Source organism: Anopheles cruzii, chromosome 2 (assembly GCF_943734635.1).
Source record: "Anopheles cruzii chromosome 2, idAnoCruzAS_RS32_06, whole genome shotgun sequence".
Lineage (NCBI taxonomy): Eukaryota > Metazoa > Arthropoda > Insecta > Diptera > Culicidae > Anopheles > Anopheles cruzii.
In genome coordinates, this window is record NC_069144.1 from 56,299,814 (window position 1) to 56,433,484 (window position 133,671).

Consider the following 133,671-nt stretch of genomic DNA (forward strand, 5'->3'; position numbering starts at 1 on the left):
GTTTACTGCTCGCCGTTTTGTTCTCGGGGTTGCTTGTTTCTTCCACGACCTAGGCACAGCCTGGGACAACGTTTGGCACACGCCTGGCACGCGACTGCATACTAACACGCGCGTATCCTTAGCACGGGCACGGGCTGAAGAAGTTAACGGAAGCGCTCATCAACCTGTCACCGACTTCCTGGCCCTGCACGGCACACTCGACACACGCACAATTCCCTGTGGACACCACCAAACGGCTCACATCAAACGCACTCACGACACTAACGCACTGACGCCTCTTTGTACCGCGCGAAGTGTGGACGTGGAAGCGATTTCTATGCAAAAATCGGCGCATTAAAAATCGCCCTAATCTGCATCGTTCGAACGCCAGGTGTTCTGTCCCGGAACACTGAGAATGGAACCAGGATCAGCCACCCGGAACGGATTCGGAGGGTGAGAATTCGAAGTGTGAAGTGTGCTGGTGTCGCTGTGTGTGTGTGTGGGACAGATGGTAAGGAGTCGTGGTGGCGTCCGCGCGCGCGAACTTCCGTGAACCTCCGAAGCTCCTGGAGCGACCGCGACCAGGACCGTCCGCACGCGACGAGGTTTCACTGCAGTCTGCGTGCGACCGTGTGTTGCCCCAGCTGCGCTAGTCCTTTCCAGTTGGAGACACCAGACGCCAGCGTCCTTCGCCGAAGGACTCGCCGCTCTCGGGGGTGTCGATTAGTGGACGAGCGCGAGAGCATCCTCTCACTGCTCGTTTATCTCTCGTTAGCTCTCTCTTTCTCCCTCCGAGAATATCTTCCGTTTTTATGCAACAGGATCGGTACCAGCTGGACGGTGGCGTTTGGTGTTGGTGCAAGATAAACACGCGGACCGCTGTTCGCGTTTGCGCCACGCCACGACCTCGCGGTGGCCCCGTTGATCTTGACATTCAAAATTTGTGCCCGGTCCGCACACGCACACAACCCTTTCGGAGCGTAAGCTGTGGCGTCGATGTAAACAAACCGACGCACCTGAAAGCTCGCGTCTTGCGATTTGTTCTAATGTGCGGTGTTCTAAAATTTTGCCAATCGAAGGAAGCTTTTGCCGAGCTTTTTAGATTCGTTGCCGTCGCGCTTGGCAATGTTTGGGAAAAGCGTGTGAGTTTTATGCATACGCAATGCAAATTCGATTTGATCGATTGGACCTTCTTTTGGGAATTAATTGTGGTTTTTTGTACAACCTTAGATCGCTAATAATTAATTGACTTCAAATATCCCTCACAAAACTTAACCGAATGTGGTGCAGAAGGCAATCGACGAAAACCGAATTAATACACAACATGAGCGGCATTTGAACGACGCTCATACATCTTCCATTTCAATGTCGCCCAATTAGACTAATTGCAACGAGGACCGCCTCGCGCTGGGAGCGTATCGAAAGCTAAAGACACATCAAGGTGAGGATCGATCGCCCGCCGAACGCTTTTCTACACCACCCAGCCTTCGGGGCGCATCACGTAAAGCCGACGGTAATTACATCGGTGGTGGCGTGCAGCATCCATCGTCGCGTCTGCCTCCAAGATTTATCCTTCAAAGTAGGGGCTACCGATGGTCACGGTCAGCTCAGTTCAGTGGGGTCCGCTTGTTTCGAACGGCCAGGATTACACGCGTGTCGGTGGCGAGCATGCACTTGTCGTGGTACAAAGTTCAGCCGCGTTCTAAGACCCGGCTCCGCGATACTGTTTAACGCATCGCCGCAGGAATTGACACTCGACGAGTCTCGGTCCACCACAAACATCGGCCGAGAACGGCTCGGCTGAAACGACGGTGGGTCGATGTTTGCCCAATCGAGCACCATTCGATGCTCGTCATTAGCGTCCACTCGGCTGCTGGTGTGTTGCTTGTTTGTCGTTGAAGTTGCTTACGCATCACCCGGCCCGGGAGGCCCAGCCTGTCGGTGGGCCAACCACGATGCCACGAGAATTCCCAAAAAACATACGTCACTTTTTTTATACATTTCTATCTTCTCTAATTCCTACCCAAATACCAGCAGCAGTTGCTGAGGGTGTTTCGTCCCGACGCCCGGAACAGCACGAGAACTTTTGCACGAAGAAAAAGGGGCCTTTTTTGTGCCTTTCTGGCTGGGTGGAAATAATTGCACACCGACAATCGGATTGTACATAAACGAACCAATTGGACAAATTGCAAAACAATAATCACACACCGAAGCGCGCGTCATCCTCCGGCGCGAACTACGTAAAACCGGACGTCTCGTTGGTCGGGTATTTCGTTGTGGTTTCTTTTTTTGTTTGTCTGGGTTGCGCACACATAAAAAGCGCAATCACAAACAACCTCGCAAATCACACACGACGTCCGTGCATAATTTTCGGTGTTGCGAACCGGTGGTCGGTAAATAAAAATTAGACATTTACTGCGGACGCGGGATGCGGAGTGTCAAAGGTCTTTGAGCGTCTATCGTGATCCCATCTTTATTGGCCACTGGTTTAGCAGGACAAACCAGTGTAAGGGGTGCGTGTAAAACGACATTATTACATGAAAACTGCTACCCGGCAATTACACGCGTTCGCAGTCCGCCCTGGTCCGGTTCCGGCGTCCTTCTGGCGATCCGTTGTTCTAATGGCGCTGGTGCTGCGACACAGCTTCGAATCGCCTGGGCCATGTTTTGTTTGACACTATCGGGCGGCGTTTTGCATACCGCACTGTAGTAGTCGACAGTGTCCGCTACATCGTCGATAGATTAACGGCGTCTGGTTGTTAATTAGTGATTAATTGCAGCCGCCCCCGGGGATGGTGCATCGCGGAGCGAAACATTGACTGATGGATGGATCAGCGGTCCCTAGCCGAGGGCCGAGAGTTGCGCTGATTGATTGACGGACCCACACGCAACTCGCGTGCCTCGTAGTAGCGCTGAAAGAAGGCTACGCCGAAGGTTACTTCCTGGTGGTCCGAGGAAGTAGTGGCCGGCAGGATCTGTGGGTCGTCTATGCTTGGGTGTGGATTGGCGAGCTAATTGTTCTACCGTTCGGACCGTCTCGTGCGTGCAGCTACGCGATACGATAACCTCAGCTGAAGCTGGGCAGTAACCTCCGACAACTAACTGGTCAGTCGGCCCTTTAGTGCGTGCGGCTAGAAGCCAAGGATTGAAAACAGATCACCAACACCCACCACGCGAGTCACAATGTTTCAACCAGAAAAGTATCTGTGGTCTGTTTATGGACCTCCAAGCTGGTTGCAGTCGTACTAGTACGCCTACCCGGCTTGGTGGGACTGCATGGCTGCACCGCCACCGATCGACATTCCGCGCGGCGAGTTTTACTGGCGTATCGCGTTGATTGAATTATCATTTTCTCGATGCACCACCGGTTGCCTGTTCTGGGAGCTGTTTTATAGACGTAGATATAGTGATTGCGATCTGTTGCCCGTGAGTCATGCCACGTGGAGGAATCCGACTTCTGGAGTCCGCTACGCGAGAACGAAACCGGATTCTGGCGTGGGACGTGATTTGAAGAAGGTATTTTTCCCGACCACGGCTCGCACGCGGGCTCGGTTCATCCATTTCTCACGCCGCCCAGACACGACATGGGGAAATCCGCCAACCGATCGTCAAATGATATATGAGAACCGCTCTTTGGACGAAGATTTATCATGGAGCCACGTTGCGGTTGACGCCGCCGATCCCCGGCGAGACTGTACCGATGAGTTGCCGCGAAAGTATAGGGTGATGTTTGTCGAGTGTTTGGATTTTAAACTAGCGATTACTTGATTTTTAAATCGTCAAACTTCATTCTGGAAATATTAAATTTGGATTTGGAGTCGTATTTGGTGCTCGGAAAACCCACACACGTCGTGCAAGAGAAGCCAATGCACCCACAACGAGGGATTGTTTGGTTCGGATTTCGTACTGGCGGCCCATCATCGGTCCATTTTTCTACGAAGATGAAGAAGGACCCGTCGTAACCGTCCATGGCGTACGCTACCGTGAAATGTTGCAAACACTAGACGGACCACCCTTTAGAAACAATGAAAGCATACTGGCCACGCCTGTGGACATCACACACCAGCTTATCCTTGAAGCCGTGCTGGAAGAATGTCGCGTGTCGACCAATGCGTGCTCTCGTTACTTTCTAACACCACGACCGACCGGGGGCAAAACAGGATCTTGAAGCTCAGCGGGCGGTGTCAGGTGGGTCGCTTCCGCGATCACGCCATTTACGTCATTCAATCTGAAGGCTAGAGGGTCCAATCCCGGGGACACGAGGATCACCGGGCGGTGGGTACTGACGCAGTTATTGGTCAGCAATTTTCCAATACGACGACGACCACGATGACGGCAACGATCGCAAAACGAAGTACCGCCTAATGGACAGGTACTTCAACACTCTAGCTCGCCCTGCCTCCCCTGGGCTGAACACAAATGCAAACACCTTGCGCGGGCTGCTTAGGACTGAGAAGGGCTTTCGGTGGCAAAAGGCCACCGCTGATAGGATCCCCCAGCGGCACTTCCGCTAAACCCGAGTGCCCGAGACGGGGGTTCATGGCCCGAAGGCGAATTGAGCCAACGCTAAGAGACCCCCAACCCGACGACGACGACGGCCAATTCGATGCGTGTGCGATGGTGTGCTGCTCGTACCTATTTGCGCACCAACATGTGTACGCGACCGCGCACTCGCGCACTCGTAAGTACACACTTGGCGTACGGTCGCGCGAAGGAACGTTTCCGACAATGAAAACTGAAATTACCACTCAGCTGGGGCGGGTAGTTTCGTGAATCAGCTCGAACCGTGCGGACGCAAATTACGAATCCCTGCTCCGGAGCTGCTCAATACTGCGGCGAAGACCCGTGAGCTACCGTGTGAATCCCTCCGCCTGCGTGATCGTGATCGTGACTGGCTGTGTCGTGGCTGTGACAACGCGCCCCGAAGCCGAAGGTAGTGTGACGCACGTTTTTCTTTCTGCACGAAAATCGAACGCTTTCTGCATTTGTAAGACGGTGCGATCGTGGGCGATAAAGTTTTGGACGAGACACGGGGACCATCGAAACGAGGCCAGCAAATCGGCCCGCTAGATGAGGGACACTGAACGATGGCTTACAATCAGTCAGCTGTGTGCCAGATCAGCCTGCATTATGTTACGCGCAAAGTGCATAAAAGTGGCCCTACACAAACAATTTGCAGTGAAAGTGCAAACTTAACAAGCAGGTTTTAGTGCGCAGCGCGACTCCCGGAGATCTGAGGTCTGAGGATTGGCTGCTGATGGACGCGGGATGTGTTTGAAGTGCAGCTTTCGCAAAGTGCACGCGCCTGTGTGGCTGTTACAATGAATATCCTGTCCCCCAGGCATTCGACTAGCCAAACAGCCACGATCGTGTTTTTACGTACCTTCGAACAGATTTTTTTTAAAAAAGGCGCTCAGGTCACCGATCCTATCGGCCTGTCGTGTGTCCACGTGTGTTGGCACTCGGGGGAGGCGGTGAGAAAAGCGAAAGTCAGGGGCGTGCACCCTTTAACGGCGTGTCACATTTGCCTTTAATTGCGCGAAGGTGTTGGCATTCGAAGCTCATCGGCCAGAAATCGGCTCGAGTGCCCCTGCGCATCGATTATGAATTCAAAGTGGCCGCAACGGACACCAGCCGTTGCGGCGGTGGAACTGAAATAGGAAGCGAAAGTTGGGACCCGAAACTAGCACCAGCTCGACCAGTCAATAATTGATTCAATTGAACCGAGCAATGAGCGGGGTATGCTTTCCGTTTCAGATACGATCCAGCTCGGTTACTGACAAACACCCCCCAAACCCGGTCCTGGCCTGGCGATGGATCTGCGTGTGAGCGAAGAAACGGCCCACAACAATGAGCTCACGATGACGGATGAGCGCAAAATCACCGACACGCCGGTGATGGAGTTTTACCGCGACAAGTGTGTCCTGATTACCGGCGGCACCGGCTTCATCGGTCGGCTGCTGATCGAGAAGATGCTGCGGTAAGTTAGCCGGGCTGTCCGGAGTGTAACCGCAATGACGCAGCCCCGAGGCTAGGGGTTTGTTGACAGACTCAGGTAGCTGACACTGACTGGTTTCCGATTGATTCCGACATGGCAGAAAAGTTTCCTAGACATCGGGAGGAAAGTGAACGTGATTCAGATGAATGCTGTTTCTGATGAATGATGCGAGAGTGATTCTCGGGGCGTGGAAAAATACTCGCGATCGCGCGTTGGAGTAGTAATTGATATACTCGTTAAACGCAGTCATCTTTTTCTATGGATCATAGAGTAGTCTCGCGGCAACAACACAATCTGTGGGGCCACAATTATGTCCCCGGTGCTAATCGGTATGGCAAACATCCTGAAGAGGAGAAAAGCAGCCAGGTCGTGAGAATTTCCTGTTGGGAACGTATCATCTGATCGTTTGAAGAAGTTGGTAGATCGTTGAACTATTTGGAAGTACAGACAGACCTGAACAGACGCTTCCGGAGTGATAGTGATGCCACATTATCGGAACCTTTTTCGTCGAGAATTACTATATTATCACCTGTGTCATCATCGCCATAAGCAGATTCTGACGTCGATAGCCTTCGGGAGTCGATGTTTTGTGGGTCGATGTACAATCGTAGTAGGTCTCCGAAATGTCACTTATATTTTTGGGGCATTTTCTATGGTTACTTGGATATTGAAATATTTCCATGCAGGTGATGTGGCTTTTGCTCCGTGTAACGTTCTGACCGCGCAATACGTCACTATCAGCCAGCTAACCGGGTGATAAGTGGCCCGGTGCCTGGTGGTCAGTAGCGTCCCGTCCCACCCGTCCCCAGAATGCCAATTAGTTACGACCGAACAGGTTTCGCGAGGGAGCCAAGTAGCGGCCAGAAAATTACCTTATGCAATCTCCCGCCAGGTTACGCTCCGCGCGCCGCTGATCTTTGGATGTCTTAGCGCGCCGCGACGGCGCGAATGTTGACAGTTTTGTGAAAAGGACCGGTGTTTGCCGACACATTACATACGGCAACCGGGTGTTCATTTCTGGCGAGCTGCGATTTCAAGAAAACTTCCCCAAAAAACGTCGACGCTCAGAATGGGACTGGCAAAGAAGCGCAAAAAACCAATCATCATTATCGACGCTATTGTCGATCGGTCGTTCTGGTGGATCCCAAATGGCGAGCCACGCCACAAGAACCGGTTTGGGTTTGGAAGCAGCAGCACTTCACTTGAACGGTGCGCAATTGAAGGTTGCCTGAAGATCGTCGGCAGCATAATGCGAAAGCATTAGACCGCTGCTGCCATAAAGAGACGCACCAATAAGAGGCAACCCGACCCAGCAGATCTTTGGAGGTGTGCGAAGAAAAAGTTTTCGTTCGTTTCCGCATCATTAGATGGTTGATTCACGATAACCGCCACTCCGGTCGGTTGCGGTCAGGTTTAAGGTAACCGTATCGACCAAGTCGCAAAGGGTCAAGCGCGTAAATGTCAAGTAGAGTGAAACGATGGCCACGCCTGGCCACGAGCTGCCCCCCCGCGGGGACCAGAACCGTTGGCAACGCAACGGTTGGTAGCTTTCACGATTTAACTGCTAATTCTTGCCGTAACTACTGAATTAGAATTGATAATTGATCCGCTACGCGTTCGCTGGCGTCGTAACGGATTAGCATAGCATTCGGACGGGGCCAGCCTAGCTTGCCTTCGACCCCCGGTGCTCCACGTGCTTCCTCCGCGGAGGAGCGTAACAAAGGGGCCGGCACTATTGTGGGTCTCGATGATTCGTTCGTAAAATGATTGAGTTTCACAAAATCCGTTTTTGCAGCATTAACGTGCGACAGATCATCCTACTGTCGAGGCCGAAAAAGGGTAAAACGGTGCAGGAACGGTGTGACGATCTGTTCGGCAGCATCGTGTTTATGAACCTGAAGAAGGACTATCCGACGTTTATCGAGCGGGTCAAGTTAATGGATGCTGATTTGCAGCATCCGGGGCTGGGGATGTCGGAAGAGTCGATCGAATACATTGTCAACCATGCGCAAATCGTACTGCACGCCGCTTCGGACGTGCGATTCGATCAGGCGCTCAAGAAGGCGATCGAGGTGAACGTGCGGGGCACCCGAGACCTGCTGCGGATCGCCGAGAAGATCGTCAATCTGGAGCTGTTCGTGTACATCTCGACCGCGTACTCCAACTGTCCGCAGTCGGTGATCAAGGAGCAGTTCTACCCACCACCACACGACCCGGAACGGATGATCCAGCTCGTGGAGGCGATGGACGAACGATTCGAGCAGCATATGAACAAAACGGTGAACGATTTCATCCTGCCGTGGCCGAACACGTACGTGTTTACGAAGGCACTGACCGAGGACGTCGTGCGCCAGTACGGCGAGCTGTTGCCGGTGGCCGTTGTTCGCCCATCGATTGGTGAGCACTGTGCAGGACACTCTGGTGGAAGGCCCTCTTCCGAATCTGATGAAGGAAACTCTGTTCCATCGTTACAGTGATCGCCACCAACGAGGAACCGATCGGAGGCTGGACGGATAACATCTACGGGCTGAATGGTGTGATCGCCGGCGTCGCGCTCGGAATCATCCGCATCATGCGCCTGGACGACAACAATGTGGCCGACATCATCCCGGCCGATATCGTGGTGAATGCGGTGCTGGCGGCCGGATGGCAGACCCATATCGAACGGTAACATTACGCCGAACGTCACGACCTGCCCGCGAAATGCACTGAATCCGTTCCGTTCCGTTTGTTTGACCGAGACAGTTTTATCTATCATCACCTTAGGAAACACGAGCGGCCCGTGGCGGCGGCCCAGTCGAACGGGGACGTCAAGGGAGTGGCGAAGCAGCGCACCAAGATCTACAACTGTGTCACCGGAAACGACAACCCCATCTCGTACCGTAAGTGTTTTCGTCGCGCCGCCAGTTGGACGACGAGTTGGAAGTTAACCGGGAGTGTTTTTTTCCGGGGTTCACAGAGAAAATCTACGAATACTCGATCGAGGTCGGGAAGAGCTGCCCGCCGAAGAAGAGCCTGTGGATCGTGTGCCACAACACGACGCAGAACAAGTACGTCTACGAGTTCTACAAGCTGCTGTACCACCTGTTGCCAGCCTTCCTTATCGACACGTATCTGCGGGCGACCAGGCGTACGCCACGGTGAGTTCGAGCTGACGATGTCGCTCCCAAAATGTGCTAATAGTCTATTGTGCGTGGTTGGCGCCCGTAGAATTATGGATATTTATCGAAAGGTACACAAATTCGCCGAGGTTATCGAGTACTTTGCCAACGGGCGATGGTCGTTCGAGAATGAAAACATGCGATCCCTGAGAGAGAGGTACGGTAGCGGACTGAGTGTGGACACAGGTGGTTGACAGATTGATCAGACAGACAGACACGTCTCGTTGCAGGCTTTCTCCAGACGATCAGATAATGTTCCCGTGTAACGTGCAGAAGCTCGTGTGGGTTGACTACTTCTGGACGTACATCCATGGTTTGCGGAAGTACATCGCAAACGAACCGATCGATAACCTGGACGAGGCGATCAAGCGTCACAAGCAGATGCGGATACTTCACTACTTCATCCTGGCCGCGTACTACTCGGGGATCGCACTGATCGTGTTCTACCTGTGCAAGGCTGTAGGGCTGCTGCTGTTTTAGGGCGTCCTCGGGCACGCACGTGAACGGGCAATCGGGTTTCCATTCTCTTTTTCATGTACATAGAAAAGAAGACTTAGGCAAAATAAAACACAAACTTCTTACGGCATGCGGACAAGACTTGGTCGCGGTTCTCGCTTCGGCCCGACGAAGGAAAGCTAACGCGTTCACGATTGGAATCGTTGTTTAGGAACGCGTTCATTTAGCTGAGCTAATTGCGTCGTGACTTCTTCCGCCAGATCGCATCGCAATTAAATTGTGCAATCAAAGTGTTTATTATGTTACACGATCGTAAATGGCACCCCCTTCTGAAAGCTTCCGACAAATGCGAAATTTAATTTTAAGCTCTCTACCCTTCAACGGCAGCTTTAAAAAATGGGACGCTATGCGGGTTGCGTCGATTTAGGCGCACACTGGCGCACTGGGTCGTTGTGGGTTCCGATCCGAAGGCCGATCCCGTGGATTTAATGAATATAAAATAATTCCCCCACCCCGGCGGCCAGCGATCGGCACCTACAACTCGGCCGAGGTTCGCGCAATTAATTAAAGACAATAACACCTCAAATGACGATGCGTATGGACGATCGATCGCCAGTTGAGGGTTGACATCGACAGCGAGAGGCCAGTTCGACATGAGTTTGCAGGAATTTGAGAACAACGCGTCCCCGGTGCGGGATTTCTACCGCGGCAAGACGGTGCTGCTCACCGGTGGCAGTGGCTTTCTGGGAAAGCTGTTCATCGAAAAATGGGTTAAGTAAGTCGGGCGCGGCTGAGGGAAGGGCGACGCAAATGGTAAGATTCTGACCCATCCAACACTGTCGTTTGTGCAGGTGTGGTGTACGCGAGATTCTGCTACTTCTCCGGTCGAAGAAGGGCATCAATCCGGAGGATCGCTTGAAGGCGCTGCTCAAGAAGGAGGCCGTCTTTGTGAACTACGCCACCCAGCCGGACCTGTACCTCGGGCGGATGAAGGTGATCGAGGGGGACATCAGCAAGCCGGGGCTGGCGATCAGCAACGATGACCTGGAGTACATCCACAGCCACGTGAACATCATCCTGCACTCGGCCGCCGACGTGCGGTTCGACGAGTCGCTCAAGGAGTCGGTCGAAACGAATGTCCGCGGGACGGAACATCTCTTGAGGATCGCCGAACGGTGCACCCGGCTCGAGGTGTTCGTACACGTGTCGAGTGCGTTTTCGCAGTGCGTTCACCAGCATGTGGAAGAGAAGTTTTACCCCGCGAACGTCGATCCGGCCCAACTGATCGCGGTGATCGAACAGGAAGAGCGTCTGGAGGAGTTCGAGGCGGTCTCGAAGAAGATCGTCGAACCGTGGCCCAATACGTACGCGTTCACAAAGGCGCTGGCAGAGGAGGTGGCGCGCCGGTACAAGACCAAACTGCCGGTGGCGATCGTTCGCCCATCGATAGGTAACTACGGTCGTGGCAGGGTGGAAATAGTTTTCTGAATCCGGTCGGTTAAATGTGTCGAAAATTTCTCTCAGTAACCTCCACCTACAGCGACCCCATAGCGGGCTGGTCGGATAACTTTTATGGATTCAACGGTGTGGTGGTCGGTGCCGGGACGGGTGTGCTGCGGATCTTTCACATCCACGACGAGTATAAGGCGAACATCATCCCGGCGGACATCGTCATCAACGCGACGCTCGCCGCGGCCCGGCACACGGCCAACAATCCCGACGACGAGAACGTGTTCAACTGTACGATGGACGAAAACTTCACCACGTGGGGTGACATCCGGAACGACTGCATGTCGCAGAAGGGGGTGGTGGCGGCCAAAAAGTCGCTCTGGATCCCGACCTATAACACGACCCGCTACCAGTACGTGGCCAGCGTGCTGCAGATCTTCTACCACCTGATCCCGGCCGTGCTGTTTGACCTGCTGATGCGCCTCCGGGGCGATCGGCCCCAGATACTGCGCCTGTACCGGAAGGTTCACCGATTCTCGGATGTGTTGCGCTTCTTCACCAACAACCCGTTTCAGTTCGACACCGGGCGCATGCGGCAAGTGGTCGACCGGCTGTCGATCGTCGATCGGCACCTCTTCCCGTGCGACATGCGCTCGGTCGTGTGGAGTAAGTTCGGAGTGGATCACGTGAGAGGCTGCCGGGAGCATCTGCTGGGCGAGCCGATGGAAACGAACGATGAAGCAATGAAGCTCTACAAACGTCGCCTGATCATCCACCGGTGTCTGCTGGGCGTGATCTACTTGACGTTCGCGATGGTGGCGCTGAAACTCCTGGCAGCGATTGGTGTGCCCGATCTGAGAGTCTTTTTGGGCTGCACCGGACTAGCCTAACGAAGTGTCGTTTTGAAACCACCACAATATTGTTGTGAATAAATGTAAGGTTTGCGTGAAAGGCGGTGTCGTAAACTGAGCTGGTTATCCACACCTTAACATCCGGATCGCGGGCGGGGTCATGCTTCGTTTGTTTTATTTTAGCATGATAATTAGGAACTATTGGACGACGACTGACGTGCTGTAAATTAGAGAGACCGAGCGTGTGACGCGTTGGCGGCGATCTTTGCCCTTGAACACGTCAATTGAAGTTCAATGACGGCACCGGGCAGTGCTCCAACCAAAATGTGGTACCGGACATTTTGAAAGTAGTCAGTACACTAAACAGGTACCCGGACACGTTGCCAAGCCATAAAAAGCGTACGGAACGTATCCCAAAAGCTGTTCCGCAACACTACTTAAGTCAATGCAACACATGGGCTGAAAAGTTCCGAGTCTAATAGAGAAAACGTTTCTTTTTTTTTATTTAAAATTGGCTGTATTCATCAACGTCATCACCACCATGAGCCACATAATCATTCCTTAGCACTGATCTAACATTTCCTAACGTGTTTTGTAGAACGATTTATCTTTTGCCTCAAAATATGCTTCAGGCCAATAGTTGCTGGGAGCCAAATCTGGCGAATACCCTTCCTTCTTTACATAGTCAATGAATATTACACCACGCACATCACATTTTGAGATCATAACCAGCAAATTGCAGTGCTTTCGGTAATTTTGGACGAGGTTCAAAAAATGATCTTCACACAGATGAAGATCGTTTTGATTCCGGAGTGAAGTGATGGGTCCTGATCAGAATCGTCAACACATTCTTGGTTTTGGTCAACAGTGAGCAAACGCCGCACCGGAACTTTAAACAGAGCTTTCTCATGGTCAAACGTTCATGCAATGTAAAGCCTACACTTTTTTTCTACTTAGTTACAATGTCATTTAACTGACACCAATTTTGTGGATTTTGTTGATGCTTCCTGGCGTTACCGTTTCATTTGGACGTCCGTTGGGTTTTGCATCATCGTTGTCTCTACGATCACGTTTGAAGTCAGCAAACCAACGTTTTTTGATCCACTGTTTCGATCCAATAAGTCGCAAACTTATGAGTACAAAAAAAGAAGCGATGAATGCAATAATAAATGCGCCATTTATGTGTTTGGCTCGGGACTTTTCAGCCCATGTGTTACGTGATGAAAAAAGCTTTTCTCGTCGGATCCTGGTCAGTCCCAGGACGGGGCTAGGCTCTTTGGATATGCAAATACCTCATACTTGCCCCGGATTTGGTCCATTTCCCAAGTCTCCAGGTCTTTCGGTTTTCAAGTAAAGCATCTCGTTCCTAGGGCAACCCCTAGAGAAGTTTGGACTGAAGAATGCATGCCTACTACATTTTCTTACATTTACGACAGTTTCGCGCCTTGCGCTTTAAAGTGGTACCGTTGACAGCCTGTAGCACTTTGAAATGTCTACACCAGCACCGGGTCGCTGGACTGCCCGCGAAGTGGCGACTCAAAAACGGCATGTTAATGAACCGGAACGAGGAAAGCCTAATGCACTTGGCTTATCATTAACCTTTAAACATCGCCCACGGTGCACTTCGGTGGCAGTTGCAATCGGGTGCATCACTGGCTGGTTGTCCATTTCTGGTGTACAGTTTCAGTACAGCGGCCGTAGCAGGCCACCGAGCGTCAACGAAGACAGCGCCACCGTCACCGCCATGGCCAGTTTGGAGGAGTTTCGTGCCTATCGCTCGCCGTTGAAGGATTTCTACGACGGCAAAACGGTCCTGCTGACCGGCGGCAGCGGTTTCCTGGGCAAGCTGATGATTGAGAAGCTAGTGAAGTGAGTATCATCGGGGTCTCGGCCGAATGTTCCGTGACCTACAGCGCTACGGCCTTCCATCGTAGGTGTAATGTGGCGAAGATCCTGTTAATTTTGCGACCCAAGAAGGGTGTGAAACCGGTCGACCGGCTCGAGGAGCTGCTGGGGAAGGAGGCCGTTTTCGTGAACTACGCCACCGAGCCGCAGCTATACTGGTCACGGATTCGCATCATTTCCGGCGACGTGAGTGAGCTGGGAATCGGAGTTGCGAACGATGATCTGGCGTACTTGTGCGAGCATACGGACCTTATCATCCACGCCGCAGCCGACGTCCGGTTCGATGAGTCGCTCAGGGAGTCGATCCAGACGAACGTCCGTGGCACGCACGAGATGTTGAAGATTGCCGAAAAGTGTACCAAGCTGCAGGTAAGCGGGGGGAGATCCCCTCCTCGATCCATCGCCGTCGGCCGTCTGATCCGTCTTGGGAACGATAATTGCAGATGTTTATGTACATCTCGACGGCCTTTTCGAACTGCGTGTTGGAGGAGATTGGCGAAAAGTTCTACGAGCCCGTGATCGATCCGACGCTGCTGATCAAGGTCGCTGAACGGGTGCAGGATGCGGACGACTTTGAAGTGCTGGCGCGGAAGATCATAGCACCGTGGCCAAATACGTACGCGTTCACCAAATCGCTGTCCGAGGAGATCGTCCGTCGGTACAAGGCAAAACTTCCGGTCGCCATCATTCGGCCATCGATTAGTGAGTGTTCCCCGATGATGGTTAATCCGATGGTGGTATTTTGTAGCACACACACACGTTGCTTCTCCGTAGTTACTACGACCAAGGAGGACCCGGTAGCCGGGTGGACCGATAATCTGTACGGTTTCAATGGGGTCGTCGTCGGGGCTGCCACAGGTGTGCTGCGTATCTTCCACATCCGCATGGACTACAAGGCGAGCATCGTGCCGGCGGACACGGTGATCAACGCCACGCTGGCGGCCAGCTGGTATGCGGTCCAGCACCCGGCGGAGGACAACGTGTTCAACTGTACCACCGACGATAACCCGGTGAGCTGGCGCGACACCCAGCGGCAGCTGGAGAAGTGGAAACACTCCATGACCTTCGAGAAGTCGCTCTGGATCACGACGTACAACACGACCCGCTACCAGCTGGTGGCAGACTTCCTGGCCATCTTCTACCACCTACTGCCGGCGCTCCTGTTCGACACCGTGCTGAGGCTGCGCGGCCAGAAGCCACAGGTGCTGCGGCTCTACCAGAAGGTGCACCGCTTCTCGGCCGTGCTGCGCTTCTTCACCAACAACCAGTGGCGGTTCCGGAACGGGCGCATGCGCACGGTCCTGCAGGCGATGGCGACCGACGATCAGCGGTACTTCCCGTGCGACACCAAGGCGATCGTGTGGAATGACTTCCTGGACGACCAGATCAAGGGCTTGCGGGTGTACCTGATGCGCGACCCTTTGGACACGCTTCCGAGAACGTTTGCACGGCATCGGCGACGTTTGCTGGCCCACCGGCTCATGCTGGCGGGACTCTTCGGAGGATTGGTCTATTTCGCGCTGTACCTAGCGGACTCCTGGGGTCTGGCGACTCTCCTCGGCTTCCAGGTTGCCGCCGCCGGGCTAGACGGTTTGAAAACGGCTTGAGTTGATTCGCCTCAGATAGGATTCTGAACGGCATTCGGGACGGGCACTCACTCTAGCTTTAAGCCGAGCTCAGACGGCTCGCTGTGTACAATTGATTGATTAAACACTGTGTTCCCGCGTAAGGTTCCAAATGGGGCTGCGAAATTGGCAAGATTGATTGCTGGCGGCGGCTTTCCTGCAGACTGCCCCAGTCAGTCGGCGTATGATCGTAAAATGCGACCATCATTGTCGTCCGCCGTCGCTGATGATCCGTCGTCGTGATCGCCGTGAGCGTCTGCGCACCCGGAATCGCACGATTTGTCCGATTTTCGGCTGTCCGTCTCTGGCTGTGTCGGTGTGGAATTGTCTCCGGTTTTGGTCACTTAGATCCGACAAATCCCGGGTCATAAAATGACGGATGGTTTCGGTGAGCATTATCCTTTTAGACGATGACATAAAAGTGCAATCCCCGCACGAACGCTAATGAAGGTCTGTAATTGGCGAATGCAGGGGGCATTGCATTCGACATGCTGCTGGATGTGCTTTTTATGTCCATTCGGTCGCCCGGCTCCGCGCGGCTGTTTCGTGCGAGGTAGAAGCGTTCAGCCGTGAAGGTCAAGATCAGATCACTGACTGTCGATGGATGGGATACGTGAGAGCGAAGCGTATACAGAGACCGCTCGAGGACATTCTGAGCTACTGGACCAAACTGTGCAATTTACAAAATAATATTGAATTTCCAACAACATTCAAATGTCACAGGAGAACTTGGCACAAAAATGGCCCAGTTCCGCCTTTGGTTATTATTTGTTCCAAAATTGGACTAAAAAATGAATTCCATTCCGTTTCTCGTTGGAAATATGTTGCAGCATAGCCGGACAGCCTCAGGTGCTCAGTTTCGAGCGACCGTTTCGGCTTAATTATCTACGCGACGGTGTTCGCGACCATCCAAAACCCTACCCCACTTGCTGGTCACATCTCTTTTGGGGGAACTGCTGCTCCCTGAAAACACAGTTCTCGACATCTCCAATCAACAACATTTAACGAGCCCCCGAAAGGCCACGCAGAACACCGCCCGTGCGGAACTCCTCCATTCCCCGGGGGCACTCGCGGGACGGAAGTTATGTCACAGTCGTGATGAAAACGAAATTAAACGAAAATCACACCTCGCCGGTCGCCAATAATTTGTGGCACAAAGATGGCGCGGGTACCACCCTGCACCTTGGCCAGACAGGGCCCGCTCGCCGTTAGAAAAAAGTGGCCAGACGCTGCCGTATGGCTGTCGGAGCCTCCAACGAGCCCGCCGTCGAAACAACGGAGCGAGAGAGACAGAGTGAGCGTCTGAGACGATTGCTCCCCGCCCGGGGCCAGAAGGGGGCTCAGACCAGACGCTTCTGGTCCGGGGAGTCGATTAATCAACGACAGCAGCAGCCAGCGGAGACCGTCTGGCAGTCTGGCAGACTTATTTGAGTCGCGCTGACGAGTTACGCGCGCGCGCGCGCGCCATCCGTTCGCACGTCCCTGCGGCCCCGGCCAGACGTCCGGAACGCGAGGGTCGAGGGCGGTGAGAACCGTGGTTACGCAAGCGAGACGGTAAGCGAGACACGCAGACGCGACGAGTCCAATCAGACGGCGCAGGGGAAGCCGGAGTACGGCTCCCCGCACGGCGACACGGCGGACACGGATTTTAAGTGACTCTGCCAGCCCGGGGTCTCATCTTCTGGTCTGGGTTCTCCAGTTTGTTTTGCTTGCCGGGTTTCTTCCTTTCTCCACCCGTTCGCTTCTTCCTTTTCGTGCCGGCCGGTTCCGTGGGCCGCGAGCATGAAAAAGCGTAGCATAACAATAAAATATGATTTTTATGCATGCACCGAAGGTGCTTCTGTTCTGCGTTTCCGGGGAGCCGGCTGGACTCGCCACTCACCACCACCAGACGGGGCCGGGAGACGCCCCGGTGGGCGTGCCTCCTCCACGATCGCCAAAATCTTCGACGACGACGACGACGATGACGGGCCCCAAATCGGACGGAACACGGACGCGCAGATCTGCTGCTGGAGCACGCGGAAGGAACCGCACCATCAGAGACGGACCCGAACCGTGTTCTGGGCGTCGAAACTGGTCTTCTGGATTGGCCCGGAGCGGCCGGGGAGCGAAATTAGTTTGTAAAGCCCGAAGTGGGCGTCTTGCGGTTTCCCTGATTTGTTGCCCCTGCAGCTGGCCACAGACAAACTGCATCACCGGGGCGAACTGCATTCGCCCCGGTGCAGTGTGCACTTGCGCACCGCATCCGTGTTCGTGTTCTTCCCGTTCTTCCTGCCCGCTGCGGTGGCCAGAAGCCGGCCAGGGTGGGTTGATAAATTTGTTTTGACTGCGCGCTACGCAAACGACAGCAATTGCAATTGTTAATGTTAATGAGATTTTTTTTTCACCTCGCCGTATTTTGCGTATTCGGTGTGCATCCCTCCCTGTGCCGCCGAGCCCACCAAGGGGGGGACCAGGTGATGGGCAGGGGGGAGTGTGTAAGTGCAGGTTGTCGTGTCTCGTTCGCTGGCTGGCGACATCCGCGGCGAGGTGGAACTGCCGGAGGATGCACATTTAATTGAACTTGGCGAAAAACGGTCGCTAATAAGTTTAGGTAGGTACTTGGCGTTCCTGTCCGGTGTGACCGGTTTCGTGTGTGTGTGTGTGTGTGTTCTTGGCTGCGCTCTTATTGCGTCGTTTGAGAACATTTCGAGTGGGAAATGAACGAAGGTGTCCATCGGTTAGAATGTTGTTAAATTTTTGCTTTAACGGCAACATTTTATTTGTTATTATTTGTTATTTATTAGAATCATCCTACGGGCCAGCAGGCTTAATAGGAGAATATATAAAATAAGGTACAAATTTCGCTTAAAACTAAACATACTTGGACGTCACAGATTATAGAATCACAAATCAGACGCAAACGCAACCGAACGAATATGCTGACGAAACACGCTTACAGATTGGTCAAAGTCGTAACAATGGTACACCTGATTGAACCGGGTTGACATGAAGTTTAAAGGGCTAAACTGCCCGAATCTGGTCGCCTGCGTTGGCACAGTCAGAAACGATCTAATGTAATGATTATCTAATGTTTTTAGCACCAATCGAGAAGGTTTTTCTATTATCGGTCAGTTATTTAGTAAGTCAAAATTAAACCGATAAAATTACGACTTATCGTAATAGTATTTTAATCATCATTCAATTTTTTCATAGCTTTGCGAACATTGAGTTATCCGCCGATGCTTTATACAACCCTTCGGAGGATTCTATAGTCCAACTGCAGGCTATAAGAGACGTCAATTCCGCCTTAAAAAGAGAAGAGAAGCAAGACAATAGAAGCAAAGAAAATAATGTTTGAAAATGTTTTAATAGCTTTTCTTTCTGTTGCATATTCTATTCAGCACCTGACTTCAGTACTTCTTATATTCTTTAGAGTGTCTTTTTGGTATATTTAATTCATGACCGAACGCACCCGCAGATTTGACCTGAGTTTATGTTGAAAATTTTTTTTACCAAAACCGACATCCTAAAATCCTAGATACCGGTGGTAACGTTTAGTAATTGTGGCCGGTTTCGGTTTCGTTCCAGGCCAATAGGGTGCACTAATGTAGGTCAAACTGATAAAAACAATGTCGGCCGACTGCAGCACGGAGCAGCTGAAGGGTTTGCCATCCGCGCGCCAGTTATGTCACACCAATATCGTGTCTGCAGCGGCAGAGGGTGACGGCAGTGGGTCGGACGGGTCGGAATATTGATGGCGAAGAATCTCCCCAGCCAGCGAACGTCGGACGGACGGCCAAAACAAAACCACCATCAAGCGGTGACGGGGCTGGGGGGCGGCAAGCAAACCGGAGAACAAGATCAACTAACCTACCTACTACCTAACTGTGGGCCGTCAGCCGTCAGTGGCTGGCTGCATCGCCCCGACTTGCCGGGAACGACTTGCATTCTCTGCTTCGTTCTCCTGCTATCCTTCCGACGACGCCGATCCTGGCCGTGCCAGAAGTGGCCAGAAGTGGTCAGTTCTCTCGGAACGCCGCTGTCTGGGTTGTTTTTTTGCTGTTGTTGTTGCATCGCTCAGCTATGGCTCTCGTCTCGATGGGAGAACTTTGGAACCTCCCTTTGCCGGGGCGTGTGGTCGGGAGCGCAAATGTAACCTTCTAAACAACGTCGACACCGGGCGCGAAGGACGCGACGGGAGCGGGACGAGCTTTGGCGTGTTGCGGCCGGGCTCGGCGCAGCGCAAACCATTACCGTCTGGTGTCTGGTAGATGCATTAAGGCTACGATCGGGCCGGCAGGTCCTGGCGAGGGCCCTCGCTCCCTCAAACTGCAGCAGCAATAACAATGATGGTGGCGATGGTGGCGATGATAAAAATAAAAGCAAAACTTGTAATCGCAATAAATACGACGGTCCGTCCGGCTACGGGTGGAGGCCCGGGTGTGGATCGAAGGGTGGCCACCAAAACAGGGAGTTTCGTGTGCGTGTGTTCAGTGTGTCTATGCAGTCTAAAATAAATTGACGTTCGGGACAGGGCAAACGGCGACCGCGCAAGAGCGCGTGGGGCTTTCGGTTCACCATTTCCTTATAAGATGCCAAACTGTGTCACGCAGCCACTGGAGCAGCGGATGTTGGGGCCAACGGCAGGGTGCCGGCAGCGCTCTTGAGAAGCGTCTGGCTGGATAAGAATCGCTCGGCGAGTGGGACTTACTTGATTCGGAGGGTTCTCCGGGGGGTACTTTAGGAGCTACCGGAGAGCATTAGACATCGGCTTAGGTCCCGGTTCTTACGCTTGGCCACACTGTTACTGAGACATGTTGCTAAACCTTTTTTAGTTTCAAAAGGTCAGTCCAGACCCCCAGACAGAACGTCGGGCACCCAGCTCTCTCTCTACGTCTCTCTGTCTTCGGTGTGATATTGATCGTCTTCCGTGAACGTGATTGGCTCCCGGAGCCGAATAAGGTCAGCGAAGGATGGGTGCTGATGATGCATCTCGCTTCCCGGGCGCTCGTTACATATGTGCATTTTATGCAACGCCACGCCATCGGCAGACTTGCGGGTTGCGGTTTTTATCATTGTGCAGTTTCTGCGAAATGCAAATGCAGCCCGGAACGTCGCACGATAAAGTGCAGACCCAGACGTGCCATCGGGCCGTCGGCCGCGGCACCGGGCGGTCTGGCAGACTTTCCGGTCGAGACTCCCACGAGCGAGCGAGTGAGCAAGCAAGCGAGCGAGTTCCTGCTGCCCGGGTCTACCAGGCTGTTCACCTCGCCCCTGGCACACCAATCGATCGGCGGACCGGCCGTCTCGCGGCGATGCAGATAAGATGCACTTTCGGTCTATCCTTCGGAAACGGGTGGCATAAAATTGGGGCACGCTGTGTGCGACTTGTCAGCCAAAGTCTGCACTGCTTGCGGCGCTTGTCTGAAGTCGCCACCGTTGACCCACTGAGACCCATAGATTGTATGGCGCGTTTTAGGACGAATCGGTTCCGTCAAGAAGCTGTACGAACGTGGCAGCCCCTTCTGGAGCATTAGCTCTGTGAAGAGCATTAGTAAACGCTGGGGACAGTCCGTGACTTGTAATAGCCTGTTGCAGATCAGAAAATATATAATTCTTGTGTTGTATTAGGTCTTTGAATTAATTCATGCGGTTTCAGAAACGCAAAAAAGGCAGTCTGGGTACAGCCTGGTGAGCCAGGTGCATCGCAACCAAAGCGACTTACTTTAATCAAAGTAGTCATATGTTTTGTTGTCGTAGTTAGGCCATATCTGTCGAATAAAAACGGCATGAATTAATTCAAAGTCCTAATAAATTGTCCCATAACTGGAACTGCTGAACGAGAACTCGGAAAGTTCTATGAAGAAGCCAGTTCTATGGAGTTCTGGGGCCAATATGGTATCGCGTGCGTCGCCAACTGGCAACGAGTCCTGAATGGACATTGTTCGCCAGAGATCTTTGCTACCATAAACGGGAAGCACGTTTCCGGTCTCGTCGTTACAAGGCAATTACTGGCCGATGCTTTTCGGCCAACCAGTGGTGCACTTGGACAACTGTGGCGCAATCAACCAAATGAATGAAAATGCGCAGATGCAAAGTTGGTTTGCCCAAAAACCCGGGGCTCAAACCGGAATAGAGCTTGTCCAAACTGTGGCACTTGTCCTTTTCACTTTTCCGGACGCCCCAAACACTCCAAATGCAAGTTTCCGCGCGGCCCCATTAGGACCATTACTTTGTGTGTTTCTCCGGCCGGGGGAGCCGGTTTCGCCATTCTGGTTTCGTCCCGGCCTCGTCGTTCCGGCCCCCGCGGACAACGACGTCACTATGGGCTGGACCAGAAGATCTGTTCTGCCCATTCATGGGATAGCCATACTGTGGCCGGTTTTTTTGGTGGTGGCTTAATTTTAAGGTCTCGGCCACATCCAGGAGGAAGGAAGCCCAAATACGGTCCACCCGGTCGATCATTTCCATTTCATTTTTGCGGTTCGTTTATGGGCAGCCAGCCCAGGCCGTGTGGGCCAAAGAGACGGCGTTCCTGCCGCTGATTTAGCTGCTTGTTTCATAACGATTGGCAAAAGAGCCCAAAATCCCCCGAAGGCCTGAAGATGTCCAAGACGTAAAAACCCTTGCCGAGAGAGCGAGCGACAGGGAGTGAGCGAGAGAAAGAAAGAGGATCGGGGCAACAAAAAATCGGCAAGTCCAGCACATAATTTATGCGCCAATGCGCATCGCATATACAAGCTGTCAGTCGGATTCGGAGCGACAGCCGGAGCGACGGGACAGTGGACGAGTGAGCAAACAAACAACGCACCGATATTACCACACCGATCAAATGACTTAATCAGCGTCGTCACCGTCGGCTCAGGTGATACGCTGGGCCAGGAGATTCCGGCGCTGCCGGGTGCCGAGAGCGATTAGAATTACGAGGTCAAGACACCTTCGCGTAGACGTACAATTCGCAAGTCAAATTGCCCGGATCTTGCCCGTGCCCGAAACGTCGCCTAGTACTCTCTAGCCACTGATTAGACCGGCCGACCGGCCGAATCTGTTCCCCCGGGCCGGTTGATTAGCAAGTGGGCACCTTCGAGGATTGGCCGCCGCCGCCGCCGGTCGGGTGAATATTCATCATCCTAGACGCCCGTCTAGACGACGACCCGGCCCCGCTAGTGCTAATATCTAAACATGGGCCCATCACTCCAGACACCCGGAACACCAGCTCCAGACACACGAGAGGACACAGCCGGTCCACTTTCACGCTGTGGCGCAACGGTGGGCAAGTTGTTTACTACGCCGCAAAAGACATCGGGGAGACCTTTTTTGTTGCGGAACATGATCGGACCGCGCCCTGGCATAAATCTCGGCGCCCTGGCGCCCTCCTGCCTGCCAGCCCAGCCCGGCAAAGCCGGCCGCCGGCCACCGGCCGTGGAATGTTGTTTACCGATTCCACGCAGCGATCCACGATCGGATGACACTTCGCACTACGCGGACACGCGTCTGCCGCGCATCCGATCGCTATGATAATGCCGCCATCGGGCCGATGGTCAAGTGTTCGAAGCGGGGTTCAGGTTCCAGAAATTGGAACTACTTGCCCGGAAAAGACGAGTGAGACGGCGTCATTGCTTTTACGACTTACTAGAGGCGCCCGGTGCCCTCTCGGGGTGGCTTCAACCTATTCTTCAATCGCTGTTCCGCTCACGACCGGAAACGAAGTTTCGGACGGATATAAGAATTATGATCACCCGGCCCAGGCAATGGTGTTGGCAGCGTGCCATGATGGGCACGTTTTCTTGGAATAAGCAGCAACATTGTAACGCTCGCGCGGCATCGCCGACAGGGGGTCCGGGTCTGAAATCGGACGAATGCTGACCATAAAGGGGTGCCCTGTGCCCGCCGGATCCCAGACGCAATTGCACTAGATACGGAGACATTTAATCCAATCAACGTGACCCGCGCCGACGGACTGACTCCTGATGCCGCGACGTGGCCGATACTCTCTCTCTCTCGCTCCCGCCCGCGGTCCGTGTGTTTACATTGCGTGCGACATGCGTGTCAAAGCTATTAATTGTACGTTCAACCGGGTGTAATGGAGACGCTCGGTCCTCCACGGAATTACACGGACGCGGCTTCGCGCGATTTACTCACCGTTTTGCGTTCCTGTTGCTCAATCCCTCAGCCGGTCGGGGGCAGGACGTCGCGACAGGCTGGCTGGCGGGCAAGGAAAGTACCTCATTTTGTGCCATTCAGGTTCAGACGTCTCTCCGCGGTGCGGCGTCCAATAATAGACCGGTGCCAAATTACGACAAATCACCGCGCTGGAGTTGTTCGACGTCCGACGAACCGGCGTCTCCGGCTAGAGCGGCCCAGCCCAGCCCAGGATCCCCTCGAAGAGTGTCTCGCGTTGATGATGGGGGCCTAGGTCGTTGCAGATGGCCGTCGCCTCCGCAGCGTCCGTCTCTCGTCGCGCGGTGGTGTCTAGGCGGTCCAGTTGATGATAAGTATGCAAATCGGGCGGTGACCAATTTCTATTAGGTTTCGAGGCACTCCCGTTCACCAACCGCCAGTCCCGTCCCCGGGCTAGACTGGCGGTGTCACTGAACTTGTTGACCGTCCTCTCCGGGTTCATTGATATCATCATATATTTGGGCGATGACGCGGTTCTAGGCGTCTCGGTGATCGGGACATGTGTCAGAGTTCGGTACAGTGCGCCCCTCGATTACTGGAAAATTGGTCCAAATAAGCAACAGAAACAGAATGTTTCGTTGCATTCAAAGTATTCACCAATTCGTGGTTCTTCTGTGAAAAATGTAATATTTTCCCAGAATTGTTTCCCAGAAACTACTCGAACTGCTCGAAAACGGTTCAACGTTTTCAGTGAGTGCTAGATAGGTAGCGACGGTTCGGCGTTTTGGCCTGCAACCATATTAATTTCTGTTGCTTACTGTAACGTTGTGTTTTCATCTCTATCAGCACCATAGTTCCATTATTTACTGTTGTTGTTATCTAACTATAAGATACATCCGTAGAAGAAGCTCGAATTTAACCCATCTGGGGGTTCCAACTCAGGGTGTAGCAAATTTTATATGAATTTACCATCACATCACACACTGGAAAGTATGCAACTTAAATTAAGCTGCTTTTGATTTTATAATTTATCTTCAATTTTCATTATTTTAAAACATTATCTCTAACCCAAAAGAAGGTATTATTTAAAAAACCACTCCACACAACCGGAACCTTATTTCGGTTTCCCGTATTCGCTGTAAAAAGTCGAACAGTGTGGAATCCACGGAGCCGGCGGCCCGGCACATTGACACTGTGGGGAGAAAAGATTTAATAGAAAAATATGCGCGGTCACTGCCACGTCGGCGATGCCGCACAATCAATTAGATGCTGTTATGTTGCGCTGTTGCGTCCCCCTAGCACGTTTCTAAGAAAACCAACAAAACAACGCCACCAACCATGTGTGTGCTATGGAACCTAGGAGAGCGAGCCGACAGCATCTTGCTGTTCTGCGAAATTCTAGCTGAAATCTGGGCGAATTCGGAGAACGGTTGGCGTTGGGCGACGGAGTCGCTGGATTCATGAAACCTTTAACTTGATTTCGCTCCAGCGAGCCAGAGGACGCTAGCTGTAACTAGCTAGTTGGTGGCGGAGCGATCGACGACCGCCGCCGCCCGATCGCTAGACCCCAGCGAGACAACTGGCGAGGATCACGGCGGCGAGCAGGTTGGTGGCCACGGTGGCACCCAGCGCCCCGCTTCGCTGCGCAGTAACCTTGAAAGAGCGGTCTGTCTGGGGCCACTGTCGCGGCGTGTCGGTCGGTCGGTCCTACGCAAATGGCGAGACGCGTTGCGTCTAGGATCTAGCCCGTCTAGGCTAGGGGCCCAGACAAATCGCTCCGCGGTTTCTAGTCCGTTGCCCTGTCGGGGGGTCGGGTCAGCCAGACAGATATTTTGACTGGAACGGTCCGCTAGATTTGTGGCACAGTCCACCGTTCGGAGGAGGGAGGGGGGAGCTCTACTTCCCGATGCCTGTCTACGTTTGGCCACATTGACGGAGATTAAACGAATAAACGGAGGTTAAGTGCATGTTTTTCGGATCAGGTCGGGTTCAGCAATTGCTTAGGGCGATTGAAAAATTGTGCGTAGCTTTGGCGGCTGGCCAATTCCTGGCGGCCGTGAAATGGGGTGGCCGTTAAGTGGTCGTCTTCCGGTGGGAACGCACGCATGTTTACACGGTGCGTGGCTTACCAATCCCGGGCCGGTAGCGCAAGACATTCGTCTAGCGCGCCCGAGACGGAAACATTGTAGTTCGACATTGCGAGATGACAATTGTGGGCGACTGATGATAAAAAATTTGCTGCTTCCTGCTTATAGGCTTGCCCGCCGACCGATGCTGGTGATTACCGCTGATGATGATACCGGTTACCTATTTGAACTCTGGCAACTGGCGACAGATGGAGAGAGTCTGGGAATAAATTGGTCGTCAGGCGTTACGGGCAAACCCAAATTGGCCACCGAAAGCACACATTTCACACACAAATTTGTAATGCAAAGTTCCGGCGTACGAGATCGGCATGCGGCTCATGCATATACTGTGCGGCCTTTGCCGGAAAAAACACGGAACACCCGCAGGAAGGAGTGTCGGGCCTACTCGAACCAGTAGGGCACCACGGTGATCGCCACGGCCAGGGTTATTGGCACCGCCGGTGTCTGGACTTCTTGGACCGATTCGTGTCCCGTGTCACACGAATCACTCGTGCCACCATCCCTTTGCCGGCTGGACCAGTTGTTGGTAAAAGCTCCAACTTACAGCCGAGAGCGCCGGCAGACGAGTTGGTTCCACCCTTTCGCGTACGGTTTTTCGTTCGTTACAACATGTACACGCCCATTGCACACTGGAGCTCGGCTGGCTGGCCACAGGTCGCTGTATAACTCTAAGACTCACTCCCAAATACAAACATCCAAATTTCTGTAAGGAGATCCATTGAAAAGTGGCAATGGTTTGATATATTGAGAAGCTCTCAATCTGCATAGCGAAACGATCGATTGTTTGATTGTTTGAAGTTTGTTTCAAAATGGCATAAAAAAGTTTTAAACATAAAAGGCAGGATGGGCACATTTTAGTTAATTACAGACCTAAAAGTTCACCGTAATCTTTTGGCGGACTCTTGAAGTCCGCGATCGTGTAGACCGAATGTTATCTTTGGCACTGTGGCCGGGGAAAAGGCAGAATCTTCAGGCAACCCTTTCGATGGCCGAGGTTTTCCTCGGACGCACGTCAGTTCTTCATTCCATCTCGCTCCAAGACGGAGTTCCCGTCTTTTTCTTCGGCACCGTTCGGACATCTCACTCTCTTTCTGTCTCTCTCGCGGCAGTGTGTGTGACAGAGACTTCCCACCGGCGGCCAGCGGTAGCACTTGCCGGTGGAGCGAATGTCCGATATCCAATTTGGACATCCTTTCGTTCTCGGCTCTCGGGTCGGGCGGTCCCGCTCGCACGCTCTGCGGCCCCTTTCGCGAACGCGGGGTTTGTTTTTCGCGCGTCTGTCTCTCGGGCGGGCGGCCAGAACGGCGAACGAGCACGCTTCTTGCCATCCTTTGCTGTGCAGTAGGCCTCGGTATGTAGATATCGTGCTCGCCCGGCTCGGCTCGAACTTGAGCTCGAACACCGCACACAGTCGCACCGGGGCCGTGTGAACGGGTTGTGTTGGTGTGTCGGTTGGTTTGGCCGCACGCCGGCCGTGCCGTATAAATAAAATACCTCCTTTGGGAGCAATCACTTGATACACACTCCTCTTGGCAGGCGCAAGTGTAGCGCAAGCAGCAAGAGTGTTTCGCAGCTCGCACGGAGAAACCCACGGAGAACAGTCCCTTCCGGAACGGTGGAGAAAGTTTTCACCAAATTTCCCTCTGTCGCGCCCGTTCCAGTATTTTTTTAGTTGAAAGTGATCTACACGCGGAAAAGAAGATAATTCGTTAGCTCAGGGCACAGTTCGAGCAAAGAGTCGGTGAACCGAAGGACACTAGGACGAGGGCTCAGTAGGTGAGGTAGTGTTTGCAACAGTGCGCGGTGTAGTCGCCGTATTAGTAGTGACGATGAAGACACTGATCCCGTTGGCGCTCCTGTGCCTGGCTCAGGCCGGGCCGATCCTGAGCGCGCCCTTTAACCTGCGCGACATGCTCGAGGACGGGCTGGCGATACCGGAGTCGAAGATGATCGACTTCGAGAACCTGACCGAGAGCGAGCGGGAGCAGTTCCTGCGCGAGAACGTCAACATCACCGCCCTGAAGATCCAGCAGCGGGTGCTGCGGGAACAGCAGAATATGAACCGGACCGCCGGCCCGATGGCCATCACGGCGAGCACCACCGACCGGGACCTGTCCGATCGCGTCAAGACGCGCAAAGAGTAAGTACCTTGCCTTGTTTTTTGGGGCGGTTCACACTCAGTTTTCCCGGGAAACTTCCCGAGAGTGTCGCGAGCGTGCACCGTTGCATCGCCGTGTGTGCCAAAAGGCACACCAGAAAACCCGGCGCCCGGTGGAAGGAAGTGTGACTTGAGAAGCTGCGAAAAAAAAAGCATGGCACCCCCACCTATTTATAGGTCGGCACGTTTTTCCACCGACTTTCCGTCCGGCTGCATACACGGACCCGAGTGACGGTGTTTTCCACGCTGAATTTTAATACTGCACCCGATCGCGATGCGAGTCCGCACCAGCGCCTGTCGGACAGTCAGCGTCGGAGTGATGTGCAAATTTGGCACTAATTGTCTCCGATGCGCCGTTAGACGTTTTCGTCGATTCATATCGCCCGAGAACGATAACCATGGTTTGGAGTGTCTAAGCTTCCTATAAAATTAAATTAAATTTTTCACATAAACATAACTAAATGGACCATTATTTTTTTAATAAAAAAGAAACATCCCAAATGTACAAAAAATTATTATTAGATCAACGAATTGTTCGAAATTGAGAAGCGTTCGTTGGACACAGCCTACTACTACTGCTGCTGCTACTGCGATGTTGATTCAAGAGAGCGAATACACCACTCCAGTCCAACTGGTCCCGTCGTAAGGTGGGCAACAAAGTCGCGGTCGATGTTGGATTGACCGAAGATCATTTCCATTATTTACTGAGAGCAGCGCGGATGAAAGCGACCAGGCGACCCCTTCGATCGGCTCGAGGTGGGAAAATTTTCCCCGACCGGATAACAGCTGTGGCGTGAACATATTCTTAGAATCCGCCTGCCACTCTGTTTCCCACGGCAACAGCGCGCCCCGCTCGCGGGTGAAAAACGGTGAATGAAGTAGCGAAGTATCCACAGTCCGCAGATGCCCCAGGCACAACTATTTAACAGTTTGCGGTTGGGACTCTCAAATTTCGCGTGCAGCGCGGCGAGGCGCGAGGGGTCAGCAGACTATAGGCCGGACTTACCTAACATCCTGTCTGTGACAGACCTTGCGTAGGCAATTTCCGAGCGGTGGCGGTGCGTCTGGTGGACACGTGGTTTCGACAAGCGCGACACCTACGCGCCCTGCGTTACGCACAGCTGATGAGTGACCGGATGTTTGCTTCATAATTTACGCGCCCGTCCCGCTTTTCCGTTTTTCCCAGAACGTGAAGTCAGTGACCAGCGTCAGCCGAACGGGAACCGACAACCGTCAACGTGTCAGGCCATCCGCCCTGAGTCCGATTTTAAACCGTGACGTTCTGGCACTGGTTTGCCTGAGCCGGCTTCCGACACGTGTGGCGCTGACCGACGGCTGTCAAGTCTTTAATATTCCTACGGCTCGCTGGTTGGCAACGTTCCACGCTTGCCATCAGCATCCCCAACGGGCTGTGACGTGTTCTGGCGGCTTTTTGGCGTGTGGCTGCACTTTAAGCCGTTGCCGTGTCTCGACGATGCACACGATCCCGACCTTGGCCTCGGAGCTCGCTAATGGCGTCGTTAGCAGCCACACACACACACACACACACATATGCTGCCCTGCACACGAAGTGGAGACCGTTTGTCTGCGAGTGTCAGACACGTCGAAATCAGGGTACGAGAGTGTACTCCAAATTGTTGCTAAAATTCTTCCCACCAAAATGCTCCATTGCACTCTCGAGGGGGGTACACACATTGTTCTCTGCTCCGAGTGGCCCACTCTGCGATCTTGCATAATAAGTGCAAATGGAGTCCAACAAGAGCAGCAAGACCAAGACATGACATATGCACCGCGCCGCCTAATCTGTGGAGACCGGAGTGTCGGAGAAGGTCGTGTGTGCGGTGGCACCGATTTGTGGTACGAGAATTCAGCCACTTCGTTCGGGACGTCGCTTCAATTCCAGACCACTCCGGTGGGGAGACATTCCTTTCACACAGCGGCAGAGAGCGAGCGAGCAGATGTGGTTGGCTCTTTTTTTCCTGCTGGGGGAAAATGGAAAATGCATCTGCTTGTTGGGGACGGAACGGAACGGACCAACGGGACCAGGGAACATATGTTCACACGCATTTTTCGTCGTCTGGGACGCGGTTGGGAAAATGCGTTTTCAAGGTTACGGGTCAGGACGGTCAGAGAAATCTAGGTCTTTGTGAGGCACGGAAGGCCCGCCACCAGAAGCTGACGACTGAAGCGTCGTCGCGGTGGTTCTCGGTCTTGGGGTCTCTCTGACCAATACCTGGGCCGGCGAAAGCGTGAGACAAGTCAACAGTCAACAAAAGCGAGCGGCGCAACAACGCGCCCAACCTCAGCCAACGCGAGACGGCCGCCGCCTTCCGTCGTGACCTGGCTGGCTGGCTGGCTAGTTGGCGAAGGAGCTGAGGAGTGCAGAAAAATACTAATAACAACACGCTCCGTCTAGACAGCCGGCAGACAGTGTCGGCGACGACGACGACGGCTAGGAGCTAGGAGCTGCTGTTGCAGGTTTCTGTGTTTGCATATGCGAACCGAGCGATTTTCTCAGCCACAACACGACGGTGGCCGAGGCCGGCTGCATCGCGCGGTGCATCCCAAGTGGTGGTCGGGCAGTAATTTAATAGGCCCACGGCTGCAGCCAGCCACGGAGCATAAGCCGGCCGGCCGGCCAGGCGATGACGACGACGACATAGTAGCGAAGATGCAACGGCCAACGGCAGTGGAGTCTGCGTCCTGAGTACTGTGGGTGAGAGTGGACCGGGAGGGACGGTGGCCATAGTTTCGTGGAGTGCACACTTCACGTTTGGACCCGGCAATAGTTTCCGCCTGTCAGCGTTTGCCGTGACCACCGTCGCTGCCGCCGCCGCCACCGATCGCTCAGACGCCACCGACTCCGTTGGAATGTTCAACTCCAACGTCCCACCGGCGGCGGCGGCGGACATCGGGGTGCGTTGCGGGCCGCGTGAGGCTGGGGAGACTAGTTGATTTGTCGCGCGCGTGGTTCTCTCGCGTGATTCGTCCGTGCTTAGAGCAGGCGGCCGCAGCGGGCCGGCGCGGTGGTAGACCTTGGCATGAGGTGCTTGAGGAGGTGGCCAGCCGTCTAGCCGCTGTCTAGCGCTCTGTCTGTGTCCGTGTGTGCTCGTGTGTGTGCGCGCTGGCAATAAAATAAACGGCGCAAGAGGTCGCAATGGGCCGTAATCTCCGGTAGCGTGTGCTCCGTTGGAGGACTTCTGGCCGGGTCGGGCCGGGTATGTCGCTTTCGCGTGGAGTGAGCTATTTATGAAAATTATGGCGTCACCGGCAGCGACGACAGACCGTCAATTGCCAGCACATGTGGCGGGACTGCAAGAAGGAGTTTATTATTTCTCTTCTTTTTTGTTGCGCCACTGGATCGTCTGAACTGGCTTCCAGAGAGATATTGCCCAAGAGGGTTTGGGTTGCAATGCGTTTCAAAGAAGAAAGGACATGGTACGAGTTGTGCTGTAAAGGAGCACGAATTGAGCATCCTGTTAGGGGCAATTGGCTTTCAAGATTCAAGTATGATCGCCTATGCAAGGTATGCCACAGAAGTTTGGCTGAGTAAACCCAGAATTGGGTTTTCTTGAATTCATGAAGCCACGAACGAACCTAATGGTTGGCCCAATCCCACAGGTACGCCAATCAAATCATCCACAACATCAAGCAGAACATCGAGAGTAATATCATGCGCAACGACTCCACCGGCCAGCTGGCGGCTACGCACGAGATGGCCTTCTCGGCCGTCTGCGAGGTGCCGAAGAACACCAACACCAGCCAGTGGAACGAGGACTACACCTGGAATCTGTACTTCCGTTTGCCGCACAACAAGCAGTACAGCTCGGTTAATTCGGCGGTGCTGAGGTACTACGGCCGCCCTCAAGGGATTCTGAACGGCGGGAGATTGAATTGATTTTCCCATTTTTTCCCAGACTTTACATGAACGGGATCAACTCCACCGGCACGCGGAACCTGCGCGAATCGGACAACTGCAAGAACCCGGCCGAACAGATGATCCGCATCACGACCTCGGTGTACTACCGGAAGAACCGCAAAGGTACGTTTGAGGGCCACTGACGCAACCACGGGTCACCAACCTAGAACCTTCCCCCAGATAATCCAGCTCCCGAGCGTAAGAAGCGCATCTGTAGCAGCATCACGATCACCCAGTCGTACCGGGGCTGGATCTCGATGGACACGCTGCTGGCGGTGAAACTGTGGGACAAACCGAACCGCAACTTTGGCATCGCGATCGACATCGAGGATCAGGAGGATCGCCCGCTGAAGGCGTCCGACTTCTTCCAGCCACCCGACTGCTCGGAGGCAAGTAAAGTCAACGGTAAGTGTTCTTGGCTTTGCCTGGCTTGTGCTTCCCCCGTCTACCTCTCTAGCGTCGATCAGTGCCGGGATTCCGCCACTCTGGTATGGGTTGTAAACATAGCTCCCCACCGTGTCAAGCGCCGCCTAGCGCCCGAGTCCGTTTCGCGCAATTCTTGGTTCAAGTTCTACGCACGGCGAATGGCGCAATCCACTGTCGTCCGCCGTAGAATATATCCAGACACGCGCGATATGATCGAAAAAAATTGTTACCACCAGACACCAGCGGCCACATTCCAGAACGGCGCGGCTTCTCACTATTCCCACGTTTGTTTACGAGCACGACAGCCGCCGCCGCCGCCGCCGGCCGGCAGCCGGCAGCCGGCGTGTCGAATTACGCCCTGACACCGTGGCCGTGTAAAAGTGTCTAGCACCCAGATCTCGCTTGCCGCCGTTTCATTCATGGTGGCGCGGCGTCGAGCTGCAATTCGAGTGGCCCAATACCTGGCACTGCACCTTGGGCGTTGCGCTTAGGTGGCGCTTTTGGCGAACGGTTCCATTTCGGAGTCGCCCAACTTTTATGCCGACGGTTCGACGTGTCCGGTCCCGGGGATCTTTGGGGCCCATTGTCGCGCGTCTTCCGATGCTGTATGGGCAGTTTTCAGCACCGGGCCCCCACCCAGGCCGGTTAGTGACCAGGGTGCCCTCCGTCCCTCCCTCTTTCTCTCTTTCTCCTGGGGGTGGTATTCTGTTGAGTTTCCAAAATTCCTACATAGCCAGGGACGTAGCCGTGGCACGGCAGGAGCACTGGACAGCGCCGGCTCTAGGTAACATAATCTGTACTGTCGTCCAGCATGGTGCTACGCTTGTGGTCCGAGTGGCTCCGCTCCTGCAGGCGCGTGTTGTGTTACGTTTTTAGTGCTTGCTTTGTTTCGGTTGACCGTTCTAACCGTTCGTTCTTTGAGTACTTGCGTTTGCCGCGCATGATTCAAGCGATCCAGATCCGCGACTTCCGGGTCTTCCGGATCGGTCTTGCTTTAGTGTTGCGCTTGCCCTCGTGTGCGCTTCTTTGTGTTGTTGCTAATTCTTCTGCAGTTTGCCGTATCGTTTGAGTGTGTTTGATTTTTTTTTCTTCAAGTGTGACCGTTTTCGATTGATGTTAGATAAGGTTCCTCCGATCATGTCATGTCTCTAATCGGTGTTGTAAATCTTCCTGCAGCTACAACCGTACTTCCATGGAGCTTTTTCCGAAAATCACTCGCATGGACCGCTAATGAAATGGACAATGTGCCACAGTAAGTCGAGCAATATAAGGGGATAGCCACGATCTAACCACTCTAACCGGATCGTTTTATGTTCCTTAATCTCTCGCCAACAGCCAACCAAGAATAGATGTTGCCATCCACAAAAATATGCATTACAATCATCGTCTGTTCCGCTCGAAGCACCACTACGGGTACAACGTGCGTTACCATCTGTTCAACGGGTCCACCACCGGTAGCTACTCGGGCAACTCGTACGAGCACGAGCAGGACGTGGAATCCCGGGCACCCGGGTCGGCCGCCAGCCACCAGGCCCATCATCAGCAGCAGCAGCACGTGCACCACAAACAGCTGCACCACCATCTTCACCAGCTCCAGCAGCAGCAGCATCCGGTCGCGATCAAGATGTCCCACAAGAGGCGCCGCCATCTGAACCATCGAGCCAACACCAGCACCCAGACGATCGCCTCGGCCGAGAGCGACGAAAACCTGTCATCCTCGTCGTCGGCGGCTTTCGATTCGGCCGCTTCCGCCTCGGCCGAGGACCGGCAACTATGATTCGGTTGCCCGGTAACCCCCAGGCTAGGCCACAGCAGCAACAGCAGCATTAGTAGTAGTAGTAGCAGCCCTAGGCAGTAGTAGCATTAGGCAACGGTAGGTCCTCTGGCAGGTTGTAGTTCGATAAGCATTAGCCGTAGTCGGACCGAGTTAGTCGTTAGGAAACTGGCCGCGGTGTGTGCGCCTGCCGCCCGGCTCGGCGGTGGGCGGCCACCTACCGGCTACCGGCACAATGCGCTTTCTCCTTGAGTTCCTTTTTTGGTTCCTTGTCCGCGCGAGCGTTTGGTTCTCTAGCAAATCCGGTAACTCAATCGACACACTACTCTCGAGTTCCTGTGCTTCGTAGTATTGTACTTAAGTTGCTTCCCTGGAGAGGGCACTGGCTCGGACGCTAGGACACTAGACCGTAGGAGTTAGGTTTAGAGCGCGTGAAGAAACCATCACACACACACACAGGTCACTTTAAGCTTTGAGAATACTTTTTGCTTCAGGACGCCTCAGGAGGGGAAACCCCCCGGATGGAATCCGTTCACTTTGCGATGGTCCGGCCATTCCGGCCCACTGACCGATCCCGATCCCCCCTCAGGTCTAACGAGTGTTAGGGGTAGCATAGGGCGCACGATTTGGATCTGGACGACGGACGACAGCAGAAGCAAGCCGTGTAAATATTCATTTCCCATCCGTCAAGCTTTACTCCCGCTTTCTATATCTCTCAGAGCCACCGGCCTGCGGCTGGCTGGCTAGTATTCGGTGGCAGCCTTCATTTTAACATCTAGATGTAATATTTATTGTACGAATCTGCTTCTTCCACATAAGTTCAACCCTCCTTTTAAGACGCGGCGCACATCGCCATTTGTAGCCGTTCTTTGGGCTCGTTAGTTCTTCGATGCAACACCCGCAGAAGCAGAAGTAGAGCCGAGAAGTGCCGAGCGCCAGATGGGCGATCTCAATCTCATAGATCGGAACGTCCACAAAATTTTTGTACATAGCTAGAACGGAAGGAACCAAATTCGCTTCTATTGTTCCGATGCGCATCTGGCGGGCATTTGTAGCAGTATAATCGTTAGCAGTTAATACCTACCTGTATGGATTACAAATACTATGTTAAACACTAATGGTGCGTACTGATTTATTGTGTCGAGCACGAGCACGAATGGCGGCGGTGCCCGGGAAGTCCCGGAAGTCCCAGAATAATGTGCTTAGCCCGTTTGATGTACACGACAAATAAAGTATTCAGTTATGGCGGATAAGCGTACGGCAACTGTCGATGGAACATTGTGTTCAGGTTTTGGGGCAGGTTTTGTGGGAACTTTCAGTCAGCTTGTTGGACGATAGCACTTCGGTACCTCTACTAGGTCAGTAATCAGAGGGAAGTACTTCAATTCGCAATTCAATAGCTACGTTGGGTTGAGAGATAAAATTAATCAAACCCCAATTCACGTGAGCATTGTTTTTGGTATGTCGTTGTCCCATTGAACTACTGATTCTGTTAATTCCATTGGCAAAAAAACAGAGATTACCGCAACAGATTATCAGAGCGCTTAATATGGGTAACGTCTTATCGAGGTCTCGGAGATAAGCTAAATCTCAAAGCTTCCTTGAGACCGCCAATAACCTATAATGCATTACATTCCAGTATGCGAATGTCCACGAGAAGAAGACCACCGGCACTCGTCCCTCGGCGTGCGTTGGAATATTTATGCTCCCGAAGCAACCCGATCGAATTGTTGGTCCCGGGGAATCTTATCGTTCCGCCGGCTCAAGATTAACACAATAAGCATTCGAAAGCGATAGCGGTCAGCGCCGGGGCGCTCTACCGGATGTTACACCACAAATTAAATGTCGCAGCGCACTGCGTGCGTCCGTTCCAACAGGTCGACCGTTCCAGCGGGGTCTTCGATGTGCTCTGGCCGGGATCTTATCATACACCGACCATCTCGCCCATACCAGGTGTTGGTTTCGTGCCCTCTCAACCATCAGATAACTCTGCGTCCGTACGGCAGCTTATCAACGCTCCAACGGCCCACGGTCTCCCCTATTTCAGTACACCAGACCTCCGTATCGCTACGCATACCGCGAAACGGGAACGAGCTCCCAGTGTTCTCCCTGATGATAGACAAACATATTTGAGACATCGGTGCGCCTCCACCGATGGTCAGTTTGATTGGAACCGGTGAGCGATAGACGCTGCGTTACCCGCGGCCAGCCAACCATTAGAGCGTCAAGTGCTGTGCCACAGTGGTGAGTAATCCATTGATATCCAAAAACGCGATAAAATCACACACACACGCGGAACGTGACCAACAGGTGTTTTTGTGAGGGGCCCGTTGTAGCGTGAATCATTCCACGGTTAGCCACCGTCTTGTGGACGTGCTCGTGCGTGCTGTGAAGCGCCATGTGGCGCCTTGTTGACGCGAGTGATGGGATGAGCTGAACAGATTGTTCCGTGTGGAACCGAAGAACATTCCCTATCCGGTGACTAGTTGAAACGGGCGATCGGATCCCATCGGAACTGTGCGGAATCAATTGGACGAGAAATTATCACGTGAGAAGCAGGTTGGTACGGTGCGCCAAGTGGCTACTTCAGTAGAAGGTCGCCCGAAGCGCTGGCCACTGAACGGGGTTCCGATACATCAATGTCAGCGTCAGTGACGAGCCAATGATAATGAGCTACTTATTGTGTACCGTGGCGTATGCTGATGGTTGAATGATCATTATGGTCGCACTATTGCATACATCGACGAGGCTAATTAATCGGTCTGGAACGTGGCATCAGTAGGAAAATCCTCCGAAATTGAGCCTACAGCAAATCGGTAGTTCGGGCACACGAATAATCTACGCACGGTGCCATGTGTTAGTGAAGTGCTAGAAGCGCACCAAACGAAACAAGTTTCGCGGACCAGATCTAAAGTGAAAGTGGCGAATGCAATGGGCATTTCGGTCGCGACACTAAATATTAACGGGGTGTAGACTGTGGTTGTGGCCGTGCCGTGCTTTAGTTGAAGTTATGGACTGTTTCACTTTGGACATTGTGCTGAACGGCTGGCAGTGAACTTGTGTCTACTTTCAGAACTGAGCGACATGCGACGCTATTCCCGATAAGTCTATTGAGGACGCTTGAAACTAGAGAACGACTTCCATCATGAGTGGTATCCAGAACGAGTCGTTTGTTATGTCAGAACCAGAGGTAAAGTAAAACACTTGCCGTGAAGATATGCCGCTTGTACTGACACCGTTTCGTTCCTCCGCCCTTCTCGTCAGGATGATTCTAGGCTCACCAAACGCCGATCGAACGGTTTTTCGACGGTTGTGGAGGTACGTACGAATGGTAGCGACCCAGGGGATTTGAGTGCCACTGAAACGAACCGGCCATAAAGTCATATCTTAGCGGAATGACGCCGATTCGTTGTTCTGCTATTATTACTGTTATCTCACATTGGGGCACCTTCTGCGCTGGAGGTAATCTGGCTCGGCGGATCATTATCACTTGAAGCACAATCAACTTAGGCGTTATCTAAATTTAATTTACCTTCGGAATCTCTTGTTTTGGCGCGCGCTCCCCCGAAACGTAAATCATATGAAACCGGGACACAATCGTTGGAACTAACGCGCGGGTCCATGCGGGTTTCGGTAATTGTAGAATGTACCATCGCTATCGTACCCGAATGGCGAGGAAGGCTTTGTGGAGCACCGGACGAACGGAGGTAACCGCGAGGACGAAACCGAGCGACAACCCTCTGCGCCTTATGGCAGTGCTTGGCTCTTGGCTATGGCCCAAGCCCTTGAGCGCCATCGGCAGCACATCCAACTGGCCATCTACGTTCTGCTCAACGTGGTGGTCGTAGTTTTCTTCGGATTCGCCACCAATTATTATCTAGAGTTCGGTAAGTTGATCGATGGGACGATCGGGGGTCGCACGGGGCAAAGGGTTTACTAACCTTGCGCACCGTTTATTCCATCCATCCAAGAGCAAGATGATTGTGGCATGCAGTGGTGCGATGGTTATGGATTCCTGGTATTGCTGGTGGGATTCGTCTATCTAGGACTACTGTACTATCATGTGGTGAAACCGTTGCTATCGGAACACTTCGAATCGTGGGTCGTTAAACCGGTGTCCAGAACGGTAACGAACTTCTTCAAGCCATGGTGAGTCCTCAGGGAACTAGCTTCTTGCGAATGGGACTCTAATCTGAAATCACTTGAACCGGTCACAACAAAGAGCTTTTGAAATATTTCTTTCACTAAAAATTTACTAATTTAGTACAACACTTTCCGATTCTTTAATCGTTTTCTTTCCTTCGCAAGGTACACTCGAATGGGAGCGGTATGCCTGGTACTCGTCGGGTTTGCGTTGTTTGTGTATTTCGAAACCCGTGACCAAACCGAACGACTCATGTCACTAACCGGGATGGCGTTTCTGCTGGTTTTGTCCTTCGTGCTGTCGAAGCATCACACCAAAGTGAACTACCGGCCGGTCGTGCTGGGCGTCATCTTCCAGTTCCTGCTAGGTATCTTCTGCATCCGCTGGGAGGTTGGTCGCAGTATATTCGAGTGCTTCGGCAATAAGGTGGCCACTTTCCTCAATTACACCGGCGAGGGGGCATCATTCGTATACGGCCAGGTGCTAGTGGGTAGCGGCGAGAACGAGTATGCCATCTTTGCGTTTTCCGTCCTGTCGGTGATTTACTTCTTCAGCTTCTGCATCTCAATCCTATACTACCTCGGGGCGATGCAGTGGATCGTGCTCAAACTGGGTTGGATTTTGCAGTCGATTCTCGGTACGACCGTTTGCGAAAGTGTGATCGCCGCGGCCAACATTTTCCTCGGCATGAGCGAATCCCCGTTGCTGGTGCGACCGTACCTGAAGGACCTTACCCACTCCGAACTGCACTCGATCATGACATCCGGATTTGCGACCGTCTCGGGCACCGTGCTGGCGGCGTACATTTCGTTCGGTGCCAATCCGGCTCACCTGATCACGGCCAGTGTGATGGCCGCTCCGGGCGCCCTGTGCATCACCAAGCTGATCTACCCCGAGACGGAGGAGAGCAAAACGCGATCGGATAACATTCAGATGGAGGATTCGTAAGTGGCAAAGGGATTACTATTCAACAAAACGAGGAGTAAGTTCACTTTCATATCCGCACCGACAGCACCGATTCGTCCCTGTTGGATGCCGCCAGTAACGGTGCAAGTGCAGCCACGCCACTTGTGCTCGGGATCATCGCCAACTTGGTGGCGTTCGTGGCGTTTATTGCCTTCATCAACGGACTGCTGGGATGGTTCGGATGGCGTGTTGGTTGGGAGGATGTTTCGTTGGAGAACATTTTCGGCGCTGTCTTTCGACCACTGGCATACGTGATGGGTGTCCCGTGGGGGGATAGCTACTACGTGGGCAAAGTGATCGGCATCAAGATGATCGTGAATGAGTTCGTGGCGTTCGAACGTTTAGGAGAGTTTATCAAGGAAGAAGTCATCTCGGTAAGGGCGCGGTAATGATTTGGTTTCGGAATTTGTATTCATTTCGAATCTCTCATTTTAGCCCCGATCGTCAGCCATCGCAACGTACGCCGTGTGTGGTTTTGCCAATCCCAGCTCAATGGGCATTATGATCGGTACATTGAGTGCGATGGCACCCGACAAGCGGAACGTCATCACATCCGTGGCGTTTCGAGCGTTTCTGGCCGGCTCCATCGTGTGCTTCATGACGGCCAGCATCGGTGGACTTCTGATGGATGAGACGGTATTTAATAATTTTGGTAAATCCGCTTCGTTGGTGCCGTTGCCGTCGAACGGTACGATAGGGCCCGTCTGACCGTTAACCGATTAGTGTTCAACAGTATTTGCCGAGTGTGTGCGCGTGTTACGTTGTGAATAAAGTAAAAGATATTTAAGTACACAATGATGCAAAAATCGCTGTGGTTTTTTCGTATGCGAGTCAGACAGCATCTCAAACGTTCACTTTCAACCGTCCCTTTTGAATCGATTGAAATATTTCACTTGCATGAAATGTTTATAGATAGCGTGCGAAAACGTGCGAGGAAAGAGATAACGATAAACAAAAACACGTGTGAATTTAGTAGTTTATAATCATTGGACACTTTATGCAATGCCACGGTAAACAGCCTAGGAAGAAACTGGGAGAAGTAGCTCCGAGAATTGGCACTGTGTAATGCGTTTATACACTTCGAAGAGAAGGTCAAAATCAGAACCAGCCACGATATCTGAGTAGTACTATCCAACCCCAAATGCAGATTAGTAATGAGCAAATTATATTATAAATACCTCAAATAAATTTGCATCGTACATTCGCAGGCAGTAAACGTAAGGTTCCTTATCAGTTTGAAGGTTAGTTATTCCGCGGAAACATCTATCATTTGTTCACCTCTTTGCCTTCTCGGGGCCAGCCGGGGCCGAGGCTTTACCTTCTTTACCTACGTATCGTGTTTTAAAGCATCCCACATTTCTCGATTGAGGTTTGCAGTCGTCTGCCAACCATTGAGCAGCAACCGCTCGAAGCGTGCGCGCGCTGTTGAGTGAGTCCCCGCCATTTTTTTCTTTTTTCATTCCGGCAAGGCTTCGGGGAATTCCGATTCGTGACGCGCTCACGTGCAAAAACGAGCTTGAATCGAAACTTCGGACAGTGAACAAAACTGTGATCGTTGTGTGCTTTGGGATGAATTCACGGAGGGTTGATTTCTTGAGAAAAATTAAATTGCATCTAGCGTGCCATGAAAGCGATGTAATGTTTGCTTACAACATGCTCCGCGTCTCCAATCGTGACATGCTAAGTACTAATCGCTCGTTCCGGTGAAGTCAAACTGAAAACGTAGACGTTTTAGTGCAGTTCTGTGACCAGAGTGAGTTTAGTTCGATCGGTGATGTGAACCAAGTGAGTGAAAGAAAATATTGGGTTTTTTGCTAGAGCTGCAGTGAGTTTCATAGCAATGGCCCATAACGGTACTTATACTCAGCGTTCCGACGACCAGCAGCAGGTCGTAGTAATCACCAGCGTGGAGGTACATACATGAGTTATTGAACGAAAAATGTCCGTATTTCAAAGTGACAATCTTTCACAGGACGAATTGACGCGGGTTTCAGATGAGAAAAGCTACTCGCAGTCATGGTGGAGCCGCAAGCAAACGAGTGTCAAACGAGTCACGGTCACAGTCGCGACTCACGGTGCGGGCGTAACGTTTTTTGGATTTGCTACGAAACACTTCGTTGAGCATGGTAAGAGGAACTCGAATGATTTTCGACAGCAAAGGCCAACAAAGTTTTGTATATTTGAAAAACGTATTTCAGAAAGTTTGTGCTCCGACAACTGCGACATACAGTGGTGCAGCGGATACGGGATGTTGGTGCTTCTGGTCGGATTCATCTACCTTAGTTTGCTGTATTTCCTGGTCTTGAAACCATCGGTTGGTCCCGTGGTGAAACGTGGCCTCGAACCAACCAAAGCCGCTCTGTCAAAGATCTTCCACAAACCACTAGCGATAGTGTTCAGTGTCGTTGCCGTGCTGACCGCATTCGCCATCTTTTTGTACTTCGATTCACACCAAGACATCAATCGACTGATGCCACTCGCAGGGATGGTGGTCCTGCTGGCCCTATCCTTTCTGGTGTCGAAACATCCGACGAAAGTCAACTACCGTCCGGTGGTAGTGGGTCTCTTGGTTCAGATCCTTTTGGGTCTGCTGTGCATCCGATGGGATGTGGGGCGAAGCATTTTTCAGTGCGTAGGTGTCAAGGTGGACACGTTTCTGCGGTACTCGAATGTCGGGGCCTCATTCGTATACGGTGATGCGCTCATCAACCAGTACGCAGTGTTTGCGTTCTCCGTCCTATCGGTGATCTACTTCTTCAGTTTCTTCATTTCAATTCTCTACTATCTCGGGGCGATGCAGTGGTTTGTACTGAAGCTGGGTTGGGTCGTCCAGTGCGTACTGGGGACGACGGTATGCGAGAGCATTATGGCGGCGGCCAACATATTTCTCGGAATCAGTGAGTCACCGTTGATCATTCGACCTTACCTGAAGGATCTCACCCACTCGGAGCTGCACTCCATAATGTCTTCGGGATTTGCGACCGTATCTGGCACAGTGCTGGCCGCTTATATCTCCTTCGGTGCCAGTCCGGGCCATCTGATTACAGCGAGTGTCATTTCTGCTCCGGCGGTATTATGCATTGCGAAGATCGTCTATCCCGAGGTGGAGGAAAGTAAGACGAGTTCGGATAACATTCAGTTCGAGAAATCGTAAGTTCTGTGCTGTGACTTCAAGGCCCGCATTGCTTATCGATTGATTGCAGGACCGATACCTCGTTGGTGGATGCTGCTTGCAATGGGGCAAATGCGGCCACTCCACTCATTCTGGGCATCATCGCCAACCTCATTGCTTTCGCCTCGTTCGTGGCCTTTACTGACGGGATTCTAGGATGGCTTGGCATGCTGGTTGGAGTAGAAATGGTGTCATTGGAAATGCTCTGGGGATATATTTTGCGTCCACTGGCCTACGTCATGGGGGTTTCGTGGGAAGATAGTGGGCGCATTGGAGAGATTATCGGTGTTAAAACGGTCGTCAATGAGTTCGTAGCTTACGAGAGACTGGGAGCGCTTATCCAAAACGGAACCATCACGGTGAGAATGTTTCCGTTATCGTTTATAAGTTGAAAACCTTTAAAAAATTTCTTCTACCGACAGCAACGGTCAGCAACCATCGCCACGTACGCTATTTGTGGCTTTGCCAACCCCGCCTCACTGGGCATTTCGATTGGCGCACTCAGCGCCATGGCTCCTAGTCGACGAAGCGCCATAACCTCCGTGTCGTTCCGAGCGTTTTTCACCGGTTCGGTAACGTGTTTCATGACCGCATGCATCGCTGGTAAGTAGAATCGATTTTTGGCACGGGACTTCTTACCTCTAAATCACATTGCTTCACAGGATTGCTAATAACCGAATAGCCGAACATGGGAATGCAGTTATAACCTACGTTTGTTAACGTAATGCGACTGAACGTGTGCGCTGAAGAATAATACACAATTTTGCGGATTTCAATCAGGTATACACAATAAAAACGTTTTTATTTGTCGTTAAGCATTCACATTTCGCTTTGCCCCTTCCATGCTACAGCTATTTGCAGTATGAGTTACATAGGGGCGATTACTGGAATGTAAAGCGATTTTAATGAGTAATGATTCTATTCAGGGTTCACACGATTTAACTCTCTTTTTCTACTTTTTAGATAAAAGGGATTTCTTTGTTGAGCAAATCGCACCTGTTTAGCGAGGACACCTTCACCTTTATCGAGGACACACTTTCCGTGTCGCACGCCATCGATACGTATATAGTTAAAGCTCATCATCACTCGCTCATTAATTTTATGCTTCCGAATCGGGGAAAATACGCATTTTTGCTGACGAATCCGGGGAAACCCGTTTAATAAAATGAAACCTCGAGGGCCTATGTAAAGCTATCTAATTAGTAGCACACCAGGTCGTTCCTAGCGACACACAACGTGTGCCAATACTTCACGCAACCGAATTGACTATTAAAAAACTTACAACTTAAATTAGTTAAAAGCGCTTCGTTTAAAACAAAACAACAATCAATGTATCTCACAAGCGGGCGGGAAGGGTTATCGCTCTTCTTACGGCAGGCCGTGTAAATCGTACTTGGTGTAGAGATCCTGCGTACGATCGTACACGCCGCGGGTTACGGACAACATTTCGGGAAGCATTTTCATCGCTACCGACACGTCCACACACACTCTATCTAGCAGTTGATCCCGCGTCGGAAGGGCATACATCGCCATGTTTGCCCCTTTCCGGATGAGCCAAGGATGGAATTGAGCAAGGGTATCATTGTACGCCGCCTGACAAACGGCGTTCGTCTTGACGTCGCCCTCCAGTTCGCCGACTCGTTTCAAAAATTCCTGTATGAAATCTGCAATCGGGAAAAACAAAATCAAACATTGATTTGATACGATATCAAACGCCCGAACCGCATGTTCGACTGCAACGTGGCCGCTAATGGCTATTTGAGATCGTGTCATAATGCCACGATAAGATAAAAAGTTACAGTCCAATGCCAGCTGCAGCGAATGCAATGACGTTAAATCAAATGGAACTTGAGGTTCGATGCGAAGCAGAATGCGTACCCAAACCTCGATGAAGCCGTAGCAATGTCCTGCTGCCGGATACGTAGTCCTTTTTGTTGAGCAAATTCGAGTCCCGCTCGTACTCCATCATCGTGCGGATGGTGACAAAACTTTCGGCGTTCTCTTTCGCGCGCAGCTTCTCGAGAATCTCCACCTTTTCCTTCACGTCGCTGCTGACAAATCCGAACACCGTTCCCATGAGCTGGAAAAATCTGTCAAGCCGGACGATTAATGGGTTGACAAGGTAGATAAAAGGGCTTAGATTTACTTATATAACTCCTTAAACGCTTCCAGATACTGGTCCACGTAGACATCGTCGTCAGCGGTGAGGCTTTCGGTGAACTTTTCGTGCACTCTTTGCAAATCAAACTTTTCCACCGACATTCTTGTACGTTTTGAGGTTCACGGAAAGGACGCGAAGAGGTTGAGCAGATATGTTGTTGTTTACGCGCGAAACACTATCTACGTGTCTACGTGTAAAACTACCGACGCACCTTATCGACTCAGACGACCAAGAAATACAAATGTTGGCTTCGAACTAGCTTGCCATTTGTGGATGGCGCGGATCTAGCACAAACACCAATGTTGTTCTTTTGTGCATTACGTTGCTGTCAAATCAGCTGTTGATTGTGTGTTTACGTTCTTTGTCACAAGCAACTGCTGAACTTCTTCGGAGAGCCCCTCCGCTTAGAGTTACTACGATGCGCAACGACTCTCTTTGTTCATTCGATGAAAAGGAATTAATTTTTAATACCACAAACGAATCCCGTTGCTATTTTCTCTCATAACTTGGCCAAAAATTGTACAATTCTGGCTCGGCCATAGACTGTCAAATCGATTTTCTAGCTGTCAAACGCAATGCAGGAAATGGCGAAAAGGTCTTTCAATGGGCTTTTTCGATCAGCTTTCTTGGAAAACGATGATTGAAATGAAAATAGATTTAAATTTGGAAATTAGATAGGATATTTAACAAATTATTTAATTGTTTAGTGAATCGGCATTTATTTTCTTCTTTGTGAACATATTTTTGTGACTAAATAGTTTTTGTTTTGTCAAAAGCCTTTTAAAGATAATTCCTCGCACTCAAGCCGCTCCTGTCTCAAGCGAACGTCATCATTGACAGTGCGAATCATTTTCGTTGGCTGCCATTGCCGCTGTCATCTTTCTTTCCGGTCCAAGATGGTAAGCGATGGTGTTCGATTACTTCTGCGCTCGTCCAAGAATTGTGCTTGAAAATGGTGAAGCTCCGTGCGGTTCTTAAAATATTGTACCAAATTGCGAAGCAAAGTGTCACTGTTTGCAAACGGCACGCGGTTTGTCGGTAATCGGTATGATAATTTCTCTGAACGAACCGAAACTCGCCTGCTGTATGCCACATGTTTATGCTGTCAAAAGGACTGCTTCGCGTTTGCGGCGTTGCATTATGTTGCGGCACGATCGAAACCGTCGCAAAGACCCACGGAGCTATCACCATTTTCCAAGCGGCAACTTACTTGGCCCAGAGGGAGCGTGAAACACTAATCTGCATTCTCACCCCGTAGCCGTACAAAAGATTTGTGGAGACTGGCCGCGTCGCCAAGTGCGCTGTGGGAAAGCTCAAGGGACGTCTAGTATGCATCGTCAACGTGATTGATCAGAATCGGGTAAGTAAGGCCGGCAGTTCCTGCCTCAATGCTAACAGTTCTTTGCAGTTCTGTTTGTGCCACATTTGTCTATCGATGGCGGGAGCGAGACTTTAACATGCCTCGCTTCAGTGATGATGTTTTCTACGGAAAACTTGAAAAATTAGGAAGAGCCGTCTGACTCGCAACTGAAGTAACACTTCCATTATCTGAAGCCTCTCTAATCACGGTTTAATACGACTAACTGATTGACTCATTTGACGCGAATCAGCACTCTAATGCCGTTCTTTCCGTTTCGATCTTTCCGTAGGTGCTGATCGATGGACCGACCAGTGGTGTGCCTCGGCAACAGTATCCCGTCAATCACCTGCATTTGACGAAATTCCGCGTACGCTTCCCGTACACCGCTAAGACACGCACCATTCGTCTTGCTTTGGAGAAATCTAAGGTGAAGGAGAAGTTCGATGAATCCATCTGGAAGGAACGCGCCGTTGCAAAGTACCGGGTAAGTTTGACGCTCCTTTCGAACGAGATTAAAACTGTGTCAGCATTTCGTTCGGTAATCAATTCGCACATCGCGCACTCCAGCCATCTCATTGTGATGAACACGTTTTAGTAAAAATTAATGATAGGAAATGCCGGCTGATACACATCTGAAGCCAACTACTGTTCTGATAGGACTTGAAATGAGTGATTCGGGCGATTTGGGAAATTGTTACCGCGGATGACTAATTAACGTTGTGTTCATTTTTCCAGCGCTTCAACATGACCGACTTTGATCGCTTCAAGCTTCGCCTGGCTCGTACCGAGCGCAACAAGCTTGTGACCTCGCAGTACAAGAAGATGAAGAAGGAGGTCATCAACAACGGTATGCTGTTCGGCAAGCCGGTGAAGGGTACGAAACCGCTGCCAAAGCGGCGCACCAAGAAGCCGAAGAAGGACTTGAAGAAGGACCTGAAGAAGGACCCGAAGAAGAAGCCGGTCGCGGCCAAGAAGTGAGCGATACAGTGTACCGTGTACCGTGTACCGTGCGTGTTGTTCCATCAAACACAGTTGGTGAAATGTAAAATTAATGAAATAACAAAACAACAACTGTTTACACTTTACTTCAGGTTTGGTCAGGGTTGTGGTAAATCTTTATTTTCTCGTCACATGCTTTTGGATCCTTCGCTGTTCTGTGAATGTCCCAGACCAGTCATCCGAAAAGTCCCAGTGCACAAGTAACAATTCAAACTCCAGTTAATTAAACTTAAAATCATATTTATTATGTACAACTTTGACTCGTTTCACATTGGTCTCTGTTTGAAACGTAGCCGTATCGGTTGGTCCGGTTGGTTGATCAGTTTGGTCTTCACGTCCAATGGCACGCTACCGGCCCATTCAATTTCGAAAGAACGTATAATCTGTGCAGGTGAGAAAATGCTGTTTGTTAATAACCAAATTCTTCTTTGCGGTTCCTCGCCACTTACCCGTAATAGCAGCACGAGAATGCTTTGTTCCGCTAACCGGCGAGCGATGCACGATCGCATTCCGTGGCCGAACGGTAGCACCAGATGCGGGCTGACTTGTTCCCGTGTTTCGCGCATCCAGCGCTCCGGTAGGAATTGGTCGGGGGCCCGAAAGTATGCCTCTTGCCGGCAGGAGATCATATTTTGCGTCACAATGACCGTACCACGCGGAACGCGATAACCGCCGAGTACTTGATCCCGGTTCAGTATGCGTCCCACGCCAATGGAGATGGGATTGAGGCGGAAGGTTTCCTTCAGCACCGCCCGGCAGTAGGACGCTTCCGCTGCAAACCAAGCTTTTAGTATTTCGACTACAATTTTCTATAACCATCAACTTACAGCCAAGTGCGGCTGGCCCGATACCATCGTCCTTTACATCCGGCAGAATCGCTCGCGCCTCGCGGTACAATCGATCCTGCACCGCTTGCCCAGCAAGTGCCAGATGGTAGAGAGCAAAGGCCGTGCTGTAGCTGGTGGTGTGTACCCCGGCCAGTAGCAGATCGGCCGCCATTCCGATGATGTCGTTCAGCTCGAGATTGGGATTGCGCAGATACTCCTCCATGAGTGACTTAGACTCGCCGCTGGCCAACCGCTGCTGATCCTCGTTGAAGTACAGCAGCTTTTGCGACACCAGCTCGACGGCGGTTTTCTCCATAAACTGTTGTGCCCGGCGCAGCCGCCGATAGGCCGGTGTCTCGAACAAACGCCACAGCTGAAAGCCCTGATCGGTGGGCAGGATTGCGGAATTGGTCGTTTCGGCGGACTCCATCAGTCGGGATGCAAGCGAATTCGGCTCCATCTGCTCGGCCGAAAAACTTTGCAGTCGCACGTCGAACGCGAGCAAGCAGATCACTGGTGGGCAATAGGAAAACATTTTGAGGATCTTGCTCTCGATACTAATCATCCGGTTACGGCATCGGCTTACATTCGAGATTCAGCCTAGAAATGATTGGCAAAAAGTCTTCCACCACAAACGGGCCATCGGTTTCGGGCGCCGAGGTAGTTTGGATGCGGGCAACGAATTCTTTGGTAATCTGATCGGTGGCGGGCAGAAAGTTGCGCACGCTCTGCGGAGCACTCAGCCCTTTCTGGAGCTCGGATCGTATTTTCCACCATTCGAGACCGTTTCTGTAAGTGGGCAGGAAATTAAGACTTTGTAACTCTGAAATTCGTTCGCAATTCGCATTACGTTGGTAGCAGACCAGCAGTTCGGTAAACGTTCGGTCGATCCTTTCGATACTTTTCGAGTGCCGTGTGACTGCGGCGCGAAGGATAAACGCCCGGCGTGCGATCGTCTAGCACGGTTGCTATATCGTTCGGATCGTACAACCAAACGATATCCTGCCCGGGGACCATTCTTTCGCGTACGATCGGCCCGTACCGCTGGTACTTATCCTCACCGGATCGGTGCAGCGCATCGAAACTGTATCGTCCTGCGACAAAGAGATGCTAAAATAGTGCTCGGTGTGCGATCTTCTGAAAGTTTTTTGTCCTACCTACGCCTCGAACGTACTGGAAAAGATTTCCCAATCCCAGCGGCCCTCTCGGCCCGGGCATTTCGTCAAACGGCTTAACCACCCTACGGTGAAGGAGATCCGATTTCATCACCTAGTATTGAATATTGATAAGATGATCGATTCTTACCCACTGCTCGGGTCGGCGGCAGTTTGGGTCGACGACTGGCGCAGAAGAACACGGTTCAGAGGTCTCCATTTATGGAAATTCATTCTAATTGTATACTGTACCGAAGGCTTTTGATCGAGTAGAACCTTCTACGAAAGTGGCGATAAACTGACTGATTCGGACCACTTCCGCGATCCAGTGATCAACATTGATATGCTGGAGCGCATAGGAGCGACCGATCGCCCAATCCGAGATGTTTCACGCACACCATTTACACCCCCAGGCATTCGGCAACATCAGCTGAGAATGCTGTGATCGTCGATCGTGAAGGTAGTGCTTGCCCTTTAGTAGGTCATTCTTGATATATTTTGTACACAAGTTCACGAAGGGTGCGAATAGCACTTTAAATCGCTTTGTCAACATTGCTGCTAATATCAACAAGTGCACACCGCATTTCTAATGTTGACGATCTGCTTCCGCACGCACACCAGTGCTCGGCTTGGCTAGCGCCAGACACGCGCTCAATTTCCCTGACCTTGAACGACGCGCCGCGAAGAGAGTCAAATCTAGGTTCCAAACCAGCGAAAACAAAGAATGGGAGAGAAAACAGTACAAAGAGAGCGCCAACCCGCGGCTGTGCATAGCGATCGTCTTTCCAGTGGCTCTTAATGATCGAGTAAATGGATGAAGTTATTAACGGGCTTCCTAAACGGTCATTAGCATTCGTTCGGCATTGCATCAAGTGTCGATCAAGCGGATGATCGATATTTATTTACTAACAGATGAATTAACGAGTTTTTATAATAATTTATGGGATCGTTTATTTTTTTTTCCTTGAGGAGAAGTAAACATCGCATCGAAAATAACGCCCCACTCGCTACCACCAACGCTGATCATTCGAAACCTCCATGGGGACACTTTCCTGAGGTTTTTCCTTTTCCTCCAAGGCATAACAATCGACCGTGCAGAGAACGATTTGATTGACGTCACCCAGTTCTTCTGCGCTCGACGGCACGACGACGGAATCATCGTTAAGGGTCCACGTTTGTCCACTCGATGCCACGCGGACACCATTTTCCGTGTGCTCTTTCGAGCTGCGCAGATACTTGTACGATCCTCGACCAAGGACACGACGGTGCGGATGGTTACGGCCCAGCTTGGATTTCAGCACCGGATATGGTTCCGAGCCTCGCACGAGGATCACCTGGGATTTGGTGGCAAGCACGGGGCCATCCTCTTGGGTACGCAGATCGACCAACTGTCCATCGTTCACCTGCGACGCTTCTCGGGCACGATGTTCGGCTGGTAACAATGGCGCACAGTCGGGACGCGCGGAACCCGGGGAGTTTTCGGGTCCTGAACCTACACCTGGTACCGAGGGAACCGAAGGATAGACCAGGTCCGGCAGGGCAGGAAGTTGTGAAAAGTTACAATCAGTGCAGCCACCGGATTGGGGGGCCATGCCGGGGGTTTCGGGTTGGTACACACCGACCACCTGGTCGACGTTGTACAGGGCCACTGCGGGGAGTGCGCTTTGGCCTTGGGAGGCAGTCCAGCGAGTGTCAAAGTCTAGAACCAACGGAGGACGCACCTCCGCTGAGTTCGGTAGAGCCGGTAACGGTGGCAGAAAATGGTCTAGGCAATCGGAATCCGTGTCTAGCGTACGCGTACAGGGCACCACGACGGGTGGGTTGCCAGGAGGCAGTCCGTACTCTAGGTGGGGAACGGATGGCGGTGGCGGTGTGGCCACTTCCTCAGGAGCTGGTGCCCACGTGACCTCGGGTACCACTGGAGGTGGTGCCCAAGTGACCGGAGGTGGTGGTGCCCAAGTGACCACTTCCACCGGAGGGGGTGGTGCCCAAGTGACCGGAGGGGGTGGTGCCAATGTGGTCGTGGTCGTTGTCGGTGGTTCAGTGGCGGGCGTCACCGGAGGTCCATAGTGCGACGGTGGGTAAACGGGCGGCGGATACGGGCCTTCCCGTTTGACCACCGATTTGCCCAGGAAGCGTCGCAGGAGCGGATCTTGCTGGCGGACGTGCTCCAGTTTGGCGTGCGCTTGCCGATTGTGGTCATGCTTTTCCTGGTCGCGCCCAAAGAAATGATCACCGCCGTGGTCCAGCTTGTCTCCGGTCTCGTTTTCGACGTGGCCCCTTGTGGTCGCTTCGTGGGCTACATTTTCAGCCGGTGATCCAAAGTTGACCAGTGCCAGCTGATCGACCGGCACCGTTTGCCCCGGTAGTTTAGCCGCGGCCGAAAGATCGGCGCAGAACGCTCCCACGAGCAGGGCAGCCAGATGTAGTATCCCCTGCAAGAAGCGCAAATTCCCGAGCGTTGATCGGTGTCAAACAATTAGAGAACCAGCGGGACCAGATAGTGCTTACCATTGTGAGGATGATACGTGTTTGGTGGCGCACCAAGAGCAGATTTTTATACTTATAGGTCACGTAGCGACCTTGCCGGAAATTCGGGAGGGAGGGAGCATAGAACAACCGGTGCCCCAACTGGGGCCGTGTTGTGCAAGGTGCATCGACGAAGCGGACCTGCCGGAGGGCTTTCGGATGACAAGTGGAAACACGTTTTCTCGCTTAGTTTGAATCACTCGATGAAAATCGTATCTTTATTAAAATACTGGGCTGGGTAACGCGGAAGCCGAGCCGAGAATGTATGCGGTGGCTTCCGTGCCGTGATCGTACCTCAAAACAAGCCTTACTCGTTATACCGCGATTGCGGACAGCGCGCTTTAGTGCTCTCGTACAGTACCGCCATGAGCTGTCGTCGTAGTGTCTACGACGACCACAGTGCGGCATTCTCCGTAACGGAAGTTCATTTCTTGTACTGGTTTTGTGTTAAAATTTACGACTTACGACATACCGGGCCGCTTGTCAGCGTTAGCGCATGAACGGAAATGAAGATCTATTGCCGGAGAAATGGCATACGAGCTAGCGTGCGTTCCTGATGCTTGAGGTGGATGAACAGAAGTTTTAAAGCAAAGCGGCGGATCACATATTAGTGCACTGGTTTTGTGATCGGATGAACACTGGAATCTTTTTGCTGAACGCCAACTGCTCTCCACACACAGTGGTCTTCTTTCGGGTTATATGGCAAGTAGGTTTCTCGTTAACTTGGGAATACACTATTGGGGACGCAAACTAAGCACTGCATCCCTATAAATACTACCGCTACCAGCAACCGATCCGATGTGGGTAGCACGTGTTTGCTTCTAAAACTTAGGTTATACTCTAAGGCTTAAGATTATGGCAATTTGCAAAAACATTCGGCATATCGTACACATGGCGCCGGCTTAGTGTCGTGGCGGTCGGACGAATGAGCTGTACGAGGACACGCTACGAGCGGAGATTTGCATCGGACAGGGGAAAAGAAACTAAAAATGGTCAAATACCATTTTCAGTCTATTCGTGCGATCTTTCCAAGGCTATGCTGGGTGAGAATGGGCTCCATTTTTGGGGGAATAATTGCCACCACTCGGCGTAATTGGTAGTTCCTGTCCTAGTTAGGGCCCAAAGCGGTCGAAGGTCCATTAATAATGTTGCTTTTTTCCCGCTTCATCACATACAGTAAATTACACGTCTTACATCGCACCTAAGGTTAGATGGTGCCAAAAGATTGTTGCACGAATTACTTTCGGAACAAGATCTGACGCAATTCGGGGACAGCAAAAAACTCAACTAGAAACAGCATAATGCAATCAATCTCTGCCACTTTGCGCCACGAAAAGCACGGTTAAACGCTGCCCACGAACGCAATCGATCAAACGAAATTGCTTGCCGGGGGTCACATTAATGGCCAAATAGTAAACGACTACCAACGCGTAACGAAAATTGAACGGTGACATCGCTTTGGGCCGCAAAATACGAACGGTGGCTGATTTAAATTTGAAATGAAATGGTTGGTGATCAACTCCCATTGTCACGGGGATGGTTTATGATGCACGGCAGGAATCTGCCCAAAAAAGTCAGAAGATCACGATGCGTAGTCACTGCACGTGAGATCGCACCGACCGCCGACAAACTAAACTGAGCGCACCGAGCTATTCGATTCGGGGAGGTTGTTGCTGGTTAACTGAAATCCGTGCTAGGCTGGTCGGTTCGGAGGGAGGCGAAAAAGCGAGGATCACCCTAGGGCCTGCCGTTACCAGGTACCGTTCTTCTGATCAGATGTTTAAGCTACGAAGCAGAGTGTTTAGTGGGAAATAAATAATTAAACCGTTTCGACGATGGGTTCAGTTGCTAGGAAAGAGTTGGAGAGAGAGAGAGAGACAGATGAGCAGACTGTGTGGACAGGAGCTTGATGTTCTTCCTGTCCTACGCTTCGCCCGGTCTCGGATCGTAGGGCGTCGCATTGAAGCCCACGAATCGGTTGTTCTTCCGGTGTACGAATCCCTTCTCGGGACCGGTGTTGTAGTAAACGACGCGCCGTATGCCGAACGGATCGATGTATCCGAACGAACCGTCGCGAGTATCCGAGCCCGAGTGGCGCTCCTCGTGGTACTGCCGCGGCAGATAGTATCGGAAGCCATCGTTCGTCACGGCCACCCCATCGTACGGATGGGACTCGGCGGTGTCCGCCCGACGGATCGGGTCCACGGTGTACCGACTGTTGTATCGATCGTACCGGTTCACCGGTGGTTCGATCAGATCACGATTGAAGTCTCCGTAGCCGTCGAGCAGGTTGTTATCCGAGGGTCCGAGCTGGTGCTGCTGGAGGCTGATGGCGACCGGAGTCGAACTTTCGACGTAGGGCCGCGACGAGCCGATGACGATCTGTTCGTCCGGTCGTCGTTGCGGTTGATTGGGTCTTCGGCGACGGTGCGGTGGTGAGTACGTTGTGGCCGCAATGTGACCGCTGCGGAACAGCACCAGCGGAGGTAGATGAGCTTCGGAACCGTCACGCAGCGGGGACGGTGTGGACGACGGTGCGTACACCGCGATCGGTGCCGATGACAGGTCGTTCCCGGGAAGTGGGGCGTAGGTGGTCGACGGAACGTAGATGTCGAGTGGTCTTGGCGTTGCGGTAGGATAATACTGGCCGGCTGAAGGCGATGGAGGCAGATGGTTTGAAGCGATCGGCTCGGAGTGAGGACGTACGTAGACGGCGTGCAAGGAGGGTGTGACGTGGTGCAGAGAGATCGGCCCGGGTGTGGAGGGACCAATGGCGACCGGTTGAATGGGTTGTCGATGCTGGGGAGGAGCTGGTGGAGGTGGCGCTGGTGGCTCGTAGGATGGATCCGATGGCACCAGGATACCTGAGTCCGCCGGCTTAGTTTTGGCAACTTTTATCGCATCCTAACCGGAATAAGGAGTGAAGTGAGTGATCGTTTTGGGGCAAGTAAACATTCCCGCAGACCAACCTGTATCGGGCGGTCTCGTCCGACGTAGACCGTTTTCGATTTCAGAATCCGATAGCCCTTGTGGTCGGCGATGTAATCATTCTGCCGGAGGTAGCCCGATGCGTCAATCCAGGCATCCGTTCCTGGTGTCGAATGGAGTCAAGACGATAGACGTTAGGAGCGGCGATGGCGAGCCGAATCGACCCACATACTGACCTATCACCGTGCCATCCTGCAACCGTTTCTCCTTGCGGAACTGGCCATTGTCCGTTTGGTAGCGGAAGTAGCGCTCGGGACCCTCATCCGTCTGAATGTGGTACTGGTTGCTGTCGGGCGAGCCCCAAGAAGCGCTGACACAGCGAAGGCAGACCTGCAACGAGTGGGAACCGAAAACGGCCACCGAACCGTTAGAATGATTTATTGAACTTTCTGCCCCGAGAAACAGTTTTGGAATTGCTGTGGGCGGAATGGAAAAGGAGCAGCGGTCCAAAAATGCGAACCAGTTCCGGAGCTCATTGACCGAATCGGGCTTCGGAGTTCTTGAGTTGGAGTGCTTCACTGACTGGATGTTTAGGTTGATTTGAAGTGGCGAATGCAAATCGGATGACCTCGCGGTGCTTTGATGGTCAGACATGGGTCACACCAAGAGGACAGTCATTTTTACGTTCTTCCAAACCTCGAAACGCACGATAGGAATCTAGGGAAAGGAGTGCGGATTTTGCCGCCTTTTAGAGTCAGCTGTCTGGGCGCCCGGCTTGCGCATTGCGTGGGCCCTCTTGAGTAACTTTGTAAGTGCTGCCGCCCCGGTTGGAAGGTACCGGCAAACGACCACCGCTTCAAGATCCAGTGCTACGGTAGCTCATTAATGGATGCTGATCGGTCACTTCTGGTCTGTAACACCGACGACCTCGTCTGTGGCCGACCATCTGGACTGGACGTCGTAAATTCTCAGCCCAGCAAGGTTGGGGTCTAACGAACGGACGCGTATTTTAACGGGAAAGATTTGCCGTGGGAGCAAAAACAGATCGTAACACGTCGGACAATTCCAGGCCTGGGCGCGTATGACCGTGTTTGGAAGCTTGGTCTATTGGTTGGCGTTAAGTAGAGTCGGGTTTAAGATGTAATTCGTAGCACCACGTACAGACTGCAGACCGTAGGAGACCAGAACTCGCTTCGTGTTCGATTCGTCACATTCGTAAAATGAATATTTAAGAATTCTGTCGGCGATGAAGTAATCGTTTCGCGTGCAGCCTGAGGGTATTGATTTGATTCATTTTTTATTCCAAAGAGCATTTATTTATATCTGCAACCACAAACAACATTAAAAGAATGTTGGGTTTCAGACGTGATACATTATTGTTTAACTGCTAGCGCTATGAAGAAGCTGTAAAAATAGTGCGAATTGTAGCTATTAGCGGCCGATTTGCGCGGCACCGATGATTCAATCGCTTATCGTCCAACAAATTGTGCTCCTCGCTAACCAGCCGGCAGACTTGGGGTGATAATCGGGATGACGGTCCGTTACTGACAGATAATGAAGCACGGCCACTTTCCTCCGCGAGGCACCTCAAATAAACCGGTCATCTACTTTGCCTTCTCGCCACTGCGCGTTACGTGGCTCGTGGCTGGGGTGTAATGAAAGGGAACCGCGACAGAAAGAGAGCGGATAGATCAATGGACGAATTAGTCTCACAATCTGTCACGTGCTATCGAGCCTAGGCCTGAGGTGTTCAACATTGCGCCGCTACATAATCGTCCGCAGCCTGCCAACTATCGCCCACCGGTCTACTTGGTTCCGAACGTCAGGTTGACATCATATTTGCTCGTTTCGAACACATCGTACGGCGTGAGATCCTTTGGAATGGGCCAAATGCGGTCACGGAAGCTGGCTACGTTCGGTAGCTCGCCGTAGAACGCAGCGTACTCCGGCACGGTAAACAGGCAGCTTAGCCCGAGCAAATACTCCAGCACGCTTATGTCCGGTGTGTGTTCTTCGTAGTTTTCGTCCAAATATAGCGACTTGAAGGCGGATCCTAAAACGGGAGGACAGCGGTTTGATGATGGGTTCCAGAAACCAGGCGAGGTGTGGACTTGCTTTCATCGAGCTCTTCTTCGCGCACCATCTTGGAAAGTGCGTACACCTTCACCATGAACGCGTTGATGGTGTTCTGGACCAGCGCGGGATCCTTGTGATCGAGCTCGGTCCGTGGTAGTTCGTTCAGGTAGTCCGACACGCGCCACACGAGCTTGCGGAAGAACCGCTGGTTAATGTTGTTGTAGACCAGAACGACGCGGCTGTCGTCGAACAGATCGCTTGTCACCAGCTGCTTCATGTACTCGCCAATCGTCTCCTCGGCACTCTCGATCATGTGCACCGTGTACCCGTCGAAGTTGATCATCAGCCCGAACAGTTTGATTTCGTTCGCGGTAGTCTCCTGTATATCTTTGATCAGCTTCAGGAACCGATCGCGCAGTGTCATTCCGGTCACCTTCGGGTGCCGACCGACGTACACGATCCGCTGGAAGTAGCTCTTCCGGCCCGCGCACAGCATATTGTCCTTCACGTGGTCCGCCAGCGTCCGGCGGTTCTGGAACGAGGGCAGGGCTTGGTCTTCCGATTTTTGCATAAAGTATGGCAACGGTTTCTTCTTCTTGTCCGGCGTGCGGCCCGTCGATGGAGTGGACATGACGGTGGCTGACTGGCACTACAGAACACTAATATATTTGGGCACGAATTCTAACCCGGAAGACTTCCAATATGAACTCGAATTGGTGCGAAACAATCCTGGTTTGACAGCGACGCTTTTTTTAGTGCGCTAAACATCGCGGCTCGTTGCCATGGCGGCTGGCGGCGAATGTACCTCTCTGGCTTCGAATCGTAGCATACTGAAGGGTTGCTATGGCAGCCCTCGCTGGTATGCGCGCAACTGCTACTGCCCATTTCCTGTGGTGCCAAAAGAAGGAACCATGTGGGCCTATTGACGTAATGCTTGCGGCGGCACTTCAGCGTTATGGAAGGTCTCAATTAAAAGGCAAAATTATACAAGCCACATTAGCGGGTGCGCTGCACACAGCTAGAGGAAGTTCCTCCATCGAGGCACCATAGGAATGGGCGACGAACTCCAACGAACTTAAACCCACCGACGATGGTACATCTTGTGACTCATAGAGGAGCTGCATCTGCGGCATTTGTGTTGTTTTTTTGGCACGTGCGAATGCGAACAAATTACACACCGGCGGCCACCGGCGGCCCGCCCATTGTTTGCCGTTAGCAAACACATGTGAAACACAATTTGTTGCTGTTCCACGCACAGTTGGGTCCGATGTCAATTGTCTCGCGGTGCGGCGCGTCAACCTTGACGGCGGCGAAAGCCGGCAAATGCAATTGTGGTCGTCGAGCTAATTCGATTAAACCCATCTGCGGTTCAAGGTGGCCATCGGCGAGTGAGTTTGTTTGCTACTTAAGCATGGTACTCTCCGCCTTAAATCGAAGATGGCTTGACCGGCGCCTGGAGCGCATAATTAAAGTAGCCTGTGATTTGCAGACTGCCCCGAATGAAAGTGCGCGCGCACGCCTTCAATTATTGATGAGTGCTCGTTGCCCAATGCATTTGGTACCGTTCTAATGCTTCTCTAATTATTCTTGCAGGCCGACGCCACATGCTAAGCTGTTAGATTCAGAAAGAAAGGCTGGCGCACCATAAACCGCGTCGATAAATGCACGATCCTTAATAGTCGATCAATCATCGCAACAGCAACCCCCTAATACGATGGTGTGGCGCGTTGATTGCATATCTGTCGGCTGACATGCCAGCGTACCCTGTGGTGGAAGGTGCCACGCTTATGATGGAACGCGTTTGAATGCAGTCTCGTTGCAGCGCGTTGCAAAGTTGGCGCATGCAGCGGTAAGAAATATGAAACGGCACCATCGCTTGATGAATATTCAAGAACCGATTAATGTTTGCCTTTTTTTACTTGCTCACTTCGTTTTCGGTTCCGGAACTACGAACGGCAACAGTACCGTTCCTCCTACACACGATGGCGCCTACCGGTAACAATTAACAGACCCACGCACGGTCTCTTCCTACGCCCCCGGGGCAAATAGTGAGTGTGGTTGCTACGCCGAGCAGGACTGCTCCAAGAAGGAAGCAATCGCAAACCACGGTCTAGGATGGATCGGCCGTGGTTGACTTTGGCCTTTCGGTTGCACCGAACTGTAGTGCGCCGGTTAACAGGTTTTCTTTTCCTCCTCCCGAAGCGCAGTTCAACGCATCCCAGAAGAAAGTGGGGCCATGTTTTCACTTTCCACCGTGCCGGCCGTTCCATAAACTATGCACCGTTGGCTTTTCGCCATCGTCACGACAATCGGAACCGAGCGCGTGCGAGGACGGATGATCAGATAAGATGCAGAGAGCCGTTCAGTCGTTGCCATTTGAATATTCCCATCGCTTGCGCGTGCCTACCTCACCGGGAGGTACTTCACCAAGATTAGTGGCCCCCCCTCGAAGCCAGGTTTGGTGGTAGCTTTTGACCAAAAACTCACCTGCCCCCCCTCGCCGTAGGGAAACTCCGGGAAAACGGAACGGAAATGAACAGACGACACTCGATGACGCTTGCACCACTGTGTGCAGTCAAGTGCAAGAGCATCTCCTCGACTTGGCATTGCCAGCGCACTCCGGTTCCCAGGTTCGTCAGGCGGAGGTCCTGGCGAGGCGAGTGGTGTTGACAGTGAAAGTTTTGCGCACGATTAAGGCACCCGCCGGGTTGAGCAAAAAACCCGAAACCCAACAAAAAACAAGTTTAAGGCAAACTGCCACGACTCGATCATGGGGATCCGTCTCCGTGGCTGTAGGACCGGATCCCGGTGCCCGGTGCCGGATCCCGGTCGCCCGGTGCAGAAAATGGCTATGCAACATAACTCCCCCGGGCCAGCGGGGCGGGAAGGATAAGACAACTCGTTTGGATGTCACTCACCGAAAAGGCCAAAAGGTTCCACCGAATGGGGTGCGAAAACAGGAACTTAACTGCGTTGCCAGTAAGCGCGGCCCGCTCGCGCACACATTACGGTGGCGTGGTCACCGAGTTTCGTCGATAAATATATTACAACATCACCATCGAGCGCCATCATCATCATTCCGATTGCATCAAACGCGGCGCGATCCGATGATCCGGTTTTCTGACGCAGTCTCTGCCGTGGTCACTTCCGAACACACACACACACACACAGGTGGAACGATTTTTGCTTCCTGCTGTCCGGACTGCTCGGAGGTGCGTAGTGTGTAATCAATTTTACTGCTGCGTTGCGGTTTTTTCCGGTCATGGAAATGCGCGTGCGTCTTTTTCCGGGCCGAATCGAGGTATAGGTATTATTTTTTCACCTCCAATGTAGCGTGGTGTAAAGCGTGGCGCCTTGTAATAATACGCCTCAGTCTCCAGCATTTAACTCCAATTAGCGTGCACCGAATTAGCATGACCAAGATCGATAATTCACTACGAATGTCTCAAACTTTTTCTGTTCTGCCGTGGGCCTTCTTGGAAGGTCCGACTCTCGGCTGGGTGTGCTCAGCATGAGGGAGCAAAAAACAAAGCTGTCCAAATTGCCCTGGAATGCGCCCCAAAAACCTTCGTCTGGGTCCTTTCTCTTTTTTTTGCGTTCGAAATGAATCAGAACACGGCTGCTGCGTGAAGGCGCGAAAATTGCAGCATGATTGATCGGACGCCGGGTTCGCGTTAATGGAGTGCGATAGTGTTGTTGTTGGGTTTTTTTTTCTGGGTGCGATCACTGGCCAGCTAACAGCGGGTCAGCGCGACGATTGACTGACCATTAAAGTCCGCTCGATTATGGGTTCGCCTAGGCCGCCTGGCGTGAGTTATCCGATCGCGATGCGATCGCGTGTATCGGTCGAGTTTTGGGGTGCTCCGGAATGAATTGGAATGTGTGTCGGATCCGAACGGATCCGCTCCGATGTGTGGGAACCGATCGATGCACAATCACGCGCGCGCCCCGAGTTAATCGGTTCAAGGTTCAGTCGAGGCGTATTTTTTGCTTCAATTTTCTAAATAAACATTTAATCAGCTAGACAAACAGAAAAAGGCGCCCATTGGGTTGGGCCCATTGCACAATTCTCCGTTCCGTGCGCACTAAGGTCAGCGGCGATCGAATGGTCTGTTGTCGTGGGCTTACCGGATGACTTTGACTTTGGCATCACGGGCGGATGGAGAGCTGTAGATCCGAATTCCGATTGCTTCATTATATCCGTTTTCGTGAAGGTTTTATTAATTTTTAACGACGAGAGATTGAATTGGAGCACAGTAAGTGGGTTCGCGCGGTGCTGCCGAAGGTCGCGGATTAGTTCTCAAGTACACCCGCTAATCCTTAATTTATTTTTGATTTCTTTTTTGCAGATCGTGTCTCTCTATTTGGAGGACTGACGTGTATGGCGGATTAGAATGTGCGACAAAACTTCGAGAGCCGTACTCAATGTGACCCACGCAACACGATGTAAAACATCTACCGGGGAATGTTTTCCCACTTTTTAATGACTCTGCTGCAGGCTGACTGTTTACAGAATCGTTGTAACAACCGGTCCCGCCGAGCCCGGACATAAATCACACGCGAAGCGTCGTCGTTGGCCGCTTCCGTCTCACAACAAGACGGAGGCAGCATCACCAGGCAGGATGCCTTCCCTTTCGGGGCGGAAAGTTGAAGAAGAACTGGTTATGCTGCACCGAATGGTTGCGCGAACGGAAACGGAGCGATCATCGGGGGCAACACGACCCGGTCGCGTCGTCGCGTGCTACTGCAGCCTAGGGCTGAGGTCGGTCGCCCTGGGCTCAAACCGGGCGAGTCGAAGAAATGGATCGCGAAAAATTGAAAGCGAACGCGCGCTCCATGCAAGAATGCGGTAAATGGGAGAGGACACGAAAAACAGAAGGCCCAGCACAATCATCGGCCGGGACATCGACATCGTCATGCCTTTTTGGGCCATTACGTCACAGCGTCGCCGAGCTGTGTTACGGTCCGGGGGTTGTTTGGGTGAGAAAGCATAACTGGACCACGCCGCCGGCGCCGGCGAAGGTTGTGGTGTGCGAAAAGTTGAGCCGAGCCGACTCACCGGGCCACCCTTAATGCTTGTGTTTGTGTGTGTGTGTGGGAAAGCATAACGACGATCAAATGAGTCTCGGAAACATAAACAAGAAACGACAGTCATCTCGGGAATCATAAACAGAGACCCCTGCAGTACCGACCACCGAGGTTCGTGAACGCGATCGATCGTGCCAGCCCTTGCTGATCTTTGCTGATTCAATGTTTCGCCTTGCAGCCGTCCGCAAAATACCCCGCGCGTGCTTGTTGTGCAGTTGCAGCGCCTCGGGTTCGTCGCTTCGAGCGTGATGGGGAATCGAAGTTATTCGTCGGTGGCGCGTCGCAGCAGGGAGCATTCCGGGACGTGAGGAGCGAATCAACCAGATACCCGAAAGCGAAAGCGAAAGTATGAGGGTAAGCTCATTAATGAATTGTCGGTTTCTGTGTCCCATTTCTTTCTCCCGCAAGCGTGCGTGCCAGCAAATTTTTGTGAAACAAAATCGATTTGAATCCCGCTGCGCGGAACACGGGCAGCGAGCCCGCTTAAGCTGCAAATCAACAAACTCTCGGTTGGGCTCGGAAGAGCTGTTTGTGCGGAAATTTGGCAAAATAACCAATTTCGCGTATCTCGAAGGGGCGCGCATTTTTCGTAAAAATCATTTCTTGGCCTCCGTTATTACGCGCCTGGTGGCTGTTGTGTAAACGGCCGGCATCGGTTTGTTTAATCTTTCGGCCTCGCAACATAATGCGAATGTCCGTCCCGAGCACAATCAGCAGCAGCGCACGCTGACAATGGGGCAAGTGTCACGGACACTTTTGTCCACCGGTGGGCGGTGCAAAACAATACTTTTGGGGCGTGCATTGCAAGTGACCCACCAGAAGGTTCGCAGATCGCCCGCCTCGAAGGGCGATCCGGGAAGCGTTCGGGTGGGAATGTGCCTCCGCATTATTCTAATGGTTTTGTGTATTGTCCTAGGCACAGAGTTTTCGATTGTTTCATTCGAAAGCCCTTGAATGAGGGTGCTGCTAATGTTCAAACTTTTAGTCACATGCTGAGCTCTTAAGGGCAATTAAACTTGACCTGGTTTGCTGTTGCTTAAGTTTAGGCTTTCATTGTAATCTTGGTCAGGAAGTGATCATATTTCTCAACCTTATCTAACACTCAGCGTAAGGGCGATTTCACCTAACGATTGATTTGAACGTAACTCCGAAACACTTTACCAGTTATCAACATAATTTTTCGGAAAAACGGCAGCTTCATATTGCACAATTTTCGGGTCATTACGTCGGCTACCAGAACGGCCAGCCGGTTTCTGGTTCAAACATTTCGTTTGGTTTGAGGGGTTTCCATTACGCGGAACTCGTGTGTCTCGCGCGAGTCCTAATGGCGGCGGGGTTCAAATTGAACATCCGAAGTAGTAGTGCAAGTGTGTGGCGTGCACTCATTACGCGGCCTATCCGGCGCGCGTTGCATGACGGATTGGTGGTGTGGATGACATAAAAGGGGTTCAGTTTGGTGCTGCATGCGGCAGGCCAAACGTTTGGCGGCCGAGTGCATTACACAACCCACCAAGGGTTTCCTAGTGGTTGTCCAGGAGTGCATGGCGATTCCCGGGGTTATCCCGGGGTTGGCGAGGCACACCTCAGAATCGGATGGCCCGGATCGAAAGTGACGGATGGTTCACGAAGTGTTTGTCACGATTTCCGAACGGGGAGCCAAAGAAAGCTTGACCTTCTCGCGGTCCGATGTGGATTAAAAGCTGGATGCTTGGGGCAGCCGACGAGTGCAATATTGGAGTTCTTTTCGCATATAACATGCACGACAGCGCCCGTGTAAAGCTTTCGTAGCGAGGAGCTAGTTTTTTCACCAGTGGACGCTCCAGTTCTGACGCGGGGCGCGTCATGTAAGAAAACGTGACCAACGTGCGCCATTTTGTGCCCTTTCACCGTTTCACGCGGCCTGCTTGGTCACTCAAAAAAAAGCTATAAAACATCTCGAACACGGCACGTATCGGCCACGAGAATATTTGCGAATCCGGCGTACGGTGGTCCGGGGTGGATTCGGGGCGTCCGTATCGATAGTGAAAGTACTGTGGCATTGGGCACCCCAGGGTGATCCAGCCACGATCTGCCACGGGTTGGTTGCAACAAAGAAGAAAAAATCCCCATTGTTTGGCGAAGAAGTATGCTGCACCGTCCGATATCAATGATGTTAATTATCTGCACGATCCACTTTTCTAGGGCATCGGGAGGACCTGAAAGGGCCGCTCCGTTTTCCCAGCACCCGGACTGGTGGAAAATTATCATCGATACTCATTAATTTCATGTAAACTTAACGATCGCTTCCCGGCCTGGCTGCTGCTTCGACGACGACGACGAGCAGTGGTCTGATTATTACTACTATCGCCATTCTAATGGCCGCCTTTTACGATGCCTTTGTCATGCGCCGAATTATGGTCATTTCGTGCAAATGGTCGTGGCTTTGTTCGATTTTCTTTCACTTTTTCCGATACCACTTATCCTAGGCTTAGGTGATCGAAATCGCTTTTCTTTGCTTCGGTCAGGACCACCCGTTTCTTGAGTAGAGGGAATTCAGGTTGATAGTTTGTAGCCAATTTTGTAAAGAAAAATTCTGGGCACAAACTTGGGAACGCTGTGCTGTGCTTATTTAGCTGCGCGCCTTATAAAGGTTTTGAACTGCCTCCAAGGAATCGACCGTTCACCCTGAAGGCAGCGACATTAGCGCTCTGGGTGCCTTTACCACAGCGAGTGTCATTATGTTCGATGCGTGGGTGAAACTAATTTACTTTTGCAGCTAATTTGTCCGCACCGCTTCGTGATCGACCCGAACCACAGACTTGTGTAGCGGTTGTGTGTGTCGGACGATCGAATCGGACAGATTGTGCATATCGAAACGATCGCTCGCGGTAGAAGTTGTTTTCGATCATTTTTTTCCCTCTTCTCTTCGGTTCTCAGAGTGTAACAGCGCCCTCCCCGGGAGGAGTTGTCGGTGACGAAATGCATATTTGATCGAATGGGACCGGCCGTCAGATGTCGGGGCACTGTGACACCATTCCTCGAGCGAGCAGCAGCAGAATCGAATCGAGATTGATTTGAATTGATCTAAATTCAGTTGCTCGTTGCGCTCGGGGAGTCGGTGATTGGGGAGGTTGAAATTGTTTTTATGTAGCATCGGGTCCTTGCCTCAGTGTGATCAAAAATCGGTTCACTAGTTGGTGTCTGCGCAACTAAAAATCATCATCAGCTGGGAGGTTGATGAAAACCCAAACAAACAGCGTTTCTCCCGATACACTCGAGCAGATTTGGGCACCGGAGTGGAAAAGCATCTGCAGGGCGACATCGACCGGTGATCGTTAGCAAATTATTCGGATGCCCTTGAAAGTATGAATTTCGACTGTCCGACTAGCGACCCAGACACGGCCTAGCTGCTCACTCGAGTCCATCATGATAGTGGCCCGTGCATGCAATCCAACCCGGATCGCAGACGATTCACGTTTCAAGATCGCAGCATAAACGAACACTCTTCCTTTTGGTGGCAAAGCGAGTGGAACACGCGCTTGGTGGACCGCGTCATGTCTTGCGTCATCCGGAGCTCGCACGGGGAATGGGATTTTCATTTCAAATGGCTTAAGCCTAAGCGTCTAAATTGATTCACGGCTGGAATGATACGCATTGCCTTTCGCTCGGTGATTGCTCGCGCGCGCGCACGAACATAAGGTCGCATGAGATCCGATTTGAATGCATTTAAAAATGGAATCGATCATAAATTGATCGCACTTTGGAGAGTACCGGCGACCGTTGAGCAATGGATGAGCATTAGTCATTCTGGTGCCAAATTGTTCAAAAGGTTTTAATTCAAGCGAGATGCGATCGAGTGACGGATCTTTATCGTCATTTTAGGGCGCTTCATCGCGCTTTTAATAAAGATCTTAAAATCAATTTGCCGCATCCGGCAGTTGATAGCGTCTACGTGAAACGAACACTTAATGACCGTGTCTTAGTCGCAAGTCGCACACATCAGTCGCGAGTCACGAGATACTAAGTGTGATGGGAACAAATTCCTCGTGACGATGATTACTCACTAATTGTGCTGCCGTTCATGACACTAATTACGCGGTGTGGCGCGGCCTTTGGGGTGGAAAATGGGCTTGGCTCATGAGATCAGGGATGTGATTTTTTTATGTTGTCATAAGCAGTAAATTATCGTTTTAGTAGTTTAGTAGTTTTGTCTAAAGCACCGCCAGTCATTGATCGCTCAACTTTGTAGTTCCATAAACGCGCCCTCCCAGCCGTATGGTACATTTTGCAACACGTACTTAAAATGTAGACATTTTCCAAGCACACCCACGAATCACTGGTCTGTTTAACACGAATGTTTCGCCCCCCGAACTCACCAGCTGCAGGCCGAACATGAGCAGGAACATGTTGCCCATATTTTCGGTTGATTTCATGCGCCTCGTTGTTCCTCAATGTGTAGCACACCCGCACCGGATCAATAACGGTTCCGGTGCACCGCAATCCGTTTGCGGGGTGTTTGGCTGCCGCACCGGGTGCACTCCTACGTCCTACGGCACGGCCCCGATCGCTGTGTTGATTAATGGTTAATCAAAAGTACTAATCAATCGACAACCACCAAACGACGGCTGGGCTGCTGCTGTTAGCCAGTGTTGTGGGTTGCGACTCGGAACTTCGTTTCGTTTTCGTTCGGTTTATTGGCCTCCTCGCTTGTTTGGGCCCATCGAACAGTGCCGCCGGTATGTCGGTGTTCGAAGCGTGTTCCTGTTTTGCGCGGAAATCACTCGGTCACTCGCGGGGAGCCTGTGTACCTTATCACCGGCTGGCGGTTGGGCAGCACCGTAACATCGTTGCACTCTGCCGAGCCCCGGAAGGACGGCACTCGAAGCTGGGCACTAAATACACCTGCAAAAAATAAGCTTTAAATTCACCATAACTCCATACGGACAGATTTTCGCACGATCGCACACCGGCACTTCGGTTTTTCGACTTTCGGCTCACTTTCTTCGTGTGGTGGTCCGTTTCGCTGGCTTCTTTTCCCATCACCCGGTGGCATCATCCCCGGGGGGTGCTTTTATGATATATTTTCATAACAACCTGTCGCCGCAAAGTGTCCGGCGTTTGGTCCGGCAGCTGGTCTGGTTCTCGTTCACTTTTGTTGTCGGAATAATTAAATCATATAACACGGCTGGAGTGGCCAATAGAGGAGAGTAACAACCGCCCGGCCGTGCACCGCCGCCGCCGGACGTCACCGTTGTTGGGGCTGATTAGTTGATTAGCCGAAGGCTTGAGTGCCGCCCGCGGACAATATTCTTACGTCACCGATCTTACGATCTTACAGCGACCAAAGGGTGGTGCTTCCTGCCGCCGTGAAACACATTTTCCATAGACCCACTCCGCGGCCGGTGATGTCGTTACACGCGCGATCGGATGCTCTGGCGTTGCATCGGGGCAATGTTTGCCACCAGAAAGATCACGCTTCCGTCGATTCCGGCCACTGGTCGGTTGTTATCTTTATTAGCGCATTACCGGTGCGGTGATTGAGACTTTTCCTCTTTCGACGAGGCACAGCGAGAGAGACACAGTGGCGCTACAAAACCTCTCCTTCAGCTCGGTTCGGCGTGGTGGAAAACTATGTTTCCACCATTCCGAGTGTTGATATTAATTAATTAATTAATTTATTGAATAATAACTACAAATTTTCCCAACAAGTAACACTTCTTACACGGCACTTTGAGTCAGAGGGAGCGCTTCCTTGTAGAGGCGCGAAACACGATCGCGAACCGCGGCGATCGAGGAGCTCGCGCGTCGAGTGAAAAGCGTACCGTACCGAGTGCTAGCCAAAGCACCACTGACCCCAACGGGCGCGCGGCTTTTCCAACTGATTTGACTCGCTAACAGCGGCCACGCCGTCGCCGCCGAGCGATCGACAGAGAGAGAGAGAGGGAACGGCACCTCGGAAATTCGCGGAGGTTCGTCGCCTGCTGTAGCGTCGCCTTCGCCGTTGCTGTCTCGCGCACCCTTTCGTCGTCCGTGGCAACGGCGCCCGAGGTTGACTCAGAGAGCCTGTGAGGTTCGTTGAGAGTGAGTTACGGGATTTGTAGTGTGCGCCTACTAGACCACTCAACCGATTACTAGCCCGCGTGGAACAATAACAACAGAGTCCGAGCCAGCAAAGGGAGGATCATTGTGCGGTGCGATCGAATTCTTCGCACCCGTGGGTGGGAAGGAACAACTTTTCAAACGCAATGCCATGACAAAAGCTGGCTTCGAAAGTGGCAGAAAAATTGTTTTAGCCGAAATGATTGATCGGCTCGACTCCGGGCGGTTCTGTTCTGATCGGCGGCGGCGGCGGCGTATGTTCTGCATACGCAAGTGAGCCGGACATTGCGTTGGGTGGGTGTTGAGCGTTGGCTTATATTTTGTACCACTTCGACTGTAACTCTAGGCACCGGAATGCATGGGTTTCAGTGCGGGGCTCAAGATGCGGGCTTCGCCCGTGGGAGGGAGCCCCCCTGCTCGTGGCGTAAGATTTATAGCTCGAGCTTTCGTTGCTCGGCAGAAATTTGCTCTTGACGAAACCGATCATTGATCATCAGAGTGTTACACTTTCCAAGGAGAGTTTGACAATTCAGAATAAGTTTCCTCGTTTGGATCGTTATTTGACTAGTTGTTTATTGAGAAGCAATTTATGTTGTTTAAGCCATTTTGTTTAAGAACAATCAATCGAAAATGGCGCGACAAACGAACAGAGGCCGTGGAATACGTCGATCGGAGCATGGTTCGCGCCTTTGATCTTCCTTCTGACACGAATTGCAAATGGTGACAAACACACAGCCCAGACGCGGCCATTCGCTCCTTTGAACGTGCGGTGCAGTTAAAAAGAACACTTTTCAGAGGAAATCCTACCGCCGTCCGGTCGATAAACCACGGCGTACCCAGGACGTTCGCGACCGAAGGATTCCATTAGGCGATAAGCGACGAACCCCGCTCGACCGCAGTCTTCGTGGTTGGCCGAGTCGGTGCGTTGGTGCTACAAATAGTGCAATTTTTGAAAACATGTTCATCCAACGCCCCCAGGAAGGTGCTACATCGCGTCCGTTTCTGCCATTGTAAACACTAATGGGTGATTTGTTAAGCTGAAGGTACTCTCTCTCTCTCGTTGCGCTGCGTGCTATCGTGATCGTGTCGGACGCCGGATACAGCTGGGATACACGGGACACGCTTCCGTTCGGTTCGGTTTTGAGAAAACGGCTGATGATGAGTCACACTGCTAAGCGTGGTGCGTGGTTGGTGTGTACTAAATTTAATGATTCTCGTTCGCGCCCTGCGAAATCAGCAGCACGATTTGTTTTTGCATTCCGTGGCCATTGTTTACGTGGCGTGGTTCTTTCGGTGCGCCCCAAACAAACGCACGCCGTCACCGAACGTGACCCGATTGGCGATCGATTGCCAAGGTTTTGCGTGTCGTCTTCCGCAACATTCCTCGTTGGCGCGCGCTGCTACCGAGTTGAGACCACGGGTCGGGCGCAATTATAAATTATAACGACCGACCACCATCCCGGGAGCGTCGTAAGTTATCCGACGAGCAACCCCTTCTGTAGCGGAGTAGGTGGACCATCGTGGGGATGACCTTCGGCGTGCCACACGACACTGCGGTGGCGTGTGGGGGACCCTCTTATCCACCAAGAACCCGAAGGGCGGATGAATTATTCCAATTTACATACCATGTTCCGATGGTTCTGCCGGGTCCGGGTCCGGAGCACTTCTAAGCGATGAAGCAATCGGGTGATGGATCGCATTTAGAACGACGGAGGTTAGTTTCTAATTTTGCATCCCCTGCACGTCAGTAGTGCCCGTAGAAGGGTTTAGGCGACCGACGAGGCGTCGGGTCAAAGCGTGGTTAGGGTGCAGTCTTTGTGGCGCACCTTCTAGGAAGCTTCTTTATCCTTGATGGATCAATGTTGCGCTTAACACAATGTCACAAAACACAATCTCAACCTCATTCGATTTTCTTGTAACGGTACAGTTTGTAGCATTCGAAAGTGTCCCGACGATCGTATTTCATTTTCCGAATTCATTCGGGTTTCGGCGGTCGCTACGGCGCTACTTTCCTGCGCCGTCTTCGCCGTTACCTCATTGATAGTCCGATCAGGTTCGGGGATTTCTGTGTGTGTGACTGGGCAACTTTCGCTACTTTTCGCACAACGCCCCGATCGGAAGGTTCCGTTCGCAGCAAAACACGTTCCATCGATAAACGACGCGGGCTGCCAGAATGGCAAATTTCGAGATGCGCCACCGTGTGGCCAGAAACCCCTTGCCTTGGTGAGTGACAAGACATTCGAATCATACCGAGTGTGACCCGTTCCGTTCCGATGAATTAGTAGTCAGATTTAGTGAATCAATCGAAAGGCGGCGTTTTCGGAACAACACCCGGAACAGCGGAGTTGCGCTTTTGGCGGGAAGTCCATCAACCGACCACTCTCACGTTGATGCGCCAATCTTACTTACGTTGGGCCAATTTTTCGGTAATCATCAACCCTTTAATTGACCTCCCGGCACGTGTGAGGGTGTTATGCGATGTGTGTGCTGTCGAGTGGTGCGTTACATAACCGGAAGCCCATTCTCTCCGTCGTCGACCGGTCGCCGGAGGTCGTCCCAGTCGGCGCTTAGCCTTGGCCATGATATTAAACGATCGATGCATATTGCATGGAACGGTGCAACAACCCAACACCTATCCAGGCGCAGCGTGTTAACTCTACGACTGGCTGGCTGGCTACTGATCAATTAGTGACGGATCGATAGTTTGTTGTATCGATTACAACGTCAGCGGGGCAGGCCGGCAACGATCCTATGAGTAATCGGTGGCGGTGAGCGGTCAACTTGGAGCGTGACCTCACTGGCCGCTTGGTGACCGGTGTTAAACTTAATATTTTAATCTGTTTTGCCCAACCATGTCAGAAGTTGCTTGTTCCCATTACGATAGTCTCACGCTCAATTAACCTTCTCGCGGTGACCAGGAGCGCAGAAAACGGAAGTTGTTCCTCCGAAGCTCCGAAGCTGTGGTTTCATGTCACGCATGTTAAAATATGTAGATCGCCACACATCGCGACGGCCAGAAGCGCCAGAAAGCAAAACCAACAAGGGAGTTAGCAGCGGACCTCGAAATGGCCTGACAGCCCGCTGATGGATGGGCTTTACCGTTTCTAAGTGCTCCTTCAGAATGCGTTTAGTAGGTGAATGAGGTGCACCCTGGCCAGGAGGTGAGTGTAAGTAAACAGAGGGCCAGTCGTGCGTTAGCCGGCAGCCTTGGTGGTGTGACTGTTTAAAGTAATTTGCCCGCTACCTATTCCATAGAATAATGACTCAACTGCAGTCGGCCCGTTTTGCCATTATAGTCACGTTTGTTATCTTGAAGGATGCCTATGTGTGAATGGTTTTTCTGATTTGACAATGGTGTCAAAGTGTTGCTATTTTTCAATAAATTTCTTTCCATTTTTCGTACTTGATTGCGTTCGTTCGTTAATTTACTGTGCAAACACTATCAGCTACACAAAGTATGACCCGTATCTCTTCACGCAATAACAATCCTCACAGATCGAGTGCTGGTGCCAATGAATGCTAAGGAACGCCCTTCAGCGTGGGCCGTTCGACCGATTCCGGACAAAATTGCCCTTCAGCGGGCTGCTAGACCGACGGCGAAGTGGTATCTTGTGGCCCAAGTCAGTCGCCAATCGAGAATGAATTCATTCTGCCGTAGCACCAGAGCCGTCGGCTGGCCAGGCGCGTGGATTCTAGCGCCGACCGGCTCGCCGTCGAGATGGAATGTCCGGTAAGTCAGTTTCTGCGCCGTTTCTGCTGGGAGTATAAATTGATTTGCCATCAGCTCCTACGCGCGTACTCACTCAGCCCACCTGGAGCTGGTGGCGCTGCACACCATAAGTATCAGTAGTCGGGTCGGTCCAACGAAGCCCGCAACACTTCTCGCTGAGATCACCGGTACAACCACGCGGAACCGAGATTTGAGTTTCTGCACTCTGATGTCCCCGTGCCACAAACGGACGCGAGTGCCAGACCCATTTCCAGCGCGATTGACACCGGAGCCAACCACTGTCAACCGTTCAGCACATTCACCCCATTTGGACCGATTTGGGTGTTCCTGTTTTTAAGTTCCCCGGGAAGTCTCGCAGAATCGGAGTAAGACCCTGGTTGGCGTGGGATTGGCGGACTCCATTTAGGGAACCTCGCCTCGGGTAGTTTCACTGCCATGGTCGATGAACGCAGCGTCCTGTTCGGGCATTCGGTTTTGAATCTGTGGCCGCCACTGCGGACATCAATGTTGCTAATTATCTGATCTCCCGCCCGGGAGGGCGATTGTGTTCCGCTTTAGGAGCTTTTGGCTTTCGGGAATGGTTATGATTCTTTGCCAGATGAAGGTGATGACTAAGAACACTCATTTGTCTCTCTCTCTATCTCTCGGAAATGTGATCGTTGAAATGAGGTGGACGTGAGAAGGAGATTGCAACGCCATAGCTCTTGGCCAGTGGTCGTTGTAGTAAGGTCACTGAAACGTTTCAACTGCATTTTAAGCGAGCGCTCAATTATCGACTTTAAGATGCCAGAGTTTGTTAATTGAAATGCTGTATAAGGGATGGATCCTGTTGCTCAATTAAATGTTCACTACGCTTGGTTGTCTTTCTATCTCTTTTATTCCACTTTTAAAACTTAAAATCTATACTTTAAGTGTTTCGTTCTGCATTAGGACTTGCTTTATGTTATTCAAATAAGCTTTTCGACTCCCTTAGACAAGGGAGTCCCTATCGTAGGCAGTAGTCGTCGATCGTATAACGTTCTCCTCGCACCAGCTCAAGTATTCACATGCTTCATGAGTATTTTGTCGTAAGCTATCGGTGTTGCACCTGCAGGACATGCTGGAATACTCTCGGATGGGGGACCCGTTAGGAGCCGTAGAACCATTTGAAGTCGAATCCCTTCAGCCCGGCCTGCTTCTCCGTCTCTTCCCGGGGCGTTTCTTCGGGGGTCACCTTTTCGAACTTGATGTGAGGCTGGAACCCGAATTCGTTCGCTTTGTAGCTCACGCCTCGCCGGATCCCGTCCCGGCCGATCGCGTAGTAGCCTCCCTCCTTGTTGCCCTGCCGGTCGCCCTCCTCGTGGTGGCCATGGTAACCGGCGGTGTAGTTGAACCGATACAGCAACCCGTTCAGGATGTGCTGGATCATGTTGGCAGTGTGAATTTCGACTAACTTCATTGGATCATCGGACTCGCGCGTCGGTGGGCCGGTTGAACTACCGGAGGACGGTTTGGTTCCTGCGTTCGATCGCTCGCCACTGCTCGGTGTGTCTCGGCTAAACTCGGTCACCGATTTGCTATTCGGTTGCATACCTTTAGGCGGTTGACGTTCCGAACTCGTTCTATCGCTGGGCGTTCGCTCTTTCGACGCTCTTTCATCGGATCGTTCGACGGCACCACCGGAACCGGAAGCAGGACGCTGGCCGGCCGGGGTGGGTTTGGATGCTGCTTTGTCGATCAGCTTTTGAGGAGTGTCTTGCGCTCCGCCGACGGTGGGCGCTACCGTAGTCGTGGTCGTGGTCATCCCCGAGGAAGACTCGAGGTCGTTTTTGTTCACGATCTTGAACGGTGGCACATACTGGGTGCTCGTTTCGGGCTGCGTGGTGGTGGTGGTAGTGGTCGTGATGCTGCTAGGTGGCTCCGGTATTTTGCATCCCGAGCAGGCCGCAATATTCGACGGTTTGGGCGTGGTAAGCGGAACGATCGTCTTGGCGGTGGTTATGATACGGAACGGTTGCGGAGTGGTCGAAGGAGTGGTCCGGGTGGCGGTCGTCGCCCGTGGAGTCAACGGGAGGGCCTGTGCGGGTGGGGGCGCCGTCGGTCCGAGCTTGTAGTTTTTCATGCTGACAATCTTAAAGTTACCGTCCTCGTCGGTGGCATACACCGTCACGTGGTAAACGTTGTCGGCGGTGATGAACCCAAACTCGCCCATAATGATTCCGTTTTTATCTGTTGGCCGCGAAGCCCCCGGGGGGAAGAGGTGCAGTTTGGAAGAGATTTAGTAACTGGCGGCGACAGTCCTGTGGGCGGCGCGCCATACAAACCTTTCGATTCCTTCCGATGCTGGTGGCCCTCGATGTTGAACCCGAACTCGTACGGCCGGATAGGGCCGTCGTAGTACTTCGAGGCGGCCCGGACCATCGTGAGGAGGAGCAGGAGGATTATCTAGGGAAGGGAATGAAGATAATGGTTGATTTGTGACAATCGTTTTGCCCCGAACGATACGCGTAGCTTCAAACTCGTAACGCCTCTCAGCGCCCCGGTGCGGGATGATTTGTTGGCAAATTTTAAGTAGTTTTTTTGGGTTTCGTTTCGGCAAAACAACCAAAAAGTGCGTCATTCGTGTCGCCTGACTCACGTGGCGGTCGGTCGAGCGGGCAGGCGGGCGGGAGGCCGAGCAAGGTCGCGCGGGTCGGCCTGATAGCGAATCCTAGTCTCAAAAAATGCACAAATGTTAATTTGATCATGGGGACCTGGGGCCGTTGCTGAGTTTGGAGCGGAAAAAAGATATCAAATCAGTTTCGTACAAATGGCTCCTCAACGCGCACCTTTTTGGCGGGCATCTTCATTCCTCCGGAGCCATATCCGAAGATGTATTGTTGTTTTTTGGTTTTGTTTCCTTAATACGCTTTTAAAATCAACATCGTCAACGCCGGCGATGGTGGGCTGATGTCAGAGGTGCCAGTGCCGGTGGCGACGGCCGCAAGGATCTCGCCGGTCCATCTCGTCCTAACCCGCGGGGCATTCGGTTCTCAAGAATCTGGCACTTCCGACTGGCCGTCTACCGTGGACGTGGGCCGCAAAGTTCATAAAAAAGCGCCTCTCGCCGTGAACCCCACGAACCGCACGAGCACCGAACGCGATACGATCGATAAGCTCGGCGCGCTTGGTGACATAAGCCGCGCTCGTCTTCCTCCCCGAGCCCCCCCTTGAAGCCAGGTGGTTGCGACCACGGTGTGAGTCACGGCGATGCGAACGAGGTGCAAAGCGTGGCCGGCCGTGTTTTGTTGAATATTGATTAAGCATAAAATGTTGAGCACATTGCGGCCCGCAAAGGTTGGACGCTTCGTTTTGCTGTTTTTTTTTCTAGCTGAATTCTGGACAGCTGAATTCGGCTTAATGCCACAGATTTGTGCTCTTCACCGAGATGGCCACGATCGATTAACTAAGGATTATGGGGCCAGCGATCGGTTTGATGTGCGTTTTTCTAGTCGGTGCTACCGTTACCGAGTAGGTTCATTTGATTTTTATAAGCTCATTATGGCTGTCCGATCTTCATCACTCACCCGGTGCGACCTACTTGGAGAGCGTCATAATATTTTGACGCTCGGGATAGTTTACGATGGCCAGTTTACAACTCAATCTAGGGTTGGCCGTTCAGAAGTATGCACATCGAACCGTGGCGTTTTTAACGAAGCTATTTTACACTCACTCTGTCGGTGTCTGTCTAATTGGTTGTTGATTTATGGTGTTGATTAAAATAATCTTCAATTGAATACCCCGTACGGTAGCACCGGGCCAAGCATTCTGTGTCCATATTGGACTATTGCACCACGCGATCCGCCGACCTCAACACGGATGCTGTTCTGAGTCCTTTAGCGCAGGAATTTATGGCCGCTCACCGTGCGCATCACGACTTCAATCTCAGCAACTTCGAACGGGCCGGATCGGTGAGTCCTGTAGCCCTATGCTGCGCCCCATCGCCACGAAGATGCTACAACCTCACCCTTGAGCGGGGCATCGGCAGTGTTTGAATAATTAGCTGCATCGACCACAAGCGCACAACCCGGACCCTGACGTGATGGACGCGATCGTCACATTGGATCACCGCAATTGAGGGACGACGAAAACGAAAAACCTTTTTCGTCGCATAACGCCAGCATTCATCCGTGGCCAAACGCTCGCCAGCTTATCATTTCTATGCTTCTATCACGCGATCGGCGATCGGCGGATTGCGATCTTCAAGCCCCCCATCGGACATCGAACGGCGAAGGAAAAAGGTGTTCGTTCGGCGATATTTATGTGCATATGCTAAACACGATCTTGGGCTAGGGAAAATCGTCGCGATCGATTGATGAATGAATGCCACGCGAGGTGGGGTTACGCGAGGGCCGCGCCAAGGGCTCGGGGGGGTTCGATGTCACTCTCGGAGTCGCCGCCGTCGGAGGAGGTCGGAGATGACATTTCGCATCGCGAAGGGTGGGTCTCTGGGAATACTGGAAGGGAGGTTTTGCGTTGCAATATTGTCATAATCGGTCGATCGTCGATAAAAGTCGGGTAAGGCCAGGCCATTTGGCGAGTGCTGAATCTACGACCTGCAAACTGCATTGTGCTGGCCGGGGTGTTAACCGACCGGGGCGGTTTTAGCACGCGACAGCCGATATATCGGGCAACGAGCGTGGCGCAAAGGGTTGCGGATAGAGATGCTACGATAACTGGCAACTCAAACAGCCAAGAGTTGACACCGGAGCGCATCAGATTGGAGTCATCTCTGAGTGGGTGGCAAATATTGCTCCATGCTGCTGATTTGAAAATAGTTTTCAGTCTCGAAGCGACCGCCATGAAGATGTACAGTTAGTGATCGGCGTGTCAGCTGTCCATCGGCGGGTCCATGGGAGTTTGTTTCTCTCGCCACAAAAACCGGTGGTCGTCGCAGAAAAAAATATAATTGAAATGCAAAATTAGTACCGAAAAGTACCGAATCGATGCCATCATCGTCTGCCTGGCCCGACCAGGAACGGCCATGGATGGCTGGTGCTTTGGTAAATATTTGTAGAAACCACGAGGCGCGAACTTCCTGCTGCTGTTGCGGCATCGGCTGGCGTCTTAGACATGCCGCGTGGAGCTACCGGCAAATTACGCTCAGAATGCCGCACGATTGAGGGGCCTTTAATTTCCCAGGCAATTAAAACACACACAACACACACACTGGACTGAATATTGCGATGTTTGCCGATCGATCGGTGGCTTCCCCAATCGGTTCTTTTATGGAAATTCGGAACCCGGATTTCACAGCCACTCCAAGACTCGTTTCGTTCCTATGGCATTCCGACCCGGGCAGGCGCAGTAGTAACGTCCACTCGGATCACGGACCGAGCTGAATCGAACCAGAATGGACGAAAAAATCGTCAAACGTCAGGTGCAAATTGTAGTTTATGTAAATTTGTTTACAACCGCCACCCGGAGTGCCAAAAGGAGTACCCGTTATTGGTTTGGGTTTGCTGCATGCATTCGACGAAAAATCCACGCTCGTGGGCGCGTTTTTGATGACCGAAAATCGGTGGCCACGCAAACCACGCAATCAACGAGTGTCGTTGAAGTAGTTTCAAAACAAACCCACCATATATTCGTGGCACGCATTGTTGGGATGAAGTTATGAATTTTATAACACATCTTGACGTCCATCATCATCTTCGCAGGCGCTTGAAAGCGTCCTTCGCACCCCGATCGCTTATGAATTCCAATGAGACAAGAAGGGGTTAAAAGGTAGATAATTAACCCTTGATCATTTCTTTCCCCCAACAGAGACACTGATAGTTCGGATTCCACCTTTTGATAGATCCTTTTTTCTACTCTGGTTGTCACTTACCAGTACTTTCGATTTCATTTTCCACTGTTCGGTTGCGTTCTTTACTCGAGGAGCTTACTTCTTTGAAATAGACACTTTTGTGTCTATTGTTTCTTTTTACGGTTATGTAACTATTAGCTTTGCCTAGCGTTTCAAAGCCATTCGTTGGATCATGACTTTATCACAGCACTGGTCGGAGATTGGCTTTCCTTTTCCTCGTATTGGTTCCAATTTTCTTCCTTGCACACCCGGATTTCTTCCCGGAAACTCACGAGCCGGATTGCGCAACTAGAAACTGGGGCCGGGCCACTTGACGACACTCATCATAATCCGATGGCCGATGTTTGGCGAAAGATCGACGATCGATCGAACGGTTCCGCGAGCCAAAAGCTGATGTTACCCGCGCGACGGTACAGAACGTATTGGGCGTTCTGTCGTTGGCTGCAGCATCGAGCGGCACTAGGAAAAGCCACTACGACCCCATCGGCACGGCTAGCACGGCTGATATCGCTCGCCGAGAACGGGTGGACCGGGCTTGTGGTGGGCTCAGCTCCACCGCAGATCGCAGACCCGAGATCGAAACCGGCTGACTAGCCCCGGGCTGCGCTGGTGACGTCGCCGTGTGGTCGTGCTTACGATCGCGGCTTCGAACCGCGTGTGGTGGGAATCTTCGCGGGATGATCTTTCACTTAGAAATGCAGAAATGCCAAACTTGATACGAGGCTCGGTTGATGAAAGATTAATCAAATTGGTAAGTTATGTGATAGAAAAAGGCCCAATAGAAATGCTCCAAGAAATGCCATATTTTGTCTGCTAAACAAATGTTGCCCCGTAGTGGCCAGAATGATGATGACACTGATTAAGATTTTCACAGCAATAAGTTTGCGCCGAAGCCGCGCGGGATCGTGTTACCGAGCGCCGCGCACCGAGCACCGGGAGGTGTTAAAATGCCCCTTTTACACCGATTGTTCCGAGGTGCAATCGTGACAAATGGTTCCTGCCCGATCGTAAAATGGCCCTTGTGCTTTCGGAAGAGAAGCGTTTCGCAGCGACTCTTGATTAATTGTCGTAGGAAGAGCCGGTAACGGTCGATCCTTAACGATGATATGCTTCGATTGTTGTACGCCACCCAACCCGCAACATGCCCGTTCGGGCGCCCGTTGTAATCCGTTCGGCTCCAGCGGCCGGCTGGCCTTCCGCGCGACCCGGAGGTCCCAGCCCGAACCCCTGCGCTTTCGTCACTGCGCATTCTTTTCGCACTTTTCGCACCCCAGCACCCCGGCCGATCGATCGATACCTCTCGAGCACACGGTGGCCCCAAACATTGCCAAACCTGGCGCAGGTCGTGCGCATTGCGTAGCCAGCGCCTTTGTGGAGCCGTCGGAGCTGAGACGACAAACGTGTGGTGGAAGACAGCTTGGCGCATGTTGAACTTCGCACTGCGCAAGGTGCCAGAAAGGTGAAAGATCGTGTTCCGGGCCCGAATCTAAGGATGTAGCCCGTTCGTTTGTGCGATGTTTGTCGAATGTCGTCAGCCCATAAGGAAGCTCGTTATAATGCAGCGTGAAGATGCGTTCGGCGGGAAAAATGATATGGGCAGCTCGGATGGCCTTCAGCCGTTAGACGGCATTGACGCGTGACCCACGTCCACCGCACAATAAAACGGTACGGGGCCCGGGCCCCAATTTGGAGAACAAGTTTGGGAGTTCGTGCAGTTTTATGGCCCCGTCCCGGACACTTGCTCCTTTCGTGGAACATAATCCGGTGGGTTGCTTTTTGTTTGCTCTCTAACTTTCGATAGAATCAGTTTCCATACAATGTAATATCTCAACAGGTGTCCTGTCCAACTAATAAAGAGCTCCGTTTTACTCAGTTGAATCAATGTTATGGCCATTGTCGATAAAAGCTCACCCGAACGATCAATCATAGGCGCAGAACAGGACGGCGAAAGCAGCATGAAAAATCGCCTATAATCGTGTTCATTAATTTAAATGTCACTGCAAAACGGAGGGATCAAACTGCGGGCTCAAACGTATCTATCATTTGCATTGCGATGGAGCTCCATAAACTAACGAACTGGCGACAGACGAGTGATCGTAACGCAATTCGTGAACTTTTCTATTCAAGGGATTCTGAGGACTGGGTAAAAGTTTTCGTTTGTATCAAAAATCCCCAAATTTACATTTACACGAGTTTTTGATTGATTTTGAATTGATTGAAAGTAAATTTTGATGATGATTTATCGTTGTTCAAAATCATTATTCAATTATTAAAAATCATGCAAACTTTTGTCACATACTGTTACGGCCCACCGTTACGTGTTCGAAAAAGTTCACTCGATCCGCGCTGAGCTTTCACGGGAGCTTTCACGAAAAGCTGCACACACATTTCAAGCCCAACACGATCGTGTTCCAAGAATGTGGCCGGAAATCGTTTGTAGTAGTAGTAGTAGTAGTAGTATATTTTGCACGTTTGATTTGGTGGTTTACATAGTAGTTTGCCAATTGACTCTTAATGCGTACAGTTTCCTCCTCCTCATTATCGTATGAATTTGATACCTAATCTGGTGGTAACGCATTTTTCGTTATTTAACCTTTGTTCGGGGCTGGAGACGAAGATGCAGGAAAACTTTTTACAAGAAAAAACCTGCGGTGGTTGGTTTTAGAAGTAACTTAAACATATTTTAATTGTTTCTAACATAAGATTATTGGGCTTATTTCCTAACTAATTTACATTTGGTTGAGCAGGTTGGGTAGTTGTGTGTCCTATTTCCTGTACTTTTCTGTTGTTTTGAAGGAAATTCTGTGTCAACTTTGCAATGTGTTGGTGGAAAGTGGGGATTTGCAGCATTTTTGAACAACGGCTTGGGATCCGGAAATCGTTTCTTTTGGTTTGATCTTTTGAGTGATCGTTAACAGTTGTCCTCTTGGACTCTTGAAATGGTTCTCTCGGTGGTCAAAATTATTTTTAATTTCAAAATCGAATCTAGGCCCCCGGTTTTGGGGCTCAATAGTTTTGATAACATTTAAAATGCAGAAAAGAGAAGAACGTTTGATTGCAGGTCTATCTTTCTGGGACTGCATTCAGTCGCCGGTGGCCACCTGCTTTATGAAGCTGTTATGCAAATGGATTATGGAAATCCGAGAGCATCGGCTCCGTTTTTTTTGTTCCATTTGCCGAGGGCATCTTCATTTTTCATTGTGTTCAATGTGAGTTTGATCAATAAGACTCTCTGACCGAGGACAGCCAACGGAGCGCGCCGGGTTTCGCAACCGATGCGACACTCGATTTGGGCTGCGATCATAAAATTCTAGAGCCAAGCCTTTTTATGCGCCAACTATACGCCGATGGCTCGCCGAGTGTGTGCATCGCAAGGTCAGTCCTTCGTAGCGCCCTCTACCGATCGCTATTTATGACACCTTAAATCTTTTCTTTTTCGGATGATCGATGCAAGGTTAACGAGGAAAGTGAGTTGAGCGCCTTAACGATTCAACTTTGAGGATGCGTGAAGAATTTAATGTTCGGATGCTGCGTGTCGCCGTTGATGGCATGCAATAACAAAGGTCCAGGTTTTCGTTTCTCCCCAATGAGTTTATTATTCCAGTGTGGTTGATGTTACATTTAATGGCAGTTGGTGTCACCATAGGAAAGGGCAAAGGAAAAACATAATCTCTTCTAAGGCCACAGGAAGAGGATCAGAACACTGCATCCTCTTCCACGGCAAAGGGCAGGTAACTTTAGGTCAACAGAACGCCACAGGCACAAGGGTCCTCACGGCGTCCCGTTTCTTTCGCGCCGGGTTCCGCGCGCAGAGACTTAGCGATAGTGAAGTAAAAGTAGGAAAGTATGAACAAAAACTGTACACATTACGGTCGTTGAAGTTGCTTTGTGCTTTGTGGGCGCGTACATGCGCGCGTGTGTGTGTGCATTCGGTTGCCGTGCCTTGGCTCTGGTGTGCTGGTGCCGGGGTGAACCGTATTTCTACAACGCGGGTGGTTCCATTTCCCGGCGGTTCACCTGCACGGGGCAGTGGGTGGGTGCTCGTTCGTACTGATCCACCTTAGACGGCCGGCAGATGGGCGCCTTCCGGGTGGAATCCGTTCTCGTCGGCCAAGTAGGTCACGGTGTAGACCACGCCGTCGGGGCCGGTGTACGAGTAGGAGCCGCGGACAACCAGAGCTTCGACGTCATCGCCCAGCTTCTTCAGCTCAGCCTGCTCCTCGCGCTGGTGACCGTCGCTGGTTTCGAAACTGTGGAATACAAACACACACACACACACGCGTGATCGATCGTGATTAGGAAAGATCGCCCCCTCAGAGTGGTGCATCGTTGCGCAGGAGTGATGAAGGGTCACCAAGGTATCCTTGAGCGTGTTTTAGCCGGTGGAACTGTGGGTTTCCCAACGATCGTGCGCCAGACTGGACGCCCGAATGACGCCAAAATGACTAAACAAACAGCGCGACGCGATTTGGTTAGCGCTCATCGCTCGTTTAACGCCTCAGCAACGTTCGTGTGCTGGCACTGGCCGCACCTGGTTGCTCAATCCACAAGCTACCCCATATCAACGGCGCATTTAGCGCGTTCACACATTGCATTATCACATTTCCCGGTTTCGGGTCGGGTTCGTCGCTTAAAAGTCACCACCCGGCGCAAGTCTTTCGTTTGGGCACTGTTCAACCGGCAATCACCAACAGGGGACACTGCGACACTTACGCAAACTTGTAGCCATCGACGCCGATGTTGTCGTTCTCGTACTTCAGGACCTGCGCGTTCTTGGAGTCATCGAGCGGCGCGGCCAGGGCCAGGGCGAGCACGAAAGCGAAAGCGAAGATGGTTTTCATGTTGGGCGGCTAGGACACACACACGACAGTAAGGCTGATAAGCTGATTAGAGGGGCCAACGGGTAGAAGCGACTGATGCCGATAGCTGGCCCGTGGAGCTCTTTTATACATGTTCGCGAGCAGCAGCAGGATACGCGAGCCCCTTGGGGAGGGATGACCACCACCGCTGTGCGTGTGTGTGACCGCTGGCTCACATCGCGACGAAGCCACGTACGTGCCGTTTTGGGGCGGGCTGAGATGAGATGAGCGGGAAATTTAAATACAATCATCCGATCTTCGTCGTGCGTTGCTGTTCTGGCATATTTCTTCTTTTGCACACACCCGGGCTCCGGATTCGGGCGGGCGGTTTTGTGTCCCGCTCCGGCGCTTTCGCACGATCGGGCATGCGTCACCTGCCAAGAAAGGTGGACGACGGCGCGAGGACGCTGGCGAAGATGGGCGCAAGATTATCGCCGTGCCGTGCAAGGTGTCAATGAGATCCAGAGGGTGCCCTAGACCAATCGATAGCCGCAAGACTTCAGCGGACACCGGAGAGGTGGGTAGCGCGATTTTTATTGCATTCGAAGGAGCAGCCCGTTGCCCAAAATGTCACCCGCGGTGGTGGCCCGCGTTGCGACACTATTTGGTGGACAAACAAACGCCGGACGCTCGCTCGCCGGAGAAAAGTCTATAAAGTGGTTACCTTCGGCAAGGTTAGCTTCGGCGGCAGCCGGTGGCAGTGGAATGTCGCTATCGATACTTGAAGCGAGCCGCGCCCGAACGGTTTTTAACCAAACAATGATTGAGATTGTGCCGCCACCGCCGAGCAATTGGTTCGATGCGGAAACGGCAAGCTCGTGGCGGGTCGAAAAGTGGTCGATAATATCTTTAAACGATTATTTAAAAAATCCCGTCTTGAGAGTGCTTAGGAACTGACTTTACAACATCTCCGAAATGGCGAGAATCTCTTGAAAGAGGTGCCGCAGACAGGATCCGGCTCCGAAATTAAGATAGTCACTTTCAAGACCCCGCCTTCGGGACGACCACTTGGCGGTTCGGCAACTCAAAGTACCGACCGCAAACTCGCCATAATTCTTCCGATAGTACGCAAATCGCACCTCGGACCGCTGATCGCGAAGCGTGCTAAGCTGACACGCGTAAGCGGCTTTGGGCGATAGTTGTGCCGGGTCGGACCTCAAGAATGGGCTGCAGCTGCAGCCGCCGGGTTCATCAGCTGAACTCGATCGGTCTGCGATGGCCGACGGCACCGCGAGCGACCATCGCTTAATCCGATTAGCATAAACATAAATGTATGCCTGCCGCCACACACGCACGCCTGACATCAACGCCTGGGCGCTTATCACGCGTCTGTCACCTTGAAACTGACGCCTAGCCACCGAATCCGTCATCGGGGTGTCCCTCAAAACTGCAGCCCACCAGGGCAGCTTGATGAGTATGCTTATACTGCACGCTATCGTCACATGATCGCTTAGACCGATCGGTTGCCCTTCGTTGACACCGAAGTCAAGGGCGTCCCGTCAGAAACAGGACGCGAACGAAAGGGAAAACTGGGCCCCCAACCGGTCGAGGTGTGTCCGATCGGGGCAGATCGACCGGCATTTCCTTCGTGGGTCGCCGCACGAGATCGTCTCCGTGCGCGGTTAATTTTGGCTCACATTCAAATGTTAAAATTAACATCACGTCTAACTTTGGCTCGTTTCGGTCACCGCGGGGCCCCCGCAGGACCTCCCGGCAGATGAGCACCGGCTGCTATTTGGAAATAACCTGTTTTTCCGCGATCGAACCGCGCGGTGGACAATCAAACGAATCTCTTCGGCTTGGGGACTGCTGCTGCTGGGAAGAACACAACACACCGACCGCGCGCATCGTTTGCTTCCCAGCGAAACCTAGACCCCGTTCAAGGTCCGCTTAATTTGGTATGCAAATTGCCCGGTTGGATTGATCAGCTTGATCCTCCGTCGAAACCGAAGGTGGTGGCGGCTGCCAGTGCTTTTCATGCCCACAGATTGGGACGCCAATTTCCCCGCGAGTCGCCTATGTTGAAGCATTTTGCATTTTACGGACACCGATGGTGCTAACCGGCTGCGAATGGCCAGAACGGAAGAATAAGACCAGCACGCGATGGAGAAATCTGAGACCCCGCTAAACGGACGTTCTGGACGTTGAAGGGCCTTTTGGGGAAATTGGTCTTCACACACACGCACAATATCTGACCTTTACCCGTTGAAGCGTCGGTGATGGTAATCGTGGACAAGGATTAACTAATGCCTTCAGAAAAATGGGATGTGTTTTGAGAGCATAAATCTTCCAGAGGCGGTGCGCGCGGCCGGATACATTCTTTATGGTTGTGCTTAGAAAAGTCGTGCTCAGCTTAAAAAAAGGATGCTTCTTGCGGTGATCGTGCAAGCGACAAATTTGTCAACCATCGGCAGGTTCGCAGTCAACTCCAGGATGTCATTTCTGCTAAATGTGTACATTCGTGTGTTCCGGCTTGCGGTTTGTCGAGTAAACAATTTTAGATCGAACGCCAATCGCGAATCACTCGACGTAATTCCGTCAGACGCCGCCGAGAAGACAGAGTTTGCGGAGTGACGTTCGCCAAATGACAGAACTCCAGGGGCGGGAGTCCGGAGAAGCAAACCGGAACCGGTTTTTTTGGCTACAGGGAAGATTCTTCACCGAGCCCCTACGACTCGATACGGCCATTTACGGTACATCAAAACATGACTGGTGTTATGTTGTATGAAATGTATTTTCGCGCTCTCCTTCGAACAGTACCTAATCAGATCCGGAAGTCCGGGCTATCACTAGTGTGGTGTTTGTGTTTGGGTGGAGTTGTAAACTCCTACAGCCGGCTCAGGGTCTGGACGTACTCGTTCGGGATGTGAGCGCCCTCCGGGTGGAAACCATCCTTGTCGGCCACGTACTGCACCTCGTACTCCTGGCCATCGGTGGCCACGAACTTGAAGTTACCCTGCACGTTGACGGCGGCCTCTTCACCGGCCGTTTCGCCCTGTTCCTGGCGCGCGATGCCATCATCGGACTCGAACCTAAAGGAAGACGATGAGTGTCGGAGTGGAAGTGGAAGAATTGGGCCCCCGCCGGGGCGGGGGGAACTTACGCAAACTTGTAGCTTCCGTCGCCTTCCTGCACGTTCTCGTACCGCAGTATCTTGGCGTTCTGGTTGGCAACAGCCACGGCAACCAGGGCGGCGAGCAGGGCGAATGCGATCAGAGTCTTCATGGCGGAGTGTTGGTTGGTTGGCTGCTCGGCTGGGAATGCTACTGCTGCGGCGGCGGCGAGGACGTGTGAATCCGTCGAAGGCTGGCGAAGCACAATTCGTTAGCACGCCCGGCCCATGCTTTTCTTTTATATACGCTCCGGTTGGCCGCGGCCACGCTAATATCTTATGCAAATTTCCGGTTAGAACGGTGTCGGCGTCCACTTCGCCGATCGGGCACCCGCCCCGGGATAGTGGAAGTGCCGATCGATCTGGGTGGTGCCCCCTGTCAAGCACGACGACGACGACTTGGCAAAACTCGAATCGAGTTTCACGGCTTTCGCGACTCCTCCTGCAGCGCGACTGGAGGGTGTTTTATGGGACAGGACTTGGGCGAAACCTGGATCGGGCGAAAAAATCGGAGCAGACGCAGCTGCAGCAAGGTGTCCCGGTGGGGCCACAATGTCTACACGGTGCGAGGGCCTGCGCGAACGCCATCGTGTGGTCCGTTTCGTTCCCTTTCCGGCGGTGCCCGCTGCGTTTGCTTTCATTGATAAAATCGCCACTCATTAGCATAAGCATTAGCCGGCAAGTTAAAGTTATAACCAGCGTGCCGGGTTCGCCACAGGTGGACAGACTCAGGTCTTCTTCGGGTCTTCCGTTCAGGACACTAGGCTGGGGATCCGTGGGGAGTTTCCGCTCCGTTGCATTAATACATCACACCCCAGGAAAAGGTCACCGTTTTAATGATTGCCGTAGAGTGGAGCGTTCAATGGACACGATAATGGATACCGGGCCACGGTAATTCTGGGAACGGTCCTGAATCGACGATCTTTTAACGATCGAGCATTAAAAGATTTTGATGATCTTTTAATGCTCGGTACGATGCGTACAGACGATTCACTTTATCGCCGACTCTTTCTTTCTTAATCTTATCACGGACGCTACGCGGCTACGTATCAGGATCGTGAGCGATCGCGCAGAGCTTCTCGTAGTACAGTGATCGTAGTGGTACAATTTTCACCCGAAACCGGTCCCCTGTTTCTAAGTGATGCTGTTGCTTGCTTGAAGCGAGCCTTGAAGCGAATGGCGACCATCAGCTAATCAGTAAAACTAGTTCTGCTGATGCTGATGCTGCCCGCCCGTCAAGCCATGCCGGAAGCGTGCAGATATCGAATGATTTTCACGAATAATTTATACTCCTTTTTTTTAGCACCGACGAAAACCGCGCGCTGGAATCACTTTGGCAGTGATGCAATGGGCCCCAAAACGACGATCCACGGATCCACGGTGTCGCCTTCACAGGCTGATTATGCTTGCTGCTTTCCTCGCCGCGGCCACACGCCGTTTATGCAAAATCAGAACGAAAGAAATATCGGCTACGATTATAGATCCAAACCAGTTCGGGGCAAGCGGTCGGTCGAACGGCGGAACACGAAACGTGTTCTAATCGCGTCGCTTTCCGTGCGGTCGCTTTCCATGCGGTCGCTTCCCCGAGAGGCGCCCCTTGGCCCCGTCCTTCGATGCTCTTCGGCGCGTACTGATGTAAGCGAGGCGTATGCAGCGCGCATCAAGTGCGCCCATCTTCACCTTCACTTTCATCGAACGGTGCCAAAAAAAACGGAGATCGGAACCCGAAACCGGTTATCCGGTTCGGGGGACGTGTGTGCTCAAATTAGACTCGCGAAGCAACCTGTCACGCGTGTGTCACACCGGCACGAGCATCTGGGGCCGTCTTCGGACACACACTTGAACACCGGTGGTGGTCCCGCCCAATCGCGCCCGGCGTGACCTTCGCAGGCGTGAAAGTTCAAGATCTCATCGTAATCAAACACCAATTCTAATTGCCTTCCTTGCAAACATCACCAAGATTGGCGATGTTTCGTTTGCTTTGGATTTGCCCAATGTTGTGAAATGGCCCCAGGATTTGGCGGTGCACCAAGAAGGCCGAGTGGCATGCGCCCAGCTTCCGGTGCCAGGGGCGAGTGGAAGACCGTGACATCAAGAGCTGCGAGAATAATGCTCGTGTCGTGTAGGAGATCGTCAATGCCATTTCTCCAACCGACGTGATCCCCACGGACTGCTGAATCATGGATTGGGCAATTGGCCGGTGAAGTGTATTTCCCCAGGACGACACGCAACGTTATTGATGATTTTACTGACTTCTCTCTATTTGCAGTGCGCGCGATCATCTAACTTGAACGCAATTTCGTTGGATCGATCGCGGAAGGCGTGTTTTAAGATTGCATACTGTTAGGCGATTAGAAACGCCATTAGACAGTCTGTCGCCAACGCAGCGAAGCAACGATCATCGCGGGGCGAGAGATCGTGTTTTTGCGGTACAAAGACCCCATGGCCTTTGCATAGTAATGCAGAGCAGAAAGACCCCTTGTTCGGCCCCATAAAACGCCTGCCTCACAGCCTGCTTCCTGCCTTCCTTATAGTCGTCCCGGCGCCTTACGACGATCGTTTACGATGATGATGATACAGAAAACGAAAACGAAAACAAAAACTTTAAACGATCATGGCACAATCGGCCCCCTAATGAGTGGAGTGTGGATGAGCCAACCCGGTGGGACCCGGGTCAGGTCAGCGCCGAGCGTATGGGTGGGCCGGAGCATAATTCATGCCGCATGCCGTCCGTCTGCCACGAAGGACCCCCCGTGTGATCGTCCCAGTCCGGCGCGAGGGGTAACTCAATGCCCGCGGCGTCACCGATAACGATTTAATGACCCACACCCGGTTTTGGACATTTTAACCGCCGCGCAGATGAGCATCGCCACCAGCAGCAGCAGCAGCAGAATGGAGGTCGGACCACCTGATGCCGCCCGGGGACAGGGTAAACCTTCGGCCGAAGCACCCGCCGAAGGCACGCTCGATAGACGCACGCGTCCTTCGCTGTTGCAATGGCCGTCTCTGGCCGTTGAGAGTCCCCATTTTCAAAAATAACCCACATACTGTGACCCACCGAGTGTGCTGGCGGGCGCGACCTTTGGCGTCCTTGCCGGCTGTGGGTACCGTGCGGTACCGATCGCTGGATTTAGACTCCACTTTACGACTCCTGGGGCCGAATTTAGCCACGGGTCCCCATTCGGCGTGGTCGTAACGATCGTAGCGGGTGTCATCTGCCGAGTGCGACCGTTCCCTTTTTCATGAGGGGGGTTCGTTCCGAAGGCAATCCAGTTTTGCTTACGTCGGTGACTGCGCCTAGACCGCGGTCTCTCTCTTGTCGAGCGTCGCGGGGCGCTAATTACGGTTTGTTAACAGCTCCGTTGTTGTGTGTGGTACAATCTGAGACCCTGTCGTTCCCGGACGGTGGGACATCTTTATTGGCCACGCGAGCTGGCCGCTCCGGTCGATGTTCCGGGATGCTGTTTAATTGCGGAACGCTTGCGGATCGGAATAACCGCAGCGTCTCCCCTTAATGGGGTAGCATTAAGGATGCGTTATCGGCTGCCGCCGGCGTCGGTGCATTAAATTGATTAAGGAGCGCACCCACTTTATGGCGCCCACTTAATCGATCAAGCTAATAATCGGACAGTGTGAAGATGGCCTTCCAGAGTCAAGGACCCTCCGGAATCACACTCTCTGGGGAACTGGGACTCGGTGTACGAAGAGACGGTGGTTTGGGGGGATAAAAAATAATCAGGTCACAGCTTTTATTGTGGTTGAAGTGATAAAAGGGATCGTAGAGGGGTTAGGTCCTAACAGGGGACAGGCGAACACAGGCAAGGGCAGACAGAACAGGACAGTCAGCTGGTGCTACTACCGCTGCTAGGGGCGGGTGTCTTAGGCATGCGGTAAGTGCGCGGCTTCCGGCTGGAATCCGTTCTCGTCCGCCACGTAGTTCACGGTGTAGACCTGGCCGTCGGGGCCGGTGTACGAGTAGGAACCCCGCACGACGAGGGCCTGGACGTCTTCGCCAAACTGCTTCAGTTGGGCCGACTCGACGCGGTTGATGTTGTTGCTCGTTTCGTACCTAACGCGGAACACCGGAACCGAAAGGACACCGAAAAGGACACCAGTTTAGAATCCACTCAGCGGCACGCGATCGGGGGGGCGGGGGGGCCCGGGCACACTACACTGCGGGCCAATACTCACTGGAAGTTGTACCCATCGAGACCGAGGTTATCGTTTTCGTACTTCAACACCTGGGCGTCCCGCTCGTCGGCGGGTGCCGCCAGGGTGACGGCCAGGATGGCGGCAAACACAACGGCGAACTTCATGTTTGTGTGTGTGTGGGTTAAACGATCGCACAATGACCTAGTGTGACTAACTGGTGCGCTTCGGTGAAGACTCGTTAGACAACTGACTGGCTCCTTGGCGGATCGCATTGCTATTTATACGTTAGCACTCCCAGTCCTCGGGTCTCGGGTCGGATCGGACCGGGCCCGGGTCGGGCTGGAGGCCAGCTGACTGCCCCCCCGCCACCGAGGGGAGCAGCACACGTGGCGCCAACCTGCAACCCGATAACCGCACGCGACTCTCATCTCACCCGGAGCAAGCCGAAGTGGCGGTGCCCTGGGGTTTTGCAACCCCCCGTGGGGCGGGTAGTGGGGTGCTTCGATGCGCAGGCGCGGGAACTCACCTTCGCCGTCGGCTGGTCCTGCCCTGGTAACCGCACGGCATGCGCCACCGGTTCATCTTGAAGGAGTTGGCATCTTTCTTCTTCCGATTCGCTGCGTCGGAGCCGCGTGGGATCGCGGTGTGGCCAGTGATGACGGTGGCCCCGTCGCCGTCGCGCAGACCGCTTAGAAGGGAGAGGGAAGCCACTCGGGTCGCCCTCTCTAACGGCGCGACCCGTCACGGACTAGCGCCCCTTAGCGAATTCAAATTTTTTCATCTGACCCACACCCGAAATTACAATTTTGAACCGGTTTCCGAAGCGACACCCCCAGGCGGCAGATGTCCCCACGCACGCACACACAAATCGGTACGCAACCATCGCAACCCCTCTCTCTCTCTCTATCGGCCCGTCGGCGTCACCGTCGAGTGATCTTCGAATATTATGATGGGCCCAACGGTTTGCCCAACATTGGTCGCGTGAGCCGCGGATCGAGATTAGCCAGAGAGCGCCAGTCCATCTAAACGGGAGCAACGGCGCCACGTAAGGCGCCGCGTCACTCGCCGATGCCAAAACAAATTGGCGAACACTTTCAATGCCACTGCCGAAACCGGATGGAAACGGGGTCGGATGTGCGGGCCGGGGCCAGAAAATGTCAATCGCTTCGGATGCTTCCGTTAGGAACCGGTCCGGAGGAAGACATAAGTCAGCCCGAACCGCCGGACCGGACTGCACTTGGGTGGCGTGCCAAAATGTCGAGGTCCACGGTACGGTCGGCGATCATTTATCGACGTCGGTCGATAAGGATCCGGCCCGGGGGGTCCGACCCTCTGTTTTGGGGTACGGACCGGAACGGTACCAATATTGTGACCCGCGTCGTTATGATTGTTTTCGGGGGGGGACCGTTCTGTTCCGTTTTAGATTCTCTCACGCGTCATTGCGTCAGAAACGCGAACGATGGAAAAGTCACGTTGATGGAGATTTCATTCGGTTGCTGATGTCCGCTACAACCGCTACGTGCTCTCAGGCGACAGATTGGCGATCAAATTCATCCTGTTGGTATTCTATGTTGGCATCCACATTTCGCACGCAGGACGCGTACCGGTCAAAAGTGTTCACAGTTCATTCAACTCTCAACAACGAATTTGTGTTTGTTTGAAGATCGTTAATTGCTGGACTTGAACTGTGCTTTCTCTCCAATATTTGTAACTCACGCTATTCGTTGTTTTCAAGGAGAGTTTTTAACTTCATTCACTGGGTTATCTATTCAAATTAACAATCGTGGCCTTGTGTGCCGCTCATTGATGATTGACTAGTTCTGACCAAAAACCATATTTCTGCATGTGAATTGGATGGTTATGGACTAAAGTCGGACGAAAGTTCTGGATTATCATCATTCTCTATCGGATGTCCTTTATTTGCTTTGTAGACGTCTCCATTTATTCAACTGCTGTGTGTTTCAACACTAAAATTAGACATACCCATTACCTCTACAAGATTGAGCTTCGGCTTTGGCTTCCAGTGCCACGAAGGCCCACACGACACGGTGTTAGACCCGCTCTAAACGATATTATTATATTATATTATTATATTATTATAACAGTGTCAAGAAATGGCGGTTGTTCCCAAAATTTACTGTCCAATTTCAACTCAACAAATCTCAACACTCAACGATTAGGCGGGAAAACACTAACTTTTATTCAACGTAAAACGGTTCATGCCACTGGTTACTTCGGAAGATGCGGAGCTTCCGGCTGGAATCCGTTCTCGTCCGCTACGTAGTTCACGGTGTAGACCTGGCCGTCGTCGGCCGTGAACGAGTACGAGCCTCGCACGACGAGGGCCGAGTTCTCGGCGTCGAACTGCTTCAGCTGGGCCTGCTCCTGCCGCTGGATGCCGTTGCTGGTGTCAAACTGGAAGTTGTACCCATCGATGCCGTTGTGGTCGTTGTCGTACTTCAGCACCTGCGCATCCTTCTCCTCGGCGGGAGCCGCCAGGACGCTGACTACGACGGCGGCGAGCACCAGAACCACGAGTCCCGCTGGAGTCTGCATGATCCGATAGGCGATAGGAGGGCTGCTCGATCGATCGGAAGCTCACAGTAAAGTCACGGTAAAGAAATTGGCAACTGATGGTGCAGCCCACAGCGGGGTCTGCTTTTTATACTACCAGCAGCAGAGCGCCGACACGAGAACCTTCTCTTGGAAGGGGCCCTCCCAGACGGATTCGCACCTTCGCAGACGACGGAGAAGCGCCGCGTGGACCACAAGGGGGTACTAAGAAGGAAAGAGTTTTGCGTAAAGTGAATGTCAAGTTTAAACCCATTCGGCACATCCGATATCCAACGGGTTTTTTGCGGATTGAAAAGACTTTCGACCGGAGGCAACAGAGACGGCGGCGAGTACCAGCGACACAGCTCGGCTCGCCCGGGGGGTCAACGCGGATCGGTTGTAAATTTTGGCAATAAATTAGTGTCGCCAAATTTGTCGCCACCGTCCGGCGGTGTTTATGGATCGCGATCCTCGCGGCTCTCGCTGCTGACAAATGGTCAGCGTTTGACAATGATTTGATTGAAGCTCAGAAGTTGACAGCAGCTCCGCGAAGGTCTTGGCGGTGCGCGGATGGAGGTCATCGATAAGGGGGTTGCCCCCCGGGGCAACAGTGCCAGAATGGTTAGAGGTTTAAGTGTTTATTTTGTGTTTATTCCAATAGTACCCGGCGGCGGCATCTGTTTACTTCTTCGGGAGATGTGCCCCTTCCGGTTGGAACCCGTTCTCGTCGGCGATGTAGTTCACGGTGTACACATGGCCGTCGTCGGCCGTGAAGCTGAAGGTGCCGCGCACTGCCAGCGCCGATGCCTCGCTTCCAAAGTTCTTCAGCTCGCCGGTCTCCTGGGCCGAGATGCCGTTGCTCGTCTCGTACTGATAGTTGTAGCTGTCCAAGTTCATGGCACTGCTGAACTTGAGCGTTTTGGCGTTCTTGTCCGGTACCGGGACGGCCACGGTGACGGCAGCAACCAGGACGACGAGTGCCAACGTGAGCTGCATCTTTTTTGGGTTGTGGAGTTTCCTCGAGAAGGCTTTGCTGAATCCGTTTGGACGAAATTCGCGATCGAAACTGGTGGCCGGTGGATCGGTGATGAGCGCTTTTATACGCTCGGCATCGGGACCAATCAATTCGGATGGCCCATTCTCGATCGATGCGGAACTCCGTCCGATAATGGGGTCAAAGCTTTGATAACTCGTTCGCCAAGCACCTGCTGCCCGAGCATCTACGTTCTGCGTTCTGTCGGGGGGTCCGTTTCACCTTTCCTTTCGTTCGGAGCTGATCAGCTGCGTGCCGTATCGTTTGACATCCGTTCGGTTTTTTTCTGTGCCGACAGAAACCGGTCAGTCGAGATTGAGAGTGCAAGGTTCTAGAGGTCCCCGGTTTTTTTTTGTGGCAGTCCCCGTACGATAAGGAAGTCGAACAAGAAAACGTGTCCGTTTACTCTATCGTGATCTTCGGTTAGATCACTCAGCATCAGCTAGTGAAAGCGTGCAGTGATCTCACACAAATGCTCCTTCTAGGATACTGCCTTAAGTGCTCCATTTTGATCGAATGTTTGAAGTCGAACTTTGAACTTTCTTCGCTCGTAGTGAATATGCTGACCTTTAGCAGTCGGCAGTGGAACATGGACCCTACGAAAAGCGAGTGGCATTAACAAAACACAGGTTTTTCAGGGGAGTCTTTTATTTTGTCGCTCCGAACTCGGGGCAAATAGCAAAGGTGATCCCTAATCCAGGCTTCGGTTTGGTTTTTGCGGTAGCTACACGGGACCCTCTGTTGCAGACCTGAATCGCACCGGAATCACTTCGGAATGTGGGCTCCTTCCGGCTGGAAACCGTTCTCGTCCGCCACGTAGTTGATCACGTACACGGTGCCATCGGGGCCGGTGTACGAGTAGGAACCGCGGACCACTATCGCCTCACTGTCCGTGCCGGCGTTGCGCAGTTCGGCCTCCTCTTTCCGGCTCGTGCCGTCGCTCGTTTCGAACCTGTCGGTAGGAAGAGGGCCAATTAGTGGTCCTAGTGGTCCGAGTCAACGCCGGGGTTTTCCTCACTCGAAGCGATATCCGTCGATGCCAATGTTTTCGCTGCTGTACCGCAAGATCTCAGCGTTTCGGGAGTCATCCAGCGGAGCGGCCAGCACCACGGCCGACAGCACACTCAGCGCCACCAGTGCCAGAAACTGCAGTTACACGAAAAACAACAAACCAGAGAGTTAACCAGACACACGCACGCGCTGGTCCGCGGGGACAACGTACCATCTTCATCCTGGAAGCAAACGGGAAACGGTTTCAGAACGGATCGAGCAAAAGGCCTCCTCGAGCGATGAAGTAACCCAACTAACACGGGACAATGCCGGCGGCATGCTCTTTTATACGCCCCCTGGCTGGAATGAGGGGCGGGTACTTAGCGATCGGTACTTTATGGACCAGCCGTATCGATAACTTGAACCCCTTTCTCGGTGGAGCGTTCCCGGTTCGGAGCGGTTCTGTGGTTTGGATACGCCCAAGGAAGCTGCAGGGGTCCGCGGACACGCGGGCATCGATCACTCCACACATCTGATAGGGCTGGCCTAACCTGTTTCGCGTTGACTTCAAGTTCGCTGTGGGGCTGAGGACGTCGCTAATCGGCCGCGACAGAATGTCGAGGACGGGTGCTGAAATTCGAGCCACGGTTCGGGGGGCAAATCGTTCCATTATCGCACGCAATGAAGGTTCCGTTAGAACCGCAGAATGGTTCGAGTCTCGTCCACGGTCGCCCAGGAAGGAGATCACTTTCGCTTTCGCTCCCAGCCGGTGATACATCCGACGGCTTGGGTGTATTTTAGGAGCACTTTAATTGTGGCCATAAAAGACTCGGCCAAACACGCGGTCGGGCTGCGTCGGGGGGTGATGGATCACGGTGATCGTGTACCCAAACCGGTAGCGAAGCGCAGCCGCCACCCGAGCATATGCACTTCATGATTTATGGCTTGCTTTGATGTACCGTTAAGTGATGAGAGCGTGCGTGAGCCCCGTCGTTGGGCTGCTGCGTTCCGTCTCCTTTTCGGCGAATGTTTTGCTTATTTATTTGTTTCGCCGATCCAGCGTTTAACAAGCACGTGCACGTCGAAATGTCGCGTGCTAAAAGCCACCGTTCTCCAATTGAACACGACCCGTGGACAAACAAAGCGATTTATGGCCAATAATGATGTACGGATAACGAGACTGAATTATGCCAGCTCCGTTTCGTTTTGGGTGGCCTGTTTTTGTCCAGTGCGAAAGATTAATGAAGGGGCACGGAATTGGTACACATTTTTCTTGACATTCTGCCCCAAATGGCGATCCGATGTGGTGGAGGATATGGACTAAGTTCCTTTTGGCGACATTTACGCTACAAAACAAAAACCCGGTCCCATCCCGTCTAATGGGGATCGCACTCTGTGGCGATGTTCGGTCTTTGGCTAGATGGTAGAACAGTGAAGCTCGAGAATAGCGTCAACCCGAGGCCAGGGTTCGAGTAGAAGCATGGCTTTGAAAAGTGATCGAGCTAACCACTGGTTGCCATTCACAAACGGCTTTCTGGTTAACCTTGAACGTATCTTCTTCATCTTTCTCCACCGGCGCTGTCAGCGGTGGATGCAACGGCGCTTGGTCCGCGCACCGCTGTCCGCTCTTTCCCCGACGCTTACACATAAGTCACATTTAAGTATTAATTTATGCGTAAGGATGCTGCTTACGAAAAAATGGTTCTCCGCTCCGCAGTAGAGTGACGGCGAGCCAGCGAACGACACCGACCGGATCGGTGTGTGTTTAAGAGTTTGTGTTCAAAACTAATCCAACGCTCGGCCCGAAGTCGTCGTCGAAGCGTTTGGTCTGGCAAAGAACCGTCGGGCCTGGGAGTATAGTATTCCATCGTAGCGACCGCGTTGGGAATCCCAGAGAGGGTTCTTCTTAAAGTTCTTAGAGCTTCAGAAAGAGTTTCGACCATTTGTTTGACAGTGACCAATCCCTCCACAAACTCGCGTTCGTTCGCTCGGTTCCACCGGAGCCTGAATTGTGAGGCACCGCCAAATGTTTACGTCCAAAAGAATGGCTCAAATCGGGCGCAGATGTTTGGTCCGACCGTCGACGGTGACGGTGGCGTTGACATTGGCTTAGTCGCGCGACGCAGCTCTCGGAAGGCCTCCCAGGGCCCGCCCGATGATCATCACAAGGCCCGGCTGCGTGGCAGTAATCCCCGAATCAGCCTTTGGCTTCGGCGTGAGGGACCACTCGACGATGGTGATGATGATGATGCATCGATTATGTCAGCGTGCATCGGCCGCGCGCGTGGTGCCGTGGATTGACCTCCTGGCCGGGCCATCCTTCGCGGGGCCGGTTTTTCCTGCGCCCGCGCGCTCGACCTACATCCCGCACCGTTTAATGTCCGCACCGACACCGGGTGGTGGTGGTGGCTTTCTGTTTGTTTCGATTTTCGACTGGTCGCGAGACGCGTCGCCCCAAAATGGTGACAAAAACACACACCGCGGTGAACTTGGGCCAAGTGGGAGGCCCCGACCCGTTGGGTCGGGTCGTCGAGCGCGTGCTCCTCGGTCGGACATTAACCGGCTCATCCCACCGAGCGCCACGAGGCCGGAGTGCTTAAATCGGTCAGCTGTAATCTAAATATTCATTTCTCGCCCATCAGCCCATCCTCACCAGACGGGGCGGTGGACGATTCCCGTCCCGTCGGGGTGCACAGCAGCGCGATGTCCTCATCGGCGCGGGATGGAGCGTGTTGCATCGTTGCACGCGGAGCACCAATTGGTCTTCGGTTACGTCAACCGGGTTCGAGATGGTCGAAATTACGTCTTCGGTCATCTTTAGTGTCGCGTGTTCGACGCGAGATCTGAGTCGGTGGCGGATTGCGTAGAGTTCTTGCGGGGCAGCACCGGATACGGGAGGAGTCGATCGATACGCGCTAATCGATCGATCCTCGATCGGCGCCGGCGCCAGTGCCAGCGATCTAGGCGGGTGCGGATTTCAACGCTCGATCTTATGCAATAAAACCCCGGGCTGGACGAATAGCCAGTCCCGTCGCGCTTATCACATGGTCCACCCCGGACCAAATTAACAACAAAGCCCAGCTACTTAGCATACCGCCGTCAGCGTACGTTGAGTAATACGTTGGCGCTCAACGGCAACGCCTGAGCCCCTTGCATTTGAATCGACTTCCAAGCCTAGCTTGCCTAAAACTGTGCGTTTCTGAAAAGACTGGATTAAAAATTCAGCAGACTCTTCGATCGATGATATGCTCATGCATATTCAAAGGATCTAATTTTGTGCATTTGAACACGTAAACAAAATTAACTTCCTCCTAAAAATATCCCCCTTTTTCTACGCCCCCTTCTTTCGTTAATGGCCACCAATTACGGGGCTGATGGGGCTTCCATCGTTCTGCGCGATCATAAGCGAAGAAGCATTCATCATTCTGGTCGCCGACATCTTAGCCGGGCTCTAACGGGTCCAACGATGGGGCACGACAAGTTTGACGTCCTTGCCATGGCACCCTGGCCCGTGGGTCGAATCCGTCCGAAGAGTCAAGGACCGAGGACCGTCATCTTCGTCAGTGCACTGAGTGTTTCAGTGTCACGATGAACCTGCTGGGTGTTTAACGAAAATGGCCATCTGGTCAACGGAATGCTGGTTAACATCGGGAATTTAAAAAAATTCTCGATGAAATATTTCACCGAATGCCGCATGCTGAAATGCTGGATTTCAGAGATCGGCTGTGGAACAATGTCGGTATTATTCGATCTGATTGAGCTATCGTTATGGAATATTAAACAATACGGCAAAAAATTGAGAATCGATATCTTCTTTTATCTCCAAACCAAAATATTTGTGTTACCGCCAGACAAAACGCACCATGCTTGGCGTTTGTCGTTTTGACATTCAATTGTTTATTACAAACAAAATATTAAAATTATATTTGATCGTTCTTGTTGAGGAGGATTGTCATATTTATATATTTCATATTACCCTCAGTTTTGTACTTTTAACGCTAGCCCACCAACGATAGCAACACCGTGCGCGAGATGCCCACGGCCAACGGTGTCAGAACGTTGAACGCACTCGGATCCGATAGATCAGCTCCCGGAAGATGCATTCCCAGTGGTCTGTAGCCGTTCTCATCCGCCACGTACCTAACCTGATAGGCGACTCCGTCTGGCCCAATGTACCGGTACCAGCCGCTGATGACCAGCTTTCCGTCACTCCACCGAACCGTTTCGTCACGCGTCTGGCCGTCTTTGGTACGATAACTGTAAGATACATTCGTTGAACTGCCGTCGCCGTATCTTGCTCCCGATTGCACAGGACTTACTAAAACGATCGTCCATCCTGTTCCTCTGCTATCTCGAGTAGGTCCAAATTATCATCACGCTCCATTGTTGGCCGTCCGACAACCGATAAAATTCGCAACAGTATCAAGAGACCACAGAAGGGTGCCTAAAAAGGAATACGATGAAAGTATAGCCGGTCGGTAGATGGTTGCTACTTACGAGGTCCATGGTGACAAGTTTGTATCTTTCGAAGGCGCGGCCAATCACAACAACGGCGTGGTTGCGACTAACCAGTCTCGTGAGATTCGGATGTCTGCGAGCTAACGTTTGGATCACGAAGATGGGCAAACACGTGCAAGAATCGCACCGCCCATCGCAAAAAAGGACAGAGGGGGGTCAGCTTTGGGTTGCAAAAGTTACGAGGTTATTTACATGTTACCGCTCGTACTGTTCGAATCCCCACTTTGAAGATGTCGCGTTTGGTCCCTGCTCTTCAGTGACTTTGACGATACTTTGGCAGCCATTCCAACTCCAATTCGTAGAGTCTAATCGTACTTTTTGGTCTCCGCAATCCGTCTATTAATGGTGCAGGTAACTTCCATAGCCCCGTATTTTGCAAACCCGAAAAAAACCCGGATACCCTGGAATCAAGCGACTATCACACACGACCTTGGTGGTCGGTCGTTATCCGCAGCCTCTTCTACTGCGAATTAAAAGATTGAGTACCATTGCTACGAACATCACAACCGAAAGCATCGCTGTCCACCGGTGGCATGCGTCACTTCGAAGCTATCGTTCTCACGATCTGGAGGGATTGGCTAGTTTGCAGCCCAACTTAGCCTTTTGTCATGGTAAGGAGCATTTACGTGAGAGTGGTTCAACCAGTGAGGGGTGAAGTGTTAATTCCTCATCATTGGTTTTCGGTAGCTTTGGGCAACTTTCGGCCTTCTGGCCGTGGCGATGAGGTAGCTGACGATCACTCGAAACATGAAAAATTTGAATAATCTAACTAATTAGAGGTCTAAAGCAGATGCAAACCTGTTCGAATTCATAGATAGGTGGCCAACGGTCAATATTTTTAATCTGACGATCAACATGTTTTCGTATTTTTCTTTTGGCCAATGCGGTACGGTTTCGAATAGTTTCCGTCGAAGGAAGGCAGCGCCATCTGGCTGGTGGCTCACAACTAGATGGCGCTGCGTTCGTTCGAAAGAAGCCATTCCCCAGCATAACAAAAGACTGTCGCAGAGATCTTCAAGAGACGAACCTTTTTATTTTGCATACATTCCACTGACCAGAGTAAGGAGTCGGGTCGCGCTATAATATTCCATAAAATTCGGAAACGAAGAACAAGCTATGAAATCCTTATTGGCTATTTGCCAAGATTGTCGTTGTTTTTTGTGATTCATTTAACAGACAGAAAACGTAACAGATACGTAACAGAAGTAACAGAAAACTCGAAACAGTCGGTTGGGACTCTTAGCGTTTTAGTCTTTATTGTTCCTCCATTTGTTGTACAAAATCTCACTCTGTTCCCTGCCGCGATGGTCCGCTTTGCTCACTCGTTGGAGCTCCTTTACAGCTTCGTAACTGTCGGTCGGTAACCCTTCTCGTCGGCCACGTAATCCACGCGGTACCGCTGCCCGTTCGGGTCGGTGTACTCGTACGAACCGGACACGGATAGCACCGGCTCTTCGGCTCCTTCGACCTGCTTCAGCTCTCCCTTCTCTTCGCGCTTCTGGCCATCGCTTTGTTCGTAGCTACAAATTTTGGGATCAGGTTGGATGTTGTAAATATGCAGATAGGCACCAAATGAGACCATCAATCAATAGCGTTGGACACGCAGAACTTACGCAAACTGGTAGCTTCCGTCGACGTTGTTGTCGTTGGTAAACTGCAGTAGCTGCACATCGTCCACGGCCCGAACGGCAACACAGAACACGACGGCCACGATGGCGAAGAGGGCGATCTGAATTCGGGAACGGGTAGAAGAAAGCATTAAGATTTGTGTGGCACACGCCTCCGGATGGGATAGGCTTATGGCTAATTCTCAAAGTGCCAAAACTCGTCCCGATAACGCCAAGTAATGTTCTGGATCGTCGGGCGTGGGAAGTAACGCTAAGTAGGAAATATGGCGCAACGTTGCTAACGAGTCACTGCCTCTAAGGAACACCATTTCGTTAAGCTAAGCTGCTCTACACTCCTTCGTTCGTTTGATAATCCTTTCCACGAGACTGGTTTGCATAGTTTGAGATTTGGCTGAAAAGTGATCGCTCTTTGAATTCTTGCCAGGTTTGAACTCTGCGCAACTTGAATATCAACTGTTTAGTTTAGTTTTATTATTTTAAATGAATTATTTTCTTCTTTTTTTTAAGCATATTTTTGGTATTTTTGGGAACATTATCTGTAATATTTCTGTTCCGCCTATCGCAATACTTGTTTGTTGCCCAAGAGTAATTGTTCTCTGATATTTCTTAGGTAATCACTTTCAAGAAGCCTAGGAATAATCCACTAGGAATTTATCCAGCGCCACAGTAAAACCTGAATTCTTTCGAAACCTTTCTTCACCACAAACACACATTTAAGTCTCTTCCTGGTCGCACGTTAATATTGTTTGTGAATTCTTTGAAATAATACACAATTTTCTGCAATCGCCGCACACCATCACTTTGCGCGAGCTTTTTCTGGTTCCGGACCACAACTCACCACGTGCTTCATTTTGGGATGCTGCGCACAGAAACTACGGCCGGCCGATCCTGGAAGGCGATAAACAGATCCTTCTTCTCGCCTGAACTGAGGAGCTGGGAACTACCCGGAGGTGCACTTGCGTACGTGTTGCGGACAGAATAATAAACACCGAAGATGCTCGTCGGTGCCTTTTATACCGCTCGACGCCTGCCGGCGGTTGGCTGACTAATCCGATGGGTGCCGCTGGGTGCGAGAGTTGAAAGGTAGCATCGGGCACGCATCAGGGACGGACTGCAAGGGCCACGGACCGAAGGGGGAGGGAGCTTTCGGGTGACACGGACGCAATCGGCACCATTTATCATGATGCGAGAGCGCTCCGTGCTCTTTTGCATATCTCTTTACCTCGTATGTGTGTGTCTTGTCGTTGTGTGCACCTCCATGTGATGACCCCATGTCCCCGCTTATGATGGGGGTGGCCCAAATCCGCCGAGAGATGGGCACGTCGTCGTCGTTGATTTTCGCCTTCGAATTGGCGGCACGGAACACGGGAACGCAGCACGTCGAATGGTGCTTAGTTCTCGCCGCCGCCGGGAAGCTCATGGCCCCCGCCGTACGTGGGTCAAACTCGTCGAGGACGACACTTTACAGTAGCTGTCCGTGCTCCGCGCCGACACGTCGATTGAGATGCGAGCAAGCGAATTGCGGGATGTTGCCTTTGCTCTTCCAAACTCTTCGTCCGCCACTTTCCAGTGGCGCTACACACAAACAAACAGACGAAACAATTCAACAAACGACGGCCGTTTATTGTCCATTTTTATCCCGAATGGAAGCGCAACTTTTGTGTATTCTGCACATAAAGCACCCACAGCACCCCTGTGTGTCAACAGGACAGTGATGCGATTTATTGGCAAAATACTGTCAATGCCAAACGCCGCCATCACTTTCAGTTTTCGATTCGGCTATGTTCAATAAAGTTTATGGCCGATGCGCCGATAATGGGCCGTTCTTCACGGGAACTTTGGCCGAGTGGTGAATTGTTCGAAAGGGGAAAATAGAATGGTTTGCTGTTAGGGATTCGAGCAGTTTGCGTAATTTTTCGGTATGTCCGACGGAAGAAAGCTACTATCGTGAAATTACCTCTCAAAATTTGACCAAACACAAAATGTGGTTAAAAAAATGCAAGACGAACGATCGATTTAGTTTGGCTTTTGGCTAAAGTCTTCAAATCCGAGAAGGTCATTCTGATACAGGGCTGGAGGTCTACAGGTCCATGCTGACGTAATCATACCACAGCATTCATTCAATCAGGACGGACAGAACTTCTGATTGAGCCAACTGAGATCTATTGCTTTCGAGCAATTTCACTGGAATTCTTCGCAGGCCAGTAACGAATGCAAAAGGATATCACAACAAAGCAATGCTGTCTTTTCCTTCATTTTGTATAGGATTTGCCCATTTTCATCATTTTGAACACTGATAAACGATTTTATAATAATAGATAATAGAAGGATTGATTCGGGTGACGGGACCGAACCGATAGGTTCCACATTCGAAGGCTTCGAAATCCCGCCACGTGATGTCTCATTGTAAATTCACTTTTCCCCTTCGAGAAGCAATGTTTCAAGGGTTTTATTCTTCCTCATCCATCATCAGATTATTTCTCGGTTCGTTCGATTCAAGTTCGATTCCTTCAGTTATGCAACGAACACGGCGGCAGAACTCGAGGACTTATGAAATCAAAAATGCGCATAGTTACACTCAATTATGCTGCCACCAATTAGCACCTCCTCTGTGGTCGTCGGATTACGGCTCGTAAATTAGCGGAATGGTGTGATTTCTGCATTGCCAAATGGTGCAGTTTCAGCTTATCACAGAAAGGCCAAGGCGTCGAACAGCTTGTTACTGCATGGAAAGGATGGACGCACACAAGCCCCGAAACGGCTTCCTCGTTAGTAGTTCCACCCAGCGCATGACGCATCGCACGAAAAATGTGTGACAATCAGATAAAATGCCAAACAATATCCCCAAGATAGTGGGCACACAAAAAAAAGCCCCAGCCCAAGAACAAACCAGATCTTCAACGGACAAGAAGCGCGCTGATGGTGTGTGTGTTGCTTAAAAAAGATGTCCGATCGTCCCGAATGAAGTAACATCTCCTTCGTACGAAACCCGTCGAACGAACCACCCCGGGCCGGTTTCGGCGCAGGCGCCCGGTTATAATGTAATAATCGCTTGTTTAAAAATTAACGCCTCCTAACGATCGACTCGAGGAGCGGCACGGCCAAGACCCAGAGCACAGGACGAGACTTCGGAAGACTCGGAAATAATTGAGGAACTTCAATCATCATTACGGCGCGCGTCCAGTCGATCGGGCAGCACGGCACCCTACTGATCTTCCAAATACCACGCGATAAGTGTCCGGTCGATTCTTATTCCTGAGCGTTTTCGCGAGACAATCATCTTCACATTCGACACGATTCAGTTGTCAGATCGATCGATTGCGATCGATTTTATTGCACTTACTTACCGTGCTTTGCGCGATTTTATTCGGAATCAAACAAAATCTTCGGAGCATCTAGTCAGAAGCGGTCGAAGTGTGTGTCTTCGAGCGATGGTGGAACCAAGAGGTTGTTGATTTATTGCGACACAACAACAACACCACATCGGTCACCGGTCGAGCCGCACACGCGGATGACACTATCACCGTGCGAGGATGGCGTAAGACGCGTCTTCTAAGATGCTCCCGGTGCGCGATGCAAACACCTCACCACGGCGGCCTCACGCAACGCCCGCAGGCGGGACCCACGGTGCGCGTTCTTCGTGGCCAGGCCGGCGATGTTGATGATGATGATTAGGCGCGCTCCTCCATGGTCGCCGCTCGGTGGTCAAATCAAACACTCGACCCATTCAGTGGCGGCGGCTCACTCACCGAGGGACATCGAGTGGTCGATCGATCTTGGCGCCCATCGCCATGAGAGGCCTGTTGCCCCTGCGCCGTTGATTCGGAGAAGGACACCTCAGACTGCTTCCCGTTTTGCCGCGAATGGCGGGTTTTGGGTTAAAATTTATGGAAAACTCCGATTGCCGAACCTGCCGGAAGGTCGTCTACCGCTCACGGCAGCCCCTTCGGCGGTTGAGCTCATCACAAAGCTTTGGGGCCGGGCCACCCGGAATGTTGACCTCTGCCGATGTCAATGGAAGCGGAAGCCGGTTTTGTAGAGCTTTTATATTTTTTATGATTATTTTACATCAAATTTACAAAACTCGCACACGTTCCGCCTCGATCCCGGTCGAATTGCTACCATTTCGTGAACGGTGCGTCCCTTCGCCCTGGCAGTGCTTGTGTTTGTGTAGTAGGCTGTGCGAAGTAAGAATCGCTAGGACTCGCTCCTGCTCCCGCCCTTAGGCCTCGGTGATGGTGGGATTAAATCCCTTTTCGTCGGCGACGTACTTGACGACGTATCGCTTGCCGTCCGGATCGACGAACTCGTACATGCCGCTGACGGTAAGGGCCGGGACGTCCTCGTTTTCGAAGTTCTTCACCGTCTTCACGACGCCCGTCTCGTCGCGCTTGTGGTCATCGGTCTGGTCGTAGCTGAAGCTGTACGACCCATCCACCAGGCCTGCGTGGTCGATGTCCAGCTTGCGGACCGCAATATCGCCGGACGGCGCCGAGGCCGCCAGCGCACACAAAGCCACGAGGACAATCTGCAACAAGGAGCGTTAAGAAATCGTTAGCACCGGGACCGTGGCTGCGAATCTCCGCGATGTATGCGATCACGGAAGTCGATCGTCCAGCAATTTGCCCAATTCCCTTGTGGCCCCAGGTGTCAATAGAGTGCCGGAAGACGGAAGAAGGCCCTGCTTCACCGATCACACAAAGAGAGAGACGGATCATCTCCGATTTTATGTGTCAATTAATTACGCTAATGAGTCGAAACTCGCTTCCCTAGCCGCTGGGCAGACGCAGATGACCAACGCCAATACTTGATCGTGCGTGTGCCATAATTATCTGCGTCCTCGGACTGAGCGGTACTACACTCCGAGCGGTGATATCTCTACGGTTCCAGTGGACTGTCTCACTTCCTGGAGTCTTGATAGCGACAGTTTGTCTCGGTCCTGTATCCTTTTATGATCTCGGTTAAGGGACTAGGGTGCCAACATCTAATCACTGTTCCTTGCACCGCGCTAGTCACTAGTCACTTGGCCCTTGGGACCCTTTGCTACCATTGCACTCACCAGGCACTTCATTGCAGAGCTTTTGGGAGTTGAGTTTTGCCGGACGGCTTCACAGTTCTTGTCACGGTGCTTTTCAAAGTCACAATGCATGCCAGTATCGCACCACAACTGGATTATATATCCGTCGGTCCAGCTACTCCCAAGAGCCCATCTTCTTTCTGGACTAGTCAGACCGTCGAGAAACTCACCTACCCACCAGATGACCTCCATTAATTCAAATTCCGCACCAACTGATACAGATTCCGGTGGTTTCGGACAGCGTTCGCGTCTAGACTTTTGTTTTGCATGGCGCGCTGCTGCTGCCGCTGGAATCTGCTGTCCACGTCAACGACGAGAAAGAGCAAAGCACGAAAACACCCATATGTTAGGCCGCCCCACAGTAACTAATGAGCCGGCGTATTCGGATGATGGTCACCGTAACCTTGCAAGGTGAGGACGAGTTTCTGGCCGTTGCGCGGTGCAGTAGCCAGCCCGCAGCGGATCAGATCCGCGGCTTGCCAGTTTGGGGAAATTTGCTCCTATTTGAGAACACGACTTTCAAGGCTCAACTTGTACCGCAACCGGTTTGGTCGTTCTAGATAATTGGCGATCTAGATTATGGCTTGGCGCCGCTACGCAGACTTCCGCCAGCATTCAGAAAGCTGTGCCAGCTATGTGAGGGAAAAAGAATACGCTTCTCGAAAGTTGGTCCACATTCTAATAGCGAAATAAAGCAAAGTTTTGATGATTTATCGACGCACTGAATAACGATTAGTAACGGCAAAGTCACACAGATTTCAAATATTCGTCCTAAAAAATATTATTGTATCGAAATAGTAAAATTTGTGTTTATTCGAGACTTAATTCGAATTTAACGGGCGAGCATCACCGGAAGCGTCGCCGTGTTCTAAAAATGTTTCATTAAAGAACTTCTAAGGGGCAGTCCTTTAAGAAAATTGGAATAAATCCACGAAATGCAGTAAAAATGTTAAGAAAAGTGCTTTTAGAGTTCCGAACTCAACGACGGGCTTTATTTGCCGTTTGTTATCTTCGTGAACCCCATTTATCGTGTAAAGGTGATCCTTCCTTAACAAATTTCACGCCTGTCACTATATACACTATTCCACATAAATTACCTCTGTTCTTAGTATGTTCTACTTTCCAGCTTGTTTGTTTGGCAAAAGTTTCTGGTCATCCCTTGTTCCTTTATCCGACACATATACTCGTCCCTATCTGACGCTTTATCATTTCGTTCGTTTCGCTCTCGTTCCAATAGAATTCCAAGAATTGGGTGGATTGGAATGAAAACAGTCAAGTTTTATGGTTCCGCGCGAGAGCAGGTTCTTTTCGGTTCCACGACGACCTACGTAGGCGCCAGAACATGATCGCAAGCAGCGCTCCAACTGGCCCCACCGCTGAGCCATTAGAAATTCTAATTCGACGCACTTTGAACTTTTGGCGTTCGGCGCCAGACGCGGCTATAAATTAGCGAGCCAACCTCACATCCTTGACCGAACGCGCAGCACGAGCGCTCGGGTTTTGTGGGTCGCTCAACAGATTGGCCGGCCGGTCGTCGGTTGGTCGTCCTGCCATTAACGGAGCTCATCTTCATGTTGGGCTGTGGTGCTGATGATCATGGTGATAGTTTTCCTTCTTCTCTTTTTGTTTTTTGGCCGGCAGGACGCGGTCGTGGTCAGTGAAAAAAAAACTGTCCCCAAGCGATCGACCTGTTGGCGGGGTCGCGATTGGGCCGAGCCAAGGCGATGTGTATATGATTTGACCGAAGATTGGAGGAATTTCGACAGTGTCAGGCGACAGTCTCGTGGACTCCCATTTTTCGGCTTTTTTCTTCTTCTGCTGGACGAACTTTGCATATAAAAAGACGTGACTTTTGGCACACTGAACTCAGTTGTCCTTTGACTTGTGCTTTGAGTGGAAAGTGAGATTTCTTGTGACCCCAGCCGTAATCTTCATCGAACATCTTCACAATGAAGCTTGTAAGTGATTAAGGTGCCGTTTGGGGAGCGCGTCAAGAACTGGAGCTCACCGGTGTCCAGGATGGTGGTTCGTGCGGTAACTAATTGGATCCCTTTTGGTCGCCGGTTGCAGGTTGCAGTGTTTGCGCTCGTGTGTCTGTTCGGTGTGTGCCTCGCCCGGCCAGCGGACGAACCGTCGATCGTGGCCGACGACAAGGAGATGAACGTCGACGGCAGCTACCAGTTCCGGTAAGCCTCGGTGAGCGTGGTTCCGTTGTGTTCCGTCAGTCTTACGGTTCCCCTCTATCGCCAACCCTAGCTACGAGCAGTCGGATGGTCAGAAGCGCGAAGAAAAGGCCGAACTGAAGGCATCGGAAACGAATCCGGAAGTGCAGGCCATCTCGGTGAGCGGCTCGTATGAGTACACCGATGCCGATGGCAAGCACTACCTCGTGACGTACACCGCGGACGAGAACGGTTACCGCCCGACGGTGAAGCAGCTGTAGACGCCTCGCGAGATGTCTCCTGGTTTAGCTTTAGCTCTGTTGGAATGCGGGTGGAATAAGAAAAAACTGCGCGAAATAGTTTCCTAAATGTCAAACTTCTCGCTTCAATCTCGGCCGGAGAATTTTGTGGAACAAGTTTGTCCGCCAGCCAACGATGGCTTTCGGTGTAGAAGAATGCACCAGGACCGGAGGCCTGTTACCGGGCACCGTGGCTTGGCCCGCGCTTCTGGTGTGGAATTATCTGCCTGATTTGATTTGCAAATGCAGTCTAGGAGCGTCTTCTTTCCAAGCCTCAAGAGCAGCAGCAGAGAGTGTAGAATTATGGCTGTATTAAATCTCAAACGGGAAACCCGTCCACTTCGACGGGGTAATAAAATGTTCTATAAAACAATGGTCCTTGGTGTGAAATTTCTTCTTTAAGAGTGACATTTGTAGAATTTTTTTAACCAAAGAAATGATTGATTCAACAGCCTCGAATGATAGAGACCCATTTGATAAGACTTAAACAAATTAACTTCACACGAACAACACACACGTCAATTTCTCTGCCGAACGGTTGAGTATTAAACGTGAATCGAAACCATATTAATTGTACACGTGTCATTAAAACACAAAACAATTAAAATTCCCGACGGATCATGCAAATAAATGCTTGCTTTGAGTCAAAGCGATGTGGACACGCCATTTGACAAGATGCCTGGCGATTATCGTGTCAGCGTCGTACGTTCGATTGCCACTGAACGGTTTGCCTGAGCTTCAGACGATGCACGACGCGGAGAGCAATTAAATAATCGCCACTTTTAATCCGTAAAGCTTACCGGATTCTCTCGACCGAGAACAAAGGACTTCAACGGCAGTGGAAGCGACGAAAGCAGTTTCCAGTCGAGTTGGTCAAAAACACAGTGGAGCTGCCTAACGGAAATAAAAATGGCCCACTGACGAAGGAAACAGAAACAGACACAACAAACCTCGGTGTGCAGATGGCAGCAGATGGATGATTTAAATGCCATACGAACGTCACTGGGAGTCATTCCGGTCCGGTCAAAATACACGGCTAGGCCTCAAAACATGTAAGCATCACCACACGCGCCACTCGCGGCTGTGGCTGCCTAGAAAATTACGCGAAACCATCCCGAACCGGTTGCCCTCGAGCTCTCGGCACTCCCGCCCGCCCCGTCGGTGGTGCTACACTCTATCAGCATTTGTTTCGGTCACCCAAAACGCGCACCGCGCATCGGTTAGGTTAGCATAATTTGACTGTTAAACCCCGTTCACGGTTGATCGGCGACGGCAAGGCTTCGGCGGCCGGGAGGTGGCGCGCTGTTTAAGACGTACAGGTTTCGCCGCTGTTTGATAAGATGAGAGGCTAGGCCCCTGTGGGGCCGCAATCAACGGCTCGACCTCTGAAACACCGACACCATGTGAGTGCCAGTGACAGTGCCTCGCCAGCAAAGATGCGCATGTGCTTAATTTTGTGACCGCCGGTGCTGGGGGTGGTGGTGGTTGATGAAAATATAAACATCGCGCTAAAGATCCCTAAACGATATGCCATATTCTTCATCAACTGCGTTTCGACACGCTCGGGCCCGTACGTGGTGGTTCGTGATTGGTAGTAGCCGGCCACCGAAAACGAGCTCCACTTGAATGCTAAAAACACATACCCTCGAAGAGTGCCGTTAGACCGAAACGCGTGGCGTGAAATGTTTGCACTTCGGTCCGGCGGCTGACTGCGCAAACATGCGCAAACCCGGTAGGCTCGTGCGACGGAGTAACGCCCGGTTGAAGCACGGTCTGATGATCGCTAGGCTGTCTAAATATAGGAAACTAGAAGCATGTTCAAAATGGTTTTTATTGTGAATTTTCTATTTTTTTTCTCCTGTTACTCTATCGTTTTGTGCTCGCAAATCCGGAGTGTTTCGATTCAGCTCACTCGTTTTCTTACCGTTCTCACTCATCGTTCTCACCGCGAGCGCGGTCTCACTGATCGCTCACTAGCCGGCGGTGGAAGCTTTCACTTTCGCTTTCATTCGAGCGGTCGGTCGTTCGGGTCGAACATCGGGTCAGCCGGTTTCCGGTGGTCGTTCGATGTAGGCCATGGCCAACTTTCGTTGGGTCAGCTAGCTAGCAGGTTAAAGCGACTCGCTACCGATGCCGCGGAGAAAGCGGTCCTTCGCTAGACCGACGCACCGAAAGTGAGAGTGATCGTCGGTGAGCCTACCTTTAGGCACAACACCTCCTCCGATCAACGGTTGTGGACTTGTTTGAAAATTTCAGCCGTTTGAAAATTGAAGCCGTGAATGCATTGCATATACCACACCCGTGAGGAATACCACAAAGCCATTTGTCTATAAAATATATGAATAATCGGAGTCGATTTTCGCGAATTTCTAGTCTTTATCGAACGTCGACGGTCATCGTACGTATGTAGGTGCTAATGCAATTACTTTGTTCCCAAAATAATTGGCAGAATGATGTTTACCGGGTTGGCTAGTTGCAAAAAAAAGGTTCGTCTCTTGAGGATCTGTGTGAAAGTCTTTTGTTACACAGACGAAAGGCTTCTTTCGAACGAACCGAGCGCCATCTATTTGTGAGCCACTAGCTGGTGCTTCCTTCGCCCGGAGAAAATTATTCAAACCCGAAACGGAAGCATTGGTAAAAAGAGAAATACAAAAACATATTGAACACCATACTAAAAAAATATTGATCGGTGGCCACCAGTCTATGAATTCGAACAGGTTTTCAACTGCGTCTAGGTCTAGAATTAGTTCCACTATTTTTTACCCTCCATGTTTATGTTCCCTCCTCACCGCATTGGCGTGTTGGCGAGAGAACAACGGTCCAAAACAGCTCGTTTTGCACAACAAAAAATAAACAAATCTCGGCTGGCAAAATAAGCTCGCAAAAAGAACAACACACTTTTGTTTGATTTTCTAATATAATAAACACATTGCTGCGCATACACACAATCGTAGTTTTGCAGGAAATCTGATGCCACAAAACACTTGTTCAGCCCACCAGCGAGAGCAGCAAAGTATTGGAGAGTGGAGCACCCACTGGCGGAGGTTTATCCACAATGCGGTACCCATTCTCGTCTGCCTCATACAGGGTTTCGTACTGCTCGCCACCGGGAGCCACGAATTGGTAGCGTCCAGACACTGCAAGCACACCCGTTTCCGGGTTGATTTCTCCTTGTTCCTCCCGATACTGGCCGTCTTTTGTTCGGTACGCGAAGCTGTAGCCATGCTCATCGCGAGTGTTTTGGTAAGAGATCAAATCTTCATCCAGGTTGCTGACGGGAGCTGCTCTGGTTGCAGATAACAGGACCGCCACGGTCAGAAGACTGACCAGTGCCCAATGCTACCGAAAACCAATGATAAAGAATTAACACTTCACCCCTCACTGGTCGAAACACACTCACGTCACTGCTTCTTACCATTGTTGGTGACAAAAAATTGCGATGACCAAAGGAACCAATGCCTCCTGATCGTGCGAACGATGGCTTCGAATTAACGCTGGCCACCGTTGACTAGCGACTAGTCCAGTGGCTCGTGGTGTTTGGCAGTTTTGATGTTCTTGGCTCGAGGCTATTCGAGCTTTTAATCCGCAGCAGAAGATGCTGCGGACAACGACCGACCGTCAAGGTCGTGTCTGATCGTCGTGGAGTCGTAAGGTTCCTGGTACCCGGTTTTGTGCGGATTTGCAAACCACACGGCCATGAATGGGCTTGGAGTTAATTACTCCATCAATACATGGATTGGATAGATTTACTCGAAAGTATGATAAGACTTTACGAAGTGTGAAATAAATAGAAAAGAAAAGAAATAGTGAAATAGAAACACTTTCTTATTTGCAATAATTCAGTTTTATGGCCTATGAATTTAAACTTAACACTATAAAAAGCGAAGCAACGCACGTCGCAACGGGTACAGCTAGTATTCTATAGAAAACGTTTGTTCTGACTGTGGCCCGTTTATGGTTAAAAGTATACAGAAAAGGATTGAGCCAGTGCAGAAAAGGTAAAGTAAATGTAACGAACCGTCAAGCCAAACGGAGGCAAATTTTTTAATTAATTTCAAAACCGCTCCTCTGGGCCGAAAGTGTATGAAAATCTTATTAAAACATTAAGCAATCAATGCATTCAAATGTTGCGCCGCGACAGCTTGCCACAAGGCCGGACCAGGCGCCAGAGTCTTCCGACCCGGTCCGGTCTTCCGGGAGGGGTGCCGTGTCGTTCGGGTGTGGTCACGGAGAATTAACTCTACCCTCGGTTATGTTGCGCACCACCACCCAACCACCGACCGGTGCACGGACCGGTCCGGGCGCCCCGATTACGCTGCGATGCTGCGCGCGGCGGATGTGCCCGGCGAGGGACGCGCCCCTGTGAAGGTCCTAAGCAAACACTGCCCGGGGTCGGCGGACACCGGCTACTTCCCGAGCGCACTCCACTCAGGGAGTGCAGGAACGGCGAGTGGTAGAATGGTGGTTTTAGCATGTTAAGGATTTAGCCACGGTAACACCTGCATGTTCGGCCGTGCGCGCGGGGTGCAGAATAAACACCCGACCAGGGAGAAGGGAGCGCTTCCGAGCGGTCGAAGCGATTTGTTAGAAGCGCACCGAAAAACATATGATCGGTTCTCACCACCATTCCGTTTAAGTGCTGCGTGCGTTGTTTGCCAAAAATCACAACCCGCGCGAAGGGTCGTGGGCCGCTCACCACCCAGTGGGAACCGGTCCATGTGCGCGCTCGGGTGGTGTTGCCCGGTCCCGTCCCCGACCCGCGGATGCTGCACATGAATCACCAGCGAGGAAAACGCGAGGAAAATGTCGAAAAAACTATCAAAATTCGCCCATCGTTCGAGGCGCGCATCAGCAGGCGTTTGGCTTTCACTAATAAAGCACTTGAGGCGCACTCCACGGATCCGGTGCCTGTGCACTGAAGTGGCGCGCACTTGCTGCCAGTGATGGTCGCGTTCCCAGCGTCGAGGGTCCTTACCACGGGGAAAGAATGCAAATGTTGCCCGATGGAATTATCTTCAATCTCGGGGCCTCGGGGCTCAGTTTCGATCAACCCGATACATCCGACGGCCAGGAGATTTCAATCGGAGCGGCATAATGATTTGGCGAACCCCATCGAAGCCCGTCGTGGACTTATCCTGTAATCTTGATAGAGATATTAAACCGTTGCTTCCGATATTAATGATCCCCCATTGTTTTGCGCAGCAGCACGTGGAGATCGCTTTCATCTCGCGATCCGATTCATACGGTCCACCGTAACCTTGCCGAAAGAAATCGAACGAACCAATTACGCCGCCATAGTCCCGGCTGGGGACCCGGAAGCGGGATGACCCTTTTCGATGGCGATGCCATAACACGGGCGATACGATGCGGTAATCCGTCATCCATCGGGCTCGGCCGGTCGTGAAAACACAAATCCGCCGGGCGAAAGTATCAACAAACTCTAACGCGCCGGTTGATGGGACGAACCAATCAATCAACCGCGGCCGGGCGGAAGAAAACCCAACTCTCCTCGGCCCAAAATCAACACTCTTGTAGGCTCCGTGGCTCACCGCTCGTTACGATGTTGACTTTTCAATCAACTTTTTATGCCGTCCATCGTCACCTTAATCAAATGGTATTGAAACAAAAAGGAAGAGAGAGAGAGAGCGAAATTATGAAATGCAGTGCATTGATCGGCGGAGAGGAGTTCTCCGTGATGCCCCCGGGGCGTGTCTCAATAGCCACGATGATCAGTTGCATCTCAGAGCCGATCGTCGAGCGTCGACAGAGTCCAATTTTCGGATGCAACCCAACCGCCGAACGTCAACATATCCATTAGCCGGGCTGGCGACGTCAATGGTTATGAAAATGTGAGCTGCAACGAGGGAGTGCATCAATTTGCTCGCCCAACATACGCCGCGCGTAACTCGATCGCTGGCTAATGCACCCCCCCTGGCCAGTGTGTGTTCGGGTGCCTCTATTTTTGGTAAATGTGTTGTGTGCTACTTTGTGCCTTCCAACCTACCGGCCAATTTTCCAACCAAATCACCAGCACCAAGCTTACGTGCGGCTGCTTTTCCGTCAATCAATTTTCCGATCTCACCCGCAATCCGCGCACCATGACACCGAGCCGCACCACGGTGGCCAAACACGTAGGTGGTCATTTTGTTTCAAGAAACGCAAGAAAAGTTTTCTTTTGCTCAAGAAAATAAGATAATACGACAACGTAACACCGGTTCGGGCACGTCTGCAGTGTTTGGCACTTAAATAAAATGAAAAGATTAGGAAACCAATGTGAAAAGAAAGCAAAGGAAAACAGAAAACCAACAGGGAATGCAATAAGAAATGAAACATGAAATGGATTAAATTTGGAAAATTCGTAAAGCTTGTTTGAAAGAAAGAATATGCAAAAGAAAGTCTAATCAAATCAGGACAAAGATTAGAGGAAAAGGATTAAGGATTCGAATAAAAGGTTGTTAAACTCAAGGATCGGACCAACTCCACCGAATTAAAGATCGTCTCTGCTACACTGTTTTATATCACATATATTTCTTTGCATACATCAGATAGCAATCAAGATCAACGGCCCAACGCCCCGAAGGCCTCTCTACTCAGTCGGTGGCCTCCCTACGGGCGGCCTCGTCGTGCCCAACGCCTCCCCCTCAGTACGAGCTGTAACCGTGCGGGGCCGGCTGGGCGTACTCGGGCTCATCGTGCACCTGCGGCTGGCTGGCGGCCTTGGCGTAGGCATCGATCAGCTCCTTCGGCACCGGCGGCGGCGTCGGCAGGTGGGATCCCTGCGCCTGGAAGCCGTTCTCGTCGGCGACGTAGCTCACGGACACCGGCACTCCGTGCGGATCGGTGTACGAGTACGAGCCGTGGGCGACCTGCACTTCGTGGTCTTTGGTGCCGGCGTTCTTGACGAATCCTTCCTCCTGGGCCACGATGCCGTTGCCGGATTCGTACGCAAACTTGTAGCTTCCGTCGTGGCTGCTGTACGACTCGCTGTGCACGATCGGGATCGGCGGTCCGGCTGGGTGTTCGTAGGACGGGGCGTGATGATGCTCGGCCGATACCAGGGCGGCGGCCACCAGCAGCAGTCCCAGGGTGGCGTTGATGAACTGCAACAAGAGCACGGGAAATGAGCACCGGGAAAGGAGGCGCAGCGGACGTCACCAAACTTACCATCTTCATGTTGAGGACGGTCGGTTGGTTGTTTCTCGAGCCTGGATTGCGGGAGTAGCTGCACTGCACTGGATTGCTGAGGCTGCACTGATGGCCTTCCGAAATTCCGAATTTCTTTTTATACCGATCGCCAGCCCGCCGTCCGGTGTGCCGTGTGTCGGGCGGATGCCAACGGAGCAGCCCCGAAAAAGTGGCCGGTAAAACAGCTAAAAAGCAAACATATTCGAGGGAAGCTCGTCGGTTCGTCAATTCCGCCTTCCCGCCGAGGGACCGGGGAGGGATAATGAGAGAGGTGCCATAAGCAGCGTCGAGCTGATAAATCGATGTTATGCGAGCGGGACGAGATGCGTATGCGCCAGCGATGATGATGTTGAGGCCCGCCCGCCCGCCTCCCCCCGGGTGCTTAGCACGGTAGTGCGGATATTTTTCTTTCCATTTTGGACCTCCGCCGGCAAGGGGCAATTGGTTTCGAATTGTGTAAACATTGTGGGATGGCCACGGCCCGGCCACGGTTGAAATGCAAATCGATCGATCGAACCGACCCCCCCGCGGGGGTCGTAACAACGTGGAAGCGAAAGAAAGTGCAAGTTGCACTTTCGGCCATCGGGCGTGCAGTTCAATGGTCAGGCTCGGTGGCTGCATTAAGTGCGCTGCAGTTTGGGGCCACTTAATTGCCGGGTGTCGTTTAGTGTGCTATTTACACTATTTTAGTGACTTTTTCGCACGCTTTGGGTCGACGACACAAATCAAAGGCTAATAGGGATCTTAAGGCTGCAAATTGGTCCTTAGTTTCTAACATTTAAGCGAGGAGAAAATTTGTTTTGGCACCAAAAAGGTTTAACGGTTCTATGGAAATCTACAAATGTGGTAAAATAGCTACCAATAATAACTAAGTAACATAGTTTTGTAAAATCAGCCCAATTTGCTGGCCAACAGGACATATTTCTAACGGTAGAGTATTTAATATCAATGTTAGTATTTTGATCATTCTTATTCACCTGGTTTAGCTCTTATTTCAAAATTTTAATAAGCAAACCCGAAAAACGTGTGCCAAGTTCGATTATTACGCAGCACAGAGCAACAGACGACCATCACGGAAAATTTACTCAACAGGCAACACGGTCTTAACGGTTGGCCAAATCTGTTGGCCTCCGAAAACCTTGCCTTAAACCAGGCTTCAATTATTATCATTCATTTTACTCGCTTCGTGTGCCGTTCCCTGCAGAGCGTTTTCCAGCCGCTTGGTTCGAGCATTCAAGTCGCGCCTGCCAAATGAGACAGCAATTTACTACATGCGAACTTTTCGGTGTAGAGTGGCCAAAGTAGACCATGGAAACACACTGTCAAGCAACCTTTGTCAATCAGTTGACGATTACGATCCACAGCCATCGACGGAAGCCTCCTCCAGCAGTTGTTGTCACCATAGTAACCGGTAGATGATTAGATAGGTAATCCTACTGGGACTTTTTGAAACGCACCATGATTCTACACGAATACATTAAAAGGCCTATGCTTCCTGTATAAACAGATGTTAAATTCTTAAAATTGATTATAAGTTAATTTTATCGTTTAGGAATAGGATGCTCGATGCCTATTAAATCGCAGCTTCCTTTATGGCACCAACCTCTGTCCCAAGTAGCCGACCCCGGCTTGCAGAACCCAAAAACGACTGTCTGCTCTAGATTCTACACGTGGACCAATTGCCCAAAGGAGCTTTGCAATGCACCGCCCATCATCGTCATCATCGTCATCATCATCGCCTCGCGCAATTTATTACACTTCGGAATGATGTTGCGGCCCGAGAAAGGGGGCCACCAGCTAGCCAGCCTGCCGGGCCACTAACCACTGGCCAACAACAGTAAGAAGGAGAAGAAGAGCGACAGATCGTGCAAAGGCAAAAATTGATTCCAAAATTCGCACACCGCCATTCGCGGGTCGCGACGGTGTGGAGACGATGAAAGTCTTTTAAAATAATAACTTTCAATTTCATGTTGGGTGCTCGCGGACTCCCCACCCGACCAGACCGTCAGGGCCCCCCCTAGAGTTGGCTGGAGTATTGTTTGGGACCATTTGCTCCAGCCTTGTTACTTTTGGGCCTATCGCGGACTCCGGGTGGCACTCTCTCCTTCTCTCTGTCTGTCTGCCTGTCTGTCTCTGACGCCATCAGCATGTTTCTGTATCACTTTGTGGCTGTGTGTGTGTACGATACTCACATGTGGGGAACACGATCTTGGTCCACCGACCGACGGTCGGTGAAGATGTCGAGCGCCCGCTGATGGGTTTCGGTATAAATATCTATTGATCGGCTCGTTGGTAGATCAGTGCACAGCGAGCATCCACGCCCAGCCCAGCTCCATCCAGGACCTCGAGACACCCTAAGCGTCGGACACAAGATGAAATCGGTAAGACAAGGCGCAGCACGGCACCCGCCTAATAGTGGTCCCGACTGAAGGTTTCTCCCGTTGTGCAGTTCGTAGCCCTGTTTGCCGTCATTGCCGTGGCGAGCGCCATCGGAGAGTACCATCATCACGAGCCAACCGGTGCGCCGATCAAGATCATCCACAGCGAATCGTATCACGGACACGACGGAGCGTACAAGTTCGGGTATGAATCGGCCAACGGTATCTCGGCCCAGGAACAGGGTTACGTCAAGAACGCCGGCAGCAAGGATCACGAAGTGCAGGTCGCTCACGGTTCGTTCTCGTACACCGACCCGCACGGACACCCGGTCTCGCTGAGCTACGTCGCCGATGAGCACGGATTCCAGGCGAAGGGCTCCCACATCCCGACGCCGCCGCCGGTGCCGAAGGAGCTGGTCGATGCGTACGCCAAGGCCGCCAGCCAGCCGCAGGCTCCGCACCACGAGGAACCGCAGCACTACGTGCCGCAGCCCAGTTACAAGCACAGCTACTAGAAGGTCCCTGCCGCAGTAACTCAAAGGTGATAGGCTCCGCGGTCGGCTGCGCAGTGACGCGCTCGCTCGGCGCGGGCTACGAACTCTCTTGTGATCTACCCCCTCGGTGTGTCGTCATGCCTTTTTGCGGAAGCTAAGCAGAAAGTGACGGAGATACGCAAAATATAACCAAATTTAAGCCCCAAAACGAACTAGAAGTGTTGTGAGCGTTTCGAGGACGAAGAAGTCAATCGGTGCCACGTGACACAACGTATGCCGCAGCCTGTGCCCCGGCCCGGCCTCGGGTGCAGCAGGTTGCAGCAGGCGAACAGGATCATGACGGGAGTGGTGTCACTTGCACGTGCGCACGTTCCCTCTCACCCTCACCGGGGGCGGACACAACCTGACGACACCAAGCGCCGCCACCGGTGGCCACCACCACCGACATCACCCGGAACGAATGGGCGAGGAGGGCATGACAAATTGTCTGTTCTCATCTTGTGTCCCCTTCCCTGTCGGTCCATCGCTAATCTCGTTCTAATAGAGGAACGAAGGGACCACCACGCTCCATTATTGCTCGATGAGGGCCGGGCCGAGGGCTAAATTAAACCCGGTCCGGGCGGGGACCCGGCCTTCTCCCGGTTCCAGGAGGTCACCGCGCTTTAATCGTCGTCGGCGGACGGCTCTCCCGGGTTCACCCGGGGGAAGGTTTTCGAATTAATATTGCTTGTTTATGCATCGCTCGGTTTATGACAGGACGAGACGGATCTTTTGTGGCAGGCAGTTGCGGTTCCAGCGCCTGCCCGGAACCGTTTCGTTCCAGGGTTCCGTTCCAGGGCGTTCGGCAGATTCGTCAGAGAATAGTGGTTTTTTGCTCGCTCGCCTCGGCGACCACCAAAACGGTAGCCTCGGGACAATGATGTTTGCTTTCCTTGGGGAATTACCATTAAAAGACCATAAATCACATCTTACCGAACTATTATTTAACTGAGGATTTGTACTTTTTTCAACGATTCAATTACAAGGCAAACTTCGATTGGTTATGGCATTCGGCAAGATCTCAATTGCGTTTCGGCGGGGCGTTAATATTCCCTCCAAACTGTAATTCATTTCAAATTATTACTTTTACTCCCGCATTTCTAATGCAGTAACAATTAAAATTACAATTACATCTAACCTACCAATTCCAAGAATCCTTTTCGGAACTTTAGGCAGCTCACCGATAACTCGTTCGTCTTTTACCGACGCATCGAAGTCACCGTTTGCAGTCCGAGGCTTCTACGAGCCACGGTTTTCGCCGGCTTGCTCAGTTTGTGTCCGGTGGCACGTGTATTTACTGGCCAACCAGAAGATTAGCGCCTTGGTGACGCTACGGTGGCGTTCGCTTCGGTCACCGCCCTGCCAATTTCCTCAACACCTCCGGCACTAGCCCGGTGAGGGGTGCCAAAAAAAGAAGGTCAAACAAGAAAACGTCATCACCGACGGCAATGGCTGGCCTGCTGTTTGCTGCAGGCAAACCCGGCGCCTACTCGCCGCATGCCCCATGCGGCGCGCTTATGCTGCACGTCCCGTTAGCGGAAAACTCGTCGAAAAGAAAGAGAAAGCGAAAAGGATAAAAAAAGAGAGAAGGGAAGATCAGTACAAAAACACACGAGACCAACGCAAATGTAGTGATAACGTTTGGGTTTTTCACGGGTGTTCCTTATGAATCATTCTTTCTCTCTCTCTCTCTCTCTCTTTATTGGCATGACTTTTCCCCCTTCGGCATGCGGTGCGCTCCATTAGGGTCAGTTGATTTCCTATTATATTAAGCCAATACATCAATCCGGCCACAAGGCCCGGGGGACGCGTGTAGTGCGGGACACGATGTGACGAAACAATTATGATCCGCGCCGTCGCTTCGTCCCCGCGAACACTCACACACGTAATATGTGATGCGTGTGGTTTTTGGTGTGCAGATCGCACGTGGAGAACTGCACGCCACGATATGTTCGGGGGTCCGGCCTTTTTCTGGGCCGGTAATGCGTTTTGGTAATGTTTCGTTTTTTCTCTGCTGGCTTGCTCTCGGATTTCGATCTCGATTCTCTGCCGATTAACGGTGAAACCGAATTTTGCGTTCGACACGCTCGTGACGGTCGCGAACACGGATCCCCGCACGGCCGCAACGTGGTTTGCAGCATAAAACACGCGATTTCAGGTGGTGATGGCCATTCATGTTTTTAAGCCCATGCGGACGTCATAGCATCGGCCATAAATTGACCTAATTTAATACATATTTTTCTAATATTACAATCAACTGATCGAAAGATTCTTTTAACATTGTTTGAATCAATAGATGCTAATTGAATAGGTTTCATCAATTTTCCTTAAATTCCAAACAAAATCTCTTTCAGCTCATGCTCAGTCATAAATTAATTAAAAGGATAAAAAAGGTCAATTATGAAGCGCTTTAATAAAAAAGAACATTAAAACCTTCCAATCCAAATACTCAAACGGATACATGTTTCTAATTTAAAACTCAAACACAGGTACGAGTTCACTGTTTTCGGTCGCCTCCATTCGTCATTTCCTAATAAAAACAATAACCAAACAAAAGCCGGCGTTACTCTCTCGCTCTCTATTGCTCTCCTCGGGTTATTCTAATTGAAACGTAATGCAATGTAAACAGGAACAAATCAACCCCTTACTCGTTAAAGGGGTGCTGCAACCACTACGCTCCTGCAGACTGCTACCCGGTTCTGGTTGGTCTCTTCTAGTCCTGGCCACCATCATCATGCTAAACCCTTCCTGGTTTTGGTTTGAACATTTCCTGTCCTCCGAAGCAACAACCATTTCAAAAGGCAAACAATCAATCCGGGGATTGGCTTTCCGGGGGCTCGGGCACCCCGAGCCACGGTCGGGTTGGGAGATTGGGATGCTAGTGGGCCACAGGTTGCAGCCCGTCCACGGACCAGACACGGCTCGGCCAGAGGGCGGCAGAGAACGAACAACTTGAAAAACATATGATTGTGACGTGCTCCGTGGCAAGAACCATCGCACCCCTCGGCGTGTGCGGCCCTGCTACCGATTAACCGCAGCAGGGTTCGAACCCTCAGCATCCCTCCGTGTCCGTGATTGGTTCTCGGCACCCAAAACGGGAGGGTGCCGGCGGACTCGCACGGCACGTCAGGGGGCTGGCCTGATCTTTATCAATTCATTTAAAAACTATTATGCGGTGTTGTTGTCCGGAATGTCGTGAGATTTTTAGCACTTGTCGTCCGACGGTCTCGATTCGCAACCCTCCGGGACCCTTCGTTGCGGCCTGCAGACTCCGCTTAGGCCGCTTCGGCTTCGGCCGGAGGGTGCCACCACCCGTGGTTGGGTGCGCCCGGGCGTCACACTTGCTGCTAATGCGTTGTGCCAAAAAGCTACACACCAGGAACCGGGCCAGGCCAAATAGGACGACCTGTGCGCGTGCGACCGAGCACCACCTGATCCGGCCGGATGTCCTGTCGGGCGGCGGATATAAAAACATCCTGCCGAACCGCTGGCGGGCTTCAGAGTGAGTTAGCGCGCGCAACCGGAAGGACCTAACAGTTTCGCGGGAATTACAGTTCGCGGTCGGCGTTTACGATCGCGGCCGGATGCAGCTACCTTCTGCTAGTGAGTGTTGCCGTTTGACAGTATGTTTCCTACGACGGCATTTGCACCGAGCACCAGTGGAGCCTCTTCGTCACCGTTCGCGCGGAAGTGTCACTCGGAGATTGATCTTAACCTGAACCTGAGTCCCGTTCCGTCTCCCAACCGGTACGAAGGATACGCCGAACTGTCCACGCAATCTGCGTCCACTTCGATGCCACCGCACCAGCCATCGCCACCGGCCGCCGGAGGTTCTAGTGCCGTTTGTGCCGTCGGGTTCCTTCCCGCCGATTCCGTCTCGAAGGCGTACGTTCCGGAAGAGGTGTGCCTGAGGGGATCGCTACAGGCGACGGGCAGCTCACGGATGACGATGATCCGTAAGTCGTCCTCCACCGGATTGCTGACCGCGAATGAGGCCGCCGGTGGTGCGAAGGGTTCACACTGGATTCGGTCCATTCGGCTGGCGAGCGATGTCCGGAGTTTCAATGCGTTGCTCGAACTCACCGCGAGTCAACTGCTGCGCGTCCGGCTTACGGTCGATGTGGCCAGCGGCGAGGAGCTTAAGCTGTGGTTCGCGGAGGATGTGATCGCCCACATGCAGATCCCGTTCTTGACTCCGGGAAACATTCAACGTAAGTCGCCCCTCTTCACTGCACCGCTTTGTACCGATCGATCGAATAATGATTCCCTGGGTTGCTCTTACCGCAGGACAAAACAGTTACGTGTGCCACCTTTGCCAGCAGTCGTACGAGTATCCGAACCCACTGAAGATACACCTGGCCACGGTCTGTAACCGTGAACCGGTCGCCGTGCTGTGGCATCGGCTCCATCAGGCGCTCGCAACCCGCTACGGTCCGTTCGGGCCACTGTACGAGTTCCAGCCGTGGCGCAGTTCCGCTTTCCGGCCAGTTCTGAACCCACACGTGGTCAAGATGGACCTCGCACTGTCACCACCGGCACACCATCACCACCACCACCATCAGCGACGGGTGCCGTCGGCGAGTGAACCGGTGGCGGCAGATGAGCCGACCGGAGCGCAGCTCGTAACGGCCGCACACCTGGAGACGATCGTCAGCAATATGGGCTCGTCGAAGCAGGGTCACGTGTGCATCTACTGCGGCAAGCTGTACTCACGAAAGTACGGCCTCAAGATACACATCCGGACGCACACGGGTTTTAAACCGCTCAAGTGTCAGTACTGCTTGCGCCCCTTCGGTGATCCGAGCAATCTGAACAAACACATCCGGCTCCACCGACAGCACGATGGATCGCTGTACGAGTGCAATCTGTGCGGCAAGAAGCTGGCACGGCGTCGGGATCTCCAGCGACACCTGCAGGCACGCCACAACAGCGGTCAGTTGATGGATCAATCGACCACCTCGGAAGACGACGAAGATGACGATGACGGGGATGATGACGAAAACGACGGACGGGGAAGTGGACTCGGCCGACACCCGGCTGCCAAACGTCCTCGTAACGATGGCCACCCCAGTTAGGAGTGCGGATCGAATAACACACACCAAATACGACCCAGATACCAGGTTGGGTTTTTGTTAAGTTTTGTTCATTTCTTCTATACAGTAACAGACTTTACATAGATGCGTTATGTATACGATAACAGAGCTGTAAATATGTGTCCAAAACGTGGGCGAAATACATGACACGACATTGAAACCATTTCGGGGGAAAAGAATAACCATAAAGACAAAAACAGTCACCACTAGCGATTAATGCGATGCCCTCCAAAAGTACTGGAGTTGTCCATGCATCTAAAATGGGGGGGAAGGGAAAATGGGACAAACAGAACACAGGTTTAACGAGCCCGTATCGAAGGCTTCCTTCGCGACCGGTGCTAATAGTTCGCAGCGGGCTGTCTTTTACGTGCGATCGTGTGCGTGCATGGTACTAACAGTTGCAAGTGGTCTAACAATATTTTCTAAACATTTTCTACCTAATGCCCTACAATATACAAACAATGTCCGGTGCGTCGCCGCGAGCACGGTCCTCACGATCCCTCAGCTCACTAGCTCACGGTGAGCGGTACGCCTCACCTACGGCGGCTCACTACGTGTTGGCACGTCGCCTTCTTCGATGCTACCCCTAACAAGCTTCCCTCTTTCACACACTCTGGACGGAATGGTACGTTTTTCTCTTTTCGTTGCTACGATACGGTGACGTGACGCTCTGGTTCCGCTCGTTGATCGATTCTTTTCCGGGGCACTTGTCTTGTGCCAAGATTGAAAAGAACTCAGAGCGCTGATTTGTTCGTGGGTCGGCCCAACCCAGGGTCCCAAAACAGGGTTCGCTAGATGTCCTGCATAGCGATGATGATGTTCTGAAGGGCCGTTCGCGCATCCGACGAAGGCAAGTCGTTGAGGACGACCATGGCGGCCTGACTGTGCTTTTGCTGCAGCGCACGGGTTCGCTCCAGTCCGGGACCTTTCACAATGGCCGCATGGATCGCCTGGTAGTCGACGTTGTCAATCGATTCGAGTCCCTTTTCGATCTCCACATACAGCCCGGGATCGTGCGCCAGCTGGAAGAGGACCGGTGCCGACACCAAACTGAAACGTCCGCCTAAAACGACCAAAGAAATTAAAGCGGCTTTTCCGGTTGTGGGCTCTCGAACCGCAGGAAACCTACCTGCCGGCAAATGATCGCCAATGAACGGTTCCAGATCTAAGCAGGCCTGCCAGGCCAGGGAAAGATGCTTGCCAAACATGTACCCCCTCCGTTGCATCGCCTCCGGCTGTCCGGCCAACATCATCGCACCCTGACAGCTCTTGCCCAGCAGTGTGCCGGCTCCGAGAATGTGTCTCAGGGACCACTCCTTCTCCGGATCGCCCATCACACCCGCCAGACTGAGTGGTTGAATATTGTCCACCAGATCGCCGAAACTGAGGTCCACTTCAACGCCTGACGCGCCGGCCGCCCGTTCCGCCTCTGGCAAGGGTTTCGAAGGCAGCGGGTTGTTCTGTTGGTCGCGCACACCCAAGAAACTCGATTCGGCCAAATCTCGCACGGCCGACGAAATGAGCTCGATCAGTGCCTGATTCCGGAGCCCTGCCAACTGCAGACACGCGTTACCGAGCAGATAGTCGCCGCTCAGCAGGGCAATTTTGTTGCCAAAGATCGTGTCACTGTCGCTGGCGAGTTCGTTGCCGGCGCCCGCGAACGATTGGAGGTTCACCAGGCCCTGGTGGACGAGGTGCGCCGTCCGGATCATCTCCGTGATCTCGGCCAGCCCGCGCTGAGACTGCAACACGCCCGCACTTTTGTCCTGCTCCAGATCGGGCACGGTCGGTGCGTGGCCGACGGCTTTCGACACGAGCAGCACGATCAGTCCCCAGGTCTGCATGTTGTTCTTGCCATTGTAGATCAGCATCCTGTGCGGAAGGAAGAAAACCTTTTAAATGTGGGGAAAAGCACAATTTTAATGGGAGGAATGTTTTCCGATCGGTTCCATTACAAAATTCAAGACCTAAAATCAGGAAATTTCGGATTATTCATTCAAGTGACGTGATCGTCCTCAAAGTCAACGTGTTTCAATCGACTTTTGAAACGGTTAATTTTTCAAAAAAAATCTAAAAACCCCAAATTCAAATCGAAGATCATTCCAAACCGATCGGGTTTCGCTGACGTCAATCGGGCGGAGGGGGCATAAAACAGCATTAGCACGACCCACTAACTTGGCAGTGGCAAGTGGCATGGCATAGTGTCCGGAATTTCTAGTTCGATTTTCGTCACTAGCGGTTCCTAAACCGGTTTTGCCAATGTTTACCCCGCCGGGAGGGACCTGGCGGATTACGTCGGCAAACATTTTCACTCAAAACAGGGCTGGGCCATGTCCGGGGCTGTACTTACTTGGCAGTTCGAAGAAGCGGATGGTTGCTGCCGACCAGCTTCCGAAGATGAAGGGCCACGTTCGCGATCTCATCACTCAGCAGCCACCGCAAGCTGAGGAACGACGTCGGATAACCGACGATCTTCTCGGCCTCACTCACGGCACGGTTCCAGTCGTGCTTCGGCAACGGTTTCGGTGCCAACTTTTCGTGACACGATGCCGTAGTCGCGACCGTTCTTCGCCCCGGCGACGGGCAACTTCGGACCACTTTCACTGCACTTTTCTGAAGCTGAACCCACAGCCGTGACTGCATTCCGTAGATACGACGGAGCGACATTTTTGCACAGATTGCTTAGATTACTTCACGGAAAGCTGCTCCGATCGTTAGGCTTTATCACAAAATTCCAACAGATGAGGGGGAAAATAAAACTTTCAAAACTTTCCCAACAACGGCGAGAAAGTGGCACAATTCTGTGGCTCCTAGCTACCGCGACCGCTACCGACGACGACACAACACGAATGCGCGAGATCAGAGCCGCGCGCTCGCACTCTCCGTACTCATCCTCCACGGATCGCTGGTCACTGATCGTGCTCACGATCGGCACCGCATAACACAGGGCAGGGCCGAGGGACACGGCAAGGTGCCGGCTTTCACTGCTCCACTATCCACTATCTCGACCGATCCGCTCTCAGCTCAGCCAAGCGAACCAAGCCCGCCTGCGTTTTTGTCACTGTCCGCAATCACGACGATAAGTTTCCGCCAGAGAGAGAGAGAGGCAGAGAGGAGAAACTTTATCAATCGCAGCACCAGCAAAGCACACACGCAGCATCACCGCACACAACCCACGTGGGAAAGGTAGCGGTCAAGGACCGCACACTAAATATATGCATCGCTTTTGCATGTTCACCACGTAACGCGCCTGCAGCCCTCCGCCTCGGTTCATTTCGGAGCAAAAAACCACATTCAACACTTGGGGCCCCTTATAATCGAACGCGAATGGCCAATGATTCCGCTGCAATCTGATTTGTTGTTCGACAAACGCGACCGTATTTATACCATCACCGCACCGTTAGAAATCACTTCCGTCCAGCACGAGAACAGGTTTCTTTGCGCGCGCGAAACACGATCCAACAATCGCTCAAAATATTGAGCATAGAACACACAACTGCGAAGAACCGAGGATGATGTAAGTGTACGGCGGGCGCACTTCTCTTCTTATCTCTGTTGATGGACCGCTTTTGACAGCTCGCGCGACGGCGTGTGTTTGTTTATATGGAGCCCGGTGAAAACGCTAACGACGATCCGCGCAGCGCCATCTGGCGAGTAGCGAAGACACACTCAGTGAAATATTTCACCGGACAGTTTCTGGCGGGAAGAAAGAAACGAGATTTGAATTGTGGTACGAAATGCGTGATGGCGGCGGCGTGTACTTACCGGAATCGGGGTTTAGAGAGACAGCACTGTCTGCAACCTGTCAGCTCACTTACGACAACTTTGGGTTCAATCAGCTTAACTTCCTAAAGACTTATGGTGTACTGTACAAGGCGGGGCGTGGCGCGGCGCGGCGTTACAGCTCCTGCATCGCCACAATGATGTTCTGCAGGGCCGTTCGGGCATCCGAAGCGGGCAGCTCGTTCAGCACCTTCATCGCCGCTATGCTGTGCTTGCGCTGCAGGATCTTCGTCTTCTCGAGCCCCGGACCTTGCACCACTTCCTGGTACACCACGCTGTAGTCAATGCTGTCCACCGAGCGGCGCCCCTTCTCGATCTCCTCGTACAGGGCGCTGTCATGCTCCAGGTGGAACAGAACCGGTGCCGACACCAGACTGAACTGTGCGCCTGTAATTGAACGGCCATTGAAAACCCAGCCCAGCCTACGACGAACACGTCGGTGCCACTTACCGAGCGGCAGCTTCGGGAGCAGAAACGGCTGCAGATCGATGCACGCCTGCCAGGCCAGCGACAAATGCTTGCCAAACAGGTAGCCCTGCTTCTGGAGCGCTTCCGGATGGCCACCGAGCATTAGGGCGCCCTGGCAGCTTTTGCCAAGCAGACTGCCACCGCCGAGCACGTTCCGCAGTGACCATTCCTTCTCCGGGTTACCGACTGCCCCGTCCACCTTCATCGGTTGCGTGTTGTCCTCCAGATCGCCAAAGCCCATATCGTCCAGGCTGGTCACGTCCGTCGCCAGCTCCTTCGCGCCCGTCCCCGGCTGCGTCGGCAGTGGATTGTTCTGCTCGTCTCGCTCGCCGATAAAGTTCGATTCGGCCAGATCGCGGAACGCGGACGAAATCAGCATGTTCAGATCTTGATTGCTGTCGAAAGATGGGAAGCGCATGAGGATCGAATGTCCATCCGAAACGGTGTCCACCTCGCGTCACTTACCGCAGGGTGGCGATCTGCTGGCAGGCGTTGGCCAGCAGATAGTCACCGCCGAGCAGGGCGATCTTGTTGCCGAAGATCATGTCGCTGTCGCCGCTCAGGTCGTTGCCGGCGTTGTTGAACGACTGCAAGTTCAGCATTCCCTGGTGCACCAGGTGCGAGGTGCGCATCATTTCCGTCACCTCGGCGAGGGCCCGCTGCGAGTGCAGCACCCCGGCACTCTTGTCCTGCTCCATGTTCGGGATGTTGCCGGTGTGGCCGGCCGCTTTCGACACCAGCAGCACTATCAGTCCCCAGGCCTGCTGATTCTTATCGTTGTTGATCAGCGACCTACGGAGCGGCGCAGAAGAAACCGGATGTGAACATGTGAGCGGAGCCACCCTCAAGGTCCGGCATGAGATTCAGCGGCCGTGAAGATGAGGTTACTTTCGGCGGGGGGGGGGGGACTCCGCACAGAAAACTGTCGAGCATAACGGCCGCAGATTGAATTTCAAATTAAAGTCGAAAGCTGAGTCTGGCGTAAGAATTGCCTTTTTCACGAAAAGGAAAACGGATGCCCTGCAGCTGAAGATAGTCATGGTCGCGCGGCCCAGTCATCGGTCGGGGAAGTGGCCATCAAGCGGTAGGTACGTGAGCGTGCCTTCACGCGCGCGTGTCACAAGACGTCGTGATCGCGATGCTGATGATCGTGGCATTTGGAACACGGCGAATCGATGGTCAGCAGCCGCGTCCTTGGCCGCACACAATGGACCCTCCTCACGGGCAACGTGGTGATGCGTTTTTTCCTCCTCCTCTCAGCTACTTCCCAGTAGCAACGTGCCAGTGCAAGACGGAAGTGAAACACGATCGCCATCCGTAATTATCCAGTCGCCGCGGTGTATGTGTGTTGCAAAAAAGGCAAATCGGGGTCCGAAAATGAGCTGATCTTCACGAGCAGCGACCGTAAACCGAAAGTTGAAGGGCAAACCCCATAATTAATTTACCCTTCCGTTTGCCGTGTGGATTGTTTTGATCGTTGCGCGTTCATTAAGCGAGCCCATTAGCACCGCATTAAGCCGGGAGAGAAAGAGGTTACGACACCTTTACACTGATGTGACCATCCATCGCTGGCCCATCGGATGCTAATTAAAGTCGATCGGAGAGTATCGCCCTGACCAAATTCAAAAATCAGTCAAAAAAGCCGTTGATGAGCTAATCAGCGCGGGAACGCGGGACGCACCGGAGTCGCGGAGACGACCCAAGCTACCAGTATGCAAATAGATCCGGCCCCGAACGGATTGGTCCGCGTGGCCCATACACGATAGCCCGCGGCCTTACTGACCGACGACGCCGCGGTTGAAGCCTTATTTCGTCTTCAGTTCCAACGAAACGGGGGCCCCGGTGAGACGGAAACAGGTTTCGGACACATGGAGATATGATTTCTCTTCCGCGGAGGTGGACCCTCCCAATGCCAGCACCCGGCCCCACCACCGCCCCCCCGCCCGGATTCCACCCGGAAAACCGTAGCTTTCGGCGTGCGTTTCTGGCGCGGTTTGAATGAAAGCGAATGAATTGTGGAGCGCGTGTGCACGGCAGCGAATTTTACTACGCGGACCGGTTTCGTTTTCTGGTCGCTTCGAAAGTCCCCCCGAAAAAGGTGACCGCGGCCTCCCGTGGTGAGAGTCGCGGCCCACAGGGCCCTGGGCCGGTGGTCGTGTCGTAATGACCCGACTCTGGTTCCCAGGCATCTCACACTAAAACACGCGGGCTGCATTCCTACTATTCGGTTCCGAGGGCCTCGCGGGTGGCTCGCGAGATTCGCCTTTCGCCCCGCGAAGAAACACTCACGATCACGCCCGCCCACCCCCGGCAGATTGGCCACAGGCAGCGGTTGCTTACTTGGCAGTTTTCAGCAGCGGATGGTTGCTGCCGACCAGCTTCCGTAGATGAAGGGCCACGTTCGCGATCTCGTCGCTCAGCAGCCACCGCAGGCTGAGGAACGACGTCGGATAGCCGACGATCTTCTCGGCCTCACTCACGGCCCGGTTCCAGTCGTTCCGCTGGACACTCCGGGTGGCCAGTTTCTCCTGCCAGTCGGGCTGGCTCGTGTTGAACCGCCGCGGATCCTGGGCCGGCAGCGTCGACGCTAGCAGCGGAGCCGCCCGTGGCCGCGTCGCCGACTGCAATGGCCGCAACTGGCGCAACCCGCACATCCGGATCACTTTGCTCAAGGCCATGCTTTCGTTCGTTGCCTTAACGGGTGGCCCGTTGACACCAATGCGCGAGTGAAGGCAAGGGGAAGATTCACGCGGTCCGCCACACGGTTGGCCGGCTTTCTACACCCCAACTTCACACGCACGGCAGGAAGGAAACGAAAAAAAAAGTATCCGCGAAACACGCACCGATACGCGACCGCTCGACTCGAACACCTGCGCAGCACTGGACTGGTCGGCGCGCACGGTACCGCGAGCGTCTCTGGCCGACGTCGTCGCCTGAGGAACCAGCTTTCTGGCTCACGCAGGTCAGTCAGGCCAGCGACAGCGAGAGTTGCACCCGCCCGCTCGCCCCCCCAGCCAGCCAACGACCGGCTCCGACGTGCACCGAATTCCTGAGCGCACGAGGGAGGGAAATTTTGGGCTCCCCTCGCTAACGGTGTCTCGGTGGAGCCTCTCTCTCTCGCGCTCTTTCTCTGGCCCGGCAAAACTAACCTTCCCTCAAGACTGACCGGAATTGATCGATCGACGGTTGGAGGAGCTTCCGGACGGTTCGGTTCGGTTCACTCCGTGGCCCGGCTTTCACGCGGCGGCAAACCTGTCCGGGCGTGGAGAAGCGTTCCGCGCAAATATTGATCGATTTAAAGCCGGTTTCATCGGCTAAAAGCTCATCCGTGACGGCGAATGATTCGGGGGGGAAAACAGTCCATTCGAAGCGCGATTGCGATAAAGTGATAACTTCGTATCGCGGGCGCGGTCACGCTTATCACGCCTCTAACGCCCAACGCCACACATTCCATTAGCGGTTCTTCGCCTACCACCGTCCGGGGGGCCATTAGAGTTTGAAGTCCAGAGACTCCAACGTACCGCCGATGTTGCCGACCGGCTGGCTGGCTGGCTGGCGGGACAATGTACTCATTATTCAAAAGCAGTGTGAATCGTTGTTTTCTCTCCGTCCCAAGACGGTAAACCAAACAAAGCGGCGCGAAGAGTCATGAGCCATCCGTGCAGCATGATCTCACCTTCACTGCCCGTCCGTGAGGGCAGAGGCCAACAAAGTAAACAAAAAAAAGAAGGAAAAAATCACCGAGCCCGTGTCCTCCTTCCTTCAATCGATGGCTGAAAAATGACAGTAATTTTAAAAGACATCTTAAAACACCGCACGGCCGCGTGAGGTCTCGGCCTCGCTTGCCTTGAACAGCTCCGGAGCTCCGTCTGGTGGGTTGACCGACCCGCTCCGAGCGAACATGCGTCTTCCTGCAGAGAGTGTGGTCTCTGCGGCCCGGACGAGACAAACCGGTTCCAATCGAACCGGACCAGGAGCGGCCCCACACGGCAGATCTGTAAGTACCGCCCAGTACCGGTTCATGCTGAGTGGTGATGGTGTGTTGTGCCGAGGATCGTGTCCGCCGCTCCGCCGCGAAGAGAACCGCGGTCGTGGTACATTAAGTATGATTGGTTTGCATAGCGGGCCGATTGCACGCTGGCTTTACTTTCAATCACCGAGCGGGCGCGATTCGGCGCCCTGTGTTTTGAATGCCCTCATCCGGACCGGAGCCGCCTTAAGGCGATTGGGAAATTGGTTCCGTTGGCCCACCACATCCCGGGCACCATTGCCAAAACTATTGGGCGTACACTCAAGTTGTAAGCTTTTCCAGGGGGCCTCTCTAGTTCGTAGTGGACAAGACCCAGCTGATCCCGCCAAGAAATCCCCGTCATGGAAACGTAAAGTTCAGTTAGAGGCTTCGGACTTAGGGGTACACCTAATACTTCTCTCTACACCTCTGCAATTTGGCCATATGCTGCCCCGTACGATACATTATGAACTAATTGGGGGGTCCCATTTGGCGCTGCCGATGGCGATGATTGCTCGAAGAGCCAATCAATAAGCGAGCCTGCTGAACACGTGGCCAACGTGCTATGCTTGCCACGCGGTTCGGATGTTTTGATTGAAACACACACACATACGCACGCATAAACCACCCGGTTCTATAGTCGCACCATTCACTGTTTACTTTCGTTTTGGTTTTTGACAAACATTCAAAAAGTAAGAAGTTCCCTGCTTTGCGACGCCCAAGGCGTGCGTCGCCCCTAATCTGTCCCCGAATCGCGCACGATTGCATAAGAGGAAACCAGTGTGTGGAAGTCAAAACAGAAACACTCCCAACATCGAGCCCTAGGCAACAAATATAAAAGCATTACCAACCGTGTGTCACTCCACTCTAATTTTGGGCGCGCGCGCGTGCATTGAAATCCTTCGACGGAACACAACCGATATTCTTTCTAGGTAGCTCATAATCTGGCGTCCACTCTGGGACCGCCTTGCTCAAGCTCACTGCAAGGGCGGGCGCGGCGCGCACACCTCGTTCCGGGTTTCCACCTTTTGCTGTTTATTTGCATATACAAAAGAAAATGTGCAATAAAAACCTTTTCCGTCCGATTCAAACTCAAACAACAACAACAAGAGGCATGCGTTTCCATAGTCACAGTCCTTATAGCACAAACACACACACACAGACACGCAGGAGTCTCTACGAGCTTTTCTTCGGTTCGAATCATTCGCACGTAGTAGCAGGCACCGAAATCGAGTCGAATCGCTGTGTGTCGATTTGAAATATTTCAACCCAAAGCGATGCCAAATCAAAAGGCTCGCACTACTGAGTGTGCGCGCGTGTGTGCGTGTGTAGTGCCTTAGTAGCCGTTACCGTTTCCGGTTCCAGGGTTTCCGTTCTATCGTTTATCTACGTTACATTAACCGGAGCAGAGCGCCGTCGGCTTCCTACGGGGGTTGGTCACAGTTGCCTGTTGAGTGTAGATCGGTGTGTGTTGTTGTGTGTGTAATGGGGATTCAGTATGATTTCGCAGCCTTCTTTGCCTCTTCTATCGGATGCACGGGGGGAGTTCACTTCTTTATGCTTTGACTTACTTTTTACATTTTACACTCTGCTTGAGTCGCTTTTTTTTGTTGCTCCATAGGATTAATGTTTACTATGTATGGGTTGGTTGGTTTTCTTGTTCCTTCCACACTTCGTCGGCGTTTGCGTCGCCCCTCCGTCCGTAAGCTATGTTTTTCTAACATTATTATGTGTACGTGTTTTCATTGTTTCAGATTGCAAATATTGCTTCTCTTCGGTTGCTATTACTTTACGGTTGCTATCATTTCAGCACAGCGAGTTTATGGGCTGCGTTCGCCTGCGCGAAGAATACGTAAGAGACTGAGCGAGTTGTGCGATCCTGATTGCTGATGATGCTCTCTCTTGGCACCGCATCTGGGCCACTGGGGCCACTGTTTAACATAAAGTTTTGCCAAGTTTTTCATTTTCAATTTTTCATTCACACACACTCACGCACAGGACAATCTCAGCTGTCCACCACTCCACCACACGGTGCCGTGTTGTGTACAACAAAACGATCGATCGATAAGTTTCTAGTTTGGTTTAAGGCTTATGTGTTATATGCACGATTTTGATCGCGTTTCGTCGTCGTCGTCGTCGTCCTCGTCCTGTAAAAAGAGTCACATTCTTTCACTCCACATACCCTCTAGCGATCAGCCCTATATGTTTCGTTTGAGCAATATAAAGTAACCAAAAACGATCGCGTTAAATGTGTTCTTCAACGGTAAGCAACAAAAACAATTGTACGTCACGGTCAACGGTCGATCCGGCACTACTGTCTCTCTCTCTCACTCTACTCTTGTCCTACGGCCCTACGAGCCCCTATCCTTGAAAACACGGTTACGATTGTTTTAATGCTTGGTCCAGCAGAGCAGTCTGTGTGTTTGTGTGTTACTGTACACGGAGCGAAACTATCTAACCAAAAAAAAGGGCGTAGTGTTTGTGCTCAACAATGGTAAGTGTCCTCACGGATTCCAGTTTAAAGCAGTGTTCCGGGGCCTAACTAAAATGTGTGTTTGTGTGCGAGAGGGAGTGTATGTATATTTCGCTATCCTAAATCAATGCTCAATCATTCACCCAGCGGGCCGAGCGTCCCCCGGGGGATCCGGGATCGGTCACGATACTTCTTGCTGGCACGTAGAGTAGAATAAAAAAAACGTAGAATGTTGGTAAAATGTGAGTGTGTGTCAATGTATAAAAAGTTACGCCATATCGGATTGCTGCAGTAGCTTGTGTGTACACAAAAAGGATTTGTACGTTTCTTCCAGAATGTTTCTTCAGTGTTTGTCTTACTCACACACACCCCGTGT

At 52.2% G+C, this 133,671-nt stretch overlaps 25 protein-coding genes across 26 annotated transcripts; 9 read left to right on the top strand and 16 right to left on the bottom strand.

The window, feature by feature from the left end:
* The first annotated feature begins 4,762 nt into the window (after window positions 1-4,762).
* On the top strand, window positions 4,763-11,980 carry LOC128267038 (uncharacterized). Its single transcript, XM_053003830.1, has 11 exons — window positions 4,763-4,912; window positions 5,737-5,959; window positions 7,773-8,374; window positions 8,452-8,644; window positions 8,723-8,859; window positions 8,937-9,117; window positions 9,188-9,295; window positions 9,369-9,616; window positions 10,216-10,369; window positions 10,446-11,044; window positions 11,119-11,980. The coding sequence occupies exons 2-11, from the start codon at window positions 5,793-5,795 to the stop codon at window positions 11,931-11,933; spliced, it is 3,204 nt and encodes a 1,067-aa protein (XP_052859790.1). The 5' UTR covers window positions 4,763-4,912; window positions 5,737-5,792; the 3' UTR covers window positions 11,934-11,980.
* A 1,658-nt stretch (window positions 11,981-13,638) lies between these two features.
* On the top strand, window positions 13,639-15,406 carry LOC128267039 (fatty acyl-CoA reductase wat-like). The gene is made up of 4 exons (XM_053003831.1): window positions 13,639-13,763; window positions 13,829-14,168; window positions 14,243-14,501; window positions 14,574-15,406. The coding sequence occupies exons 1-4, from the start codon at window positions 13,639-13,641 to the stop codon at window positions 15,404-15,406; spliced, it is 1,557 nt and encodes a 518-aa protein (XP_052859791.1).
* An 11,994-nt stretch (window positions 15,407-27,400) lies between these two features.
* On the top strand, window positions 27,401-34,450 carry LOC128267794 (protein anachronism). Its single transcript, XM_053004717.1, has 6 exons — window positions 27,401-27,814; window positions 31,454-31,681; window positions 31,750-31,874; window positions 31,932-32,156; window positions 33,354-33,429; window positions 33,513-34,450. Exons 1-6 carry the CDS (start codon window positions 27,504-27,506, stop codon window positions 33,952-33,954), a joined length of 1,407 nt encoding a protein of 468 aa, XP_052860677.1. The 5' UTR covers window positions 27,401-27,503; the 3' UTR covers window positions 33,955-34,450.
* Window positions 34,451-37,007: 2,557 nt separating this feature from the next.
* Window positions 37,008-39,769, top strand: LOC128278037 (solute carrier family 28 member 3-like). Its single transcript, XM_053016673.1, has 7 exons — window positions 37,008-37,141; window positions 37,216-37,269; window positions 37,595-37,838; window positions 37,923-38,100; window positions 38,260-39,039; window positions 39,108-39,435; window positions 39,497-39,769. Exons 1-7 carry the CDS (start codon window positions 37,097-37,099, stop codon window positions 39,767-39,769), a joined length of 1,902 nt encoding a protein of 633 aa, XP_052872633.1. The 5' UTR covers window positions 37,008-37,096.
* Window positions 39,770-41,000: 1,231 nt separating this feature from the next.
* On the top strand, window positions 41,001-43,014 carry LOC128267040 (solute carrier family 28 member 3-like). Its single transcript, XM_053003832.1, has 5 exons — window positions 41,001-41,187; window positions 41,260-42,211; window positions 42,265-42,592; window positions 42,656-42,836; window positions 42,896-43,014. Exons 1-5 carry the CDS (start codon window positions 41,001-41,003, stop codon window positions 42,913-42,915), a joined length of 1,668 nt encoding a protein of 555 aa, XP_052859792.1. The 3' UTR covers window positions 42,916-43,014.
* On the bottom strand, window positions 43,004-44,850 carry LOC128268445 (ceramide-1-phosphate transfer protein). Its single transcript, XM_053005538.1, has 3 exons — window positions 44,380-44,850; window positions 44,112-44,323; window positions 43,004-43,897 (listed from the first exon to the last, which is right to left on the bottom strand). Exons 1-3 carry the CDS (start codon window positions 44,493-44,495, stop codon window positions 43,602-43,604), a joined length of 624 nt encoding a protein of 207 aa, XP_052861498.1. The 5' UTR covers window positions 44,496-44,850; the 3' UTR covers window positions 43,004-43,601.
* A 440-nt stretch (window positions 44,851-45,290) lies between these two features.
* On the top strand, window positions 45,291-46,832 carry LOC128267041 (60S ribosomal protein L14). The gene is made up of 4 exons (XM_053003833.1): window positions 45,291-45,305; window positions 45,653-45,754; window positions 46,044-46,238; window positions 46,490-46,832. Exons 1-4 carry the CDS (start codon window positions 45,291-45,293, stop codon window positions 46,730-46,732), a joined length of 555 nt encoding a protein of 184 aa, XP_052859793.1. The 3' UTR covers window positions 46,733-46,832.
* Window positions 46,833-47,019: 187 nt separating this feature from the next.
* On the bottom strand, window positions 47,020-49,026 carry LOC128267043 (cytochrome P450 302a1, mitochondrial). Its single transcript, XM_053003834.1, has 7 exons — window positions 48,886-49,026; window positions 48,738-48,820; window positions 48,431-48,674; window positions 48,167-48,369; window positions 47,581-48,093; window positions 47,203-47,525; window positions 47,020-47,136 (listed from the first exon to the last, which is right to left on the bottom strand). The coding sequence occupies exons 1-7, from the start codon at window positions 48,966-48,968 to the stop codon at window positions 47,020-47,022; spliced, it is 1,566 nt and encodes a 521-aa protein (XP_052859794.1). The 5' UTR covers window positions 48,969-49,026.
* Window positions 49,027-51,454: 2,428 nt separating this feature from the next.
* Window positions 51,455-67,169, bottom strand: LOC128269246 (uncharacterized). Of its 2 annotated transcripts, none has more exons than XM_053006652.1 (5): window positions 67,057-67,169; window positions 65,711-66,236; window positions 54,428-54,581; window positions 54,233-54,354; window positions 51,455-54,167 (listed from the first exon to the last, which is right to left on the bottom strand). In XM_053006652.1, the coding sequence occupies exons 2-5, from the start codon at window positions 65,765-65,767 to the stop codon at window positions 53,187-53,189; spliced, it is 1,314 nt and encodes a 437-aa protein (XP_052862612.1). In that variant the 5' UTR covers window positions 65,768-66,236; window positions 67,057-67,169; the 3' UTR covers window positions 51,455-53,186. The 2 variants fall into 2 exon arrangements, with proteins under 2 accessions (XP_052862612.1, XP_052862613.1); XM_053006653.1 differs by having other exon boundaries at window positions 65,711-66,226; window positions 67,057-67,156.
* Window positions 55,997-56,898, bottom strand: LOC128269247 (uncharacterized). Its single transcript, XM_053006654.1, has 2 exons — window positions 56,307-56,898; window positions 55,997-56,244 (listed from the first exon to the last, which is right to left on the bottom strand). The coding sequence occupies exons 1-2, from the start codon at window positions 56,896-56,898 to the stop codon at window positions 55,997-55,999; spliced, it is 840 nt and encodes a 279-aa protein (XP_052862614.1).
* A 5,120-nt stretch (window positions 67,170-72,289) lies between the features above and the next one.
* Window positions 72,290-75,450, bottom strand: LOC128268177 (protein lethal(3)malignant blood neoplasm 1). The gene is made up of 3 exons (XM_053005203.1): window positions 75,436-75,450; window positions 73,467-73,587; window positions 72,290-73,371 (listed from the first exon to the last, which is right to left on the bottom strand). The coding sequence occupies exons 1-3, from the start codon at window positions 75,448-75,450 to the stop codon at window positions 72,290-72,292; spliced, it is 1,218 nt and encodes a 405-aa protein (XP_052861163.1).
* A 5,600-nt stretch (window positions 75,451-81,050) lies between these two features.
* On the bottom strand, window positions 81,051-81,831 carry LOC128267044 (flexible cuticle protein 12-like). Its single transcript, XM_053003835.1, has 2 exons — window positions 81,704-81,831; window positions 81,051-81,240 (listed from the first exon to the last, which is right to left on the bottom strand). Exons 1-2 carry the CDS (start codon window positions 81,829-81,831, stop codon window positions 81,051-81,053), a joined length of 318 nt encoding a protein of 105 aa, XP_052859795.1.
* A 2,845-nt stretch (window positions 81,832-84,676) lies between these two features.
* On the bottom strand, window positions 84,677-85,074 carry LOC128268576 (larval cuticle protein 65Ag1-like). Its single transcript, XM_053005702.1, has 2 exons — window positions 84,953-85,074; window positions 84,677-84,881 (listed from the first exon to the last, which is right to left on the bottom strand). The coding sequence occupies exons 1-2, from the start codon at window positions 85,072-85,074 to the stop codon at window positions 84,677-84,679; spliced, it is 327 nt and encodes a 108-aa protein (XP_052861662.1).
* A 3,682-nt stretch (window positions 85,075-88,756) lies between these two features.
* LOC128277626 (flexible cuticle protein 12-like) lies at window positions 88,757-89,277 on the bottom strand. The gene is made up of 2 exons (XM_053016108.1): window positions 89,153-89,277; window positions 88,757-89,030 (listed from the first exon to the last, which is right to left on the bottom strand). The coding sequence occupies exons 1-2, from the start codon at window positions 89,275-89,277 to the stop codon at window positions 88,841-88,843; spliced, it is 315 nt and encodes a 104-aa protein (XP_052872068.1). The 3' UTR covers window positions 88,757-88,840.
* Window positions 89,278-91,342: 2,065 nt separating this feature from the next.
* On the bottom strand, window positions 91,343-91,669 carry LOC128277993 (endocuticle structural glycoprotein ABD-5-like). The gene has a single exon (XM_053016614.1). The coding sequence runs from the start codon at window positions 91,667-91,669 to the stop codon at window positions 91,343-91,345; it is 327 nt and encodes a 108-aa protein (XP_052872574.1).
* Window positions 91,670-92,347: 678 nt separating this feature from the next.
* On the bottom strand, window positions 92,348-92,662 carry LOC128267555 (larval cuticle protein 65Ag1-like). The gene has a single exon (XM_053004420.1). It carries the CDS (start codon window positions 92,660-92,662, stop codon window positions 92,348-92,350), a length of 315 nt encoding a protein of 104 aa, XP_052860380.1.
* Window positions 92,663-93,327: 665 nt separating this feature from the next.
* On the bottom strand, window positions 93,328-94,051 carry LOC128267554 (flexible cuticle protein 12-like). The gene is made up of 3 exons (XM_053004419.1): window positions 93,922-94,051; window positions 93,718-93,845; window positions 93,328-93,651 (listed from the first exon to the last, which is right to left on the bottom strand). The coding sequence occupies exons 1-3, from the start codon at window positions 93,928-93,930 to the stop codon at window positions 93,465-93,467; spliced, it is 324 nt and encodes a 107-aa protein (XP_052860379.1). The 5' UTR covers window positions 93,931-94,051; the 3' UTR covers window positions 93,328-93,464.
* Window positions 94,052-99,443: 5,392 nt separating this feature from the next.
* LOC128267556 (endocuticle structural glycoprotein ABD-5-like) lies at window positions 99,444-100,806 on the bottom strand. Its single transcript, XM_053004421.1, has 3 exons — window positions 100,674-100,806; window positions 99,821-99,936; window positions 99,444-99,727 (listed from the first exon to the last, which is right to left on the bottom strand). Exons 1-3 carry the CDS (start codon window positions 100,683-100,685, stop codon window positions 99,544-99,546), a joined length of 312 nt encoding a protein of 103 aa, XP_052860381.1. The 5' UTR covers window positions 100,686-100,806; the 3' UTR covers window positions 99,444-99,543.
* A 3,172-nt stretch (window positions 100,807-103,978) lies between these two features.
* Window positions 103,979-104,960, bottom strand: LOC128268209 (larval cuticle protein 16/17-like). Its single transcript, XM_053005245.1, has 2 exons — window positions 104,895-104,960; window positions 103,979-104,363 (listed from the first exon to the last, which is right to left on the bottom strand). The coding sequence occupies exons 1-2, from the start codon at window positions 104,904-104,906 to the stop codon at window positions 104,058-104,060; spliced, it is 318 nt and encodes a 105-aa protein (XP_052861205.1). The 5' UTR covers window positions 104,907-104,960; the 3' UTR covers window positions 103,979-104,057.
* A 1,901-nt stretch (window positions 104,961-106,861) lies between these two features.
* Window positions 106,862-107,355, top strand: LOC128267045 (endocuticle structural glycoprotein SgAbd-5-like). Its single transcript, XM_053003836.1, has 3 exons — window positions 106,862-106,870; window positions 106,983-107,098; window positions 107,169-107,355. The coding sequence occupies exons 1-3, from the start codon at window positions 106,862-106,864 to the stop codon at window positions 107,353-107,355; spliced, it is 312 nt and encodes a 103-aa protein (XP_052859796.1).
* Window positions 107,356-114,014: 6,659 nt separating this feature from the next.
* LOC128267046 (endocuticle structural glycoprotein SgAbd-2) lies at window positions 114,015-114,546 on the bottom strand. Its single transcript, XM_053003838.1, has 2 exons — window positions 114,538-114,546; window positions 114,015-114,479 (listed from the first exon to the last, which is right to left on the bottom strand). The coding sequence occupies exons 1-2, from the start codon at window positions 114,544-114,546 to the stop codon at window positions 114,015-114,017; spliced, it is 474 nt and encodes a 157-aa protein (XP_052859798.1).
* Window positions 114,547-116,930: 2,384 nt separating this feature from the next.
* Window positions 116,931-117,451, top strand: LOC128267047 (endocuticle structural glycoprotein SgAbd-2-like). Its single transcript, XM_053003839.1, has 2 exons — window positions 116,931-116,939; window positions 116,990-117,451. Exons 1-2 carry the CDS (start codon window positions 116,931-116,933, stop codon window positions 117,449-117,451), a joined length of 471 nt encoding a protein of 156 aa, XP_052859799.1.
* Window positions 117,452-121,094: 3,643 nt separating this feature from the next.
* On the top strand, window positions 121,095-122,544 carry LOC128267048 (zinc finger protein 37A). The gene is made up of 2 exons (XM_053003840.1): window positions 121,095-121,680; window positions 121,757-122,544. The coding sequence occupies exons 1-2, from the start codon at window positions 121,095-121,097 to the stop codon at window positions 122,542-122,544; spliced, it is 1,374 nt and encodes a 457-aa protein (XP_052859800.1).
* A 155-nt stretch (window positions 122,545-122,699) lies between these two features.
* Window positions 122,700-125,752, bottom strand: LOC128277301 (all trans-polyprenyl-diphosphate synthase PDSS2-like). Its single transcript, XM_053015745.1, has 3 exons — window positions 124,913-125,752; window positions 123,692-124,434; window positions 122,700-123,625 (listed from the first exon to the last, which is right to left on the bottom strand). The coding sequence occupies exons 1-3, from the start codon at window positions 125,227-125,229 to the stop codon at window positions 123,354-123,356; spliced, it is 1,332 nt and encodes a 443-aa protein (XP_052871705.1). The 5' UTR covers window positions 125,230-125,752; the 3' UTR covers window positions 122,700-123,353.
* Window positions 125,753-126,460: 708 nt separating this feature from the next.
* Window positions 126,461-129,491, bottom strand: LOC128278294 (all trans-polyprenyl-diphosphate synthase PDSS2-like). The gene is made up of 4 exons (XM_053016995.1): window positions 129,154-129,491; window positions 127,279-127,605; window positions 126,796-127,208; window positions 126,461-126,732 (listed from the first exon to the last, which is right to left on the bottom strand). Exons 1-4 carry the CDS (start codon window positions 129,489-129,491, stop codon window positions 126,461-126,463), a joined length of 1,350 nt encoding a protein of 449 aa, XP_052872955.1.
* Window positions 129,492-133,671: the final 4,180 nt, after the last annotated feature.

Bases quoted from the DNA above. Each gene is read 5' to 3' on its own strand.
- LOC128267048 (XM_053003840.1), top strand. From the start codon at position 121,095: ATGTTTCCTACGACGGCATTTGCACCGAGCACCAGTGGAGCCTCTTCG. The intron at 121,681-121,756 runs GTAAGTCGCCCC...CTCTTACCGCAG, and splicing joins GACTCCGGGAAACATTCAAC to GACAAAACAGTTACGTGTGC.
- LOC128268576 (XM_053005702.1), bottom strand. From the start codon at position 85,074: ATGAAGACTCTGATCGCATTCGCCCTGCTCGCCGCCCTGGTTGCCGTG. The intron at 84,882-84,952 runs GTAAGTTCCCCC...GTCTTCCTTTAG, and splicing joins GACGGAAGCTACAAGTTTGC to GTTCGAGTCCGATGATGGCA.
- LOC128267554 (XM_053004419.1), bottom strand. The intron at 93,652-93,717 runs GTGAGGAAAACC...TCCTACCGACAG, and splicing joins ATCGACGGATATCGCTTCGA to GTTCGAAACGAGCGACGGCA.
- LOC128267043 (XM_053003834.1), bottom strand. From the start codon at position 48,968: ATGAATTTCCATAAATGGAGACCTCTGAACCGTGTTCTTCTGCGCCAG. The intron at 48,821-48,885 runs GTAAGAATCGAT...CCTTCACCGTAG, and splicing joins GCCGCCGACCCGAGCAGTGG to GGTGGTTAAGCCGTTTGACG. The intron at 48,094-48,166 runs GTAAGCCGATGC...ATTGCCCACCAG, and splicing joins TTCTAGGCTGAATCTCGAAT to TGATCTGCTTGCTCGCGTTC.
- LOC128278294 (XM_053016995.1), bottom strand. From the start codon at position 129,491: ATGGCCTTGAGCAAAGTGATCCGGATGTGCGGGTTGCGCCAGTTGCGG. The intron at 127,209-127,278 runs GTAAGTGACGCG...ATCTTTCGACAG, and splicing joins CAGCAGATCGCCACCCTGCG to CAATCAAGATCTGAACATGC. The intron at 126,733-126,795 runs GTAAGTGGCACC...GTTCAATTACAG, and splicing joins GCTCCCGAAGCTGCCGCTCG to GCGCACAGTTCAGTCTGGTG.
- LOC128267040 (XM_053003832.1), top strand. From the start codon at position 41,001: ATGTCCGTATTTCAAAGTGACAATCTTTCACAGGACGAATTGACGCGG. The intron at 41,188-41,259 runs GTAAGAGGAACT...AACGTATTTCAG, and splicing joins GAAACACTTCGTTGAGCATG to AAAGTTTGTGCTCCGACAAC. The intron at 42,212-42,264 runs GTAAGTTCTGTG...GATTGATTGCAG, and splicing joins AACATTCAGTTCGAGAAATC to GACCGATACCTCGTTGGTGG.
- LOC128267794 (XM_053004717.1), top strand. From the start codon at position 27,504: ATGAAGACACTGATCCCGTTGGCGCTCCTGTGCCTGGCTCAGGCCGGG. The intron at 31,682-31,749 runs GTACTACGGCCG...ATTTTTTCCCAG, and splicing joins GTTAATTCGGCGGTGCTGAG to ACTTTACATGAACGGGATCA. The intron at 33,430-33,512 runs GTAAGTCGAGCA...TCTCGCCAACAG, and splicing joins GAAATGGACAATGTGCCACA to CCAACCAAGAATAGATGTTG.
- LOC128267045 (XM_053003836.1), top strand. The intron at 107,099-107,168 runs GTAAGCCTCGGT...CGCCAACCCTAG, and splicing joins GACGGCAGCTACCAGTTCCG to CTACGAGCAGTCGGATGGTC.
- LOC128267555 (XM_053004420.1), bottom strand. From the start codon at position 92,662: ATGCAGCTCACGTTGGCACTCGTCGTCCTGGTTGCTGCCGTCACCGTG.
- LOC128269246 (XM_053006652.1), bottom strand. From the start codon at position 65,767: ATGAAATCAACCGAAAATATGGGCAACATGTTCCTGCTCATGTTCGGC. The intron at 54,355-54,427 runs GTCAGTATGTGG...ATTCGACACCAG, and splicing joins GCAGGATGGCACGGTGATAG to GAACGGATGCCTGGATTGAC. The intron at 54,168-54,232 runs GTTGGTCTGCGG...TATTCCGGTTAG, and splicing joins GACGAGACCGCCCGATACAG to GATGCGATAAAAGTTGCCAA.
- LOC128277301 (XM_053015745.1), bottom strand. From the start codon at position 125,229: ATGTCGCTCCGTCGTATCTACGGAATGCAGTCACGGCTGTGGGTTCAG. The intron at 124,435-124,912 runs GTAAGTACAGCC...CCTTCCGCACAG, and splicing joins CCGCTTCTTCGAACTGCCAA to GATGCTGATCTACAATGGCA. The intron at 123,626-123,691 runs GTAGGTTTCCTG...TGGTCGTTTTAG, and splicing joins TGGCGATCATTTGCCGGCAG to GCGGACGTTTCAGTTTGGTG.
- LOC128267039 (XM_053003831.1), top strand. From the start codon at position 13,639: ATGGCCAGTTTGGAGGAGTTTCGTGCCTATCGCTCGCCGTTGAAGGAT. The intron at 14,169-14,242 runs GTAAGCGGGGGG...CGATAATTGCAG, and splicing joins AAAAGTGTACCAAGCTGCAG to ATGTTTATGTACATCTCGAC. The intron at 14,502-14,573 runs GTGAGTGTTCCC...GCTTCTCCGTAG, and splicing joins CATCATTCGGCCATCGATTA to TTACTACGACCAAGGAGGAC.
- LOC128278037 (XM_053016673.1), top strand. From the start codon at position 37,097: ATGAGTGGTATCCAGAACGAGTCGTTTGTTATGTCAGAACCAGAG. The intron at 37,142-37,215 runs GTAAAGTAAAAC...CCTTCTCGTCAG, and splicing joins TTGTTATGTCAGAACCAGAG to GATGATTCTAGGCTCACCAA. The intron at 37,839-37,922 runs GTAAGTTGATCG...CATCCATCCAAG, and splicing joins CAATTATTATCTAGAGTTCG to AGCAAGATGATTGTGGCATG.
- LOC128277993 (XM_053016614.1), bottom strand. From the start codon at position 91,669: ATGCAGACTCCAGCGGGACTCGTGGTTCTGGTGCTCGCCGCCGTCGTA.
- LOC128267038 (XM_053003830.1), top strand. From the start codon at position 5,793: ATGGATCTGCGTGTGAGCGAAGAAACGGCCCACAACAATGAGCTCACG. The intron at 8,860-8,936 runs GTAAGTGTTTTC...CGGGGTTCACAG, and splicing joins CGACAACCCCATCTCGTACC to AGAAAATCTACGAATACTCG. The intron at 10,370-10,445 runs GTAAGTCGGGCG...TCGTTTGTGCAG, and splicing joins TTCATCGAAAAATGGGTTAA to GTGTGGTGTACGCGAGATTC.
- LOC128267041 (XM_053003833.1), top strand. The intron at 45,755-46,043 runs GTAAGTAAGGCC...ATCTTTCCGTAG, and splicing joins ACGTGATTGATCAGAATCGG to GTGCTGATCGATGGACCGAC. The intron at 46,239-46,489 runs GTAAGTTTGACG...TCATTTTTCCAG, and splicing joins GCGCCGTTGCAAAGTACCGG to CGCTTCAACATGACCGACTT.
- LOC128268177 (XM_053005203.1), bottom strand. The intron at 73,372-73,466 runs GTTTGTATGGCG...CGCGGCCAACAG, and splicing joins GCATCGGAAGGAATCGAAAG to ATAAAAACGGAATCATTATG.
- LOC128267556 (XM_053004421.1), bottom strand. The intron at 99,728-99,820 runs GTAAGTTCTGCG...CAAAATTTGTAG, and splicing joins GACGGAAGCTACCAGTTTGC to CTACGAACAAAGCGATGGCC.
- LOC128269247 (XM_053006654.1), bottom strand. From the start codon at position 56,898: ATGTCCACTCCATCGACGGGCCGCACGCCGGACAAGAAGAAGAAACCG. The intron at 56,245-56,306 runs GCAAGTCCACAC...CTCCCGTTTTAG, and splicing joins CGAAGAAGAGCTCGATGAAA to GATCCGCCTTCAAGTCGCTA.
- LOC128268445 (XM_053005538.1), bottom strand. From the start codon at position 44,495: ATGTCGGTGGAAAAGTTTGATTTGCAAAGAGTGCACGAAAAGTTCACC. The intron at 44,324-44,379 runs GTAAATCTAAGC...CCGGCTTGACAG, and splicing joins GCGTTTAAGGAGTTATATAA to ATTTTTCCAGCTCATGGGAA. The intron at 43,898-44,111 runs GTACGCATTCTG...TCCCGATTGCAG, and splicing joins ACGGCTTCATCGAGGTTTGG to ATTTCATACAGGAATTTTTG.
- LOC128267044 (XM_053003835.1), bottom strand. From the start codon at position 81,831: ATGAAAACCATCTTCGCTTTCGCTTTCGTGCTCGCCCTGGCCCTGGCC. The intron at 81,241-81,703 runs GTAAGTGTCGCA...TGTATTCCACAG, and splicing joins GTCGATGGCTACAAGTTTGC to TTTCGAAACCAGCGACGGTC.
- LOC128277626 (XM_053016108.1), bottom strand. From the start codon at position 89,277: ATGAAGTTCGCCGTTGTGTTTGCCGCCATCCTGGCCGTCACCCTGGCG. The intron at 89,031-89,152 runs GTGAGTATTGGC...GTTCCGCGTTAG, and splicing joins CTCGATGGGTACAACTTCCA to GTACGAAACGAGCAACAACA.